Here is a 144,179-nt window from a genome sequence, read left to right on the forward strand (position 1 = left end):
TGAATTCCTTACACACAGTGAGTAGCCATAAGTTTTTATTCTGTATTCGGTAAATGGAAATCAGATCATAAAGGACCAGGTCTACTTTCCTTGCTGTAGTAAAATACCCTACAGGTTCTGTAAAATATTTCTAGACTGTGAAGGTTTGAAACTCAACTTGGACATTTTCTGTATCACGTTCAAAAAGTCAGGGTATACCTCTGTTTTCTGTCCTTCTTAACAAGTATCAAAATGAGCTTGTTCCACTATAGTTAATACATTACATTTTATTTTAAATGAGTCAGGTACATGTTAAAATGCTTTTCTCTGTGCTCAGGAAAATTTGCACATATCCTGGGCACAAAGTAGGCTTTTATCTAGCTCTTTTCCTGATACACAAAGAGGGTTAGCTCACAACTAAACAGAAGCGACTCAACAGTGGTCCCAATTTTACTAGGAAGAAATTAACAGCAAAACCAAGACTGAGGAACCAGCCACCCCCACAGCATCTTCATCTTGTGAGGTAGGGAAGAAAATCTGGTAGACAGTGGGAGAGAGGTTTGGTCAATGTATGTAGGTGAAATAAAGTCATTTAAATATTTGCAGAAAGGAACCGATTTCCCTCTGAAATCTAGAACCTAGACCATTTTGCAAGACTTAGAATAATAGGTATCCACGACAGAAATGCTCTTTAACCACATTTCAAGATCCAGATCTAAGCCCTTACTAGGCAGAACGCAGCCTTACTACCAAGAGCCCTGGGAGGGGTTTATCGACAGGCTGAAATCCGAATACAGAGCGTCAGCAATTAGCACTGAAATTCTCCCGGGACTCAGAACAAAAGCACTGAACCAGCCCAGTGCGGCGTCACTTATTCACGCAGGGCAGTCACCTAAGTCCACAGCAGAACCTCACAAATCTAGACATTAACTCAGGTCTAGATTCTAGGTGAATATCCTCAACGTGGAGATGGGGCAACTGAGGTTCAGGAAACAGAGAATGACTTATGTTCCCAGCTTGTTAACTGGAACTAGAGTCTGGGTCTCCCAACCACTGTTTCTATTATACTACACCACGCCATGCTGCCTCCATTCTTTAGATGGGAAGTTGACAATCTATTGTGGAAGCACGAATCAGAAATCAAGACAAAAGAATGTATACGATATCTTCTCTCATTTAACCTACTTGGTTTCACCGCCTCATTTTAGCCTCATTTTAAGGAATGTTATAACAATGTAGGGTGAGGAACAAAGTTCTCAAAAGGTAGGAGAACAGTGATTGTAAATTATAATAGAAATGAGGAAGAAGTATATGTCAGGAGAAATAGATGCTTAAGTTTGTTATAACCACGGAGCCCTCCCCCACGCACCGGATGCATTTGTTTTGGAAAAGCTACTTCCTGTTGAGAGACTGGCATTGAAGGTTTTACTCCTTTCCAGCAAACGAGGAGACCCCTTGCCCTCTGAACGAAGCTTCAGCCCTTAGGACTCAGACTCACATCTCTTACGAGCGGCAGCCTCAGTCACTCTTAGAAACGAGCTGCCAGATGGACAGGGCTGCGGAGACTAGACTGAAGCCAGCACGCTGGACTGAGGAACGTGTAAATAGCCTCCTGCCTTCTTGGTGAACAAGGATGATCACCTTTTTTTTTTTTTCTTTTGTAAAGGTAATCGCGTGTATATTGTGACTGTAGTTTGTGAAGAAAATGCAATGATCTGCTTCGACAGCTCCCCAAATGTACCTGTTAAGTGTGAATGTGCCTGCCTCATTGCCTCCTGTGCCAAACACAGTACTGAATGCGTTGTTTTTAAATAAACTGTTTTATTGTGCATTGGAAAGCACTGCTGGTTGTCTTTGTCCCATTCAGGGACACACACACACGCACACACACACACACAATGCACACATACACACACGCATGCACACACATGCCCACGCACACACACACACTGCATCCAATGAACAGATTAAATGCATCCTCCTTATCTCATCCCCTGCGTTTTAAGGAACTCTCGGGGACTTGCAGGACTCCAGAAAGGTCGAGCTTGGTTATCTACAGCCATGAACGAGTAGCTAATACTAACTAGCCCCCAATGCCCAGTTTTTCCCCAGGTCTTTTAATTGCAAATCATGCAACAGGCCTTAACATTAATAATGATGATGATGATGTTACTCCTGAGTGGTACAGTCACATACATCAGCTTATTTCATCAGTAATCAGGTAAGGGAAGGATGCTTAAGAGCTTGACTCCTGCCGCAGAGTGAGAGGCAGCGCTGAAATGAGAAGCTGACTCTCAGTCCAGGGCTCTCTTCCGTGCATCTTCCAGCCATTCTGGTCACTCTCTAGCCCACCTGCCCTGAATACCCCCATCAGCCTCCGTCCCCTTTCCCTTTGTTATGTTTTTAAAATGAAAATTGCTCTACAGTGTCGTGTTGGTTTCTGCCGTACAGCAGTGCGAGTCAGCCACCGTGATGCGTGTGTCAGCTCTCCCCTGAGCCTCCCCCTCCCCTCATCACACCCCTCACAGTCATCGCAGGCCGCCAGGCTGGGCTCCCGGTCACAGAGCGCCGTCTCGCCGGCTGCCTGTTCTACACATGGGAAAGTGCGTATATGTCGATGCAACTCCCTGAGTTATTTTTTCGAAGGATTTTCTTCCTTCACTTGAAAAGACAGTATCTATTTATTTATTCAGTTTTTCTATGTTGCCCACCATATTGTAAACTCTGCCTTCTCCAAAACAGACATGCCTGTTTTAATCACACTGCGCCCCCAGTGCCCAAACCAGTGCTAGGAACTTGTTAGGCCATCAGCTGGTATTTGATGGGTGGACGGATAGACGGATGCGTGGTCAGACCATCGAGTCTGCGTCCTGCTTCTGCTCCTGTCCTCTCCCTTCCCATCGTTGTGCCGACATCACAGATGCCAGAAGTCGTCCCTTGCTCCAACTCCGCTGCCTCAGCGAGCTCCATGAATAAGCGTTTGTTGACTGAAGGAATAAACAGCCTCAGAATTGTTTCTCTCAATACACATGCTCCAACATTAAGATGATCCCGGGGACTCGATCCAGTGGTTAAGACGTCGCCTTCCCAGGGCAGGGGGTGCAGGATCAATCCCTGGTCAGGCAGTTAAGCTCCCACCTGCATTGAGGCAAAAAAAAAAAAAAAAAAAAAAAAAAAACCAAAAAACAGAAGCAATATTGTAACAAATTCAAAAGACTTAGAGTGGAAAAAAAGAATGTCCCAGCATATGAATACACCGTAGCGCAGCGCCCTGATGTAACCTCAAACAAACGGAGAGCTGATGGAGGGTGAAAGAGCCCAACTTTGGTATCAGAGAGGGCTGGCTGCAGTACTCTTTAAAATTCAAATCAAAAGTCACTCATGGTCACCTATGTGTGACACCGGGCAGGATCGGAACAGGATACAAAATGGGCAAAACCTCAGGGCCTAGCCAGAAGGAACTTAAAAGTCCTACTGGGGAAACAGGTCAACACATTACAAGGGAACATCTTCTACCCTATGCAGCTCCAGGGGAGGATGGAATACAGGTAAAGGACAGAGAGAAAGAGAGGCAAACAGCAAAGGATGGCCCCATTATATTCAAGTGAAGACAATAAAAATTTTAGAGGCCAGCTGTATTACTCAGGGCTTATTTTTCTGAAAACGACTTGACAAGCTGATGATTGCCCCCGTCACCTCTTACAGAGAAGCGGTTTAGTTGTTCTAAAACAAACAAAACCCTTCAGAAACTTCAGCAAAACATGGAATTGACACCAAGTTTATTGCACGCTCTCCTTGCCTGGGGCCAGTAGGTACAAATTAAATTTTAAAAATAGAATTTTTTTCCCTAAGAAAATGCATTGCCGCAACTTGACCAAAACGAAGATTAAAGAAACCTCACCCATAGAAGGGCCAACTTGACCCAACTCTCCCAGGCCAGTAAAGCAGTTTGCTTTCTTAGTCTAAGCAAGAGTCTGGGCTCTTTCTCCAGTGCGCCTTCCACAGGGTCTGTACTAGCCTCAGTAAGTGGGGGTAGACCCCATCTGGGGGCTTCCCAGGTGGCGCTAGTAGTAAAGAACCCACACGCCAATGCAGGAGACATAAGAGATGTGGGTTCGATCCCTGGGTGGGGAAGATCCCCTGCAGTAGGGCATGGCAACCCACTCCAGTATTCTTGCCTGGAGAATCCCATGGACAGAGGAGCCTGGTGGGCCATAGTCCATGAGGTCACAGACAGACAGACACGAAGGAAGTGACTTAGCAGGCATGCACACACACACGCACCCCATTTGGAGTGCACTGTTCTCAGAGAGTGGGCTTCCCCAGTGGCTCAGTGGTAGAGAATCTGCTTGCCTGTGAAGGAGGCGCAGAAGACACAGGTTCGATCCCTGGGTCAGGAAGATCCCCTGGAGGAGGAAATGGCAACCCACTCCAGTGTTCTTGCCTGGGCAACTCCATGGACAGAGGATCCTGGAGGGCTACAGTCCATGAGGTGGCAAAGAGTCAGACACGACTGAGCGTGCGGGCATTTTTGGTGAGTAAGTTAGCTTGATGGACAGGCTGCTCTGAACAGTATCTCATACCACACAGAATGTCACAGGTGACCAGGAACTTAGATATGTAATGAATTCAATGCTCTGGTTTCCAGATGAAGAAACTGAGGCTTAGGCGTGAAAGTGACTTATCTAAATCACATTGTCCTCATAAGCCACATTTTAAGTAATTTATCAAAGTTATTTTTATACCAACAATTCTCAAATCTAAATGAAAATATTTAAAAGCAAAATCTGCTCACTTTATCTCTTTTTTATTATTATAAAAATATTCTTTGAAAAAATATGAGAAAATAGGGAAAAAGAAAGGAATAGTAAAAACCACCTACAACCTTCACCTGTTTTTCTGAGTGTGTGTTTGTTCCTAACCATGTGTACTGTTGCGTTCTTTTGCTTTTTCTCCGCTTAAAAATATATCAAGAAAGCCTTCCATGTTATTAAATATTCTTTAATAAGTTCACAGAATGGAAGCTCTATCTTATTTAACTAATTCTCCATTATTGTTTCAAATTTAAGTTTGGATTCTCTGCTATAAATAGTGCTTTGCTGAACATCTTTGAATGTTTGAACATCAGTGATTGTTTCTCTGTATAAATCCCTTTAAGTGGATTTTCAAGTGATACGACTCATTTTTTTAAGAGAAGTCTTTCTCAAAACTGGTCAGAAATGTTCAAGTAGAAGTTCAATGACCAAATTTATAAATCTTTATTTCACCAGAAAAGTTGTAAAGGCTTTAAAAAGGCACAAAGTTTAGGTGGGAAGCATGCTTCCTCAACAGGATGACTCCTCAACAGAGAAGCAATGCTTATCTGTATACGATGCTAAGGTAAGTAAGTAAGCTACTGTTGTGTGCTACTTAACTCAGTTGCTCCATCTCTTGTTTGGGAGCTGGGAGAACTGTTCACATCAAAAAGAGGAAGCCCATCCAATCACGTCCTTAAGCACCAGGACCATTTAGGAGAGACGGGCCTTCAATATAATGATATTGATAGATAGCTCTTTCCCTTATTCTCAGAGTATGTTATTGCTCACTAATTATGCTCTCAATTCACATTAAGTCCAAGAAGTCAAAATGAGGAAGATGAGGTAAATGATCTACCTTAAGGCTTCGTAAATCCTATAGACCAGCTGTTTGGTTGAAGCTTTTAAAGTCAATGTCTCCACTTCTATAAAAGAGATGTGACTTTAAGCAAATTCAAAATTTGAACCTACAGACTTTCAAAGCAGATTTATTAAGGGAGGTCAATGAGATAACTACAGAATTCCCCATTCCCTATCATCATCCCATCTCTTACGTAAACCTGTATTTGCATGCCCCCAAATGAGTAAATATATTCATTATTGTGGGTCTCCTAGTCTCCATCACAACTATCTAACCCTCCATTGTAGGGCAAAACCAGCTAGAGATGATACATAAATGAACAAGTACAGATGTGTTTCAATAAAACTTTATTTACAAAAACAGTCAGCAGCCATTTGGCCTTCAGGTTTTGGTTTTCCAATCCTTGCTTTAAATAACACACTCCTTCCTATATGTAAAATATTTCATTTGACAACCCCCACTGTATGTGTTTCCTAAGGTTGTCATGATAAATTACCACAAACGCTCCCTTAAAGCAACAGAAATTTATGCTGTAATAGTTCTGAAGGCCAGAAATCTGAATTCAAGTTATCAGAGAGGTTGATCCTTCTGGAAGTACTGATGGAGAATTGCTTGATGTTTCTGTCCTTGCTTCTGGGGCTGCCAGCAACCCCTGGCTACATAGTCCTATCTGGCTCCATCTTCACATGGCCTTCTCTGTGTGTCTGTATCTTTCCCCTTTTCTTGTCTTATACGGACCTGTCTTATAAGAAATTTGGAGCCCACCCCAATTCAGGATGATCTCATCTCAAGATCCTCACCTTATCACATCTGCAAAGATCCTTACTACAAATAAAGTCACATTCCAAGTGGGCATATTCTCAGGGGCCACAATTCAACCCACCACATCCATTTACAACATTACCCCATCCACCAAGGAATTCAAGGACCCATAGAGAAGAAGCCGTGGAACGCCGTTGAGTGAGGCACAGGCTCAGCTGTGCTCCAGGTGCCATTAATCCCCTTCAGAGCTAACAAAGCCAAACTGCAAAATCCCAGCAGCCTGACTGCGTGGAGCAAATCATGTCCTTAAGTTATATTTTACAGAGCTTTGTGGAATCTACAGACAATAAATGGATGTGTTTCCAACAGTGGATTCAGGGACAAATCAAACACCACCACCAAAATCAAAAACTCTGAAAATGCTCCTAGCATACAAGGAGCTCATGTCCCGCACCACAGTGCTGCTCAGCGCTGGGGAGACTGCTCCCGGATAGGTGGGTTTCCAGCTGGTGTACATGCACCACACTGAAAGGGAAAAAACATATGGAGAAACTATGAAAGTTGATCCATCCATGACATGAAGTGATAAGTTCAGAAGAGATGTCTAAAACATTCCAGTGGACATGGTTGCTCGACACTTAAAGATCAATTTAAAACTCATTCTCATCTTGTAGCAGACTTCACAGATATATAGATATAGATCTCAGCAACTGTAGTTACAAACACTAATACTTCCGATTTAGCTTCCAGAAACCTTTGTGACCTAATCAGTAAGCAAAGCCTATTGGGAACTAAAGTAGAAATTTAGTTGGAGATACCTTTCTCAGAAATGGAACACACTGAACCTATCTTTAATGAAGTGTAGAAGATAGTTAAGGAGGGTGATTGAGTGACTTAAAGGAGAGAAAGATCAGGAAGTGAAAGGGCCACAGAGATTTGTTTGGTCCAGTCTGAAGCATGATATCCTTTAAAATGGAATGTATACGAGAAAGTTTCCTGCAATAAAGTATTGGGTTGGCCAAAAAGTTCATTTGGGTTTTCCCATAACAAATTGAAAGTGTTAGTTGTTCAGCTATGTCTGACTCTTTACGACCTCACGGACTGTAGCCTGCCAAGCTCCTCTGTCCATGGAATTCTCCAGGCAAGAATACTGGGGTGGGTTGCCATTTCCATCTCCAGGGGATCTCCCTGACCCCGGGATCGAACCTGGGTCTCCCACATTGCAGGCAGACTCTTTACCGTCTGAGCCACTAGGGAAGCCCTTTCCATAACATCTTATACCCAGATGAACTTATTGGGGTCAACCCAATAAGTCAAGGCCAGAATGACTACTTGGAGCTCTCATTTTTAGGAGACAAAATTACATGACATGTGGGGGCCTAAATGGTCTCTCCTGTTAGCATCCCAGATGGAAGACATCCCTCCATCCCCACCGAGATGTCCCTGACCAGGAAAGGATCCACTGGTGACAGGGAACACTACACGACCTGCCCATTCTCACTCTTGAGATCCAGTTCTGACTAAGAAAGGGAATTTTCTGTGTGTTGAACCCACCACACACGAGGGCAGACACAATGAATGGTCTGCGTGGTCTGCGTGCTCAGTTGCTCAGTCCTGTCTGATTCTTTGAGGTCCTTTGGACGGTAGCCCACCAGGCTCTTCTGTCCATGAGATTTTTTTTTTAGGCAGGAACACTGGAGTGGGTTGCCATTTCCTTCTCCAGGGGATCTTCCCGATCCAAGGATCAAATCTGCCTCTCCTGTGTCTCCTGCATCTCCTGAATTGTGGATTCTTTCACCCGCTGAGCCATCAGGGAAACCCTAGGTTGATCTGGATACTGTTGAAAGAAAAGAATCATGACTACCAACCAGGGTCAAGGAACCAGAGAACTTTGTCATTCTCTTTAACCTTTGTGACTCCCAATATTTCTTTTGCTGAATACCTAGACCGTTCCCCTGTTGTGGGTAGTTAACTGTCTGGCAGCCCTTTGAATGGTCCCAGCATTCTGCTTCAGGGATGTTCCTCTTTTCCTTTTCACCTAATTACACTGACTTTCCTCCCATCTTAATTCCCCGGAGCCCCTTTCCCACTCAGCTCCCAGCTTGGTGTCCTCATCTGTCCCTGGCTGGATGCAGTAATGCCAACTCCGGATTCCACTTTGTTTTCTAACTGGGGACTGCCCTTGAGATGCACACACGGCAATAAGCTCAGGCTTGTGATGGTGTCCCCCAAGCCAGGCCCTTGGAACACGACTCGGCCAGCCCACAGCACCCCAAGACCCAGCCCACGTAAGTAGAGAATTATCAGGGTAACCCCAGGAGTTGGAACTAGGAGTCTGGATCTCTGCTGCCCGCTAGGGACACACACAGAAGCTCAAGAGATAAAATAGGCAACAGCATTGTGTTGAAAAACCAAAAACAGACTTAGTCCCTCTAGGGAGGAAGAAAGTGGCTATGGACAGAGAGGCAAGGAGCTGGGGTGGGCAGATTCCCAGCTGCTTCACAGAAAAATAGTGTCTTCGGAAACCTATTCATGATTTTTGCATTCCCAGAGATATCTGAGTGAGCCAAGCCAAGCTGTTACGCCACTGAGATTTGGGGGTTAATGTGTTACCAAAATATAACCTGAAGAAGTGAAGTGAACTGAAAGTCATGTCAGACTCTGAGACCCCATGGACTATAGCCCACCAGGTTCCTCTGTCTCTGGGATTCTCCAGGCAAGAATACTGGAGTGGGTTGCCATTCCCTTATCCAGGGGATCTTTCCCACTCAGAGATTTAACTCAAGTCTCCTGCATTGCAAGCAGATTCTTTACCATCTGAGCCACCAGGGAAGCCCAAAGGTAATATCAGTTCAGTTCAGTCGCTCAGTCATGTCCAACTCTTTGCGACCCCATGAATCGCAGCATGCCAGGCCTCCCTGTCCATCACCAACTCCCGGAGTTTACTCAAACTCCTGTCCATCGAGTCGGTGATGCCATCCAGCCATCTCATCCTCTGTTGTCCCCTTCCCCTCTGGCCCCTAATCCCTCCCAGCATCAGGGTCTTTTCCAATGACTCAACTCTTCATAGGAGGTAGCCAAAGGACTGGAGTTTCAGCCTCAACATCAGTCCTTTCAATGAACACCCAGGACTGATCTCCTTTAGGATGGACTGGTTGGATCTCCTTGCAGTCCAAGAGACTCTCAAGAGTCTTCTCCAACACCACAGTTCAAAAGCATCAATTCTTTGGCACTCAGCCTTCTTCACAGTCCAACTCTCACAGCCATACATGACCACTGGAAAAACCATAGCCTTGACTGGACGGAATTTTGTTGGCAAAGTAATATCTCTGCTTTTTAATATGCTATCTAGGTTGGTCATAACTTTTCTTCCAAGGAATAAACATCTTTTAACTTCATGGCTGCAGTCACCATCTGCAGTGATTTTGGAGCCCAAAAAAATAAAGTCTGACACTGTTACCACTGTTTCCCCATCTATTTCCCATGAAGTGATGGGACCAGATGCCATGATCTTAGTTTTCTGAATGTTGAGCTTTAGGCCAACTTTTTCACTCTCCTCTTTCAATTTCATCAAGAGGCTTTTTAGTTCCTCTTCACTTTCTGCCATATGGGTGGTGTTATCTGCATATCTGAGGTGATTGCTATTTCTCCTGGCAATCTTGATTCCAGCTTGTGTTTCTTCCAGTCCAGCGTTTCTCATGATGTACTCTGCATAGAAGTTAAATAAGCAGGGTGACAATATACAGCCTTGATGTACTCCTTTTCCTATTTGGAACCAGTCTGTTGTTCCATTTCCAGTTTTAACTGTTGCTTCCTGATCTGCATATAGGTTTCTCAAGAGGCAGGTCAGGTGGTCTGTATTCCCATCTCTTTCAGAATTTTCCACAGTTTATTGTGATCCACAGTCAAAGGCTTTGGCATAGTCAATAAAGCAGAAATAGATGTTTTTTTGGAACTCTCTTGCTTTTTCCATGATCCAGGGAAAGTTGGCAATTTGATCTCTCCTTCCTTTGCCTTTTCTAAAACCAACTTGAACATCAGGAAGTTCATGGTTCACGTATTGCTAAAGCCTGGCTTGGAGAATTTTGAGCATGACTTTGCTAGTGTGTGAGATGAGTGCAATTGTGCGGTAGTTTGAGCATTCTTTGGCATTGCCTTTCTTTGGAATTGGAATGAAAACTGACCGTTTCCAGTCCTGTGGCCACTGCTGAGTTTTCCCAATTTGCTGGCATATTGAGTGCAGCACTTTCACAGCATCATCTTCCAGGATTTGAAAGAGCTCAACTGGAATTCCATCACCTCCACTAGCTTTGTTTGTAGTGATGCTTTCTAAGGCCCACTTGACTTCACATTCCAAGATGTTAGGCTCTAGGTGAGTGATCACAGCATCGTGATTATCTTGGTCATGAAGATATTTTTTGTACAGTTCTTCTGTGTATTCTTGCCACCTCTTCCTAATATCTTCTGCTTCTGTGAGGTCCATACAACTTCTGTCCTTTATCAAGCCCATCTTTGCATGAAATGTTCCCTTGGTATCTCTAATTTTCTTGAAGAGATCTCTAGTCTTTCCCATTCTGTTGTTTTCCTCTATTTCTTTGCATTGATCGCTGAGGAAGGCTTTCTTATCTCTCCTTGCTATTCTTTGGAACTCTGCATTCAGATGCTTTTATCTTTCCTTTTCTCCTTTGCTTTTGCTTCTCTTCTTTTCACAGCTATTTGTAAGGCCTCCTCAGACAGCCATTTTGCTTTTTTGCATTTCTTTTTCTTGAGGATGGTCTTGATCCCTGTCTCCTGTACAATGTCACGAACCTCATTCCATAGTTCATCAGGCACTCTAACTATCAGATCTAGTCCCTTAAATCTATTTCTCACTTCTACTGTATAATCATAAGGGATTTGATTTAGGTCATACGTGAATGATCTAGTGGTTTTCCCTACTTTCTTCAATTTAAGTCTGAATTTGACAATAAGCAGTTCATGATCCGAACCACAGTCAGCTCCTGGTCTTGTTTTTGCTGACTGTATAGAGCTTCTCCATCTTTGGCTGTAAAGAATATAATCAATCTGATTTCGGTGTTGACCATCTGGTGATGTCCATGTGTAGAGTCTTCTCTTGTGTTGTTGGAAGAGGATGTTTACTATGACCAGTGCGTTTTCTTGGCAAAACTCTATTAGCCTTTGCCCTGTTTCATTCAGTACTCCAAGGCCTAATTTCCCTGTTACTCCAGGTGTTTCTTGACTTCCTACTTTTGCATTCCAGTCCCCTATAATGAAAAGGACATCTTTTTTGGGTGTTAGTTCTAAAAGGTCTTGTAGGTCTTCATAGAACAGTTCAACTTCAGCTTCTTCAGCGTTACTGGTTGAGGCATAGGCTTGGATTACCGTGATACTGAATGGTTTGCCTTGGAGACGAACAGAGATCATTCTGTCATTTTTGAGACTGCACCCAACTACTGCATTTCAGACTCTTTTGTTGACCGTCATGGCTACTCCATTTCTTCTAAGGGATTGCTGCCCTCAGTAGTAGATATAATGGTCATCTGAGTAAAATTCACCCATTCCAGTCCATTTTAGTTCGCTGATTCCTTGAATGTCAACATTCACTTTTGCCATTTCCTGTTTGACCACTTCCAATTTGCCTTGATTCAGGGACCTGACATTCCAGGTTCCTATGCAATATTGCTCTTTACAGCATTGGACCTTGCTTCTATCACCAGTCACATCCACAGCTGGATATTGTTTTTGCTTTGGCTCCATCCCTTCATTCTTTCTGGAGTTATTTCTCCACTGATCTCCAGTAGCACTTACCAACCTGGGGAGTTCCTCTTTCAGTATCCTATCATTTTGCCTTTTCATGCTGTTCATGGGGTTCTCAAGGCAAGAATACTGAAGTGGTTTGCCATTCTCTTCTCTAGTGGACCACATTCTGTCAGACCTCTCCACCATAACCCGCCCGTCTTGAGTGGCCCCATTCAGCATGGCTTAGTTTCGTTGAGTTAGACAAGGCTGTGGTCTGAGGTTAGGGGCAGCGGCTGAGATGAGCTACCCCACGTCCGAGGTCAGGGGCAGCAGCCAAGAGGAGCAACCCCATGTCCAAGGAGTGGTGGCTGCGTGGGTGCAGGAGGGCTGAGAGGAGCTACTCCACGTTCAAGGTCAGGAGGGGTGAACTCATCCAAGGTAAGGAGCAGTGGCTGCACTTTGCTGGAGCAGCCGTGAAGAGATACCCCACGTCCAAGGTAAGAGAAACCCAAGTAAGACGGTAGGTGTTGTGAGAGGGCATCAGAGGGCAGACACACTGAAAATGTAACATAGATTAATATAATACTTTAAACTTTTAAAAAGAGCTATCACCAACATATGTTTGCATAGAGAGATGGTTCTGGGTTACACTCTTGGTGCCTGGGCACGGGTCCTGCTCCCACAGTTGTACCCTCTCATTCCCATTTCCTCGTCCTGACATGAGACTGTTCTCCCTCCCACTCTGCCCTCAAATCCCCACCATGGACTGCCTTCTTTGCATTTGCTACTTCTTTGACCTTTAGCTCATCCAGCTTTGTATTTTATGCTTTGTAACCCGACTAACATTAGCTCCTTGAGGCAAGGACCACATCCTATCCTGCTTTGTGTCCTTTACTCTCTTTTACAAGAGGTACTTGGTGTGTGTTAGTTGCACGATTGTTCAGACTTGCCTGGGGCTCTCCTTAGAGTCATAACTGTAAAAGTTCCTGCAGCTGCTAGCCCTGTCTCCTTGGCAGTATCATTTCTATCAACAGAAAATGCTTTATTCAGTTTCAGACATAGGAAGACAGTGTAGCTCAGTGTACGGTGGCATTGAATGGCTTTATGGCACTGGAGAAGACTCTTCAGAGTCTGTTGGACAGCAGGGATATCAAACCAGTAAATCCTAAAGGATATAAACCTTGAATATTCATTGGAAGGACTGATGCTGAAGCTCCAATACTCTGACCACCTGAAACAAAGAGCTGACTCACTGGAAAAGACCCTGATGCCGGGAAAGATTGAAGGCAGGAGGAGAAGGGGACGACAGAGGATGAGATGATTGGATGGCATTGACTCAATGGACATGAATCTGAGCAAACTCTGGGTGATAAGAGAAGGGCAGGGAAGCCTGGTGTGCTGTAGTCCATTGGGTCACAAAGAGCTGGACCTGACTTAGCAACCGAACAACAATGGCCTCATGTGTCTACTCCTCTGTGGTTGGCCTGTCCCACCCTAGCCAGAATGTTCCATCATGGTTGTTAATCCTTTTCTTCTAAAGTAAAGAGCTCTGAGGGGTCAGTATGTGTGTGCTCAGTCATGGCGGACTCTTTCTGATCCCATGGACTGCAACATGCCAGCCTCCCCAGTCCATCACTATCTCCTGTAATTTGCTCCGATTCATGTCCATTGAGTCAGCGATACTATCTAAAAAGTAATAGTGGGGTAATATCTTGCTTTTAACAATGAAATTTACATCTTACTGTGGAGCTCCCAGAGGCTAACTTTGGGTCCAAGTGACCAACTGTCCCAGTTTGCAGGACTATCCCTGATTTTAACACTAAAAAATCCTGAGTTCTGGGAAACAGGACTAAATAGAATTCAAGAGGTTCTCCCTAAATAGAATTCAAGAGGTCTCTAAATCTGGATACAAAACAAATTATATCCTTATTTTGATTAACCTGTAATTGAAATTAACAATTCAATTGTAAAAGTAGGCAACAAATCAGTGATATTAGCAATATCTATGACTTGGTTACCAGCACAAATCTCAGATATTTTATTACATTAAATTGAAGCAATATCTTAAAATACCATACGTTCTTCACTATTTGGAAATAAATGGGTATTAAAGCCACCAATTTAATTCATTAGATCTCATTTAATGCATTAATTTAAGAAAATATATTATTAGGTCAAATTTTTTGTTTTCACTATTTTCAGTTATATGCAATACAACTATTGCATTTTTTAAATTATGAGACATGGTCTCCAGGCTTCATTAGACTGCCAGAGATCTAATAGCTCAAAAAAGGTTAAGGATTGTAGAGGCACCACGCAATACCTGAAAACCTAACTTCTTGGTACTGGAATTTACAGAAAAATGTACAGGGGAAAACATTATCTCATTTTCTCCACCACACTCTCAGGTGGTTACTAACCTCCAAAGGTCATGCTGACGAAATCTATGCACTTAACCACCAGACAATCTGAACTTCCTGCTTCCCAGGTGATGCCCCAGTGAAGAATCTGCCTGCCAATGCAGGAGACACAAGAGATTCGGGTGTGATCCCTGGGTCGGGACGATCCCCTGGAGAAGGAAATGGCAACAAGCTCCAGTATTCCTGCCTGGAAGATTTCATGGACAGAGGAGCCTGGTGGGCTGCCGTCCACAGGGTCAGAAAGAGCTGGACACGACTGAAGTGGCTTAGCGCAGCACAACACCTATATTCTATCAAACAATGAATAATAAATCATTAAAAACCCCAGAAGTATTAAAACCCCAGATATGTAAAGGTATTTATGCTTTTCCACATCTGAAATGTCAAAACTGCAGCATAAAGAGACGCGCAGTTCCGCCTTGGCCGATGATAGAACTCACACGCATTGGCTTTTAGTCTGGGTGTTTCTGGGCAGTACTCTCTATCATTGTCTCCGTAGTGGGAGAGATACAAACGGAGAGAGGACATCATAAATTAGTCAGTTCTCTCACAAATCAGTAAGTAAGTTTAACACAGCAGTTCTCATAAAGTTCCAATCAGATTTTGGGAATAGAAGGCAAAGAGCAAGCAAAAAACAGCTTAACTTGACAAAGTGACAATTAAATTCAGCCCAGAGACTTTATGCAAAAAAAAAAAAAAAAAAAAATTCTCGGAAAACAGTCAGTAATGAATGACTAGCTTTGGTAGATATTAAAATGTATAGAAAGCTACCATAGTTAAAAGTGTAATAGCAGAGAATGAGTAGACAGAAAAAAAATCAATATATTCTGCTCTAGAATAGAAATTCTGAAAGCAGACCCAAGAATTCAGTATGTAATTACAATGATATTTTAAATCAGTGATCAAATAAATATTATTGAAAAAAAGGCTCAGTGTCTGGGAATAAATAGTTCATAAAGTTACAGTCATTGATGTTCCCAAATATGAAGAGGTATGGTGGTTGGGTGTTTTTTTTTTTGGTGGTGGTAGTGGTGTTTTAACAAAATTTTTCATGTTCTCCTCCCATTATATTTATCTTTTGTTTCATTTACCATGTTATTCAAATATTTAATCACCTTGCAAATAGTCACTTCCCCAAAGTGAGCAATGTTTTTTACGGGTAACTTTTTTTTTAAATTCAGTTCCATGAGGTCTTAGTTGTGGACTTCCCTCATGGCTCAGCCAGTAAGGAGTCTGCCTGCAGCGCAGGAGACCCAGGTTCAATCCCCCGGTTGGGAAGATCCTCTGGAGAATGAAATGGCAACCCACTCCAGTATTCTTGCCTGGAGACTGCCATGGACAGGAGCCTGCTGGGCTAAAATCCATGCAGTCGCAAAGAGTCAGACACGACTGCGTGACTTCACCTCTTTCCTCTCTTAGTCACGCATACAGGATCTCCAAAGCGTCATGCCAAATCTTTCATTACGCCTCACAGACTCTAGTTGCGGCCTGCAGGCTTGTGGGATCTTAGTTCCCCCAACCAAGATTGAACCCATGTCCCCTGCAAGGCAGATTCTTAGCCACTGGACTACCAGGGAAGTCCTCCTACTGGCAAATTTTTAAGAACTGGATTTCTATCATGTTACTGCAATGGAGAAGCCTGGGGACTAGTGTTTAGATAGTTCTGTTAGAAAATTATTTGCAAATATTCAATGAATGGGAATTAAGTCCCTTCTATTGGCCAAGCATCATGCCAGGTACTGAGGGTACAAAAGTGAGTAAAGCTTAGCCCTCCCTTCAAAATGCTGTTAACCTATTAGCAAGTCTGTCTGCAATATACACCATCTTGTCACTTACTGTTTGATCGTGATTTGGACATAGTAATAGTAGCATATTGGGTAAAAATAAGATATATCCAATAAAACAGGAAGCACCAGAAAAATCATTCAATACAGTTTTTGCTTATTAGATCTCTGCAGAGAGATTAAGTGGGACTGTCAGATTTTGATGCCCGCATCCGACGATGCTCGTCCAGCAGTTTTGCTGAACCAGACAGATCCTCCAAGTTCTCCCCTTCGGGCCACGAAGCAGGCACAGCTGGACGCTTCATCACGGCTCTGCCCTCTCCCTGAACAAGTCTGACAAGCCGATGGCACTAGGCTGTGACTTACAAAATATGGCATAATTGTAGACTGTAATCATCATGATGATAGCTGACTTGATAAGAGAGGTCAAATCCCATTTTTATATCCCGAGTTTCTAAAATATTGTTTCGTCAAGAAAATCAATTTCTCATTTTTCTAGCGTTAACTTGAAAAGGGTATAATTGATCACGCCTAAATCCCTTACATCACCCGGGCCTGTGTGAAAGGCTCGCACCCAAGAAGCCACTTGAGTGAGGGCCAGGCAAAGCGGCAGTTGTCGTCAGCATCTCACACCCATGGGCCCGAACAGCTTCAAAGCAAGAGCTTGTTTTACATCCTTCGTTTAAGGCTGTGGGGAAAACACAGGCTGGTGGAATACAGATGCTCAGCTGGCTCATTTGGGTTTTGTGGTCCAATTTGTGGATGGGATATTTATAAAATCTGGTGATTACAATGCCACCTCATTAACATTTGTTAAGTGAAGACCACAAAGTGCAGGATGGGCATCTCTGGTCTGGGGGGAGGAGGAAGAAGAAGATGAAGGCAAGATGGGGTTTCCTACTTCGGCACAGGCCAAAAGAGAGACGCAGAGGGAAAGGACCCCTCCCCGCTTCCTTTAAGTCAGACTTCAAAGGGAAAAGGGAGGAGAGAGAAAAGGCGGCCGCTTTGCCATTCATCAGATGCATTTGATCCCTAAGCAAACCAGGTCCGAGACCAGCCTACGCTGATTTCCCCGTGAATGCTCGATTCCTTGTATGAATCAGCCGAGGAGACACCTCTTCCAGGATGTCTATCTAGACTGAACTTACTCCATGTGATGTCTGCACCTTCAGTGAGGCTGAGCTCAGAGTTTTCAGCACAAAGTTGCTGTTGCTGCCTTGCGACTGCTCTCTGCTCCTGTCCCTGTGGGGGACACAGAGTCTAACTGTTCCACCTAAAGTCTAGCTGGTCTACCTAACTGCAACTGTCCCTGAAACAAATGCTATCAGAGATAACGCCTTCATGTAAAAGCAGTTCTTCCAGGAGGTAAGTGCAGAGTGAGCACCATAAAAGCTGAAGCACATGTTATTTTGCTAACTTCCTGGCAAAGGCCCTAAAAAGAGGAAGAATGTGACCAGAAGGTCTCGATGGGTGGGGAGCTGGGTGTGCAAGATGAGAGATAGATCAGAGAGTTAACAGTGTCACCACTGTTAACAGTCAACCACACTCAACAGTGGGGAGCACCACCGTCAGAGAGGAGAGTTAAGCAGGCACACCGTTCTGGAGTAGAGAGGAGAAGAGGGCAGCAAAACGGAAATCGCAAGGTAATAAAACCAAGCTTGGTCAACACTCACTCATTCACTCGGTGAAGAATCCCCAGTGCACCAGGTGCTGTTCTGGGCACTGCACAGTAGAGGGAAGAAAGTCACGCCCCCTGATGCCAGTGGTCTGTGTTGAGTCACTGTGTGTATGTGTGAAGGGTTGCTCAGGCATGTCTGACTCATTGCGATCCCATGGACTGTAGCCCACCAGGTCCTCTGTCCATGAAATTCTCCAGACAAGAGTACTGGAGTGGGTAGCCATTTCCTTCTCCAGGGGATCTTCCCCACCCAGAAATCAAACCGGCATCTGCCACATCTCCTGCATCAGCAGGCAGATTCTATACCACTGAGCCAACCGGGGAAGCACTGCTCTGCAGAGCTGCTTTATTTCCAGAATCTCAGCAGAGGATGAGCTGCAGCCACCCTCAATGGAGAATACTATTTTCTTTGAAAATAAGGAAAATATGTATGAGCTGACAGTCTACTAGGAGACCATATAAATCAGACAGTGTAATGAACCAACCAGCGGGAGAGGAAAAGGTATCAACAGGGCTCTCTAAATTGTGGTTCCAGACTTGTTTTGAAAGGGAGAGGAGACTGGTCCAAAGAATTCCTAAACTGAAACAAATCCTCAGATTCTCTCGCAGTGCTGGAGCCACCGATGCATATGGTTCCTGGAGCTAGGGTGGTGGGAAGGCACTGAACAACATAAAGTTGAAAAGAACAACACGGCAAACATCAGGCTTAAGCAGCTGAAGCTGCTGTGGCACTTCTAGCCCTAGGACTTGTTGGCAATTAGGAAGCCCATTTACGCAGCCGACCTATGTGTAGCTCTAGGTGCAATCTGGGACGAACTCTTCTAGCTGTGAGAAGCCTGGTTATGGACAGTCCAAATATAAACCCAGTTTGTGGACCTCATTCATTCATTGAACTAATACTTCCACGGCACCTGCTCCACACTGTTACAGATGAATAAAACTGACTTCCTGCAGCTCACACTGCAGTGAGAAGAGACAGACAATACACCAAGAGATAAACACTGGAGAGAAAGAAGGATGGAAGGGGAAAAGAGAGACAAAGGCGATTTCTTCCTTGCAAGTATCACGATCTAAAGTTAACAGCTGGGACTACCCCGGCGGTCCAGCGGTTAAGAATCCACCTTGCAGCGCAGTGGACATGGATTTGATCCCTGGCAGGGGAACTAAGATCCCATAGGCTGCCAAGCAATTGAGCCCACACGCCTCAACTAGAGAGTCACTGCGCTGCAATGATGATCCCGTGGTGCTGCGAACAAGACCAGATGCAATCAAATAAATAAATATTAAAAAATAAATAAATTCAATTGAAAGCTAAGGTCACATGTTGAGTGACAAGGCGACCTGAATGACAAGAAGCCCGCCAAGCAAAGATGTGATTGTGAGCTACGCTTCCTATTTCATAGACTCATGCACCTTCCTCACTGAGAAGGACCTCAGAGATCACATCCAGTGCTCTCAGCTTATCAGACTCAGGGAAGGAACACGTGTCTCCAAAGACACGCTGAAAAGGAATCAGGACTCTCTACTCACGGACCTCCCTTTTAATTTATCGGAAGGTCTAAACAGACAAGTGATAATGGTTCAACAAATATACATTGAGTTAGAACTATCTTGAGGGAGGGGGGTGGGCACCGTGATGGCCACTCTCCAGAAACTCTCTAGAACTGACAGACACGTACATGAGGTAAGCAGAGACCCATCCTGTGCTCACTGGGGGGGCCTATTTGGCTCGCACGAGGGGGCCTCAGCCCAGAAGAACCAACGGAGGAGATAGAATCAAAAGGATCATGGTGAGCGGCATCCGAACGGGGGAAGCATGTTGGGAAAGGTGCAGGGGAGAGGGGGAGTGAGGAGGAGGAGGGGTGCTTGAGCAGCGGAAGGGCGGGACACGAGGCCCACCTCGCCTAGGTGGTGGGACATCAAACATAGGACAGACTTCGGGAAGAAAGGACCTTCAAGGAAAGTAAATGTCACCAGTCTCACCCCTTAACATGGTCTTGCCCACCAGTCTCATGCCCTCTGCATAAGCCTCCAGGTCTCCCTGTAATTTCTCAGTGATTTTAGGGGGACGATTCTAGATGGTTCTGAGCTCCTGAACATTCGCAGTACCTGCTGCCTCCCAGCTTGCAGAGAGTCTGACATTTGAGCCAACTTCAGCTTCCCTGGTGTCGCAGACGGTAAGGAATCTGCCTGCAGTGCAGGAAAGCAGGGTTCAATCTCTAGGTCGGGAAGATCCCCTGGAGAAGGAAATGGCAACTGGCCCCAGTATGCTTGCCTGGAGAATCCCATGGACAGAGGAGCCTGGCGGGCTACAGTCCATGGGTCAAAAGAGTCAGACAGGACAGAGCAACTAACACTTTCACTTTCACTCAGCTCTTCTTGACCCTTTTCCTCGTCCCCTTGACCTTTCCTCCCCAAGTTCTGGACTGGGTGCTCCACACATATCAGCTCAAAATAGCTGTCATTTCTGCAATCGTTTACTCGGCATTTATTTACATGCTATATCCTATATGCTAAGCACGATTTTTCTTTTCCTTTTTTTTTTTTACTTTTTGACCATACTTCAAGGTGTGTGGGATATTTAGTTCTCCAACCAGGGAAGGAACCTGGGCCCCCTGCAGTGGAAGTATGGAGCCTTAACTGCTGGACCCCTGGGGAAGTCCCAAGAATATCTCATTTAATCCTCTCTCCCTATGAGAGATGGTTGGATGGCATCAAGGACTCAATGGACACAAGTTTGAGTAAGCTCTTGGAGTTGGTGATGGACAGGGAGGAATGGTGTGCTGCAGTCCATGGGGTTGAAAAGAGATGGACACGACTGAGTGACTGGAATGACTGACCGACCGTGTTTAGCTAGCAAGTTGAGTCTCAGAAAGGTTAAATAATTTGCCTGAGGTCACACAGCTGAAAAGCTTTGGAGCTAGTATCCAAGTCTTTTGAACAGAGAAACCCAAGAACTTTCTGATTTTTACTAGGAAAACATTCAAGTAAAAAACCGTATAAAAAGGAAAAAGAAAAAAAAATTTGCCTCCTTCATAATTCAGCCTTGGCGAGCCCTATCAGTTTAGACACTGGAGGTATTTTGACTCTCTGAAATTCTCTTTCTAGCGTATGGCCAAATTCCCTAGATGCTGCTGAACTATGGGCAACTGATACCAGCATTTCTTTCTTACAAGCTATTACTTAAGCCTTAGTCCAGGAAATACAGAATTTATTACATCTCTGAACTTTCCCAGAGGGCAAGGTACCATCACATCTTTTGGAGGCCAAAAGAAAAGAATTGTTAAAAGATGGAAGTGGTCCAACAGGAATGAGGCACCAGCAGGTTCAGAGGCTGCGTAAGCAAACGGCACAAAACCACCCGCCCTCCAGGGCTGCTGCGCTACCTCCTCTCCTGAGGCCGCCTGGGGAGCCTCCAGGCCCCAGTGATGTTGCTGTATACAGCCCACTCTGGAGGCCCAGAAGACAGCAGCCTTCTCCAAGGGCAGAGCTTCAAGTGACACACTAGTCTTCCACTTCGTACAGAAAGACAAGGGGTCGGGGGCTACAATCTCCATGAACTCGCAGTCAGTGGCTTAGCTGGTTAGTCAGGGGGCTGCTGCTGCTAAGTCACTTCAGTCGTGTCCAACTCTGTGCGACCCCATAGACGGCAGCCCACCAGGCTCCCCCGTCCCTGGGATTCTCCAGGCAAGAACACTGGAGTGGGTTGCCATTTCCTTCTCCAGTGCATGAAATTGAAAAGGGAAAGTGAAGTCGCTCAGTCATGTCCGACTCTTAGCAACCCCATGGCCTGCAGCCCACCAGGCTCCTCTGTCTATGGGATTTTCCAGTGGGCGCCATCGCCTTCTCTGAGTCAGGGAGCTATCAGGAGCCAATCTGGAGGCCTGGGGAGAAATAGGTTTGGGAAGAGGCGTTTGGATGACCTAGGGGAGAGGGCACGAACGCTGAAGACTTTTGTATCACATATTAATTCTCACCAGAAAGCATCTCTGGGGGCAGACATTATACAACCAGCGGGACGGAGTGAACTGATCCATCTCTGTCATCAGTCACCCCAGGCCTGGGACAGTGCATGAAACACAGAAGCCACGTTTGCAGAGCTGAGACCTAAGCATGACACCAACAGCACAGGCTCCCACTTACCAAGTGCCAGCACCGAATATCACCAGATAGTCAACACGTGGCACCATCCCTCAAAGAGATCAGCCAGCCACCCAGGGGCAAGTCAACTATTGGATGTGCCACAAAGTTGGTGCGGGTTTTCCGTAAGACATTACGGTTTCATCCCCCAAAGACCCACGAGAGTGATCCACAAACATAGGGTTCCACAAGACACTACCTCAGACCAAGGGGCCCACCACACAGCAGAGGTGCTGCGGCCACGGAAAGCACTACTCCGATTACACACCACTTCACTGAAAAGTCTGCTGGGAACCAGCAGTGCAATGTCTCTTTGGTGACTCAAGAGGCAGTCCCAGAGATGGTATTCTGTGAGTGTGGCAGGAGCCTCTAGGACTCAATACATACTCTTAATGACTGGCACGTGGTCCTGTGTCCCCCTGAGGTAGAATGCATGGGTCCTGAAACCAAGAAGTGGAACTATCTACCGCCCCTGCCTCCAGGAACCCACTTGCGATCCACACAAGCTTAGGCTCTGAGGGTCTCTAGGTCCTAACTCTCAAAGAAGGGAAATGATTTCCTGGGCACACAGTAGGAGTCTCTTTGAATTTTAGGCTCCAGCTGCCACCCAACTACTTGGGGGTCCTCATGCCAAGAGACCAGCAGATCGGCAAAAAAATCAGCCACATGGGCAAGTAATTAACCCTGCCCACAGGGGGAGCTTTACTTCTGCTAGACACATAAGTAAAGAGTATGTCTGGCAATCAGGTGATGGCCTCAGGCTTACCATTTAATGGTAGATGGATAAGACCAGCAGCCATACCCCAAGAAGGGCACAGGAATAACCAGGAGTTCAGGACCCTCTGAGAGGTAAGCCACCTAGCCCAGCAGAAGGGTTAGCCAGAATTGAGAGAAACCTAGAATGAATGGTAAAGAAGGATCATACAAGTATTAGTTACAGCCTTGAGATCAACTATGGCTGCAAGAGCTATAGTGTTTCGTACTAAGCCTCAATTGTAAGTTCCCAGGAAATAAGACCAATCAAAATCTGATTAAAAAAAAATGTTCCTGGATAGGGGAAATTTATTATAAAAATCTAGTGGATTTGACAAACCTAGACAGTGTATTGGGCTTCCCTGGTGGCTCAGACAGTAATGAATCCGCCTGCAATGCAGGAGACCTGGGTTCAATCCCTGGGTTCGGAAGACCCCCTGGAGGAGGGCATGGCAACGCACTCCAGTATTCTTGTCTGGAGAATCCCATGGACAGAGGAGCCTGGTGGGATACAGTCCATGGGGTCACAAAGAATCAGACACAACAGAGCAACCAAGCACAGCACAAACAATGTATTGAAAAGCAGAGCCATCACTTTGCCAACAAAGGTCCATATAGTCAAAGCTATGGTTTTTCCAATAGTCATGTACAGATGTGACAGCTGGACCATAACGAAGGCTGAGCACTAAAGAACTAATGCTTTCAATTTGTGGTGCTGGAGATTATTAAGAGTCCAACCAATCACTTCTAAAGGAAATTAGCGCTGAATATTCACCGGAAAGACTGAAGCTGAAGCTCCAATACTTTGGCTACCTGATGCAAAAAGCCAACTCATTGGAAAGGACTGAGATGCTGGGAAAAGACGAAAGGCAAAAGGAGAACGGGGCGGCAGAGGATGAGATGGTTAGATAGCGTCACTGACTCAATGGACATGAATGTGGGCAAACTCCGGGAGACAGAGGACAGGAAGCCTGGTGTGCTGTAGTCCATGGGTCACAAAGAGTCAGACATGACTGAGCAACCGAACAACAACAAAAAGTGGATTTGAGTGGCACTAGCATGGACTGTAGTGCACACTAGGGCACTCCACCCATGTCCCCTCTTCAGGGTGGACACACTCACAGCCCAGCTGCTAACAAGACTGGATGCTGGTGACTCACAGCTGAGTTCCCCCTGGGGATCCGGCTCTACCGCTGGGATCTGCTGGACCCAGGATCACAGCTCCTCCGAGGGGATGACCTATGGCCAGCAACTGGCTTGTGGAGGAGAACAAAGGTCTGATCCCCACGCCTCAATATGGGACAACACTAGAGGGTCATCTGAGCTCCAGAGCTCCCTGTAACATCAGCTGGGGTCCCAAAGCCACAGAAATACAGGTCAGTGTCTCCCTCAGCCTAGTCCTGTCTTCCCCACGACCTTATAGATATCTCTCCTGAATACATTTGGAGCAATCTTTCTGCAGAAAATCTGTCTCAAAGTTTATTTCCAAGTACCCAATCTAAGATAGCCATGCTCACACACATCATCACGTGGCCCAAACAATACTGCCCTGGAACCGCCAACAGAAGTTTCTTACCATGGGTCCATGTCCTTAACAAAGCTCTCCACTTAATCAAATATACCTGCCCTCTTAAAATCTGGGGGTGGAGGGTGGGGGGCGGGGGTGGGGTGGGGGGGGGGGTGGGGGGGCGGGTAGTTCTCCCTCCATGTTTCAGTCTAATCTATGATGCTGCATAAGTTATTTAATAAACCCATGGCACAGTATCCTGCTTCTTTCAACATAAAATGTTGGCCTTAGATATAAAGATATAAACCAAGGGTTGGTATAAAGATAGTATGTTAAAGACATTTAATGTCAGAAAGTTCACATGCTGGTATCATTGTAGTCTAAGAGAAAGGGTTAAGAAGACTAGGTCATTAGGTCATATAGCCTTATGGAAGTCATTTAACCTTCAATGAGCCTGTCTCCTAAACTATGTTAAAAGCTTGTTTGGACTACCGTCAGAACTGCCATGAGGATCTTATCTGTAAAGATAACAGTACCTGCCTAATTCTTAGAATGAGGCTTCTTGGAAAGACTAAATGAGGTGATATTTTATGATACCTGGAACACAGTAAACACTCCACATATGACTAGTATCAAATGAAAAGAAGCCTACAAAATTACTTTGAAACTGTAACATGGTACAAAAATGCCACCAATTTTGAAAGCAGCACAATATATTCAATAGGGAATGTTTTACATTTTTTCAGAGGTTTGGCCGTATCTCCTTAACATCATTTAACTTCAAAGCATCTAGCGCAGTGTTTTGCTACTGGGCAGATGCTTAAAATTTTCTCCCTGACTTTCAAGAATCAGTAATACCAGGCCTTGGCACCCTATGAATATTGGCAAGCATAAATGCTTCTGTAATACTCTGTAGAAGAGAGATTTTTTTTTTCTGGATTGGAGTACAAAGCAAGAGGGGAAACTACATTTCTCGGATTCACATGAAAAGTAACCCAAAGATTTCAAATGTATTTTTATTGGTCTGAATATATTCCAATCAAGTTATTTCTAATCATCTGCTATCTCAGGGTCCTGGTATATGTGCACCCATTTCCCCTTATATTTTATTAAATGAAGGATCAAGGATTACATCTATCCTGTGCTCCAAATTTTTAATGGAAACAAAATCCTCTGAGGATTATCTTAAATCCGGGTAATATTCTTAAGTGGGACCTGAACACAGCCTAATAGTTGCAAGGTTAGAAACCCATCTCTCTGTCTCCTTAAAGTGACTCCGTGAACTCATATCCCTGGGTCACCGAACCACTTCAATACTGGCATATGTATTATGAGGAAATACACAGATCAGAATTCAAAAAACATTCAAACATAATGCCAGAACAGGATGATCAATCCAACTCCATCAATCCAATCCATTTCATTTAATCTCACCTTTAAACAGCCCTAAACTCTGCATTCTCTCCCTGTAAGTAAGGCTAACTTTTGCCTTCACCCCGCCTCTCCTTCTCTTTATCTGTTTGTACCCCCACTCTGAATTAGCCTTCTAGCGCTAGGACCATCACAGATCTTGCCTCCTATATACGCCTTCTTCCCTCTCCTGACTTAGCACATCTGTGTATGTGCTCAGTTGCTCAGTCGTGTCTGCCTCTTTTCGACCCCATGGACTGTAGCCCTCCAGGCTCCTCTGTCCACGGAATTCTCCAGGCAAGAATATGGAGTGGGCTGCCATTTCCTCCCCCAGGGGATCGGCCCAACCAGGGATGGAACCCACGACTCTCATGTCTCCTGCTTTGGCAGGTGGGTTCCTTACCAGTAGCGCCACCTGAGAAGCCCTCTGAGTGCCTCCCTAATGAATATTATTTTCTAGAACCCGTCCCCCTTTGTGACACTTGGATGTCCCCTCCCCTTGCACCCACGGTAAATGACCACTCCAGAGGCCAGGCCAGGCACTCTGCTCAGCACCGGCTCCCTTCCATGGGACTGAGCCCAAGGCATGCAGAGCCCCTGGCCATCACTGAAACAACTCTAACAGTTCTGTGAGAACTCCCCAACACACTGAGCTGCATTTGGTGTTTGAGTGACAGGTTTCCATTTCACAGAACAAGAATACCGCAGAATTTAAAAATCATTCCCTTTATAAAATGTTGTGTCTTCACATTAATGATCTACACTGGTGTCACACTGAAAGACTTGTAAAGTCCACTCCATTTGGGACACGGACTTCCATGAATTCCAGCATTGATGCCTTAACTTGGCTTTTGTTCGGAACGTGAATGCACCCTTGGTAGGCGCCACTGCCTCCACGCCGGAAATGCAATTGCAGTATGGGTGCTAAAGGCTCAGGTGCTGTTGTTCACTCCGTCGTGTCCGACTTTTGCAGCCCCATGAACTGCAGCACGCCAGGCTGCCCTGTCCTTCACCGTCTCCCGGAGTTTGCTCAAACTCATGTCTGTTGTGACCACAATCTTTGTGACCACTTCATGTCCTTTGTGACCACTCTCCCGCCCTCAATCTTTCCCAGCATCGGGGTCTTTTCCAATGAGCGGCTCTTTGTATCAGAGCCTTTATCGGAGCTTCAGCATCGGTCTCGGTGGTGGGTTACATACGCCTTTTCAGTGTGGCATCACTTTTTCACAAGGTCTTTGGTGGCTGAACCTAAAGAAATGAAGAGAGATGAAAGTTTCAGATGCCATGGTGAGCCAAGAAGAGAGTAATTGTGAGCAAAAGGTTCAGCAACCATCAGTCCTTCAGATCATACCATGTAGATTGTCACTTTTCTGTCAAGTATATTCTGCATTAATTTTAAAATGTTTAGGGACTTCCCTGGTAGTACACTGGCTAAGACCCTCAGCTCCCAAAGCAGGGGCCCAGGTTCGATCCCTGTTCAGGGAACTAGACCCCACATGATGCAACTAAGACCCAGCACAGCCAAATAAATAAATATTAAAAAGTAAAACTAAAATGTTTAGATATTGACTCTTCCTAGTCTTGTCCCTCGGAGAAGGCAATGGCACCCCACTCCAGAACTCTTGCCTGGAAAATCCCATGGACGGGGGAGCCTGGTGGGCTGCCGTCTATGGGGTCGCACAGAGTCGGACACGACTGAAGCGACTTAGCAGCAGCAGCAGCAGCAGCAGCAGCAGCAGCAGCAGCAGCAGCAGCAGCAGCAGCAGCAGTCTTGTCCCTGATCAATAAGCTGTGTGCCCTTAGACAACTGACTTAGATTTTCTGTAACCTGTTGTTGTTGTTCAGTTGCTAAGTCACGTCTCTTTGTGACCCCATGGACTGCAGCATGCCAGGCTCCTCTGTCCTCTCATGTACATTGAATCGGTGCTATCTAACCAGCTCATCCTCTGCTGCCCCCCCTACTTTTGCCTTCAGTCTTTCCCAGCATCAGGGTTTTCCCAATGAGTCAGCTCTTGGCCAAAGTATTGAAACTTCAGCTTCAGCATCAAGTCTTCCAATGAATATTAAGGGTTAATTTCCTTTAGGACTTTCTGAAACCTACATACTTCATATGTAAGTCGGGGATAATAAAATTTTCGTTCCTAATGCAGAAAGCTAGGAGGAAGTATAACTCTCTTATTTTGTACATGAAAACAGACACTGAGGATAAGTGACTTAATGGCATAAAGTTGGTAAAAGGGGCAAGGCTAGAACCTATGATTCTAGGCTCAAATCTCTATCTAGTCTTATGATTTATTCCAATACAGCAAGATATAAAATCATATGAAATAACTTGATTATAATCCTATTTGACAAAAAGATACAAAGGAGTTATGAAGAGGTTTAATGTGGTTTAAAGGCAGAAATTTGATTATAACCCAGGCATGCAAATGTCTAAGCCAGAGTCTTTCTATACTACTGATCAAACTGCTGTAATTTAACTTCATTCTTCTGATTGAAGAAATAAATGTAAACTTGCCCCCACACAGGTATATATTGGTGTAGCAAATATTCTAGAATGTGAAGTTTGAAATCTATTTCAGTGATTTCTTCTGTATTGTTTTAGTCCTTCCCCTTTATTTGACAATTTCCTGTCTTTCTGTACTATCTTGAGATGGACACCTATTTTTTAATTAAAGTATGGTTGATTTAAAATATTATACTAGCTTCAGGTGTACACCATAGTGATTCAATATTTTTATAGATTATATTTCATTTAAAGTTATTATCAATTATTCCCTGTGCTGTACAACATATGCCGCTGTGCTGTGCTGAGTTGCTTATCCACGTCTGATTCTTTTCGACCCTATGGACTGTAGCCACCAGCTTTCTCTGAAGAATACTGCAGTGAGTTTCCATTTCCTCCTCCAGCGGATCTTCCTGACCCAGGAATGGAAACTACATTTCCTGCATTGGCAGACGGATTTTTTATCACTGAGCCACCTGGGAAACCTGCACAATATATACTTACAGCTCATTTATTTTACACATTAAGCAGCTTGCATCTGAGTCCCCTCCCCCATCCCTCTTCCCACTGGTAACTGCTAGTTTGTATTCTGTATTTGTGAGTCTGCTTCTGTTTTATTTATCATTTTATTTAGATTCCACATATATGTGATTATCACACACTATTTACCTTTCTCTCACTGATTTCACTAAGCATAATACCCTCCAGGTCCATCCATGTTGTTGCAAATGGCAACATTCATTCTGTTTTAATGGCTGAGTAATATTTTAATCGGAGAAGGCAATGGCAACCCATTCCAGTACTCTTGCCTGGAAAATCCCATGGACAGAGAAGCCTGGTAGGCTGCAGTCCATGGGGTTTCGAAGAGTCAGACACGACTGAGTGACTTCACTTTCCCTTTTCAATTTCATGCTTTGGAGAAGGAAATGGCAACCCACTCCAGGGTTCTTGCCTGGAGAATCCCAGGGACAGGGGAGCCTGGTGAGCTGCTGTCTATGGGGTCACACAGAGTCGGACACGACTGAAGCAACTTAGCAGTAGCAGCAGCAATATTTCAATGTATATGTTTACCACTTCTTCTTTATTCACTCATCTTTTGATGGACACTTAGGTTGCTTCCATATCTTGGGTATTTTAAATAACGCTTCTATGAACATGAGGATGCATATATCTTATTTTGAATAAGGGTTATTCTTCATATATATATATGTATGTATGTACACACACAGGAGTGGAATTACTGGGTCTAATGGTAGTTCTATTTTTAATTTTTAATTTTTTTTAAGATTTTTTTGAGGTGGACCATGTTTTAAAAAATCTCCACTGAATACACTGCTTTCCAGCTCCCTGACCAGGGATCGAGCCTGCATTCCCTGCACTGGAAGGCAAACTCCCAACCACTGGACTACACAGGAAGTCCCTATTTTCAGTTTCCTGAAGAACTTCCATACTACTTTATAGAATGGCCACACCAATTTACATTTCCATAAGCATTGTCTTAGGGCTCCCTTTTCTCCACATCCTTGCCAACTTTTGTTATTTGTAGATTATTTGACGATAGCCATCCTAACGGACATGAGGGGATATCTACTTGTAATCATTATGATTCTGACTTGCATTTCCCTGATAATCAGCAACAATGCTGAGCATCTTTTCATGTGCCTATTGGCCAGCTGTATGTCTTCTTTGGGGAAAATAAAAATGTCTACTTGGGTCTTCTGTCCATTCAAATTGTGTTGCTTAAGGGTTTTCTGATATTTCAGTGTATGAGCTGTTTATATATTTTGGATTTTAACCTTTATTGGATATGTCATTTGCAAACATTCCCTCCCACTCAGGAGGCTGTCTTTTTGTTTTGTCAGTGGTTTCTTTGCTATGCAAAGCTTTTAAATTTAAGTAGGTCCCATTTGTTTATTTTTGCTTTTGTTTCCTTTACCTGAGGAGACCGATCCAAAAGCAATATTCCTAAACTATGTCCAAGAGTGTTCTGCCTATGTTTTCTCCTAGGAGTGTTACAGTTTCTGGGCTTACATTTAGGTCTGTGATCCATTTTGTTTATTTTTGTATGGTATAAGAAAATGTTTTATTTCGTTCTTTCATATCTAGCTGTCCAGTTTCCCCAGCACCACTTACTGAAGAAGCTGTCTTTTCCCCACTGTATGTTTTTGCCCTCTTTGTCTTTCAGTGTATGCGTGCGTGCTCAGTCAGGTCTGACCATTTTCATGGACTGTAGCCTGCCAGGCTCCTCTGTGCATTGGATTTCCCAGGCAAGAATACTGGAGTGGGTTGCCATTTCCTCCTCCAGAGGATCTTCCCGACCCAGGGATCAAACCTGCATCTCCTCTGTCTCCTGCACTGCAGGTGGATTGTGGATTCGTCACCACTAAGCTACTAGGGAAATCATATAGTAATGGAACATATGTGCATGGGTTTGTTTCCAGGCTCTCTATTCTGTTCCATTGATCTATGTGTCTGTTTTTGTTTACAATACTGTTTTGATGACTATAGCTCTGTAGTATAGTCTGAAGTCAGAAAGTGTGGTCTCTCCAAACTTCGTCCTTTTTTCTCAGATTGTTTTTGCTATTGGGGTCATCTGTGGTTCCATAGAAATCTCAGGATTATTTGTTCTCCGGCTCACGCTCTGTCACTCAGTCAAGTCCTAGTTATGTGAAAAATGTCATGGGTATCTTGATAAGGACTGAATTCAATATGTACTTTGCTTTGGTTGATAGGAATTTTTAACAATATTAATTCTTCCAAACCATGAACATGTGATATCTATCCATTTCTTTGTATCACCTTCAATTTTCCTTTCTCAGTATTTTATAGTTTTTGTAGTACATCTCTTTCACTTCCTTGATTAAGTTTATTCTTGGGTGTTTCACTCTTTTTGAAACAATTTTGAACAGGGTCATTTTCTTGCTTTCTCTTTCTGATGGTTCATAAGTTTATAGGAAAGAAACAGATTTCTGTGTATTAGTCTTCAGTAATTAATTAATTACTGAATTCCTTTGCTAGTGCTAATAGTTTTTTGGTGGAGACTTCAGGGTTTTCTACATTCAGGATCATGTCATCTGAGAATAGTGATAATTCTATTTCTTCCCTTCTAATTCAGATGCCTTTTCTTTCTCCTGTCAGTTTGCTTTGGCTAGGACTTCCAAAAACTGTGTGAAACAGAAGTGGCAAGACTGGGCATCCTTGTCTTATTCCTGATTTTAGAGCAAATCTCTTCAGCTTTTCATATAAAATATGTTTGCTGTGGGTATGTCATAAATGGCCTTTATTACGTTGAGATATATTTGCTGTGGCACAACTTGGTAAGAGTTTTTACCATGAATGGACGTTGAATTTTGTCAAATGCTTTTCCTGAATCTTTTGAGATGATCATGTGATTTTTATCCTTCATTTTATTACCTGGTGTACCACACTGATTTGCAGATAATGAAACAATCTTGAATTCTTAGAATAAACCACTCTTTATCACGGTGTATGATCCTTTTTATATATGGTTGAATTTCACTTGCTAACATTTTGTTGATCATTTTTGCATCTATATTCATTAGAGATTTTGGCTTCTAAAAAAACATTTCTTTTCATAGTGTCTTTGGTTTTGGCATCAAAGTAATGGTGACCTCATAGAAAGAATTGGGGAGTGCTCCCTCTTCTTCAAATTTTTGAATAGCTTGAGGAAGATAGGTATTAGCTCTGCTTTATAATTGTGGTAGAATTCCCTTATGAAATGTCCAAAACATACAATCCTGGAGTTATGTTTGCTGGGAATTTTTTTATTGCTGATTAAATTTAACTACTAGTGATCAATCTATTCAGATTACCCATTTCTTCTTGAGTCAGTCTTGGAAGATTGTATGTTTCTGGAAGTGTATCCATTTCTTCTAAGTTGTCCAATTTGTTAGCATATAACTATTCACAGAATTCTCATGATTTTTTGTATCTCTGTGATATCAGTTGTAACTTCTCCTCTTCCATTTCTTAGGTTTTATATTTAGGTCTTCCCTCCCTTTTTCTTCATAAGCCTGGCTAAGGTTTGTCCATTTTGCTCATTCTTTAAAAAAGAAAACAGCTCTTGAATTCAGTGATATTTTCTTTTGGGGAATCTATTTATTTCCTTTCTGATCTTTATTATTTTCTTCTTTTTGCTGACTCTGGGCTTTGTTGTTCTTTTTCTAATTCCTTTGGATCAAGATTTAACACAGGTCTAACACAATTCCTATCAAAATCCCATCAAGATTTCTTATAGAGACAGATAAAATTATCCTAAAATGTATATGGAAAAACAAAAGAATGAAAATATCTAAAATATTTTTTAAAAGAAAGGCAAAGGAGAAGGAATTAACCTATCTGATTTCCAGACTTATATAGTTACAGTAACTGAGACTATATAATATCAGTGGAGAGACAGACATATAACTCAATGAAATAGAATAGAGAATTCAGAAGCAGACCCACATATTTATGCCCAACTGATTTTTTACATGTAATTCAATGGAGGAAAAATACTCTTTTCAATGAATGAAGCTGAACTAATTGGGTATACACAGGCAAATAAACGAAAAAGAACTTTGTTCTAACCCTCACTCATTTGCAAAAATTAACATAAAATGGGTCTTAGATTTAAATACTAAATGTAAAACTATAAAACTTTAGAAAAATTAAATATGAGACAATTGATCTAGGGCTAGCTAGGCAAAGCACTTAGCCTTGAAATCAAAAGCATGGTACACAAAAATAAAAATTTATAAGTTGGACTTTACCAAAATTTGTATTTGCTCTGTGAAAGGTCCTACTTACCAGAGCAAAAAGGCAAGGTCCAGACTGAGAGAAAATATTTACTAACCACCTATCTGACAAAAAATGACTATCTAGGATATAAAAAGAATTCTCAAAACTCAACAGTAAAAGATAATCCAATTGGAAAATGGGCAAAATATATGAACAGACATTTCATTGATGTGTGTACCGATGGCACGTAAGCACATGAAAGGATCTTCTACATCACTAGCCACTAAGGAAATCCAAATTAAACCATAATGAAACATCACTACACAAATATTTACAATACTTACGCTGGTGAAGATGTAAAGAAACTCAATCACTCAATACATTCCTAGTGGGAAAACAAAATTGTACAGTCACTCTGGGAAAAAGTCTGCAGTTTCTTTTTTAAAAAGGTCAGCAAGATGGCACAACAGGACATTTCCAGCCTTCATTCTTTCGCAGAAACATTGTCCAGAACATATCACATGTTAGGGCACAAAACAAACCTTAACAAATTTGAGAGTACTGAGATAATTCCAAGTATCTTTTCCAGTTATAATGGAATGAAACTGGAAAAATTAACAAGTACATGGAAATTAAACAACATATCTTTTAAAAAGCTATTGGGTTTAAGAAGAAATCAAATTAGAAAATATCTCAAGGCAAATGAAAATAAAAATACAACATACCCAAACCAATGAGATGCAGAAAAAACAGTACAGAAGGTAAAGTTTATAGCAATAAATACTTGCACTGAAAAATAAGAAAGATCTCAAATAAACAATCTCAATTTACACCTCAAGGAAGAAACTAAGCCCAAAATTAGCAGAAAGAAGGAACATTTCCAAGAATGGATAACTAGGGAACTAGTAAATATTAGGGCATAAATACATGCTAGGGGACAGATAAACATTTTTTTTAATTGATAACACTTAAGAGTTGATTTTTGAAAAATAAAATAAAATCAACAAACTCTTCACTAAGCTAGGGGGTTAAAAAAAAGAGAGAAGACACAAATAAATAAAATCAGAAATAAAAGAGGAGACATTACAACTAATCTCACAGAAATAAAAAGGCTCATAAGAGACTATTATGAACAATCATGTGCCAGTAAATTAGACAACCTAAACACATGCAATCCTATGCCAAAAAACTGGACAGTCTAGACACAACCGACCAAGACTGGGTCAAGGGGAGACTGAGACTCTGCACATACCAATAACAAATGAAAAAACCAAAGGAATGGTTTTAAAACTTCCAACATAGGAAGAGACCAGGATCAAATGACTTCGTGGGTGAATTTTACCAAACATTTATAAAGAACACCAACCTTCCTTAAATGCTTCCTGAAATTAGAATAAACACTTTCAAACTAATTCTATGAAGTTAGTCTGGAACCAAAGCCAGACAAAAGATATCACGAGAGAAAAAAACTGCAGATCAGTATCCTCCTGCACACAGACACAAAGATCCTGAAAAAAAAAAAACAAAAAATACCAGCAAACTCAATATAACAGCATATATCATTCACCATGACTAAGTAAAATGTATCTTTGTGGAACAAGAATGATTCAATACATACAAATCAATCAACATGATACACCATATTAACAGGATAAAGGATTAAAATCACGTGAATCATCACAATGGATGCATAAAAAACATTTCCCAATATTTACATCTTTTCACAATTAAAAACTCTCAACCAGAGGTTTGACAGAAAACAAAATTCTGTAAAGCAATTATCCTTCAATTTAAAAAAAACTCTCAACAAATTAAGTATAGAAGAAACTTACTTTAATACAATAAAAGCCTATAGCAAACATCATGCTCAACAATGAAAAGCCAAAAGATTTCCTTCTAAGATCCAGAACAAGGCAAGGATGCCCACTCTTACCTTTCCTTTTCAACACAGTACTGGAAGTCCTAGGAAGAGGAACTAGTCCAACAAAAAGAAATAAAAGCCACTAAATCAGAAAGAAGTGGAATTACCCCTGTTTAAAGATGACACGACTTCATATGTAGAAACTGTAAAGACTACAAAAACTATGCAACTAATAAGCAAATTCAGTAAAGCTATAAGATGTAAAATCAACATATAAAAAACTGTGTTTCTATATACTAACAACAGCCTACCTGAAAAAGAAATGAAAATAATTCCATTTATAGTAGCATCCAAAATAAGAATAAGGAACAAGCTTAACAAAAGAACAGAAAGACCTGTAGACTGAAAACTACAAAACAATGACAAAAGAAAATTAAAAAGACACAAATAAATGGAAGGACATCTCATGTTCATGCATTGGAGAATTAATACTGTTAAAACGTCAACACTTTCCAAAGTGATCTGTGGATTCAACACAGTTCCTATCAAAATATCAATGGCATTTTTATCAAAATAGAAAAAACAATCCTAAAATTCATTTAGAACCATGAAAGACCCCTAATGGCCAAAGTAATTTCGAGCAAGTACAATAAAGCTGGAGGTATGGCAGGCACTCTTTGACCTCAAAACCTTCACACACCAGGTACACACAGACAACTCCTACTTCCCCTTTTATCTTTAGCCTCAACTTCTCACCTGAACACCTGACTTATAACCCAACTGCCTACCCACTTTCCCTTCTTGAATCCTAACAGACATCTACTTAACGTGTCCAAACACATGATAAGCCCCCTCAACTTGTTCCTCTCCCCATCTTCCCTGCCTTTCTTAGAATTCTTTGATAAACATTTCAAAACACAGCTGCAGATTCTCTGTTGCTCCAGTGTCCCCTCCTCTTCGAATGAGTCCATGAATAATTCTAGGCATAGACAATGGAGGAAGTGACACGATGTGAGTTCTGAGACTAGGTCAGAAAAGACCCTGCAGTTTCTTCCAGGTTCACCTGGAACGTTCACCCTCAGGGACTGCCCCCTCTCAAAACCCAGCCATTATGCTGCGAGAGGCCCAGTTCAACAGAGATATTTTTTTAAAAAAGAAAAAAAAAGGTTGTTGTTTTAATTCACTACTTGGGGGGAGATTTGCAGTAATAGAGAAATGGACTTGATGGTAGCTTTATTCTTTCAAGTATTCAGAACAAAAATTTTGAAGGCAACCTTGACTCCTTTCTTTCACATTCCACATCCAATGCCTCAACACATTCTGTCAGGTCTCTCTTCAAAATAAGTCCAAAATCTGACCAATTCCCACTACCTCGTCTGTAAGATGGTTCTCTAACGTCCTAGCTTGAAAACCACAGAAACTGACTCAGGCTAACTTTTGTGAACAAATGAAGTGAAAGGAAATCAGATGGCTCACAGAACAGACCCAGAGGGATGAGAACCAGGTCCAGAAAATGGTCTGAAATCAGAGACGTTTAGGAAAAGGAATCATAGCCAAAGAGCCAGTCGGCGCTGCTGGACGCAATGCGCCAGCTTCACCAGCGTGAATTCCAGGCTGTCCCCACGCCTCTGTTCTGCCTGACTTTGAGGGACGAGTATCTTATTGACTGAGCTTGGTTGATGTTCCTGAAACTGCCAGGGGACTGCCAGGGGGAAGAATAGGGAGAGCCTGGGCATTTGGGCTTTCATTGGAAGAAATTAGAGGGACTTGCCTGATAGTCGAGTGGCTAAGACTCCACACTCCCAAGGCAGGCAGGGGGCCCAGGTTTGATCCCGTCAAGGGAAATAGATCCCACGTGCAGCAACCAAGAGTTCGAATGCCACAACTAAAAATTTCACATACCGCAACTAAGACCCAGTGCAGCCAAATAAAACATTTTTTAATTTTAATAAATATTAAAAAGAAATTGGAGACCAATCTCCCATAAAACTCATTTCACAATGCCTTCTCCATGCATAAAAAGTGGCTACAAATTCTGAGCAGCCAAGTAAAAGCAAAGTCGAAGAAAAAATCTGGATGAGAAGATACACTGTGTATGGTAAAAAACAGGTCCTTAATATATGGTAATACAATGGAAAAATACGTAGATTCTGAATTACAGCCTTGGATTCAAGTCCTGTTCAACCACTTACTGGATGTGTGACCCTAAGAGAGTTACTTAATTCCCTGGAGACTCCATTTTTCCATCTTTAATCGGAACAATAACATCTGCCTTGCCTATCTGACAGGTTGTTTTGAGGATGGAATTAGTACGTGAGCATGTTAAGGACACTACTTCCATCTCATTCGTCTTGCCCCTGCCGAGGGCCAGCCTGGAGTAGGTGTTCCATAAATGTCTACAGAATGAGTAATAGTGACAGAAATGATTTGTAAAATGAAAGTCATTAATAAACGGATCCCACTAAATCCTCCTCCCAGGCCAGCAAAGTGTGATACCGTCACCCACTGCCAGTCCTAAGTAATATCAAATATGCTTGGGAGGAGACCTTTGACATGGATCATTTTTGCCACTAATCTCTTCATAAAATAAATATGGAAATAGCAGAGCAACTTACCGTTTCATTATCTAGGATACATTTGGCTCGTGAAGCAATTTCCTTCTGTGACAAGGTTTGCTGCCATTGCTGCTAAGTTGCTTCAGTCGTGTCCGACTCTGTGCAACCCCATAGATGGCAGCCCACCAGGCTCCCCCACCCCTGGGATTTTCCAGGCAAGAATACTGGAATGGGTTGCCATTTCCTTCTCCAATACATGAGGGTGAAAAGTGAAAGTGAAGTCGCTCAGTCGTGTCCGACTCTTCACGATCCCATGGACTGCAGCCCACCAGGTTCCTCTGTCCATGGGATTTTCCAGGCAAGAGTACTGGAGTGGGGTGCCATTGCCTTCTCCAGTGACAAGGTTTAGGGACTCAATAATTGTTCCAAGAATCATTCTAGCCTACATTAGTAAAGTGGCTTATTGTTTGGATTTTTGACCAATGGATTCAAGCTACTCTGAAAAAACAAAAACTACCTAATTATAACTATCTAATTATAAGGTAAGTAATAATAACAATATAACTGTGGAATATAATATAATAATAACAATAAACTGCGGAAAATTCTTCAAGAGATGGGAATACCAGACCACCTGACCTGCCTCTTGAGAAACCTGTATGCAGGTCAGGAAGCAACTGGACATGGAACAACAAAACTTCCAAATAGGAAACAGGTTCCAAATAGGAAAAGGAGTATGTCAAGGCTGTATATTGTCACCCTGCTTATTTAACTTACACACAGATTAATCATGAGAAACGCTGGGCTGGAAGAAGCACAAGCTGGAATCAAGATTACCGGGAGAAATATCAATCACCTCAGATATGCAGATGACACTACCCTTATGGCAGAAAGTGAAGAGGAACTAAAAGCCTCTTGATGAAAGTGAAAGAGGAGAGTGAAAAAGTTGGCTTAAAACTCAACATTCAGAAAACGAAGCTCATGGCATCCGGTTCCATCACTTCATGGGAAATAGATGAGGAAACAGTGGAAACAGTGTCAGACTTTTATTTTGGGGGGCTCCGAAGTCACTGCTGATGATGACTGCAGCCATGAAATTAAAAGATGCTTACTCCTTGGAAGGAAAGTTATGACCAACCTACATAGCATATTGAAAAGCAGAGACATTACTTTGCCGACTAAGGTCCATCTAGTCAAGGCTATGGTTTTTCCTGTGGTCATGTATGGATGTGAGAGTTGGACTGTGAAGAAGGCTGAGCGCCGAAGAATTGATGCTTTTGAACTGTGGTGTTGGAGAAGACTCTTGAGAGTCCCTTGGACTACAAGGAGATCCAACCAGTCCATTCTGAAGGAGATCAGCCCTGGGATTTCTTTGGAAGGAATGATGCTAAAGCTGAAACGCCAGTACTTTGGCCACCTCATGCGAAGTTGACTCATTGGAAAAGACTCTGATGCTGGGAGGGATTGGGGGCAGGAGGAGAAGGGGACGACAGAGGATGAGATGACTGGATGGCATCACAGACTCAATGGACGTGAGTCTGAGTGAACTCTGGAGTTGGTGATGGACAGGGAGGCCTGGCGTGCTGCGATTCATGGCGTCACAAAGAGTCGGACACGACTGCATGACTAAACTGAACTGAGCTGAATAATAACCATCCTTTAAGCAAATCATTTGGAAATAGATGGCTTAGAATTGAACATTTTTTCATATACTTGAAAGGTGTTAGCAGCAAAAAAGCATGCACTGCATACTCCCAACAGGGTCTGGAAAAGCATCTTATAACTAAACACACTATTATTTCTGCAGAGATATGTATGAACTTTCATTCCAAGTGGGATAAAGACCAAGATATCTCACCTTAGTTCAGTTAAGGCAGTTTCAACGTGAGATTCAAAAAACTTGATTTTCAGAGCTTTTTTGGATTTAAAAAATGCAGACAAGAAATAATGAATCCATTTTCATCAACAAAGACCTACTGTATAGTGCAGGGAACTCTGCTCGTTGTCATGTGGCAGCCTGGATGGGAGGGGAGTTTGTGGAGAATGGACACATGTACATATATATGGCTGAGTCCCTCTGCTGCTCACCTGAAACTGTCACAACATGGTTAACCAGCTATACCCCAATACAAAATAAAAAGCTTAAAGAAAAAAGAAATAACGAGGTTGTGTTTTCTATAAATAAGAGATTGTTTTCACAGAGCCTTTAGACAGAAAATGCTCTACCATGTCCATTTAAAGTTCCTACAAGCTTGAATATTAAATCTATCCCTTAAATTCATCTATATATAAAATCACTTTCACAATATTTTAAAATAATTGAGAAAATTCTCAAATTCAACCAGAAAAATCACTTATTTCAACCTGATGCCTAATTCAGCTGATCCCTACTATAGCATCCTAGCCAGATAGTCACTCAGCCTTTGCCGAATACTCATGTAGGTAAACGATTCACTTTTCATGCAGTAACTTGCTGTACTCTCGAGCAACCTTAATTATTAGAATCAAAGTCAACTCCCCTGACACTTTTACCCTTTGGTCCCAACTCTGCCCTGGGGATCAGCAAAAACTACTCTCCCCCAACTCTGCCACATGACAGCTAGGCAAATATTTGAAGTGGCAATCATACCATTCACCTCTTCTCCAGCCTAAACATCTGCTCGAACTCTTCCCCATAGAGCATGGTTTCCTCTTCCCTCACACCCTGAGAGCCCATGGTAATCTTTAACTTGTCAATATCTGTATTAAAATAAGGTAGGTAGAGCGAGACAAGCCTCTAGCCCAGGATACAGGGAAACTGCTGCCTTCTTTGTAAGCTGGATACTACATTTCTATTAGTTCAGCCCAAAATTACATTAGCTGCTTATGGAGCATAATATGTTTATATCATTTTGCACTTAGAGTAAACCAACACCTCTGTTTTTGCACATGCATTGTTGTGGCAATCCAGGAATCTCTTGATTTCTATTTTCAGCCTCAATAAAGGGCTTTTATATTGGTCTGTGTTTGATTAAATCATACTGGTTTTCATTCCAACATTCATATTTCACTTTGAATCTTGATTTTGTCTTTCAGTATATTAGATATGACTGCTAGCTCTGTGTCGCCTACAGAGTTGATGAGCAGATCTTCTAACCTTCAGTAAACACTTCGAAAAAATAACGAACAAGGTAGGATCAAGAACCCTATGGCACACCACGCGACACTTCCCTCCCGGAAGGCTTCCTCGTGTGCTGACTATCTAAAACAGCCAGTGAGCCTCACACACAAATAATACCAAACGAGAAAACAAGTACTAAATGAGCAGCGAGAAAAACACAGGCTGTACAGAGAAGAAGATAAGAGAACAATCAGACAGGGTTCTACAACTTTAGTTTCAGAATTTCCAATACAAGTTTGTCTACAAAAGGGCACTTTAAAAACACGCCATTCCTTCCTGAAATGTACATACGTATGTGCTAGGGTTGCAACATAAAAATCCATTTCTCACTGTGGATATCACCCAGGAAGTTTACAAACACCGTGTTAAAGGTTGGTATGATCTAAAGTGTCCTAGGGGAGAGTACACCAAGGAGAAAATTTTTACCCTGTCATGGATCGATAGACCCCTACAGATGTAACTTTTTCCACTGCCCACTTCACTCCACCTGCCCTTCCCCAGCACCACCCACTACTGCATGTAACCCCACCATACAGAAATCAATATTTAGAGCATACATATAATATATATATACATAATTATGATTAATCGGTTTTCCAAGGGATTACTCACTTTTAAAATGAGTCCACACTAACGTTCATTTACAAGGTAAGTGACCCTGGTTTAATATGCTTATTTGATTGACACCCAATTGTTTTCAGAATACCAAGAGTACAAAATATCCAGGGTTGCTGCTGTTTGCTCATATTGTGTAACAAACCTAAGGTTAAACATGACCCTTGAAACTGTCCCCACATCTCTCCCTTCAGGACACTTTGATGATATAGTAAATATTGCTATGGTTCCACTTTGGGAATTTTTTCACATAAAATTTAAAAGTCCCTTCAGAAAAAAAAAATTCCCTCAATCTGAAATGTGTAATAAATTCTAAAAAAATGACATAACTCTGAAGCAATTTTGGTGTCATAAATCACTGAATTCTGACAGTTTCTCTTCTCTCATTCTCTGTTTTCTGTTCCTTCTTCCTTTCTTGGTCTGTAAATTAGTCACAGGTAGGAACCAAAAAACCCAGAACCCATTCACTGAATTACATCACTTGGAATTAGAACTACAAGAAAATTCATTTTTGAAAAAGAGAACCTTGAAAGCGTTTGGAATATGAAGTTCATCATTACAAAGTTATCCCCCATTTATGTCCCAATATTTAAGTTACAATATCTTTAAAAGGCAAGTTCTTCTTGATGCAAGTCAAGCAAAAAAAAAAATTTTTGTTTAACTAAACTAGGGTTAGTCATTATTTCCCCAAGTATGCCATGATACAGTATTAATTACCATGATGAGTATATCACTTCAGTTCAGTTCAGTTCAGTCACTCAGTCGTGTCCAACTCTTTGCGACCCCATGAATCACAGCACACCAGGCCTCTCTGTCCATTACCAAATCCCGGAGTTCGCTCAGACTCGCGTCCATCAAGTTGGTGATGCCATCCAGTCATCTCATCCTCTGTCGTCCCCTTCTTCTCCTGCCCCCAATCCCTCCCAGCATCAGAGTCTTTTCCAATGAGTCAACTTTTCGCATGAGGTGGCCAAAGTACTGGAGTTTCAGTTTTAGCATCATTCCTTCCAAAGAAATCCCAGGGTGACATAATGGGCAATTTAATTAAGTAATAATTCTTTAAAAAAGAGAAGTTTAGATTAAGAGCTGGGGGAGGAAAACTAAAGTATGAGGGAAAAAGGGAAGTAAAAATAATTCCAAAACTCAGATATGCAAGTAGCTTTAAAAAGAAGTATAAAAATGGCAACTGAAATTTCAGATATGAGCTAACATTCTCCAAATTCAAGGGGGTGAACACAGTTCACTGGGAACAGTATCTGCAAAGCAAAACTGTCCTCCCAGAACACAAAATCCTTGCCTTAATCATATGTGTGAATCTAAGCAACCTTAGTGAGTTGGTAAACTCCTAAAAATGTTTCCACTCACCCCCATCTCTGTTTTACTGGAGGTTTAAATACACTCTAATTCACTGCCTCCCCAACAAGTCTCCTACTTAAAAAAAAAAAAAAAAAAAGAGTGAGCGAGACATGCTAAAAACTGCAATGGGATCAAACATCATAGTTTTGTAGCAGACGTATATAGAATATTACTGCTTAAAAGGGTTTTCAGAACTTCCACCAAGCCCAAGATCAACTAAATGGAAAAATTCAGGATTTTTCCACAATGAAAATTACAAACCACGTTTGGAACCTGGTGTTTTAAAACATGATCTTTCAAAATTATCCTAAAAAATTCCATTATGTTGTCACCAGTTTATATTGATAAGGTAAAGAATTTGACATAATGCATTGCCTTTGGTTGATATGAACACAATGCCCCCAAACCAGATTTCCCCAGTCTGATAGTTGCAAAACCATTATAAAATCCATTAAACCATCTCAGTAAGCAAGAGAGGAAAGGCCACTTTGTGTTCAGTGACCTATACTCAGCCCATGGATTATGAAGCAGGCAATGTAGTGAGAAGGCCCTTTTTGACTCTATATCTGATCTCCAGGGAGCCAGTGCTCAACTCTTTCCAGGATAAAGTCTGAAGCACACATTCCTCCCAACAAAAGAAGGCAGTTTTGGAAAGAAAGAGAAAAATGAAACAACGTAAATGAGGAGCTTGATACCTTTGATACTTCTGCTCTATACAGCTTACACACTTCCTGTATAATCCCTGATTCCCATAGACGTCATATACAAAAGTAATCTCAAAGGGAAGGGAAGCCACGTGGCTTTAAGACGTCCAAAGTAGCGAAACGTGAAACGTAGACGTCAGAGGACTGCTCTAGCTGCTAGTGCAATTCCCATATATAACGCGGCGAGGGTGCTTTTCTACAGTCTCCAGACATCCCATCTTTCCACCTTCCTGCATCAATCAGAACCAAAACGGCTTCTTTAGCATGCAGTATCCACACAACTGGGTCAGCTTTTTTTCTGAGGACACACTTCTCGTTTGTTTGAGACAAAGCAGAGGAAACTGACCTCCACCGCCTACCCTCGGGGGGCCTCTGCCTTGAGGACTTGTTGCTCCGGCGGTGGCGGCAGGAAGTCACCCCTGTTCGGCGGCCGAGGCCTGCCGTGTCCCTCAGGAGGCAGCCCGTGCGGGGAGCCGGGGGCGGGGGGCGGCGCCTGGAGCCGGGCGTGCGGCGGCCGGAGGCGCCCCCGGGCCGCCCCTCAGCCTCCTGACCGCGGGAGCCTGCCCCGTGGCGCGGTGCAGCGGGTACCGCTCCCCGCCCCGGCCCAGGCGTCCCCCGCAGACCTTCAGAGAGCATCCGTCCTCGGTCCTGCCTTTTGTCTTCAGTCCCCCTCCTCCTCCTCCAAAGGGCAGGCCCGCAGCGGGCTGGAGCAGGCCGGGCGGCCTAGCGCACGCCCACCTGGGCCCCGCCGGGCCTCGCCTCGAGGAGAGGAGCCCAAGTCTTGATGGCCTGACCCGGCCGCGTGCTCGGCGGGGGCCCCGGGGGGGCTGACCGAGACGCCCGATCTAGGGCACCCGAGGGCCGGAGCCGACCCCCCACCCCGCCCCGCCCTCCGCCCGCCTGCGCCCCCAGGCTTTCCCCATCCCCTGCTCGTCCCGGGGATCAATAGTGGCCGCTGATTTTCCGCGACAATTGCAGCTGCCTAATTCGTCGGAGAAGAATTAAATCAGAAGCGGCCAGGCCGGCCTTAGCCGGGCCGGGCTTGGTGTCGGAGACTAGGGACTCCCCTCCCGGGTCTCGTCAACTTGGGGGCCGGGTTGGGACCTACGAGGGCGCACGGGGTCAGGCCTCGCCGGCTCCCACAGCCACGAGAGCGGCCCGAGCCGGGGCCGAGCCCTCCGAGGGGGGCGAGGGAAGTAGGAATGGATGGGGTGGCGGGCGACCTGAGGGGAAAGGAGGATGAGGACGCACGGGGGGCTCCCAGGCCCCCGTTGGCGCTTATTCCTGGTCCCCCCACCTCTCCGGGGCCCCTCGCAGGGCCGCGATCGCGGTTTCCTGCGGACACTCGCCTCTCCCTGACTTTGCGCAGGAGAGGAAATCCATTCTGGGGAGGCGCTCTGCCTTTGAGAAAGACGGAGAGGAGCAGAGAGAAGCGCCTAGAAACGGCATTGATTTAGACATCAATCCTGGCTGGCTTCCTCCGCCTCCCGAGCCGCGGCTGGGCGCAGGCCCCGGGGCCGGGAGGGCAAAACCCGGGCAGCTCGAGGGCGCGGTCAGCCGCGGGCGGCCAACCCGCGCCCGCGGCCCCGACGCCGCTCCGCGCAAACGCAGCTTCCCCGTGGCCAACAGGTCTCTCTGCCCCGAGTCAGGTGCGCTGCGGGCATCGCTCTGCCAGGCCCGCCGGCAGGACGCCCTCGGCGCCCGGCGTCTTTCAGAAGCAGCCGAACCACCTGTGCCCGGCCAGGCCCGGCCCGGCGCTCGAGGCAGTGGCCCGCGGAGCCCGTGGTCCGTTCCTCGAACGCCCACGGCAGCCCCGGAACCCTGCAGTCAACCAGAGTTTGCTTTTTTCTGACACGTTTTGGAAGCGAAACAATTCAGGATGTCTCAAAAGTGCCATCGAAGCGATTTTTCCAAAATTAAGTGCTCCTGAAATAATCTCGAGTGTGTTTTCTATTCTACTTTTGATAGTATTACCTTGAAAGATCAGCTCAGACTCACTTGGCAATTTAATATCCTTGGAGGTTGATGTCCCAGGAATCTAAAAATATACATGTATCATGTGATTTTTAAAAAAGAAACGGTCCGATTCGCGAGAATATTTTAAACCCCTCAGTTGGTTTTTAGTTTTCTAACAGAAATATTACCCTTGAAATCGGAAATAATACTTTTCAAGTTTAAAATCCGACCAACTCTTTTTTAAAAAATGCTGTATGTTTTTTAAAAAATCAGTGGTAGCTAGACGATTGAAATTATATAAAAAGATTTTTAAACGCTCCCATTTTAAAAGAGAGAAGTGCTGGATATTTGTGTTAATGTCTAAACAATATTGAAAGCAGCAATCAAAAAGGGTTCTGTCCAGAGCAAATAAATTATCGTTTTAAGAAGGTAATAAATAAAAGCGACGCCCGTGCTTGGTGTCTCAGAACAACTTGAAAACAGCTCTACTTTCAGAGTCCTTTTAAAAATCAACTGCAACTTTTGCCTTCCTTTTGAAAGAACAACAAAAAGATTTCACGCACAAGTTGACCTGAACAAAAGGACCTCACGCCAATTTTTCTTTTTGCGGGCTGACGACTGGAGGAGGAGAACTTTAGGTATACTTGGCTCGTACTTTGGGAAACCCACTGTAAAAAGAAAATGCGAGCACAACTCCACACGGCTTAAAACCGACTTCAGGGCTTTGCAGGGAGAGAAAGCAGGGGACAGGAACTTAAGGCCGGTGAGAAGAAAATTCGTCGACGTGGTTTTCAGGCTAACAAGTTCCTTTCTTAAAGCTCAACGTTCTTCTAAGAGGGGAAAATGCTACCAGGTAGTAAGAGTCAGTCTCCCCCCACCCCCGCCCCTACTCCTCCAGCTAACTGATTAAATAAATAAAATAAGCCTTCTCTGATCTTTGCAGGTTCGAGACCTCAAATTCTCCTTCACCTTTTTTATTTCCCCCAAGCATCAAATTATTTCTCCCACCAGCTTCCGAAGTGGTAGCAGCCTCTAAACCAAAATCGGAAAGAGGCGATGGGGCTCCACACGAGGTTCTGCTGTGAACCCCGAAGGAAGGACTGTGCCCGGGCAGGGACTGCGGTCCCAGTACCCAGCCACCTAGGATCTACAGTCACCTAGGATCCAGATCGGAGGCCGGAGGACTCACCCCCGACGAAGTTCCCCCCCAGCGAGAGGGCAGGGAGGATGAAGGACAAAAACCTGTGTGCGTCTCTGTGTATCCGTGTGTGTGTGTGTGTGTGTGTGTGTTGTGTGTCCTTGAGGACACAAACTCCATCAGGCTCCCCACCTGACGGGGTGGAGGGGTGCGATAAAGGTCGGCGGACCTAGTCCCGGGCTTTCTTTGAAATTAGGCAGGCGGAAGGGCAAGAAGCTTTGCTGCTAAGCTCAGCGTTCCGGGTGACTCTGCCCCTCCAGACTGGCCGCCCCAGAGCACGTCGCCGAAGTTCCTTGGGACGGGGTCCCCGCCACCTCCTCCCCTCCCCCAAGCCCGCCCACTTCCCACGCCCGGACTACTGAGGCTAGGTGGGTTTCGCCCAGGCTCCGACATGCCGCTGGGTTGCGCCGGCGGCCCTTCTCCGCACCTTCGAATCCAGTCGACTGGCTTGGGGCTCCGAGAGAGCAGTTCTCCCGGCAGGGAGGGCTCCAGGAGCCTCGTTTTTCTCTCCCTAAGAGGCTAGTTTAGGGTGGGAATAACTAACAAACCCCCAACTCTCCGCCGACCTGGTGCAGAGTGTCCTTTGTCCACCCGAAAGTTCAGGGTAGTCCCCCACCAGCTCTTGTAACTAACTTGGTAGGTTTTTTTTTTTTTTTTTCAATTAACAACCTCCACACAGAAACAGACCAAAAAAAAAAAAAAAAGGACCGGTTCGGCCTTACCACCTATTAATAGAAAACTTTAAAAAACAACTTTCCTAGATTCACCTGGAATCTGAGAAGGATCAGTGAATTTCTGAGCTGAGCGGCCGGAGGGAGTTAGTGAGCTAGGCTTCGGGTTTGGTTTCCCTCTCCTTGTGCCCAACCAGCCCGAGCTTTCAGGCCGAAGGAAACCGGGGGTAATGGAGATATCAAACAGTCACCACTCCGAAGACGCCCTTCCGCCGCTAGCACCCACCTTCGGTCTGCAAGGGTGATCACAGACTTACGGCGTCTTCATCACCAGGGGCTCCGAGGAAATCCAACGTCATTAAAAGGAACCCTCTATTATCACTTAGTATTGTTTGTGTATAGCAACATAAGAATTTCCCCCTCCTTTGAAAATTCCCCCACAATATTGAAACAGCATTTGTCTTCCGATTCCTACGAACGCTTGAGGCCTTTCTGGAAAACCATTACCATTCAATGGCTAGAAAATTGCTCTCTTTCCTTTAAAAAAAGAAGGGGGAAAAAGGGAGCAGCAGCAGCTACAACAGACAACAAAAACTTTCTCCTGCATAATCCCTGCTCACGGAATGACAAAGAAATGGTATTGACTTACCCCTGAACGGATGATGTGTTTGATAAGGGGGGGACTTTTTTGAAGATTTCTGTTCGGGAGCTGCACAGACAGCTGCAATTCATGGGCGACGCTGATTGCCAGAAACGCTATGGATTGGCATGGGGTCTGCAGCGCACAGATCCTGATCAATACCCCTACACTCACACGCCAGATGGTTTGGGGAAGGACAAAAATAAAATAGTCCAAATCAACCCACCATTATGCCTTTTTGTATTGCTCTGATAAACCTAGCTGTAGCACTAATGCGTTCTCCCCAACACAAAACCTTCAGGATTTTGAACGTTTCGGTGAAAATAAGCCGTCCCCCTCTACCCCGGGGTTTGGGCTGTGGTTACTCTTGTTTAGTGAAAAACAGAGCTGTTGGGCCCATTATCCAGGTTGAGTTTACTCGTGGTCTGTTTATTGTGTGTGTGTGTGTGAATAATTTATAAGTTCTCTGTTTTAATTGAATGTTCACACTCCTCAGATGCTTAAAAAAATTTTTTTAATGTGAAAACACATATGAAAACTCCAACAGTAAAATTGTCCAGTCTTTTCCAGCACTTGCTAACTCAAATTCAGTTTGTTTGTTTTTTTCTTTTGCAGTACAACAGCTTACATTTGTTGTCAATGTGTTTTATTTACAGGGTTCTTTTGACCCATATAAGTGTGTGGTCTTGAAGAAAGTCAGTGCTGTAAATGGGGGTATCCTGAGTAATGGATACTCTGCTCCTGATATAATGACTGGAAATTTTAATAGTCATGAAGTAGCATTTCTGCTGTCGCATTGCTATACGGTCGAGGGGAACAAGAGTGTAACTTTAAAATAAAAGAAAAAATTTTGAGTCTCAGAACTTCTGAAGCTTAGAGCATATGTGCTATTCAAGAGGTGGTCAGAAAGCAACTCCTTTTTATTTTCTTGAACTGTAGAGGGAAAAAAATCAAAGCTATTTCAAAACATTTTTGAAAACTGTATTCAATATTAGTACTGATGTTCTTAAAATTAACTTCGAGTAGATACTAAATATTTTTCCTGTTTAAAAAGAAAGGGGGAAAACATGCAAACGTAATTCAGAAAAAAAAATTAGGATGCTGACTAAACACACACATTAATTTTTCTTTTCAATGGGTTGGGGGTTGAAATACAAAAACGTCAAACCACTATCAGAAAAACGACGTGAAAAATCTGCTTTAATCTAGCCCAATGAAATTATACACAAAGAAGCCAACACGATTTCATGATTTCCCAGAGATCGCCAATATTGATCGAGGGAAGAGGGGGAGGGAGGGGAGAGTGAGGAAGAGGCCAGAATATGCAACTCACCTTTCAGCTCCCCAGCACGTGACTGCTTCCAGGCACATGCAGACGCAATACCCAGGAGCAGATTTATCCTGGTAGCCTGGTAAATGAGTTTATCATTTTGAAATTTTATTTAAATGGCAGTTTATATGCGGAGACTTCTGAAACGGCGACAGTGCCTACTGAAGTCCCAGCCTGAGGTCACGGGCCACTCCTTGAGCCTGAAGCCAGGACAGGGGGGAGGCCGCCTTTGCTACTAGGGCACTCAGATTCCTCTCCTGCCCACTTTCAGTCTCTGAACACTCTTGGGCCAACTGGAGATTGCACTCTTATGTACTTTTGTTCAACTCGATGTGTATTTCAAACATTTACCTTTCAAGTTATCCCCAAATGTCCAGTCGCCATCTATAAGGTGGAGGGTGGGAAGAGAGATGGTAGCAGATGGTGAGAGAGAAAAGTCAGAGAAACAGAAAAATGAGGGATGCTACCTGTCTAGGACTGTGACATTAAAGATTTGAGCAGCTGAGCAAACTATACCTAGCAAATCAGGGGATCATCCACTTTCTTGCCCAGGCGTTGATAGCACAGAGAAGAGGCTATCTGAAAGAATAATTGGCAAGATTTGAGCCAGAACTCAATACAGTTGATCTGTAAATAGTGTCACCGAACATTCATGTGACGGGATGATGGGGGGGGGGGGGGGGGTGGCTCTGTATTTAGAATAGAGAGGAGGGCAGCCATAAAAGGTGACTGAGACTAAAAACTGTTTTCCAAATGAATAAAACCTTTCTCTAGCGCCAGGAAGGCATACAGTGTTCCAGACTGTGTTCTTGTTTTCTTATCAAGTTTTCTCTAACAGCTGGAAGTGGTTGGAGGGGGCTGTCTTAAGGAGACCCCCTGCTCTTCTTTTGACAGCTGATCAAAAGAAAATAGGTCACGCTTCTCAAACTTATGTCCACCCTGTCCTTAATTACTGTCTCTTTAAACAAAGGCAACATCTGCGCAACCTCAGCTAGCTTGAATCTTCGGAGGCAAACAGCGCAACCTGCTTTGGAAGAAGCAGTTACTTTTAAGGCTTTCCGTGCCGAGCGGCTCTCGGCCTTCTATCAGCCCTCCAACCCAACCCCGGGCCGCAGAAATCTGCCCCTTCTCTCTACGCGCGCTCCACTCCCAGTCGCCGACGGGGGTTAGTCAACAACGGAAATCCTGGGTACGTGAAGGTGCACTTTTCAAAGCTGCGACTTGCGAGCGTTCTGGATCTGACCAGGGCTCTGTTCTTTTCAAAAACAAGGCTTGGATATGCAGATCTGGGCTCCAGGTCTTCTACCCACAGCCGTAACCCCGGGCGTCCCTCTCCTAGGATTTGAGGGACGTGTGTGTGTGTGTGTAAAGATCGGTAATCTCCCGGACGGTTTACACACTCCCTGCACCCCGAAGTTTGCTCGCTAAAGGCACCGGCAACAAGCCTACTGTACACGGCCCCCAGCCCCAGCCTCTCCACCCCACCTCCCTACCCACTCCTTTCCAACTCGCTCCCGCAGCCAGCATATGGTCACCTTGAAACCGCAGCTCCTGGTGTTCCAGTTTTGTTTTGCAATCTAGCAGGGCCCTTCTGAAGGCTCATAACTAAGAGATTTATGGGCTCGCCGGGTAATTAAATGATGTGATCGTGTTAACTTTGCATGCATCACAGCGGCCCGCTCCGGGGCGGAAAGGGCGCCGGTTGTTCCCTTCGCCCCGTAGACTATGCACTCCCCAGTCTCGGGGATTTACCGTGCATTACAATACATTGGCAACTGCGTTTTTTAAAAAGCTGCATTACTGGCTCCCAGCTAGTGACCCTCGGGTAGTGGCTTGTTAGATGTGAGTTTGCGTTTAACAGCCGTACGCAGATGGCTTACTGGCCGCGAGAAAAGCTTTGGCGTGAAGCAAAGCCCTTTAGACCGGGTCATGGCAGCTCGGAAGAGACACAGAGCGGCATCTCCACCGTGATTTCTCCCCCTCGCCCGCACTCTCGCCTCTCTCTCCGCACCACCCTCCCCTCCCTTCCGTCCCTCCCCTTGACGTTTGGTTCCAGCGGCCAAGGAGGAAAAAAAAAGAGGCACAGAGCCGTCAGCCAAACCTGAACCGCGCGGCCCCGCCCCCTCCGCAGCCATTGGTCGAGACGCGCAGGAGGCCCGTCCCCCCGGGGGAAGCCGCGGCCGCCGAGTGGCTGCCCGGGACGCCCATCGGACACTGCCCCGCCCCGGGCCCGGGCGGGTTAGGTTGGCCGCCCCGGCGAGCGGCAGAGCCCTTCTGGACAGCTCCCGCTCGCGCAGACGGAGGACGGCGGCGCCGGAGCGGGCTCGGACATGGCGAGGCAGCGCGGCGGGGCCCGGTGACCCTCCCGCGCCCGCTCGCCTCCCGCACGCGCGCCCCGCCCGCCCCCGCCCCGGGCGCGCCCGCCCGCAGCCCGGGGCGCACACCCGCACGCGCGCTCCCCTGCGCACTCACACACACACACACACACACACACACACGCTCTCCCGAGCCCTCCGTCGCCGCCCGCAGCTGAGCTCCGCCACGCGCGCCTCGCCAGCCCGCCGGCCGCTCCCGCCGCCGCCGCCGCCGCTCCCGGGCCCCGATGGACTGAATGAAGGCTGCCTACACCGCCTATCGATGCCTCACCAAAGACCTAGAAGGCTGCGCCATGAACCCAGAGCTGACAATGGAAAGTCTGGGCACTTTGCACGGGCCGGCCGGCGGCGGCAGTGGCGGGGGCGGCGGCGGCGGGGGCGGCGGGGGCGGCGGCGGAGGCCCGGGCCATGAGCCGGAGCTGCTGGCCAGCCCCAGCCCCCACCACGCGGGCCGCGGCGCCGCCGGCTCGCTGCGGGGCCCTCCGCCGCCGCCCCCGCCGCCGCCGCCGCCAGCGGCGCACCAGGAGCTGGGCACGGCGGCCGCGGCCGCGGCCGCGGCGGCGTCGCGCTCGGCCATGGTCACTAGCATGGCCTCGATCCTGGACGGCGGCGACTACCGGCCCGAGCTGTCCATCCCGCTCCACCACGCCATGAGCATGTCCTGCGACTCGTCCCCGCCCGGCATGGGCATGAGCAACACCTACACCACGCTGACGCCGCTGCAGCCGCTGCCGCCCATCTCCACCGTGTCGGACAAGTTCCACCACCCGCACCACCACCACCCGCACCACCACCACCACCACCACCACCAGCAGCGCCTCTCGGGCAACGTCAGCGGCAGCTTCACGCTCCTGCGCGACGAGCGCGGGCTCCCGACCATGAACAACCTCTACAGCCCCTACAAGGAGATGCCGGGCATGGGCCAGAGCCTGTCCCCGCTGGCCGCCACCCCGCTGGGCAACGGGCTGGGCGGCCTCCACAACGCGCAGCAGAGCCTGCCCAACTATGGGCCCCCAGGCCCCGACAAGATGCTCAGCCCCAACTTCGACGCGCACCACACTGCCATGCTGACCCGCGGCGACCAGCACCTGTCCCGCGGCCTGGGCACCCCGCCCGCGGCCATGATGTCGCACCTCAACGGCCTGCACCACCCGGGCCACGCTCAGTCCCACGGGCCGGTGCTGGCGCCCAGTCGCGAGAGGCCACCCTCGTCGTCTTCGGGGTCGCAGGTGGCCACCTCCGGCCAGCTGGAGGAAATCAACACCAAAGAGGTGGCCCAGCGCATCACCGCCGAGCTGAAGCGCTACAGCATCCCACAGGCGATCTTCGCGCAGAGGGTGTTGTGCCGGTCTCAGGGGACTCTCTCCGACCTGCTCCGGAACCCCAAACCGTGGAGTAAACTCAAATCTGGCAGGGAGACCTTCCGCAGGATGTGGAAGTGGCTGCAGGAGCCCGAGTTCCAGCGCATGTCCGCCTTACGCCTGGCAGGTAAGCGCAGAGGGCCGTCTGGAGTCGGGCTGCCGGCGGCTCTGGTCCCGGGTGCGGGCACTGAGCCTCCCCTCCGGTCCCCTGCCCCTCTCCCTCCACGCTTGCCATTTGTTCTCTACTTCATTCCGTCTCCGTTTCCTTGCCCTCCTCTTTTCTCTGTTCTCCCTTACTCTCTCTCTTCTCACTTCCCTGTCTCCCGAGCTTCTTGAGCGACCCCCGTCCCTGTTTTGTTCACACTCTGCTCACCGTGCCAACAACTCTGCCCTCTCTTTCGGACCTTCCCCAGTTGTGGGAGGCGCGAAGAGTGTGTGCGGTGTCCACTAGGAGCCCTCTCTTTCCCAGACTCCCGGGGACGGCGGGGTTGCCTTTATTCAGAACCCTGTGCACTTGAACTCTTGTTCAGACAATACATTGTACTTCTGCCAGCTGCCTGGTCTCCCTATATAGAGGCAATTGGTGGCGAGAGGTAGTGGGCTTTAGAGGAGGAAGAGCTCTCTCTGCTGTCTTTCTCCCCACCGTGTTGGGCAAACTTATTCGGTCACTGACAGGAAGCACAGCCTTGCCCAAGCGGAGAACCGGGGGGTTGGGGGGGGGGTGGCCGGGATACAACCGCGCTTCCGGAGCCGGTCTCCGGCCTTGACCTCGGCGCGGGGACTTTGTGATGGAAAGAGCGGGCTGGGGCCAGCGCCCGTGTCCCTGCCCACAGTGAGGTTGGGACTGCCACATTCACCGCTCTGGGAGGACAGGAGAGGGGAAACTCGGAGCGGGAAGCGTCCTGCCTTACTGGCCGGCCGCCCTTTGCCCGGCTCCCAGCGTTGGCCGCGATGTGCCGAGGTGTGGCTGGACCGTGGGGACGAGGCTGGGAGCTCGCGGAAAGAGGGTGCTGAGAAATTAAGATGCAGGTTAGTTAACGCCTCTTGGGCGCTGGGCTCCCGGCTCCACCTTTGCATTAAGCGGACGCGGATGGAGCGCTGGGCTCGGCGACGGGGAGGGCCGGCGGCCGGCGGGAGGGGACGGGTGGACGCGCCGGTTACATTGTTCTGGGGCCGGCTTGGGCTCTCTGTGCCTCCTCTAGCGGCCGAGCCGCGAGGTACAGCCCTCTATTGTTCTAGGAGAGCAGAAACCTCCCGTGTGGGCGGCGGGAGCCGAGAGAAAGGCGCAGCCCGGGCTGCGGCTGGCACCCGGGTGCGCGCTTTTGTGCCCCGGCGCGGTGTGCGTGGCGGGTGCGCGGCGCCCCCGGGGACCCTGCCACGGGCCAGGAGGGGCGAAGTGTCCAGGCGCCCCGCCGGGGAGGACGCACGGCCCCCAACTGCAGGCCGGGATTGGGCGGCTTCTTTTGGACTGAGCCACCTCTCCCGATAGTCAGATTGTCTGGGGAACAATTCGCGGTGGCGGTGATTTACATAGGGGAGCGGGAAGCCCGAAGTTCCGAGCCGCATAAAACGGGCTTCCGGAGCTAGAGCGCAAGCTTCCTCTCCGGCTCCCTGGGGCTTTCCTCGCACCAATGAGTCTGGTTTATGGGGTGCACTGTACCGACGCTGGACAGGGTTGGGGGATGTGACAGGCGGTGGGGAGGGGGCGTTTCCACTCTGACAGCCGCCGTCCGCCTTCGCTTGTTGGATTCCAGTCTCTAGTCCGTAACCACCCGCAGTGTCGATCCGAAAAGGTCATGAAAACTAGGTCCGCCACCCCCAGAGCTTCCCCAAGTCGGTGAACTCCAAATAGTTCTGCATGGATCTTGAAACCTTCTTTATCTTTCCCCTAGCTTACTCTTCATCCTCTCCTACCATTTTCTCTGATTGCTCTTGGTCCCTTGAAAAAATTAAGCAGGAAATAGTATCAGTGAAAAATGGACTGGAAACCTACTGAATTCCAAACTGTGTGGTCCCTCTTTGTCTTAGGCCCCCGAGCACGCCCTCAGTCCCTCTCCGAGAGTTCTAGCGAGGACGGGCTTCCTGAGCACAGGCAGCGGAAGAAACTTGGGGGTCGGTCTCGGGGAAGGGAGGCCAGGGTAGGGTGAAGACGGGGTGACAGCGATCTACTCCGGCTCATCTCAGAGCACTGCCGCCCCCTCATGCCTGTCCCGCAAAGGACAGAGCTTTTTTTTTTTTTTTTTTTTTAAAGCAAGCCTTCTGCCCACATTTGTCTGAAAGTGAGGTGGAAAGAAACACTTTGCTGGTCAGCCGGTCTCAAGCCTTTTTGCAATAGCGTCGAGGGGGTTAGGGAGAGTGTGGCATCCGTGGGAGACTGCAGTCCCATCACCGACCCCGGGAGAGTCCTGGGGCCAGTCCTGGGGGCTTTTCTGAGCAGGAGCCATAAAGCCCCCTCAGTGGGAGACCGAGAGCCTCCTTGGCAAGTGGAAATCTCCTGCCAGGGACCCCACTTTGCTCTAGCATTCAAATGCGTGTCTGTTTTATTACCCCAAGTTGAAAAGAGACAGGAGCTTTAGCCTTTTTATCTGGCCATTTTATCAGCAACTACAAGTGTGTCGAGTGGTTATTATTACACAGGAGTCTTTTCAGCTTGGGGTCAGTAGATCAGTCTCTCCAGACACTGATGCAGAAGCTGGGCCTGGTAAGTAGGTATTATGTGCTTAGGAGCGCTAGCGAAGGGGAGCAAATGGAGAAGAAACTCCGAGGCCTTCTCCTCCAGGAGTATCGATCCCACTCTTGCAGCGGACTCACAGGGCGGCAGAGGGTTCCGGGGGGCTTTCAGCAAACCCGGTGACTCCACAGGGCAACTCTGCCAGACCCCCGTGCTGGAACCTGGCAGAGAGCGCCTGGCCCCCATCTCACCAAGACCAGGTCTCTCTCAGTCTCACCTTAATTTCTCTATGTCCTCTTAACTTCTCTGTCTGTTCTTAATTTCCCTTTCTCGTTCTCACTTTGGGTCTTGCCAGAGGCCTAAGCAGACAGGGGTTTGAGGGAACCCTGAATTAAGAATTAAGATGTCTGGTTTTGGCCAGCGCTGGCCCCCTCTCCCGGAGGTGGGCTGCACCCCATCACAGCAGAAGGGGGCCTGGCTCTCCTCCTTTCCCACCGCTGGGGTACTGGATCCACAGCCCCAGGTAGTATTTTAAAGGGGAAGGGAGAAGACGTCGGGGAATCGCAGGTTAGATTTCAGAGAAAGGGGTTCCAAGTGCAGGCAGGACTCCTTTCATAAAGGGTGGCCACAGCGGAAACTGTCTGGGACCACACCAGGTTGGGCCTCCTTGGCGGTGTCCAGGGTTGACTCCCTCTGGACAGTTTTTATTAATCCGAGAAGAGACTTTAAGAAGGGGGGGACCAACTCCCCAATGGCTTCCAGCACAAACTCTCTCTGGCTTTGAGCCCGAGAGGGCTCTGAACCAAGCACAGACAGGAACCAGGAGAGATGGAGAGAACACAGGCAAGACAGTGGAGGGGCATCTCGTGGAGGAAAATCGAGGTCCCCATGGCGGGAGTTGGTTTCCTCCAACAGCTGGAAGACAGAGCAGAGCCCCCAGACGACCCTCGCGGCCGGTTGGCCTCCTGTGAGCTGGACTCCCCAGACGGCCGGCAGGGAACCTGTCTCCCGTCCCCACGGCGGACAGGCGCCTGGCCGGCTCTAGGCGGCCGTTCTGGAGCCAACTCTGTTCTGGCGGGGGAGAGCCCTCACCCAGCCCACCAGGATGTCTCCCGCGGTGGAGCGGCCGGGCCAGTGGGCCGGCCCAGGGATCATCCTGAAGCCACGCTGAGCCTAGGGGTGAGCCTCGGGGTGGGGACAGGGACCCATTCGCAGAGACCTTCCCTCTCCCTCGCCTGTTTTTCCTGACGGTTTTGCCGCCCTTGTCGGTACGGCACGTACCCGTTCTCTTATGCCGGCTGGTCGGGTGAATAATTGGAAAGCTCGCCTCCATCCTATCTTGGTCAAGTCCCCAGTGGCCTCGAGAACACCTTCCTAATTTGCTTTGGGGTGGGCGGGAGCGGCGGAGGGCAGTGAACCCGCGCGCGCAGCCGCGCGCCCTGGATGCCAGAGGCGGCGCCTTTATTTTCCTTCCAGGCTTTGCGCCGCGCGGGTATGTCACTTTTCTCAAACAAATGTGTATATGGAGGGAGATCGATGCTGATAATGTTTAGAAGATTAAAAGAGCATTAATGCTGGCAACGGGAACGTAAACGTGTGGACCCAGATTTCATTGATCCGGAATCCGATCCGGCGCGTTTCCAGTAAACCCGACGGGCGCCCTCTTCCCAGCAGAGCGCACGCCAGCGGCCCAGCTCCCCGGCGCTCCCGCCACGCCGCCTCCCCAGCTCCAGGAGGGCTCTCGGGTCTGGCGGCCGCCCCAGCCCGCGCTTCCTACTCCCGGTCTCGTCTGTCGCCCGGCTGCCGGCCTATGGCCCCGTCCCCGCGCTCCCCGGGCGGCAGGTGTCCCCGAAGGGGTCGCACGGGACGCGAGGCCTCTCCGTCCTTCGGCTCTTCGAAGGCCTTCGCCTCCGCCGCCCGCGTCAGATCCATCAGGGCCCAGGGCAACTTCTCTCCTCCGTCGAAACTACCCGGGAAATCTGGTCACTCCTCGTTACACAGGTACACCGAGCTGAACGTTAGAAACGAGGTCTCTAAAGCTGCCTGCGAACCTCGCAGCTTCCTGATCCGCGGATCCATCCCCATCCAGATTTGTGTCCTTAAGGAAGAACGTTCGAGTGAAACGTTCCCACTCGCAGACTTTCCCACCGATGCATTAGTTGGACAATTAAGCGAGGCCGCAGTGACAGCGGCCTAGGCGTCGCTCCTCAGTATGGTCTGCTCTGGGCTAGCTGAGTCAACGAGGGAAGAATCTCGTTTCTTATCCCACCGGGGGTAGGATGGTCAGTCTCCCGGAAACTGGAGCGATCTTCCCTTCTGGGACCCCGGACTCAGGCCTGGCCTCCTGGTAGGAAAGTTTTCTCTGAGACATCTGCCTTGATGGGGAAAAACGAAGAACTTCAAAGCTGTTCCTCGGGGACAGCCCGTCCACTCTGCCAGTCTTTCCCTTCTTGGCCCAGTGGTTGACTCTTCCAGAAGGAACACCAAGGTGGATGAAGGAAAGGGAAAGCTGAGGCAGTGGTGCAGGTGAGATCAGAACTAAAGCGCACAGATTTTTTTTTTTAATTGTAAGTTCTCCAATTTGAGAAAAATGAAAGCTTTTCCTTCAAGAGAAGGTTTCAACCTGGAAGAAAGGACTGTTTCCCTTATTCCTCCAAGAAGGAGATGAGAAGAAGGAGCAAGGAAAGGAGAGAGGACAGAAACAAATCTGGCGTTTTTCTGCCTTGAGGGGTGGCCAAGGGGAGGCAGTTATTTCTGTTCTCCCCAGAGTCGGGGCCATCTTCCCACCAGTGGGTTTCCTTAAAGAAGGGGGCTTTCAAAGGGTTCCTTGACGCCTAGCCCCTCTTCTGAAAATGGACGTGAACCACCTCAGGTGACTGGGGACAGAAAGCAAAAAGGGCTCGTGGTTTCCGCCTGGTGAGGCGGGCAGCTGGCCCCTCCCCACAAGCCCCAGGGGAAGGGCGCTCCGTTAGGGCGAGGTGAGCAGGCTTTTGGAGGGTGAACTCTTCATCTCTCTGTCACCCCCATCCTAGAATCTTCAATCCCCTCCTAGAATCCTCAAACAGGGCTGGATTCCTGGGGAAAGGTGAGGGTGGAGCGAAGGGACACTGAGCCCCCCAGGTGCTCCGTGTCTCCAGGAGGCAAGTGGGCCCACTTCTCTCTGGGTCTGCCCAGAGGTCACAGAGGACCCTGCAGGGTTTACCTCCTGGAGCTCCAGGCCGGAAACCCGGAGGCGAAAACGAGGCTGCCTCTGCCGCTGCCTCCATTCCACAACCTCACTTTAGGGCGAGCCTTAGTTTTCTGGGCTTTAGAACCTGCTTTTCTAAGGAAAGATCAGGGAAAGGGGGGTGCAGGGTTCTCACTGTTGCAGCGGCTGGTGTTGGCAAAAACTGTCTGGAGGAGAAGTGGCGTCGTGTCGGGTGTCCCTGGAGGAATGGAAACCTCAGAGGAGAAGCAGAGAGATTCCGTTTCTGGGTTCCTGCCAGAGGAAGGGAACTGAGGAGGGAATAAATAGTGATTACCGTCTGGATAAAGGGCCCTGGGGAGAAGGGTGAATGGTGAGGAGCCCGGAGCCTGAACCTTCATCTACAGACCCTGGACTGTCCTCACCCCCGGCCCGCTTGGAGGCCCCAGCTTTTCCTGACCTGGGAAAATTGCTTTTCCTGGTGGAGGGAAGCCGTTATGAGGGAGTCCAAGAAGGATCTTCATGCTGTCAGGAACAAAGCCTGTACACGTGGGCTGGGGGCCCCCCAGCACCCCGTCCATCCCCCTAATGCACATCAGTGCCTTTGGGGAAAGCTGTATGATCCCCAGGTCTCCAGGCTAAGACTCTGAGAAATGGATGCAGGTTTTTGTGGGGCAGGGGAGGAGGGGCAGGGGCTGAGCCCATCCGATGCACAGCAGGGTGCGGATGGGCCAGGCACGGGCCGTGCAGACAGGGCTAGTCTCTGTGGGGGGAGGATTCCTCCGAGCTGTGGACATTTGTTAGGAAAGCCGTCCCATGCAAACTGTCCCAGAGGGAGGGGAGGCGCTGTGTTCCGCCTTGGTGCCCCTCTCGCCATCTGAAGATCCATTACTCTTCTGTAGAAAGCAGACTTTGTTTGGGTTGGAAGCACACCTCCAATGTAATTTAATCAGCATTGGACTTTGGCTCGCATAATCAAATATACATATACTTTCTCCTGCAGGAAGAAAAATAATTTCTCTGTAACCGGCATTGACTTGAAGTCATGTCGTCTCCGGAAAGCATCCCATTTTTAAAGGGAAAGGTAAAATTGAGGGGGAAGAGAACCCACAGTTTTTCGGTGGTTTGCCTCGTAATAGCTAAGAGAGCCAGTTACCACCTGAGAAAGGATGGAAGGAACATCTAAAAACTGAAACATATGGGCTGCTCCAGTTGTAAGTATCCCACTCCAGCTTCTTCTGTGTAGTCAACCTGCCAGATCTGTGTTGGTTTGACCAGTAAGTAGGTTGACCGACTCCTAGGAATTTGGGCTTTGTGTTTGCATTGAGGCACCTTTGGAAGAATCGCTCCATTGCTCCGTTTCTGTCTGTTTTCTTTGGAGAGACCATGGGCAGTAGCCGAAGGATCCCAGTGGGCAGCAAGCCCACCCCGCCCCCAGGGCTTGGAGCATCCCCCAGAACAAGCCTGGATGCCCCACCCCCCAGAGCGAAGCTCTGGGCTGTACCCAAGTTGGGTCTGTTAGGGAATCTGTTGTAAACACAGATCCATTGATTTGCATTTGTCAGAGAGTAAAGTTAAACCAGTGAAAAGAGAAGCCCTTACCCTTTTATGCAGGGCCAGGGAAACCTTTCATATTGATCCTATTGATCCAACCTTTCCCTTTAAGGAAACCACATAGTTAAAGACCCTCGTTCAATAGATTTACCCTTCTCGCTTGTGATATTCCTTTAAGTGTCCTCATCTAGGCTAGCTGGGCATTAAGCCCACACTCCAAGCCAAACAGAAATGGAAAGGGGGTGGGAGGAGAGGAGTCAGGAGGCAGAATTGTGGGAAGTGAAACTGAATCATACTGAAAGGCATAATGTCTCGGTTGGGGATGCTTTACTCATCCTTCTGAGATGACACGCAGGGATAAGAACAAAATAGATGGGTTTAACACGTCTCCTCTCCCTTCCCTTCCCTTCCCTCCCCTCCTCTCTCCCTCTTAAAACAAAATCTGTTTAGGTGCTAGACTAACATCACAGGAACATCACTTTCTACTGTGAAATTATTTCAATCAAGCAGCTAGCTTGCTTCATTAAAACTGGTTCCCTTAAAGGCAGTAAATCTTTCACAGAAATTCTTTTGGTTCATTTGTAGCAGATTGGGAATAAAATTTGTCCCCAGATATGCAATGTTTTGGACTCCGTATCTGAGCATGAGCACTGAAGTCACTTTCGAAGAGAGGGGTTGAAGTTGTGTCTTTTGATGGAAGAGGGTAGAAACCAGACCAGGAGTAAGGAACCACTTTTTCTTCTAGAGCAGTGTAGATGGAACAGGAATTGCTAAGTATTGCTTGGTACCCCTCATGTTTACAGAGATGAAAATGAAAGTCCCCTTTGTTTCCAGAACTGTGGGCATGATCTGTTTTATTTCTTCCTTGACCCTTTTTGTTCTGTAAACAACATCCATTTGTAATTTTTTTTTCTCAACATGTTCCATGCGGTGTACATAATTGGCTCTCTCTTGGGTTGAGTTCAGACATTCATGTTTGTTTTATGTGATTGAAAAATATTAATGATTCCTTAGGTGAGCTAATGTATTTATCTGCTGAGTGAGTTCAAAGGGCAGAGTTCAGCTATGGTTCAGGTTAATTGAACAGGAAGCTGTGAGCTCTCCAGCCTGTGTTGAACAAGGGACCAGTTCCTTAAAATATCACACTCAGCAAACACACAGTTTCACTGTCTTCATCCTGGAGTCTGATGTAAGAGGCTCAGATCAACTTGGATTGCTTGTTTAAAAACCCAAAGCAAAAGCACAGCAACGGCAACAAACCCCGCCCCCTACCCCAAGTCCCCCTTAGGGAAGAAGAGTTTTCTCATTGGCTAATTGCTTTATTGGTAGCACTGACCTGCAGAGCAGCTGCAGCGGCCTGGATGAAGGCTCAGGCCTCAGAATAATGCGCTCCATTAGAACAGGGCAAGGCATTTTTTGTTTACTCAATTGGAGCTCCCTGCAAAGTGCCATTAACCCCGGCCCAGCCGCGTGTGTGTCGCAAAAGCCAAAGGTCACGCCAGTCAGGCTGTAGGCACAGCCAGCTCTGCCCTGCTGGGAGGGAGGACGTGTCCTTGCTGGCATGGCCCTCTGCAAGCTCGGTCCAGCCCTGTGGGCCCCTCCAGGGCCCTGACCAGAACAAGCACTTGCACAACTTGTTTGCATTTCCCAATTGCTGAATCATGTTACTGATGATTACACAGTTTTGATCTGAGACCCATGAAACACACACGGAAGGGAAAAAAAATCCTCCCGCTGACCTTGTCTCTCGTATTTATGTTCCCTTCCTCATTGTGTGTTACAGTAAATAGAATTGTGCAAACGGTGCTTTTTAGCAGGAATGTAGTCTGGATAAGTGCTTGGATCAAGAAGACAGAGCTCCAAACCTGGGCGGAGGAGGGGGTGGTTTAGCAGAAAGGTTTGAGGTGGAGCCGGGAGCACAGTCAAGGCTTCTACCAAGAGCACCTTGAGCTAGAGCGCCACCTGCCGGGAGTCTCCTAACTGCAGTAAGCCTTGCGCCCCTAAGGACCACGCTCTGTCCTTCACTTTGTTCCTAGTGTCTGTGTCTCCATTCTCCACCCTCCCGACCACTACCCATATTTTCCTAGGAATTTCTTAGGGGGCTTTCTCCTGGTCCCTTGGAACTCTAACCTCTGCCTGTTCTAATAGGTTGCTAAGGAGAAATCGGCAGTTTTGCTGTGATGGGTAAAGTGATTCGCCCACCCTGCACATTTAAGTAATAGTCTCCTGCTTAGTTGGATAGTGCTTGGGAGGAGAAGAGGGGCAGAGAAAGCAAAAATAAAATATATATATATATATATATATATATATATATATATATATCTGGGAGAGAAGAGGAATGTTATGTGTGTCAGAGAAATGGCTCAGTTAGTTGATGGTGCCAGTGAGCACTGTGCCAACTATAAGGTGCTCTGCAAAGGCAAAATATTGTACCAGGGAGAGGTGGGTGAGAGAGAATCAGTGTGTGCAGAGGGGGCATCAGGAAAGACATGCCAGGTCAGTGAGCCAGAGGTGGGCTCTGGGAAGTCTCCTGGGAAGAGAAGAAGTGAACCAGCCATTTTGCAGTTGCAAAGAAGTAAGCCACCGAGCTACACCTGGAACCAGACTGGGGTGCTGGCTGAGGCTCTGTGGGCAGCAGCTGTTTCCAGGCTCACCTCCCCTTGATCCGGGCCCGCCACCCCTGACAGCAGAGCGCCGGTGGGTGGGTTGCCGCCTGTACGCCCCAGGCTCAGACTTCAGCACCACGAACAGCGCCGCAGAGCGCCCCAAGAGCCAGCGTGCGCCCACGCTGAGCAGAGCAAACTTACATCTCAGCCCAGAGAAGGGGCACGGGTCCTCTGCAGGGTTAGGTCCGGGTGGGGCCCTCTCTGATCAGCAGCTCCAGCTCTCTGATCTGGGAGCCCGAGTCTGAACAAGGCCTCCGATTGTCCTCTCTCGCCCGAGGCTTCGGTTCTCTGTGTGAGGTCAGCAGTAATGAAGGGAGAGAGGTGATGGCCTGATGATCAAAGATGCTGAAGGTCCCCTTCCTTTCGGAGAGGAAGAGCGTTACCTCTGTGTGTTGGGGGGGGCGCGGGGGTGGGGTCGGGAAGGGGAAAATTGAACTGGCTTCTGCAGGCACTGACTGCTATTTTCAACATGGTATTTCAGATTTAGAGTTGCCTTTCAAGGCTTGTGGTCTGGTTGCCCCATATACAAATGGACAAAAATGGACTTCCCCTACCACGTGATTTTTGCAAACACAGTCATCATTGTATTAACCAAGATTCTCACATCATGTCAGCAGTCATGTTGCCAGGCTGCCTCTAGTGAGGCAGGTTGGAGTTCTTGAGATTATTCCTCGATGGGGCAGTATTTAAGAGGGACCTCTCCACCACTTCGTGGGCTGGGGGTGGTGTCTCTTCCTCATGGCCCTGGCCACAGTGAGAGCTGGCATTAGGCACTGGCCCCTGCCTCCAGCCGTTTTCAGTCAGTTGCTCTGCTTTATTTGCATCTTTTAGTCCAGAGAAAGGAGGCAGGTGGGTCCTTTTGGTCTGTGATTAGGCACGACCCTGTCTCTTTAGATTTCTAGTAAAATGGCCCTTGACTTCCCAAAGCTAATGAAAATGTAAAACTTTTGCCCCATATCAGGAAACTTTAGTTCAAGCCTAATTTATTGCTAAAGTGGTTCTCGGGGAGGTGGAGCATAGGAACAGACAAGTGTATCCCCTTTAAAAGAAAGTCAGGGGTATGATAAATGAGATTTTCTTCCCTGTGACAATTCATCTTTAAATTCCAAGTGACTTGGATGAAAGGAAGAAAATCCACCCCAAGCAAAACAAACCTGGTAGAGCATTCACTCTCAGTGTTGGGAAAAAAATCATTTTCTGTGTCTGAGATTTTGCTCTGTAAATGGGCAGGAACACATTTGAATTAGATCTAAGAGCTGGTTTTAAATCTCCTTGATAAACACTGATTAAAGCAGTTTCTTCAGGTCATATGGTCTTCAAATTTGCAGACATGCGTTTCCTAGTAGTTGTTGGGTTACACTATCAAAACCTTTTCCAGTAAAACTTGGATTTGACAGTCAGGAAGGTCATTTTTCTTAGTCTGTTTTATATGCATCACTGCATCTTATTAAAATCAGTCTGTCCACTCCACCAGGGCTTATACTAAATGCATTTCCTTTCTAGTGAACTCAATGTGGTTTTTAAAAGATATTCTATTTTGATAAGACTATGGTGTAAACAGGACCTCTCCTGTAGTCTTCTTTGACTCCAAATACTTTTTAAAAAAGTAAAAGAACTTTTTGCCTTTCTGAAAGAGTGATAGATATACAAATCTAAAGGAATTTTTTTTAAAAATCTTGGATTCAGATGCCTCCTAACATATATCAGAATTTATATCAGCTCATGTTCAAGGCATGAAAGTGAATTCTTTAGTCCACTCTTGATGTTTAACCCTTCTGATCCCTTATTTCCATTCTTCTGAAAAGGAAGAGACATTCTTCCTTTTGAAAGCCAATTCCTCACTACTGAGCCATAAAAAGGAACGCATCTGAGTCCGTTGTAATGAGGTGGATGAACCTAGAGCCTATTAGACAGGCTGAAGTGAGTCAGAGAAAAATAAATAGCGTATATTAGCACCTGTGTATGGAGTCTGGAAGGATGGCACTGATGGGTGTATTTACACAGCAGCCGTGGAGACACAGACATAGAGAAGAGGCTTATGGACACAGAGGAGGAGGGCGAGGGGGAGACGCATGGCGAGAGCAGCGTGGATGCGTGTGCACCGGCGTGTGTAAACAGACAGCCAGGGGGAATTTGCTGTGTGACTCAGGGAGCTCACATGGGGCCTCTGGAGTAACCTAGAGGGGTGGGAATGGGCAGGCAGTGAGAGGTTCAGGAGGGAGGGGTGGTATGTATACCTGGGGTTAATTCATGTTGATGCATGACAGAAATCAAACCAATATTGTAAACCAATCATCAATCAATTAAAAAAAATTTTTTAAAGACCAAAAAAGGAAAAAAACCCCACTTCCTCTGATTCATCGTGCTTCTCGGGTCTACAGTATTCTTCTGCTTCTCTGTATATTGATTCTATTAGTTTTTGAGAGTTTGATATTGAAACTCCCAACTAAAAATCTTAATATTATCTACTTAAAAAATAATTGGAACATATATTAGAACTATATATAACTTCTTCCTGTCTCTTCTAAGTCTCCTGTGAATGTGTTGCCCTAGTTTCATAATTTAAAAAGTGAAGAGGAAAACAAGGAAATCCATTCCTTCCCCTCATTCTGGGCCCCCGCCTCTCTTGCCTTCTCAGGACCCGAGCCCTTCCTGTGCTTAGAACCTCTTCCTCATTAGCTTTGTTTATTTACCTTTAATTGAAGGATAGTCGGTCCAGTGTTGGTTTGGTCTCTGCCAGACATCAGCATGAATCAGCCACAGGCTTACCTGTGGCCCTCCCTCCTGCACCTGCCCCGCCTCCCTCCCCACCCGGCCCGGCCCCTCCGGGCTGTTACAAAGCCAGGTGAGCTCGCTGAGCGGGAGTCCCCTGCTGCCTGCTCTGCATATGGCCAGGTGTGCCTGTCTTCCCACATCCCACCCTCTCCTTCCTCCCTGCCCCCCACCTCATTAGCTTTTCCCCCATCCAAATTCTTGTGCTCCAAACTCTCCTATCTTTTTCTTTAACGCTCCTCTGAGCCCTGTTCTGACTCGGGCTCTTCCCTCCCTTCGCTTCTGGGAAGAGCTGCTATAACTCAGCGTGTGCTTCTGACTTGCCCTTCAGTCCTAGCCCTTTGCTGTCTTGTTCTGGCCACTCCTGTTTACTAAACCCGCTCTTAGCAGTGTCGCTGTTGAGGTCTTTGCAGCTAAGCCCAGCGTCTGCGTCTCAGTTCTCACCTGGCCTCTCCGTGGCCTGTGCAGCTCTCCTGGCCGCTCTGCCCCTGACTTCTGGAACACTACTCTCTTCCTTTCCTTTTCGGAATTCCGGCTCCTCCTTCCCAGTCTCCATTGTGGACTCTGCCCGTCATTCAGGCCTAGGCTGTTTTATTTTCACTCAACATACTCACCCCTGAAGACTGCATCCATTAGGCTGTCTTCTCTCCTCGCTGAGGACTTCTAGGTCTCTTTCCAGCCCTGATATCTTCCCTGAGTTGCAGGTCTCTATTTCCTTTTGCATCTGGACATCTTTGCCTGAGTGTCCTCAAACTCAGTCTATCTCAAAGGAAACTCATTTTTCTTAACCCCTGCCCCTCATCACCAAATATGAGTCTCTGTTTCAGTAGCATCATCTTGTACACAGAATCTCAAGCCAGAAACCAGGAAGTTAACGCAAAATTCTTTCCTTTCCCCCCAGGTAGCCATACTGGCCATGTTGATCTTACCTCCTAAATATCTGCCTCCATCCCTCACTGCTGCCCTCTCTGGTGGTGGTGGTTCCATCACTGAGTTAGGTCTTTGAGACCCCATGGGCTGCAGCACATCAGCCTTCCCTGTTCACTATCTCCTGGAGTTTGCTCAGATTCATGTCCATTGAGTCTGTGATGCCATCTAAACATCTCATCCTCTGCCACCTGCTTCTCCTCTTGCCCTTAATCTTTCCCAGCATCAGGGTCTTTTCCGACAAGTCAGCTCTTCACATCAGGTGGGTGAAATATTGGAGCTTCAGCGTCAGTCATTGTTGGAGGCATCACCGATTTCAACAACCTCTAAGATAGTCTCTTCACCTCCAGTCTTACCTTCTCCTGTCCATTTTCCAGCCTTAAGCCAGAGTGGTTTTTCTGGAACCCACATCTGACCACAGTATGCCGCTGTTTAAGACTCTTTGTTAGCTCCCTTTGCCCATTGGTGAAGGTCCAGATTCCTGAACAGGATAGACTGACCCCTGCCCACCCCCAGTCTCATCTCCCTTCAACTCAGCCATTCACTCTGTGCCCCAGACACACCAGGCCTTTCCTTTAGCCTAGAACACTTCTTCCCTCACTCAACTAACCTCAGCTCAACTTCACGTCTTGGTGGCTTAAAGGTCCTTGGCTCTAGGAAGTTTCCTCTGGTCTCCTAAGTTGAGATCTCCTGGGACCACCCTTCCCGTTTCGCATAGAACACAGATAGTTGTGACCTGCTTACTTGTCACTGGCCTCCCCCTCCCTAGATTGTAAGTTCTACGAGACCAAAGATTGGATATAGCATATGGCAGGCAGCTAGTAAACACCTGTGAATAAATTAATGAAGGCCTTTATATGATGCTGTTTCTGCCCATTTTACCCTCCCAAGTTAGTACATGGCATTTGAAAAAGAGTCATCAGTATTGGTACATTGTTTGGACATCAGTATTGGTACATTGGTATCAAGTTCTCATTAATGACATTTTCCTCCTAAGCTCAGTTACTATAGGTATGTATGAGTTTTAAAGGGAATCTGAAAGTGGGGTTAAATCCTATCGAAAGTTTCAGACTAGCGCCACCGAGGGGAGGGATGTGAAATACTGATCACTAAGCACTATACTGGGGACCCATGTTACCGGTTGGCTAGTCTGCCAAGGTAACCTGCTGAAACCAGGTGGTTCTTGCCGCCCTGCCCACATACTGCCCTCTTCAACACATCCGTGTCTCCGCACCCTCTCTTCCTCCTTCCTGGCATGTTATATCTCATCTGTTCCTCTCCAAACCTTCCCTGTCCTTCCTGGCCACCTCGGGTCCTCCAACTCCAAATGTTCATTACAAACTCCAGCCCATTGTTTTTTTTTTTCCCGTTTCCTCAACTCTGGTTGCAGTCATCTCTTCCAAACTACAAAGCAGCTTCTCAGCTGGAGTCTTATAGCACTCTCTATATCTCTCTGTATCCCTTCCCTATGGCTCTGGAGGGGAGAAGCCACTTCGCCTGTGTGTCCCACAGGTGCTGGCCCATGGTAGCACACACGGTAGTCATTTCTTTTCAAATGAGTCATTTTGATGCATTCCTGCCTGTTTTTATGGATTCTCCTAATTTCAGGCACTCAGTTGGGGAGTGGGGAAAATTGGTTTTATATGTCTGCCTATATCCGGCATTCTTTTCTAGCCTCTGCTCTTTGAAAAGGAGTATTCTTTTTTGTTACTATTTTGATCCTTGAAATACTTGCTTACATAATTAAAAATAGATTCCTATGTAGAGGAAACAGTGCTCACGATGTCTTGTAAATAACAAAGGTGGTTCTGCTTCCACACAAAGCTGAAAATGTTACCCATTTGAGAATATTTGAGCCTGCAAACACATCAGCAAATCAGAAGGACCATTTTCCTCTTCTAAGTCATTTCAGTTATCTGTAGGCCAAGTTTGTGTTTAAATGGCAGTTACGTAATACACTGTAAATTCTTAGACTGTTATTGATTTAGATTTATCTGTAAAGAAAAGAGCCAGGGACTTGCCCAGTGGTCCAGAGGCTAAGACGCCACGCTCCCCACACAGGGAGCGGGATTCAGTCCCTGGTCGGGGAACTGGGTCCTACAAGCTGTACCTGAGAGTTCCCACGTGGCAGCTAAGGGTCCTGCATGCCGCAACTGAGGCCTGGCACAGGCTAAGTAAGGTGGTTATTTTAAAAAGGAAAAAAAGCCAGGGATCAGCACTTTTATACGTTTATCCTTTTTCTTTCTCATTTCCTGATCCTTGGCAGAGATGTACATAAAGTTACCTGAGATCTTTGAAACCTAGTCGTTCAGAGGTATTCAGGGACATACGTGGTTCTACCATCACAACATGAACTAAGTAATTATGCCTGGGGGGAAAAACTAGCTTTTTTTCACCTTGATTTTACTGGAATTTTAAGATTTGAGTGGATAAATCCTCACTTCTCTCTGTAATATCCCTACAGAATCGAATGATTACCATTGTGTCAACTTTGGTGATAAACTAAAACTAAGATAATTTGCCGCGTATCTTCTGTGGAAACTATTTGTTGCCTGGAGATATTTTTTTTCCTTTTGCAGTTACATTTTGACATTCATATTACATGAGTAACAAACTATGAAACCTATGCACATGTGAGCAGAATGCGTAACACATTCCCGACCTCTGTTTCAAGCCTTTGATTGAACGCGTTGCGGTGCTGCATGGTGATCCAGGCAGTCCAGCCGCTCAGGCGTGTCCGACTCTGCGACCCAGTGAACCGCAGCACGCCAGGCCTCCCTGTCCATCACCAACCCCCGGAGTTCACTCACACTCATGTCCATCAAGTCCGTGATGCCATCCAACGATCTCATCCTCTGTCGTCCCCTTCTCCTCCTGCCCCCAATCCCTCCCAGCATCAGGGTCTTTTCCAATGACTCAACTCTTCACATGAGGTGGCCAAAGTATTGGAGTTTCAGCTTTAGTATCATTCCTTCCAAAGAACACCCAAGGCTGATCTCCTTTAGAATGGACTGGTTGGATCTCCTTGCAGTCCAAGGGACTCTCAAGAGTCTTCTCCAACACCACAGTTCAAAGCATCAATTCTTCAGCACTCAGCCTTCTTCACAGTCCAACTCTCACATCCATACATGACCACTGGAAAAACCGTAGCCTTGACTAAATGGACTTTTGCTGGCAAAGTAATGTCTCTGCTTTTGAATATGCTATGTAGGTTGGTCATAACTTTCCTTCCAAGGAGTAAGCATCTTTTAATTTCATGGCTGCAATCACCATCTGTAGCGATTTTGGAGTCCAAAAAATAGTCTGACACTGTTTACACTGTTTGCCCATCCATTTCCCATGAAGTGATGGGACCAGATGCCATGATCTTCATTTTTTGAATGTTGAGCTTTAAGCCAACTTTTTCACTCTCTTCTTTCACTTTTGTCAAGAGGCTTTTTAGTTCCTCTTCACTTTCTGCCATAAGGGTGGTGTCATCTGCATATCTGAGGTGATTGCTATTTCTCCCAGCAATCTTGATTCCAGCTTGTGCTTCTTCCAGCCAAGCGTTTCTCATGATGGACTCTGCATAGAAGTTAAATAAGCAGGGTGACAGTATACAGCCTTGACGTACTCCTTTTCCTATTTGGAACCAGTCTGTTGTTCCATGTCCAGTTCTAACTGTTGCTTCCTGACCTGCATATAGGTTTCTCAAGAGGCAGGTCAGGTGGTCTGTATTCCCATCTCTTTCAGAATTTTCCACAGTTTCTTGTGATCCGCACAGTCAAAGGCTTTGGCATAGTCAATAAAGCAGAAATAGATGTTTTTGTGGAACTCTCTTGCTTTTTCCATGATCCAGCGGATGTTGGCCATTTGATCTCTGGTTCCTCTGCCTTTTCTAAAACCAGCTTGAACATCTGGAAATTCACGGTTCACATATTGCTGAAGCCTGGTTTGGAGAATTTTGAGCATGACTTTGCTAGTGTGTGAGATGAGTACAATTGTGTGGTAGTTTGAGCATTCTTTGGCACTGCCTTTCTTTGGGATTGGAATGAACACTGACCTTTTCCAGTCCTGTGGCCACTGCTGAGTTTTCCCAATTTGCTGGCATATCGAGTGCAGCACTTTCACAGCATCATCTTTCAGGATTTGAAATAGCTCAACTGGAATGCCATCACCTCCACTAGCTTTGTTCATAGTGATGCTTTCTAAGGCCCACTTGATTTCGCATTCCAGGATGTCTGGCTCTAGGTGAGTGATCACACAATTGTGATTATCTTGGTCATGAAGATCTTTTTTGTACAGTTCTTCTGTGTATTCTTGCCACCTCTTCTTAATATCTGCTGCTTCTGTGAGGTCCATACCATTTCTGTCCTTTATCGAGCCCATCTTTGCATGAAATGTTCCCTTGATGTCTCTAATTTTCTTGAAGAGATCTCTAGTCTTTCCCATTCTGTTGTTTTCCTCTATTTCTCTGCATTGATCACTGAGGAAGGCTTTCTTATCTCTTCTTGCTATTCTCTGGAACTCTGCATTCAGATCTCTGCATTTATACCTTTCCTTTTCTCCTTTGCTTTTCACTTCTCTCCTTTTCACAGCTATTTGTAAGGCCTCCCCAGACAGCCATTTTGCTTTTTTGCATTTCTTTTCCATGAGCATGGTCTTGCTCCCTGTCTCCTGTACAATGTCATGAACCTCCTTCCATAGTTCATCAGGCAGTCTTATCTATCAGATCTAGTCCCTTAAATCTATTTCTCACTTCCACTGTATAATCATAAGGGATTTGATTTAGGTCATACCTGAATGGTCTAGTGGTTTTCCCTACTTTCTTCAATCTAAGTGTGAATTTGGCAATAAAGAGTTCATGATCTGAGCCACAGTCAGTGGTGCGTGGTGATTAGATATGCTTGATAAGCAGTTAGCCTAAGTGACCGTCATTTGCATGCTTTGTGTAGACAAACCAGCTTTCCACTGACACGGAGGCAGAGACAGGTGGAGTTGGGCAGAGCAGGAGGCAACTCTGAGGCCTCTCTGAAGTGCCTTGAGCCCTGAGTCAGAGGCTATCCTCTCCTCTGGTTGGGGTACCGTGGCCTGGACAGTCACTTGTCAGGTAGCAGGCTGATCAGCTGTCTTCAGGACTTTCCACAGAATCCCTTGCCTAGAATAATGACCTAAGGGGCAAGATGGCCTTGGATGTTGGGGCAAAGGAGAGCAAGGAAATAAAGTCCATATCTTATTGGACATCTATAGCGTGCTAGGCATCGGTTACCCAGTGCCATAACAGTAAGTAACAAACCACCCTGAAACTCACGGCGTTGAACAAGAAACATCTTCCATCCCTGCCTTTCCCCTGGGTAACCATAAGTTTGTTTTCTGCACCTGTGACTCTATTTCGGTTTTGTATGTAGGTTGATTGGTACCATTTTTTTTTTCAGATTCCATGTATAAGCAATATCATATGATATTTGGGAGAGGAGGAGTAAATTGGAAGATTGAGATTAACATACACATTACTGCGTATAAAATAGATAATTAATAAGAATCTACAGTGTAGCACAGGGAATTCAATACTCTGTAATGACCTACATGGGAAGAGAATCTAAAAAAGAATGGACCTATGTCTATGTATATCTGATCCACTTTTCTGCACAGCAGAAATGAACACATTATAGATCAACAGTACTCCAGTAAAAAATGAATTTTAAGAAAAGCACTAAACAATTTTTTCCTCACGTATCTGTAGGGCTCGGCTGATCTAGGCGGATCCCAGCTGGGTTTGCAACTGTGGTTTGGCTGGCTTGATCATGTCTGTGTGATTGGCTCTGCTCCTTGTCTCCTCTCCGGGGACCTCCGGGGTACCCTGGGTAGATCCTCCCAGCAATGGCAAAGAGGAAGGCACGGCAATGACACACCCTGTGACCTTCACCGGGGAAAGCAGGTCACGTGACTGAGCCTGGAGACAGAGCTGGGGACACTAGATGTCACAGCAGGGCGCCTGGGTGCAGCAAAGGGTGGGTTGGAGTTTCAGCGGTTTGGGGTTTGTGTGTGTGTGTTACCATCTACCTCTTACCATATATTTTAGTTCACTACCATTCTTGGAGTATGCCATTTCCATGGTTGGGATAAGGACAACAAATGGAAAATAAATGTGGAAGTATTTCAAAACTGGTTATCGGATTTCACTGGTGCTCCAGTGGTTAAGGATCTGCCTTCCGGTACAGGGGACACAGGTTCGATCCCTGGTCCAGGCAGTCCCGCATGCTGTGGGGCAGCTAGGTCTTGAGCCACATCTGCGGAGCCCACGAGCATGCCTAGACCCCGTGCTCCGCAGGAGAAGCCACGGCGAGGAGAAGCCTGTGCCCCCAGGTGGAGTAGCCCCCTGTTCTCTGCACCTAGAGAAAGTCCGCTGGCAGTGGCAAAGACCCAGTGCAGCCGCTAAAGACATTAAAAAGTAGCAGACTTTCATACAAATAGCAAGCTATGCGTACGAGTCTGTCTGTAGCTCTGCCTGACCTGCCCTCCAGATGGAAGCAAGCAGGACCCAAGCATCCCTCTCCTTCCTCTTCCCTTGAGTGTGTTACAGTGCCTAACACATAGTTGGCACTCAGCAAATCCTGGTGATCCCTAGGGTCACCTCTGGCGTCCTAGCTGGGCGTCCCTTCCAGTCTCACTAGATGACCATATGTGGCTCTCCATGTATTTTATAATAAGACTTCATTTTAAATTTTTCTGTCTTTTTTCCCACTGAAATAATCACCAAACATCTGAGGAACCAAGTCCAAAGCTGCTGCCTATAGAAGTTAAGCCATCCAGTCGAGAGGTCCATTATTCTGAGTGGACAAAATCCAAAGAATGAAAGCCCTTGATTCATTTTGCCAATGAATATAGGGGCTGTTTGGAGGTGATATCAGAAAGATCGAGAGATTTACTCATTTGTGACCCTCACAATGTCTGAGGCTTGTTGACAGTTTTTTTTGTGGTTTGTTTTGGTTTGGGGTTTTATTTTTTTTTTAACTTGAGATTCTACCTCTGATGTGCTTTTATTTTTTTTTTTAATCAGAAGCAGTGTTAAAAATACTTGACGGGTTTTGTCTTGGTTCTTAATGCGGGTGTTAAGAGATGCCTTCCATTCGTGAGTATGCCTCAGATAATGTGTTTATTTGCAGCTTCCTTCTTCCCTGCCTGTCCCCTAATGGTCTGGTACACAGTGGGCTCCTTGAGCTGATTTATATGGATCTCAGTTGCTCTCATTTGTGCATACTTAATTCAGAGAGGTGATCACATTGATTTCCCAGGCCCACTTTTCAAGACACGGTACTAACACAGATATCTCAGCAGCTCTAACTACATTGTCTGAAAAGGAAAACATTTTAAACCTTTGGAAGCAATTTTGATGGACATTTCATTGTGTTCTATATTACTCACCTAATTAAATTTCCTTCACATCAAGGTCTGTTTAAAATTCAATTGAGAAATATTTTCGAGTTCCATTGGGCAGATAACTTTGTTTAGCTGGATTTGTTCTGCGTGCATATGAAATGGCATCCTATGAATCAATACCCAGGGCTTCTACTTTCCGTGGAGGTGAAGAAATGACAGGCAAATGTAGTCTCCTGTTATTCATAACAAGCCGTCTCTGGTTCCTGAACTTGTTCACCCTGTCATTCCAAAGAGTCCTTGTGCTTTCGTGTCTGTGCTTTTTGCTAGGCTGATTTATTCACCTTGTGTTTTCGTGTCTGTGGCTGTTGCTAGGCTGATTTATTCAGATTCTGAGCACTGTGAACAAGATCTGTAACTTCTTTCATGGATGAGCTGGAATTCTGACGCTCCTGTTCACAAGCTCACAGTCCAGCCCTAGGCTGCTTCCCCCCTTGAGGGCGCCCATGAGCGCTTCAGTTGTGTCCAGCTCTTTAGACTGTAGCCCGCCTGGCTCCTCTGTCCATGGGGATTCTCCACGCGGGAATACTGGAGTGGCTTGTCATACCCTTCTCCAGGTATGAGGGGTTCCTCCTCGAACCCAGGTCTCCCACATTGCAGGCAGATTCTTTACTATCTGAGCCATCAGGGAAGCCCAAGAATACTGGAGTGGGTAGCCTATCCCTTCTCCAGGGGATCTTCCCCACCCAGGGATTGAATTGGGGTCTTCTGCATTGCAGGCGGATTTTTTACCAGCTGAGCTACCAGGGAAGCCAGGGCGTACAAAAGTCTTATTTGCACAACAGAGGTGGAGAGAATTCAGATGGCGTTTGAAAACAAATAGGGTGAACTGTCTGAGGGTGCGTCTCCAGTGGACGAGGTATGATTCCCCATGTTTCATTTCTGGACGCAAAACCCAGGAGAAGGTCCTTACCTCTCAACTCCACCCACTCTACCACCGAACACAAGAAAAACAGACCCTTGTCATCTTTTATCCTGGCTCTCCCTGACACGGCCATGCCATTTGCATTCCATAGGCACTGCTTTAGTATTAAAAATAATAATAAAACAGCTCCAAAGACGTACTTTGTGTTGCATTGTTAATTAACCTTTAGACATTTCAGAATTCATTAGAATCTTCAAAGCTTTCAGAGTTTATCTTGTTTATCTCTTAGTCCACTGTACCAAAATACCACAGACTGCATAGCTTATCAAAAATAGAAATGTATTGCTCCTGGTTCTGGAGGCTGGAAGAAGAAGACCAGTATGCCAGCACGGTCTGGTGAGGGCTGTCTTCAAGCTTGCAGACTTAATGGTATCCTCACCTGGGGGGAGGGGTTAGGGAGCTCTGTGGAGCTTCTTTTTTAAGGGCACTAATTCTGTTCATAAAGGCTCCACTCTCATGACGTAAGCACCTCCCAAAGACCCCAACTACTACTACCATCATCTTTGGAGGTTAGAATTTCAACAAATGAATTTGGGCATTGGGCGTGGGGAACACAAGCATTCAGCTTATAGCAATCTCTGTGCCTCAAATAATAGTGACTATATCATAAGATTATCGTGAGCCTGAAATTAGCTCAGGCATAGAGATACTTAAAACTGCTGATCCATTGTGAATGCTTGCTGATATAGTTGCTATCATCATTAGTAGTAGTAGTTGATTAATATCACCTTTGTAACTTCTCTGTACATTAGTGGGAGATTTGGCCTGAGTCACCAACTCTTCCATCGTTTTTACGTATCAGGAGTATTGCTTGGTGTCGTCACTGAGAGCGTGAGCTTTGGGGCTAGACAGATCCAGTGCCAGCTCTACCATTTAACTAGCTGTGTGAGCTCACTCAAGTCATTGGCCTCGAGGAACCTCAGTTGCTTTCTCTGAGGAGTGGGGACAAAGTTGGTGCCGACTCGATAGCTGGTGTGCTGGTTATTAAGGTGCTGTAGTGTTTAGCGCTGCCTGCATACCCAGGGTCATCCTGTTTCACAGGGGTAGGATTTATGTCAGTTTCACTGCTGGAACTGATGAGAGGGACGGCCAGACACCACACTGGTCTCCGGGTGCTCCCCTTGCAAGCTGGTCAGACACGCAGCAGTGTTACTCACCCTGCCACACTGCCTCTCTCCCCCACCCCCAGGTCCTTTCAAGACTCTTTAACAATTATAAGCATTTTGCTAAGTGTGGGCTTAGAACCCGGGAATCTGCTATGCGCGCAGTAGGTTCTGATTGGCATCCTTACTGACTGATTTGGGGATAAGGTCCATTCTGTAAGTGTGGTACGTGTTGAGCACAAACTGTACGTTTGCTAGAATTGTACAATTGTACGTATAAAAATTGCAGCTCCACCACCAAGGCTGGGCTGGTCTTCATGATCACAGGTTTGGGAGCCATTTCAGAAAGCTATTTTCTCCAACATCCAGGTAGTGCTGAGGCTGAAAGTGCCGAGTACTGTTTCTTCTTTCCTGGTTTCAGTGTGGCCGGACCTTGCCTTTTTCTCTTGTTCCCCGGATCCATTCGCTGTGTGTGTATCTGGTTCTCATCTGACTCCCTGAAGGGGGTCTTCTTCATGGCATCATCTTTATTCCCAAAGCCAGGAGCCTCAACATGCAGAAAAGAAAGAAAGACACTGTGCTTTTCCTGAGGTAACAACTTACCTGCTAATAGAAGATTTTGAAGCCAGGGGCTTCCACTGAGTTCTCAACACACAAGTCTGTTTAAACAGTCTGTAGAATCCTTCCCTGACCCCAAATTACTCCGAAGCATTAATTGTCCTAGTGGTTTCATGGCCACATTATTTCATATTCATTAGTGTTTTCATGAAAAATTATAACACTAATTAGAGCGGCTTCCAGTTAATTCGCTGGGTGATTCATTACTCTCTTCCCTCTTGCTGTTCTGCATGTGGTCATCTTGGAGAAAGCATCCAAGGGGTAATTGCAGCTCTATTCCCTGAGTGATCGCCTAATGCCATTAGTTCTGATCCACAGGCGCGGCTCCGGCGGGCTCTGATGGGGTCTGGCTGCAGCTGCACCCTCGCCCCGCCCTGTGGAGGCACCGAGGTCGGGTCCTCGGGAGGGGGTCCCGGTGGGACGTGAGCATCTCTGTGAGCCTCTCCTGGAATCTGAGATAGGAGAGTGCTCAGAGAAATCTACCCAAAGAACTCGTGGTTGGGAAGTAATAACAAAAACAAGATTTTCCTCCGTTTTAGCAGCTATGTGGCCGAGCATGGGCTAGACTCTGGAAGCCTGGTTCACTCCCAGACCTCTGCTGCTCAGTTCTTTTTATTAAAAGTTTGCGCGCCCTCAAGTTCCTTGGACGGCAGCCTCAAAAACCCTGGGGCGGGGGGTGGGGTGGGGTGGTGACAGGCCAGCCCGTGACAGCATCCGCAACAAGGTGGTCTCTCTAGGAGCAGAATTTCTGCCTCAGAGCGCGTGCGCATATCCAGCCATATCAGATCCTGCCGGACAGTTTTCTCACCTGTCACATAAATTTATACTGCCACCAGCGGTCGGGGAGTGTTCCCATGTTCCCTGCTAGTAGTTGAGATTGAGAGATTTTCATTTAAGCCGTTTTGTAGATATATAAGGTTGTTTTATGTATATAATTCCTAGATTGCTAGTCATCTTGAGTACCTTTTTATATAATTGTTGGAAATCTGGATTTCTTCTTCTGTGAAGTGCCGGTTCAAGTCTTTGCCTGCTTTCCTGTTGGGATGTCTGACTTTTTCTCGTTGATTTCCGAAAGACTTTATATATTTATGTATTCTGGATTCAGGCCTTTTGTCAGTCACGTGCGCTGAAAATATCCAGGGCTGTCCTTGCATGCTGTCTCCCTCCCTCTCTCTCTGTGTCTGTCTGTCTCTATTTACTCTCTTATTTGTGTTGTTTATTATACAGAAGCTCTCAGTTTTAATGTGCTGTAATATGTCAGTCTTTTTCCTTTGCTATAGTATTTTTTAAGTCTTAAGAAATCTTTCTTGAGATTACTATTACCCTATATTATTTTATAAAACTTTATTGTTTTGCCATTTACACTGAGTTCTGTGATTCCTACAGAACTTCTTTTTGTGCGCATGACATAAAGTAGCGGGTCAAGAATCAAGCCCTGCCCCCATGCCTGTCTGGTTACCCTCGGTCCATTATTAGAAAGACTACCTTTTGTCATGTTCTGCAGTGCCCATCTTTTTAAATCCCATGTCATGTGTACATGGGGCTTCCCTGGTAGCTCAGCGGGTAAAGAATCTGCCTGCAATGCAGGAGACCCTGGTTCAATTCCTGGGTCAGGAAGATCCCCTGGAGAAAGGATAGGCTACCCACTCCAGTATTCGTGGGCTTCCCTGGTGGCTTAGATAGTAATGAACCTGCCTGCAGTGCGGGAGACCTGGGTTCAATCCCTGGGTTGGAAAGATCCCCTGGAGGAGGGCATGGCAACCCACTCCAGTATTCCTGCCTGGAGAATCCCCATGAACAGAAGAGCCTGGCAGGCTGCAGTCCATGGGGTCGCAAAGAGGCAGATGTGACTGAGCGACTAAGCCCAGCACAGCCACACGTATGCGGATCTGTTTGTAGGCTTTCTGTGCGTAGGCTTTCTGTGCTGGTACGCTGGTCTTGTTGTATATCCTTTCCCGATGTTACACCATTAGAGTCTTATTAGAGGTTTTGATAGTTAATATAGCAAGTCTTCCCATCTATTCTTCTTCATCATCAAGAATAGCTTGACTGTTCTTTGATTTTTTTTTTTTTTTGGTATCCTCCCCTAGATTTGGCTCAGAGGGTAAAAAGCGTCTGCCTGCAATGTGGGAGACCTGTGTTCGACCCCTGGGTCGGGAAGATACCCTGGAGAAGGAAATAGCAACCCACTCCAGTATTCTTGCCTGGAGAATCCCACGGAGCCTGATGGGCTAGACACAACTGAGCAACTTAACTAACTAACTAGATTTTAGAAGCAGCTTGTTAAATCCAAAAAGCTGAAAGGAAAGAAAGAAGACAGGAAGGGAACAAGAGAAATATGCTAGGATTTTTACTAAAGATTTGGTTGGACCTATAGATCGATAAGGAGAGAATTACATTTTTTACAGTATTGAGTCTTACAATTCATTTATAGTACGCTTTAAGTTCTCTGAGTATATCGTTTTCTTTGCTAAACTCTTGCATACCTATTGTTAGATTTATTTCTGTGTACTCGATGTTTTAACCCTACTGTAAATGGTGTCTTTTTCATTTTCTGTTTGTTGTGTTTTGTAGAAATAGTTGTTTTTGTCTGTGGATGTTGACTCTAGGAGCCTTGCTAAATTCTCATATTAATTCTAGTAGTTCACCTGTGTATTACCTTGGATTTTCTATGGATGCGTAATCCATATTGATGTTTGTATGTCCATCTTAAAATTGACCGCCTTACTCAACTTTCTCATTGGTTCTAATAATTTGGGTATGAGGCTCTTACGTTTTGTAGGTTAAAAAAATCATATTAACTTATCATTATGAGTGTTCTCTTTCTGCCGAGAGAAGCAATATAGGGTAGCTGTTTGGGACAAGGAGTCTGGAATCTGACTATCCGAGATTGAATCCCAGCTCTATTATTTTTCTGTGTAACCTGAAGTAATTTGCCTAATCCTCTGTGACTCAGGATAATTAATTGTAAACCACCTCATAGGTTGATTTTAAAAACTGAGTTAGTGCAACTTCAGAAACACTTATCAAGTCATGAGCACTCAGTTTATGCTGACTTTCGTTATTTTATCAATTATAGTAGCATCATTCCTTTCTAAATTCCCATTTCTTAATTGTTTTTTTCTCGTTTAATTGCACTGGCTATTTTTCCAGTGTTAATACTGAATCTCAGTGGTGCTTTCAGACCTTACCTGAAACTTAACACTTTAAAATATTCCTTCTAGGTTTTTTTTAAAGGCATGGTTATTTGGTTTTGTTTTTCATCATTTGACATATATGCAACCCCCTTTCACTGCACTTATGAATCTGTGTTAAATTCTGCAAGAGGGCGATAACTTTTTAGAGGAAGCTAATTTTTTAGAGGAATTTCCTTTTGTCAAATTCTGCTATTTACATAATGATGAAAACCATTAATAATGGAATTATTTTTTTTTAATATCATTGAAATCTTTCTGTAAAAGGAGGTATCGACCTTTGTACGTTCCCGAAGATTCATTGATGTAGTCTTTCCAAAAAGGTGCTCTTTGTTAATGTAATAATACTCCTTTCGATGTTTGGGTTGCGTGAAGGACTATTTATATTCATACAGAGATGTTGGCCAGTCCTTTTTAGCAAAATATCATATTCTTGAGCTTTTAATTTTGATTATATTCCAAGTATGTGTTCAGTTTTCCTTTCATACAGAGTATACAGATAGAAACTGTCACAACATTGTTGATCAGCTATACCCCAATACAAAATTAAAAGTTTTTTTAAAACTGTAAAAAAGTATATACGGATATGTTTTGAGTCATCATATAACTGAAAATGCTTCCCTGCAGGAAAGACTACCTGAACTGCATAAATTCTAACTTAACAAGTGTGGCATCCGTTTGGCTCTTAATTTCCTCCAATGCTGTGTATTTCTCATTTTCTTGCAAGAGTTTCTTTCTCACCTCTTTCCTTAACTTTTTTTTTTACAAACTACTATTTATAGAGTTCTGTCTCATTTTCTTCTTAATTATTTTCTGATCCTGTTTCAAAGAATCCAGCTCATTTTGCATCATCTTGAGATACCAAATAATTCTCTAAAACGTTCTTTAAGCTTCTGTAAGATCTTTTCAGATGAGTTTTCTCTGATTCCAGGTAGCATCTGTTTTTCTGTTTTCCAATATTTTCCATCTCTTTCCTTTTGTCCTATTTATTTATTCTCAAAGGAGGAAGACCCAGTCAGGCCTGATGGAGTTAATAGGAAGGGTGTGTATTTTCCTCTCAGCCTCCTTCTTGGATGTTGGTGCGCTCAACCTTGTAGACCTATAGTAAATTGCCAGCTAATACACCTAGCCCAGCTCCTACCATTTAACTAGCTTTCTTGTAATTTGGCTCTGCTGGACTGACATAGACTCATCACCTGTGTCCATTCCTGGGCTGCTGGCAAGCTGCTCAAATGATCTGTGTGCATCAGTTCCCCATATGTTGTTGTTTAATCGCTAAGTCGTGTCCAACTTTGTGCGACCCTATGGACTGTAGCCCACCAGACTCCTCTGTCCATGGAATTCTCCATGCCAGCATATTGAAGTGGGTTACCATTTCCTTCTCCAGGTTATCTTCCCGACCCAGGGATCGAACCCACGTCTTCTGCATTGGCAGGCGGGTTCTTTACCATCTGAGGAATCCCCAGTCCCTGATACGCCATGAGCCCGATCGTCCTCTTGTCCTTATTCTCACCTGGAGTACCCTTGGGAAACTGTACCTCCCGGGGTTTGCTCTACCACCACTGATGTCCCTCTTCTACCCACCCACCCTCATTTTTTTTTCCTGGGTGTTTTCTGAGAGTTGCAGTTCTCAACTCTAGTAAGTATTAGTAAAAGGGAGTGGATAGCACTCTGGCTCTTTCAGAAGGCATCACCCATCATGTTGAGTGATCGCTGCTTAATTTGAATTTCTGAACAGCTGGAGGACTCAGGTGTTATTTTTCCTACCCAGTTCCATCAGCCTTGTGTTTAGGTGAAAATTCCTCATAAATGTCCCCCCATGCAAGTTGATGGCAGTCTTGGTGTTCAGTTTGGCGAGTTCTGTGTTTTATTCTATTAATCGGCCTTTAAGATGATTTTAGTGGAAAGTTAGGCGAGGCTGTACTGGATTCTTCTACCCACTTAGGGAAGCATTCCATCCGGAATTGTTTCAGCAGCTCACGACGTCCTGGATAGCTTTCAGGAGTGCAGCCTGCAGCAGTTCTAAAGATCTCTCTTTGCCAGGCTTCTTCGTAGGCAGAATAGATGACCAGAAGTCATGGTTCCAAAAGCTGAGTGCCCCCTAAAGACTTATTCTAATAGCCAAGGAAAGAATAAAAAGCGCACTGAGGGGCTCCCCTGGTGGCTCAGGGGTGAAGAATCCGCCTGCCAGTGCAAGAGATGCAGGTTCACTCCCTGGTCCGGGAAGATCCCACATGCCGCAGAGCAACTAAGCTGTGTGCCACAACTACTGAGCCCCAGAGCCCATGGTCTGCTGCAAGGAAGCCACGGCAGAGAGAAGCCCGTGGATCGCAACCGGAGGGCAGCCGCTGCCCGCCACAACTAGAGAAAAGTCCGCACAGCAATGAGAGCCCAGCACAGCCAAAATCAGTTAAAAACTAAAACAAAAAAAGCCCACTGAATTGATAGAGAGGTAATCTGGGTTCTCAGGCCTCGGTCATTGACTCCTGTGGCCAATGTTAGGCAAGTCATGACGCCTCTAAGAGCTCCGGGAGCCCCAGACTCCTTTGTAATTCAGTCTCTCAGTCATGCCCGACTCTCTGCGACCCCATGGACTGCAGCACGCCAGGCTTCTCTCTCCTTCGCCGTCTCCCAGAGTTTGCTCAAACTCACGTCCATTGCGTCAGTGATATCATCTAACCTCATCTTCTGCCGCCATCTTCTCCTTTTGCCTTCGGTCTTTCCCAGCATCAGCGTCTTTTCCGAGGAATCAGCTCTTCGCACCAGGTGTCCAAAGAATTGGAGCTTCAGCACCAGTCCATCCAGTGAATATTCAGGGTTGGTTTCCTTCAGGAGGGACTGGTTGGATCTCTCTAAAGTACAGGAGACGGCCAAGTGGTCTCTAACGCCCAGTCTAGAACTCAGTGGTTTCACCAGCTGACCCGGAACCTCGGCTGTTTGAAGCCTGTTCCTTGGGGCTCCCCGTTTTACTCTCAGAGTTTCTGCTGAAAGGGGAGCAGCGGAGGAGAAGGCATGTCCACGCTGGGCCGCTGAGCCCCACCCTTGGGCAGAACGTACCCGGAGGGACCGTGGGAAGAGCGGGCAGCATGATGCAGAGACCTGGTGCCCCCTCTGGAGACTTGCCCTCTGGAGACCCGCCCTCTGGAGACCCCCCTCTAGAGCCTCGCGGGCCTCTCTCTGAGCAAGTGGTCAGGCAGCCCAGGACCCCATTGGCTGAGTCCCCTCCAGTGACTTTGTGTTGCAGGGCAAACAGGCAGAGGAAGCCTTGGAGGCGCAGGAGCCTGGGACAGTGGCTGGCTCTCGCCTCTCATGCGGCGATGAACAGACCTGGGGGAGGCGCTGTGTTGCTTGTCACCACCAACCTACTTATACCAGTTTCCTTGGTCAATCAGTTGGTAAAGAGTCTGCCTGCAGTGCAGGAGACCGAGGCTCAATGCCTGGGTCGGGAAGATCCCCTGGGGTAGGAAATGGCATCCCACTCCAATATTCTTGACTGGAGAATGCCCATGGACAGAGGAGCCTGGTGAGCTGGAGTCCACAGGGTCGAAGAGTCGGACATGACCGAGCAAGTAAACCTACTCATGTATCCCGCTTATCCCCCAGCCCGGGTGAAGGCAGGGCCGGGGTTAGGGGAAGCACAGCAAGTTCTCACTTATCACCCATGTTTTCCAGACGGGAGGAAGAGGGCACCGTGGGACTTCCAGGTGGGCAGAGATGTGCCCAGGTCAGAGATGAAGCCCAAGGTGGGGTTCAAGCATTCCGGGCAATGCCAGGCTTCCCAGAGCTCCTGGCTTCCCTCCACTTGGGGCCAGACCCTTTCCAGGGTCTTCAGAATGAAGGGTGCATGCTCACACTCACATGGTCCCCTCCCCTCTCTTTTCCTCCCTCGTCTCTCTTCTCTCTCCTCTCTGCCTCCTGCTCCAGCATCTCTCACCAGTAATATTTGCTCGAATAATAAGCCAGGCAGCAGCTTGCTCACTGGCACGTGGGTTGTTTGGTTTAGAGTGCCTTGGCTGTTGAGGATAATGTGTCAAATGGTTTAGAAGTTTTTCTCACCAAGAAAGGCCAGTTAGAAGGGAGCAAAGGAGGGATAAAACCCCAGCGACCAAGAATGACCCCAAGTTGGTTTGGGAAGCGCAACCCCCCCTTTCTCTGCCCTTGGCCACCGAAGTGGCACCAGTGGGTGCCCCTGGGTCTGCTGCCGGTGTGGTTGGGCAGCCAGTTTGTGAGGAAAGTCAGCTCCCAGCCCGGAGACAAAGCCATTAAGTCTCCCCCTGACTCAGGCCAGGGACTTTTGGAGAAACGAGAGAGGAGTTGGAATTTAGCTCTCGGGGGTCAAGTGTACCCTACTCGCTCTATGGTCATCTAGACTAAGGTGGCCTTTGATGATAAGGTTTGGAGTCACAGAGAAGCAGGGAAAACTGCAAAGCATTGAACTGCAAAGCATTTATAATTTCCAAATCTTAGCACAAGATAAATGATGACGAGATCTTGTCTTTGGCAGCCCCTCCCCCTGCGTCAAGCCCTCCCGCCTCCCTGGGGACTGATCAGCACCCCGGTCACCCTGAGCCCAGGCTTGGGTGTCACACCCCACCTCTGCTGGTCCCTGTAGCAATGTGCCAGGACCTATCCCATTGGCCAGAGGAGCCTGCATTGCTACAATTTATCAGCATTACGGCTTCCCGTACATTAAATATGTACTATCAGAGTGCATAACTCTTCTCTTCTTGCTTCCTTATTTGAATGCAAGGGATGCTGTTATTATTTCAAAAGCTCTGGAGCATGCAGATTAACTCCTGAGGAACGGGGGCCTTCCTGGACAACCATCCCTCCTCCCATCCTGACAGCAACGCAGGAAAGTAAGGGAGTTGATTTTCCTTGCTCTGACCTCAAAACCGCGTAGGTTTCTCCGAATGAGGCTGGAGGTACAGACATGACCTTTCTCTGTAATGGACTTCTGCGTCACCCAGTCGATCGCCTCAGTTGATGGTCCCAACCCCACTGCGGCCCCTGGGCGTGTGCCCTCCTTACTGGGGATGGTTAGGCCCCCTCCTCTGCACAAGCCCTTGGAGGAGGGTGGCTTCAGGCTCTCCAGATGAAAGCTGGAGAGGATCCTCCTTGGGCACTGCTTTCAAACCCATATCCTGGGGGGGTTAAGTGACTGCTCTGTCAAATGCACACCCGATGGCTTCCAGCCCCACCCCCGCTCAGTGCCCCAGCAAGATCACATTGAACTGTTCGGGGGGGAGGGGGGAAGTATTTACGGAATGCAAGGAGAATAGAGCATGCCTGCATTATTTATCAGGGGCTCACAATACCCATCACATGAAGACTGTATTTGGACATAAATTAGTGATGCTAGGAAACACCAGGGGTCCCAAACCTATCAGGATCCCGGACACATATGTAAAAATGTGTCATAGTCTTACCTTTCCTAGGAGTCTGGGAGCTGGCTCCAAGGCACCTTCCACCAGGAAGACAAAACTCTAACCTTTTATTTGCCATAAGCCCTCCGGACAGTTAATCTACAATTGATTAAGTCTTGGCAAATCATTTCAGCCTCTGAATTCTTAACTTCACTTTCTTACCCCGCCCCACCCTTTTTTCTTCTTTCTCGGTGAAGCAAGGAAGGCTATGTACGGCCTGCCGACTGTGCACCAAGCATTGAACTACCCCTTGATGTCTGAAGGGTTTGCATTAGTTCAGTTCAGTTCAGTTGCTCAGTCATGTCCGACTCTTTGCGACCCCATGAATCGCAGCACGCCAGGCCTCCCTGTCCATCACCATCTCCCAGAGTTCACTCAGATAAGTCCATCGAGTCCATGATGCCATCCAGCCATCTCATCCTCAGTCGTCCCCTTCTCCTCCTGCCCCCAATCCCTCCCAGCATCAGAGTCTTTTCCAATGAGTCAACTCTTCTCACGAGGTGGCCAAAGTACTGGAGTTTCAGCTTTAGCATCATTCCTTCCAAATAAATCCCAGGGTTGATCTCCTTTAGAATGGACTGGTTGGATCTCCTTGCAGTCCAAGGGACTCTCAAGAGTCTTCTCTAACACCACAGTTCAAAAGCATCAATTCTTCGGCACTCAGCCTTCTTCACAGTCCAACTCTCACGTCCATACATGACCACTGGAAAAACCATAGCCTCGACTAGACGGACCTTAGTCGGCAAAGTAATGTCTCTGCTTTTGAATATACTATCTAGGTTGGTCATAACTTTTCTTCCAAGGAGTAAGCGTCTTTTAATTTCATGGCTGCAGTCACCATCTGCAGTGATTTTGGAGCCCCAAAAAATAAAAATCTGACACTGTTTGTACTGTTTCCCCATCTATTTCCCATGAAGTGATGGGACCAGATGCCGTGATCTTCGTTTTCTGAATGTTGAGCTTTAAGCCAACTTTTCGCTCTCCTCTTTCACTTTCATCAAGAGGCTTTTTAGCTCCTCTTCACTTTCTGCCATAAGGGTGGTGTCATCTGCATATCTGCTGCTGCTGCTGCTGCTAAGTTGCTCCAGTCGTGTCCAACTCTGTGCGATCCCACACACGGGAGCCCACCAGGCTCCGCCGTCCCTGGGATTCTCCAGGCAAGAACACTGGAGTGGGTTGCCATTTCCTTCTCCATCTGCATATCTGAGGTGATTGATATTTCTCCCGGCAATCTTGATTCCAGCTTGTGCTTCTTCCAGCCAAGCGTTTCTCATGATGGACTCTGCATAGAAGTTAAATAAGCAGGGTGACAATATACAGCCTTGATGTACTCCTTTTCCTATTTGGAACCAGTCTGTTGTTCCATGTCCAGTTCTAACTGTTGCTTCCTGACCTGCATACAGATTTCTCAAGAGGCAGGTTAGGTGGTCTGGTATTCCCAACTCTTTCAGAATTTTCCACAGTTGATTGTGATCCACACAGTCAAAGGCTTTGGCATAGTCAATAAAGCAGAAATAGATGTTTTTGTGGAACTCTCTTGCTTTTTCCATGATCCAGCGGATGTTGGCAATTTGATCTCTGGTTCCTCTGCCTTTTCTAAAACCAGCTTGAACATCTGGAAGTTCACAGTTCATGTATTGCTGAAGCCTGGCTTGGAGAATTTTGAGCATTACTTTACTAGCATGTGAGATGAGTGCAATTGTGCGGTAGTTTGAGCATTCTTTTGCATTGCCTTTCTTTGGGATTGGAATGAACACTGACCTTTTCCAGTCCTGTGGCCACTGCTGAGTTTTCCAAATTTGCTGGCATATCGAGTGCAGCACTTTCACAGCATCATCTTTCAGGATTTGAAATAGCTCAACTGGAATGCCATCACCTCCACTAGCTTTGTTCATAGTGATGCTTTCTAAGGCCTACTTGACTTCACATTCCAGGATGTCTGGTTCTAGATTAGTGATCACATCATCATGATTATCTGGGTCATGAAGATCTTTTTTGTACAGTTCTTCTGTGTATTCTTGCCACCTCTTCTTAATATCTTCTGCTTCTGTGAGGTCCATACCATTTCTGTCCTTTATCGAGCCCATCTTTGCATGAAATGTTCCCTTGGTATCTCTAATTTTCTTGAAGAGATCTCTAGTCTTTCCCATTCTGTTCTTTTCCTCTACTTCTTTGCATTGATCGCTAAAGAAGGTTTTCTTATCTCTTCTTGCTATTCTTTGGAAGTCTGCATTCAGATGCTTATATCCTTCTTTCCTTTTCTCCTTTGCTTTTCACTTCTCTTCTTTTCACAGCTATTTGTAAGGCCTCCCCAGACAGCCATTTTGCTTTTTTGCATTTCTTTTCCATGGGGATGGTCTTGATCCCTGTCTCCTGTACCGTGTCACGAACCTCATTCCATAGTTTATCAGGCACTCTATCTATCAGATCTAGTCCCTTAAATCTATTTCTCACTTCCACTGTATAATCATAAGGGATTTGATTTAGGTCATACCTGAATGGTCTAGCGGTTTTCCCGACTTTCTTCAATTTAAGTCTGAATTTGGCAGTAAGGAGTTCATGATCTGAGCCACAGTCAGCTCCTGGTCTTGTTTTTGTTGACTATATAGAGCTTCTCCATCTTTGGCTGCAAAGAATATAATCAATCTGATTTCGGTGTTGACCATCTGGTGATGTCCATGTGTAGAGTCTTCTCTTGTGTTGTTGGAGAGGGTATTTGCTATGACCAGTGCATTTTCTTGGCAAAACTCTATTAGTATTCATCCCCATTTTACAGATGAGGAAACGGAGGCTCCAGGTCATGCAGCTGATAAGTGGCCAATATAAAATTGGCTACCAGGTCTTGGACTTCAGGCCGAGGTTTCTTTTCACCCTGTATTTGACTCACCACCTGGGCAGGAAGGCGACAGTTGTTCTTCGCTTCCTTATCAGCTCTGTGTAGCCACAGGGATGCCACCTGCCACAGAACCACAGAACTGGTTGCATACAGCCGTGGACGTTTATTTCTGCTTAGGAGTCCATGGGTCAGCTGAGCAGTTCTGCTGTTCAAGGCCACGTTCCTGGGCAGACCCAGGCTGGCCTTGGCTTGTCACGCAGCATCTAGCACTCTGGGAGTGTGACTAAGTCACCTGGCTTCTGGAAGCCTGGGCTGTCCCTTCTGCTGGCCAGAGTGAATCACCAGACCAGCCCGGATCCAGGAAGAGCAGACTGCCTCCATCTCATGCCGGGAGGCCCTGCAGAGTGGCGGCAGGAGGTGGGATGGTGGCAGGGGAAGAACGGGGGACAGTTTTTCTGTCTGCCTGCCTTGGTCCCGCTGCGGGGCTGCCTTGCTTCCCCCGGGGCCTGCCCCTGCTTCCTAGAAGCCTCAGTTGCCCTGCTCCCTCCTTGCCATGCCTGCCCTCAGAGCTGTTTCTTGTTTGTACCCAGACTGTTGTGCAGGATGACTTCAAAGCAGGATTTCAATGGCCCTCTTCCCAGGGGGAAGCAATGCAGTCAGTCTGGCAGGGGTTAAGCCTTCCACTGACCTGATTAAGCTGAGGCAGGCTGCCTTCAGCATCAGCCAGCCGGGGGGCCGAAACCACACCAAGGAGTCTCCTCTGCTTGCACCTGAGGCCAGTGTGTCTTCTGGGTACCGCGCAGGGGCAAGGGGTGGCTCTCCACTGCTCATCCTTGCTTGAGTGTCTCCAGGCATCATGTCACGCTGGTGGGGCCACAGTTCCTCTGCTCTGTGGGTGCACAACCCTCTCACCACTGCCGCTGCCACCCCAGGGTTCTCAAGGACCTCTCTCTGGTTTGTGTGTTTGTGGTTTCCAGGGAAGAGGGTTGGAAGGAAAGGTCTACCTCCACAGGACTCCCAGGCCAGCTGGTTGACATGGGAGATGATGCTGGGCAGTGAGGGGGGAGGAGAGTGCAGCCTGGAGGAGGGGGCGCAGGGCCAGGAGGGGAGGCCGAGCTGGAAAGGGCTGCTGGGTTCCTGGAGGTCTGGAATGGGCCAGAAAGCTCATGAGAAGAAGCCAGCACACGGAGAGGAAGCAGGAAAGATGGGAGTTTCAGATGGAGGATGGAGCATTGGGAGACTGGGGTTGACATATCCACACTGTAGATGCTACACAGCAAACAGGTAACTACTGAGAACAAGCCTGAGCACAGGGAGCTCTGCTTGGTCTCTGTGGTGACTGAAAGGGAAAGAAGCCAAAACGGAGGGGATTTTCTGGACACACACACATACACACACACACATATATATATATACACACACACACTGCAACCCTTGGACTGTAGCCCACCAGGCTCCTCAGCCCATGGGTGTTTTCAGACAAGAATACTGGAGTGGGTTGCCATTTCCTTCTCCAGGGGATCTTCCCGACTCAGGGATCAAATCTGCATCTCCTATGTCTCCTGCATCGCAGCTGGATTCTTAACCCACTGAGCCATCAGGGAAGCCCTTAGATACTACATATAAAACGGAGAACTAATGAGAACAAGCCTGATAGCACAAGGAGCTGGACTCAGTCTCTGTGATGACCGAATGGGAAGAAGTCCAAAAGCGAGGGGATTTTTTATGGATGCACACACACACACACACACACACACACACACACACTCGTATATATACATATATATATATGGTTGATTCACTTTGCTGTACAGTAGAAACAACATTTAAAACAACTCTAATAAAAATTAATTTAAAAAAAGAAAAAATCTAAAAGATGGGCGCTAAGAGCACAAGCATTGGGAGGCTGGTGTTTCCAGGCCCCAGAGGCCGCGTCGCACCCACAGTGACCCTACTAACAAGCCTGGTGCCTGCTCAGACCGCCTTCACAAGCAAAGAGTTCCTGACCCCTGCGAGGTGGGCCAAAGGGTTAACGAGACTGAAGCTTCTAGACTGGAAGGAGACACCCCAATTCCATTTCCCACTAAGGCAGGTAGGGTAAGTATCCCCCCAAAAGAGGCACCTGCCCACCATGGGACTCGACAGGTGGAAGGGACTGTGTGTGGTAACAGCTTGCAGGGAATGGCTGATGACGCCCTTAATTCTTCGGACCCCTTGAGAAGTCACGGAGAAAGACCGCGTTTGCATTTGGTTTGGGGAGATACGTAAGACGGCACCAGGAGGGAGAGGAAGGCAGAATGCACATCTGTCAGGAGGACGGGACAGACGGCAGTTGTTTTGGTCCGGTCCCGGGAAGGGGAGGGAGGCGCAGCGGCCACGCGCCTGCCACCCGGCTGCTGAGCGGACTCAGGCAGGGCTGGTTAGGCCGGAGTTCGCGGGACCCTTCGGGCGCTCATGATTCTGCAGCAGATCGTGGGACGGGTTCCCCAGAAACAGACAACAGACGGGAGCCTGTCCCGCCCTTTTTCTCAGCAGGGACCTGCATTCTTGGGGCAGAATCCCCGTGGCGTGGGGCGGGGTGGGGGGAGGGGACCTCAGCTCCAAAGCGAGCAGAGCTGACCGAGCAGGGCTGCTGCTGGGCCCCTCGGGACTGAGCAGCGGGGAAGGGGCTTCCGGGCCTACCTGTCAGCCCCGACGCTCATTTTGTCGTTCAGGTACTAGGTCGTGTCCGACTCTTTGCGACCCCGTGGACTGCATCCCACCAGGCTTCCCTGTCCATCACCATCTTCCGGAGCTTGCTCAAACCCATGTCCATTGAGTCGGTGGTGCCATCCAACCGCCTCACCCTCTGTGGTCCCCTTCTCCTCCCGCCTCTAGGCTTTCCCGGCATCCGGGTCTTTTCAAATGAGTCGGCTCCTCGGGTCAGGCGCCCTAAACAAGTCACTGAACTCTCTCACTCACGGCATGCAAAAACCAGAGGCCTCTGTCCCAGGAAGGAAAATAAGTGATGAGTGAGAATAAGCCTTTTCCGTCAGAGGAACGACACAGTCTCTGCCCTTTGTGGCTGGCGGGGGAGGGGGGCGGGCGAAGGGCCCGATGCGTGCCATTTGTCGCAGCCTCCTGCATGTTTTTCTCGAGTCTCTGATGCTGTCCCTCACCCTGCACCGCCTCCCTTTGAATCTGCTCCTGATGGAATGACTTCTGGCTGTACAGCCTTACCATGTGCCTGGCTGCCCACGTGCAAGTGTTTGACGGCGCTGTGGCCAGGTGCCCTGGGTGCCGGAAGACAGCTGAGCCCCTGAGGATACCCAGGAGTGGCCTGGCCTCGCTGGTGGGATGCAGGGAGAAGGGGCCAGTCGTAGAAGTTCTCTCGCTCCTGGTGTAGGAAGATCTGCTCCAGGGAAATGGCACAGGCTTGGAGATGAACTTTGTCAGGTTCTGCCCCTCCAAAGAGTGGCCACCAGCGAACAGGTGAATGGGCATCTCAGGGATCTCGGAGGGCTTGAGCCTCAAACCAACACTTCCCTTCTTATTTCACCCTGCGAGCCCGGTGGTCTGAAACACTTGTCCACTTGTCTTAGGCAGTAGCTGTCACCTCTGTTGTTGAACACAGATACCTCCCTCTCTGTAATCTGCTGGTCCCAGGTCGTGGACCTCAAAAGATAGGTAGTGTTACCCATCTGAGCTGATACTGTTCCTGCCCCAGAAGGGGAGAAAAAGCTCTGTAGCCCCAATAGGCAGCCTCACTGCACGCAAATGACTTCTTGTCTTTGTCATAGACATAAGCTCTCAAACTTCCATGGCCCACTTGGGGACCACTTCCCAAGAGAGGAAGGAAGATGGGGAATGGCTGGGGGATGACTCCCTCCTCCCATCCAGCAACACACAGACACACACACACGGCCCCGTGGCACGCCCTCTCTTCTCTCCTGGAAGAGGGAGGAGAAGCAGCAGACCCCAGCGCGGGCAGGAGCCCAAGCTTACCTCCCACCCTCCAGGAGCAGAGCTTACCTCGAGTGGGAGGAGCTCAGCTCATCCACACTGCTGATGAGCACCGTCTGCTGGGTTTCTAGCACATGTTCCTGGGCTGTCAGGAGTTACTTGGCATTTCCCAAGCTGTTGTGAGATGGGTATTTGACTGTAGCACGCAATGTTCTCACACCAAAACCACTGACACTCCTGACTGTGCCCCTGGGCATAGCTGACTTTACATCTTGTCTGAGAAATTCTGAGGTTCCTGCCTTCATGCCAACTCCCAGACGTCGTTTGATCTGTCTGCTTTTTCTTAGACTTGCAAAGCAGATGTCTGCCCTCTTTTTGTATCTTCCTTCAGCTCCTGACCAACTGCTTTTGTAGGAATCACGGAGTGGCAGCTGCCAAGTGTCAGGACTTTGGGCATGTTACATATTTGCTACCTCATTCTTTGGAGCTTTTGGACTTGCCATGCATTGTCTGACCACAGGCTGAAGCTTTGTGTTTGTTGGTATCAGATCTGTTGGCTTTGGGAAGCTCTTGGGAAGGAATACACAGGATGTGTTGATCTGTTCTTTCTCTGCAGGTTGCTGAATGTTAAACTTTTAACATTTTGTCTCTTAACTCATATATGGATGTATCCTCAAATACAATCTGACAGGCCAACTTGGACCAGCATCAGCACTGCCTAAGTACCCTCTTAAAAGTGCAGATACACCCCACACCAGTTAGAATGACCACCATTAAAAAGTCTATTAATACAAGTAGTAAATGCTAGAGCGGGTGTGAGAAAAAGGGAACCCTACCACACTGTTGGTGGGGATGTAAATTAGTGCATCTGTGATGGAGAACAGTATAGAGGTTCCTTAAAAAACTAAAAATAGAGTTACCCTATGACTGTGCAATCCCACTCCTGGGCATATACCCAGAGGAAACCATAATTTGAAAAGATAGATGCACCTCCAGCGCTCACAGCAACGCTGCTTACCACAGCCGAGACGCGGAAACGACGCAAGTGTCCATCAGCAGATTAATGGATGAAGATGTGAGACGCATGTCTGTGTGTGTGTGTATGTGTGCCACACATGATGTGCATTTACACACACAATGGAATGCTCCTCAGCCATAAGAAAGAACAAAATAATGTCATTTGCAGCAACATGGTGGACCTAGAGATTATCATAGTAAGTGAAGAAAGTCAGAGAAATATAAATATTTGATATTACTTATATGTGGATTCTAAAAATCGATGCAGGTGAACTTATTTACAAACAAAAATACATTCACAGATACAGAAAACAAACTTATGATTACCAAAGGGGTTAACAGGGAATGGGGAAGGAGAGTTAAGTTAGGAGTCTGGGATTGACATATACACACTGCTTTATATAAAATAAAGAACAGGGACCTACTAGACAGCATAGGGAACTATATCCAATATCTTGCAGGCTATAATGGAAAAATCTGAAAAAGAATGTGTGTGTGTGTGTGTGTGTGTGTGTGTGTGTAAAACTGAATCACTTTTCTGTATACCTAAAACTGGCACAACATTGTAGATTAACTACACTTCAGTTTCTTAATGGGTTTTTTTTAAGGCACCAATAAAGCATTATCTGAAGAATAATCAATAGTGATATGAAGGCTGAGGACTGTGTGATTAACCCAAAGAGAATGAATTGACTGAGGGTCTCAGCCGATGTTGGTAGAATATATGTGGCCAGATCTTCTTATCAGGCGGTTTCCGCACACCGCTGTTGACTCAGAATCTTCCAGATGTGGGCTTGGCACCCATGTCCTGGGAGGCTGGGGTGGGAACAGCTATCTAGGAACCTGAATTGGCTGTGGGGTCAAGCACACAGGCTCTCCTGTCTCAGAAGCACCCTCAGAGGTTTGTGAAAGCACAGATTCCAGAACCCTACCCCACACAGTGAGAGTCAGGATTTCTGGGGACAGACCTCCGGGGCTACACTGCAGATAGATTCTATTTAAGGGGCCAGGGGCGTGAGTGCCATCCCTGTAGAAGACAAAGGTGGGGAGACTCAAGGACTGGATGCCTGCCCTCGGCCTGCAGCCAGCCTGGAATGTGACCTTAGCTCAGTCACTTACACCCTCAAGTCTCCACTTATTTCATTTTAAAGAAAGAATAATTCTTCCACTTACCTACCTTGGGATTCCTGGGGTAATCCAGCCAGAGGGAAGGGGGCATGCACACACTTTGCCTCACGGAAGCCTCTACAGAGGTGAGCACCTTCTTTCCGTTATGCTGATGAGGAAGACGGGCACTGGGAGGTTACGTCATTTACCGAGATGCCAAGTCTTGGAGGTGAAGGAGCCCAGGTTAGAATCCAGGTGTTGGGTTCTGGAACATTCCATCCCATCCGGGTGCTCCTCTGAGACTCTAGCAGCCAGACAGATCCTTGTTCCCCTTCATGGGTCACAGCCTTGTCGTGGTGAAGTGGTTTGCATGACTCAGTGATGCTATGAGCCATACCGTGTAGGGCCACCCAACACGGACGGGTCACAGTGGGGAGTTCTGACAGAACGTGGTCCGCTGGAGGAGAGAGTGCCAACCACGCCAGTATTCTTGTCGCGAGAACCCCGTGAGCAGTGTGAAAAAGCAAAAAGACACGACACTGGAAGGGGAGCCCCTCAGGTTGGCAGGTGTCCAGCATGCTGCTGGGCAACTCCTCACAGCTCCAGAGAGAAGGAATCGGCGGGGCCAAAGCGGAAGTGATGTCGTGGAGGTGTGTCTGATGGTGAAAGTCAAGGCTGATGCTGTAAAGAGCGATATTGCCCAGGAACCTGGAACGTTAGGTTCGTGAATCAAGGAATACTGGACGTAGTCGAGCAGGAGCAGGATATGGACCAGCCGCATCACCTGGGAGCTCATTAGAAATGCAGGCTGTTGGGCCCCACCCAGGTTGACCGCCTCAGACCCTGCGTTGGAACGAGCTTTCCAGATAATCCCTGAGCAATTAAGCTTTGTTTTTTTAGTATCTTTTATTTAGGCTGCGCTGGGCCTTCATTACTGCAGGCAGGCTTTCTTTAGTTGTGGCGAGCAGGGGCTGCTCTCTAGTTGTGACGTGCAGGCTTCTCACTGAGGTGGCGTCTCTTGATGTGGAGCACAGGCTCTGGGGCGTGTGGGCTTCTAGCTGGGGCACACAGGCTTAGTTGTCTTGTAGCATATGGAAACTTCTGGACCAGGGATCGAACCCATGTCCCCTGCATTGGCAGGTGGGTTCTTAACCACTGGACCACCGGGGAAGTCCCTACTCTGAACTTTAGAAACACGGTTGTGGAGGATTGCACTAGAGAGGGCAAGTTTACCAACGCGGTTAAAGTAAATTATCCAAAATCCAGCAAAAGTGTGACCTCCCAGGGATATCAAAGAAGAAATCTTAACTGGGAAGTTCCTATGGGAGAAGAGTAACTGTTTCAGCCCTTTCTGAGTTCCCATTGCAGGGCAAGTGCCCTTTATCTGAGAGAATCCAAGCTTTCCAAGAGACTGAGGGTTTTGGAGTGAAACAAATTGTTTCTTATAGGTGTGTATATGTGGGCTTCCCCGGTGGCTCAGCTAGTGAAGAATCCGCCTGCAACGCAGGAGACCTGAGCTCCATCTCTGGGTGGGGAACATCCTCTGGAGAAGGGAAAGGCTACCCACTCCAGGATTTTGGCCTGGAGAATTTCATGGACTGTGTATCCATGGAGTCACAAAGAGTCACAGCTGAGTGCCTTTCACTTTCATATGTGTGTTGTGTTTAATTTTCAAAGGTAACACGATTGCTTGTGGAAGTAAGATAAGGAAAAGTCAGGAGGAGAGGGTTTAGCAGAGCTGCCGTCACCCAACAGGTTTACGGAGGGCTCTCCTGCCCCTGCCCTTTTTCGTAGCTTCTCACTTGTTTCAGGAGTGATTCCTTTATGGCTGATGGCATCCAACAGGGAGGCTGGCCAGTTGGGTCGCGGGGAGTTCAGCTTCCAGAATATTTTTCCTGTGAGTGTTTGTCCTCAGGTTAAATCCTAAGACCCAGCCATTTGAAGGATGTTCCCCTGATACTCACCCCACAGCAGCCCCACTACAGCTCATTCTTGCAGAATACAGAGAGAAAAATGGCCTGACCCTTAGCTCAGAAGCAAGACTCACAAATCAGGGCTTTGAGAAGTCTGGAAAGGCTTCCAGACAGTACTCCAGACAGGTCGCCTTTGGGGAACATCAGAAGAGTACAAGGAGAGCTCAGCTGGGGCCAGAATGTCCAGTAGCAGTTGATTCAGGGAAGGATGCTCCCAGCTAGACTTCTGCTCCCTCCTCGCCTTTCCTGGATTAGCTGTGTCTGTTGTTGTTCAGTTGCTAAGTTGTGTCCGACTCTTGGCGACCCCATGGACTGCACACCAGACTTCCCTGTTCTTCACTATCTCCCAGAGTTTGCCCAAACTCACGTCCGTTGAGTCGGTGATGCCATATAATCTAACCATCTCATCCTCTGCCACCCTCTTCAGCTTTTGCCGTCAGTGTTTCCCAGCATCAGTCTTTTCCAATGAGTCGGCTCTTGAGGCTACACAAAACCCTTGGATGAGCTGAGGTTTCCGTCCAGTGATTGTAGCGCGTGTTCTCGTGTTTAAATCTGTGACTCGTATGCACTGTACTAGCCCTTAGAGGTTACTTTTCTGGGACCCACTCTGTGAAATGTGCACATTCCTAAAAGAGTCAAGACACCACTTGTCCTCAGTATCCCAAGCATTCAGTTATGTCCGCGGTTCCAAAAGGAGCCCGTCGGGAGCGTCACGCAGACCTGATGCCCGCCTTCCAGGAACGTGTAGGGTAAGGCGGAGGCAGCGACGCATATTAAAGCGTGCTGGCAGCCCAGGTGTGGAGACCTAGCTGCTGAATCAGACACTGGCCTCTAATCCCGTGTAAATATGGGTTCTTCTGCCAACCTCAGCCCTGGTCTTCACGTACTAGCTTCACTTCAGACCAGCCGAATTACAGCTGGTTAGACCAGCTTTTTCATGGACTTCCCCTCCCTGTTTGATATTGTTTGGGTTTTTTTTTTTTTTAATTTTTTCGAAAGTCTAGAGGAAGGGGGTTTGGGGTTGGGATGATGCCATCGCTCCTTTCATTCTGTTCACAACTTTTTGAGTCATGTGGGTGGAAGGTTTTGAGAAATGACGCCACGTTTAAGTTTTGACTCCAGAAAGTCGTGTGGCTCAGCTCTCAGCAGTTCTAGAGGGAGACTCTGAAAGAGGAACCGGGTAACCAGGCTTCCCCAGGGGAAGGGGTCCTTTTCTTCAGAACACTTGATTTCACAGATGAAGAGTTTTAAGGGGGTGGGGGTGGGCGGTCTGGGGTGAAAGAGAAAGCAACAGGCGTTTGGTTCAAAAACCCGGGTGTGTAGAACAGCTCTGTTCTTTCCTCCTCCCTCCGTTCCCCACTAACAGATGTCTTCCATCACACAGAGATGAGCTGGGAAGGCTGGTTGCTGACAGCTAGGCAATTCACAGAATAAAGTTTACTGGTCCATATCCCCTCTGCGAGTCCCCTGTTCTCTCGGTGCATCAGCTCGGCGGGAGGGCCGGGTCTCAGCCTCACCCTGACTCTCTGCTCCTTCTCTCCCCCTTCTAGCGTGCAAACGCAAAGAGCAAGAGCCCAACAAGGACAGGAACAATTCCCAGAAGAAATCCCGCCTGGTGTTCACCGACCTCCAACGCCGAACGCTCTTCGCCATCTTCAAGGAGAACAAGCGCCCGTCCAAAGAGATGCAGATCACCATCTCCCAGCAGCTGGGCCTGGAGCTCACGACCGTCAGCAACTTCTTCATGAACGCCCGGCGCCGCAGCCTGGAGAAGTGGCAGGACGACCTGAGCGCGGGCGGTGCCTCGTCCACCTCCGGCACTTGCACCAAAGCGTGACGGAAGGACTCTCAGCTGGGCACAAGTCGCCTCCCGACGAGGACAACTGATACCCAAAGAAAACGCAGAGGAAAGAGACACCGGATTCTTAGCTGGGGCCCTTCACTGGTGATTTGAAAGCACAATTCTCTTGAAACTTTTCTATTCTAGCTGTAATCATAGGCCAGGTGTTTTTTGTTCATTTGTTTTTAATGGCTATGGAGTCCACGTGCAAGCTGAAAATTAATCTCTTTGAACTGGACATTGTCTTCTGAGCGAGCGTGCTAAGCACCCCAGGAACCCAAATGGGGCCTTCCTAGAGCAAGTCAATTCCAGCCTAGTGTCAGCCAATCAGGATTGCTTAGAATGTCAGCATCCCAGTTTGGGTCCTGTCAGCCTCTTGCAGTCAGCGTTCCCGTGAGTTAATAGTAGGACTCCGGCTTGTATAAGGACTCTTGAGTTTGGGTTCCCAAGATGCTACAGTAAGAGAAGAATCTAGCAACAAGAATGACCTCATTTGCTTTCCAAGTGCTTAGCTTCATCAAACCGTAGTTCACCAATGTTCACAGCCATAACATAAAAAACCATCCGAATGACAATTACTGAGCACAAGTTTTAAATATGGAAGTTTAAAAAAAAAAAAATTCGAGGACCTGTTTTTTCCCAACTCAGGCATCTTTTTCATTGAATGGTTTAGAAAGCTTTAAGTTGATCCAGTTTACAGTTTTCTTTTCCTTACCTCCTGGAAATCTCACGTGGTCTTGGATCCATCAAAAAATAAAACAAACCAAGTCAGTTCACTTGAGCGCCAAGTATCAAGCACAACGAAGATAAATAGACAAGTGAGGGAGGTTCTGGATTCACTGCGTCTGGATTTTCAAGACACCAATTGGGAAGTCAAGAGGGAATCCCTGGGAATATGGCTTCAAGCACATTTTGCAGTTTGCTACACGTTATGTTTGTACATAATGAAAACACACACTCAGGAGGCCAATTTAACTCTTACGGTATACAGAGCAAATGCAGCATTTTAAAAGATCTAGATTTTTTTAGATCGTAAATGTATCCTTCTTGGTTACCCATCATCACCTGGTTCCTCCTATTGTGCATTATGACCACCACATAATACATTCTCACGCTTTCAGATTTGGGTTATTCCCTTGTCCATCCCATCAATAGGGACGTTTTCAGTGTTTCCGAGCAAGGAAAAAAAAAGACTTCAAACCACCAAACATGTTACTCATAACCATCATCTAGTCCTGAATCTCTTTCATTATTGAATCATCCTAGCAGAACAGCTGAATAAATCTGGAGAAAAACACAGCACACCAAAGAAGCAGAATACTGCAAACCAAAGACATTTATTACTTGCCATTTTCTAGCCTGAAAAAAAATACTGTGATTACTTTTAGAAGTCAGAAAACCTGTGCAACTCCGAATGGCTTTCAGCGCTCGCATTTGGCTCATCCCTGGGCCGAGTGGACCGGCTACGCCAAGGATGTTAGCCAAGCCACCGAGCGAGTGGCTTTCTGGTTCCTGGCTGTTACCTTCCCACAGCAAGTGGAGGAGGGCCCACAGGACCCCCAGGAGATTGCGACGGTCACCATGTGCATATTTACCAGTGAATGGCCCCAGGTGGGCACCACAGGGGTGTTCAGAGCAAGCCAAACGCTGCAATGATGCTTTACAGACACTTGAGACTGACTTTTTTTATGAGTTACTTAATCGAAACCAAAGAAACTTTTTCTGCACCTACTTCTGCAACAAACAAAACTGTCCCATTGAAATGAATAAAGAAAAACGGACGTCCATGAAAATCCACCACCAACAAGATGGAAGCACGCCAGAAAGAAAAAAAAAAAAAAAAAACATCGAGACACACTGTGTTCGAACAGACCTCTTGGGACATTTTTTGGAAGCAGATTTTTAAAAAGGGTTTGAGACAGGAAGAGAAATAAGGAAGAGCCGCCGTTGCTGCTGCTCCACCCGACGACTCACGCGGTAATCTTAAAGGTGAAGATTGTCTTTAATTTGTGCCTATGCAGTTTTTCAAAAGAACACGGAACAGAGCAACAGAAACCTCAACAGCTACAATACCAAAGATGAGGATTTCTCACACCTTTGTTTCAGTTCATTATCCCCTCTTGCCTGGCTTAAATACTAATAGCGCCATTGATCTGTGTGTAAAGGTAATCAATTTCGTTTCTGAGCAATGAGAGGAAAGGGTCATTTATTTTATTTTATTGCTTCCCTATCATTTTGTTTTATGGCTTTCTACCCAACATGGAATCTCTCAGAAGATTCCATGGAACTCCACTTTAAGATGTTGGGGGTACTGAGCAGTTCTCTTTGCTCAGCAGAGCGTGGGGAATCATACTGTCCCTTGAATGTTCTTTGCTTAACCCTCCCGTACTCTTGATTCCTTCTGTGTTCAGAGTCTCATCATCAAGGGAGGGAAGGAGAGTGAGGGTCAGGAGTAGGGGTCTTGGGGACGCATCCTCTCCCGAGCCACAGAACCAAAGAATTTATAGAGGAATTGACAAGCCTCATCGTCATGTGATTGCTACATCCTAACAGGGCTTCATTTGGGGGTGGGGGGAGACATGTAAAAATGATTGTCAGTTTCTACTTTTCTATTAGCTTTTTAAAAACTCAGCTGTAAAGTTGCATTTCTAAAGAAAGAGATATATATAATATATGAATACATATATAGATTCAACTTGACATTGGTGATAACGCAAAGTTATTGCTGTTCAAATTCATGTCTTGTTTTTGTCAAGTGCTTCATCACTTAAGTACTCAGTTCAGAGCTTTGCTCATTTCTCATGCCATCCCAGAGTGTGGATGCTTTAGAGTATTCTGATTTCTGTGAAAATTCCTGGGAAGGGTTGAAAGTCAAGTTCGAGCATTTCAGCGTTTTAACGTGTTGATAAATGGGTCCATGGGACGAATGAGTGTTATTTGTATTTTGAGTCATCTCTGTTCTCTGTCTCAGCCATGATCAGGGTGGTGAGTGATGTCCATCCACCACGGCCGGGGAGGCAGGTATTCATCTTCCCTAACTGCTGGGGAAGCTCAGTGGTCTGTTCCCACCAGTTACAGAGATGAGGCCAGCCCAGACCCGTCTTCTCCAGGAGCCCTGTCCCGTCAGGGTGTTCGAGATGCCCCTCAATGAGTAGATCCACCAAGAGACTTCTTGCAGAAGTCCAGCTCCTGCTGCAGCAGGTTCATCGGGCTTCCTCAGGGTGGTAACGACCAATTTGTTTAGACAAGCCCATGTGCAGCCACGGCTGGCACTGGGGTGAGGCAGCGGTGCTGGGGGGTAGGGGTGTCTCAGACCTGGAGAGCAAACACGAGGCAAGGAGTAGGGAGGATCCCCGATTCTTGCTTGGAAGACCTGTTTTCTGTGGTGCCAGCTCCTTGCCCCTTCCACGTCGGTCTCCCTTTGCAGAGGCGGCAGCCTGGAGCCACGAAAAGAAAGTGACTTTCCGTGGCTTTTATGATTCATCCTACCCGGGGATGTTCCTTGACTTTGCCCTTTGTCGCTTTGTCTCTTGCTCATTCTCCATGTCTCCTTTGTCAGATGACCAAGAAAAGAGCATGTTTCAGCAGGGGAGTGCTCCTATTGGGTTGATAAAAGCGAATTTCAGCTTGGGCATTCCTTAATGAAACTTTGTGACTCATGGCCAACGGAAATGCTTGTTCTTCCCAAGACTGGGCTGAGGAGTGAAGCCTGCTTGGTTTGGTTAGTGATTCTTTGGCATGCCAGGCTCAGCATTTGGGTCTCTAGTGTCCTCTGAAGATGTCTACACTGAAAGAGGCTGCCTCGTGGCCTGAGATTTCAACCCTGGTCCAACCAAGTGTAGACACATATACCCTCAGTGTTCCTGGGGACCAGAGGGAGATGTCATAATGTAAAAAAAAGGCAAGAACTTCCCTCCGGGGTTTTGATAAATGTCTCGTAGCAAATAATGCCATACCAGAGAGAAGTGCTTGCTTCTGAAAAATTATTTACGTACATATATAAATACATGTGTGTATCTATATATTTGTGTATTGAAAAGTTAAGTCCTACAGAATTTCAATTTGTTAAAAATGTGAAAGAAAGAAAAAAAAAACCCTGCAAACTGAATTATAATGGAATTTGACCCACTATGTCTTTCCTCAAGCATTTAAAAACTTATTTTAGGTTAACAGTTTTAGAAAAAAAAAAAAAACTCTTTGGACTTAGTTATAGTCTAGCATCCATTTCCTCAATCCAAGAAAAATTCCAGGCATCAGCAATGAAAAGGGCAGGGCAGAGTGAAGGGACAATTCCAAACCAAATTCACATTCTTGAGACAATGGAAATCCTAAAGCCATTGGCTGGAAAATTCTTTATTTCTTTAGGGAAATAGGCTTGCCTCCGTTTTTGCTTTCAATTTTATTTTTGTCCTGAGGATGTAGTTCTTTCATTCCAGGAAACTTTTATTTTAAAAAGAGCCAATATATTTCTTTAAAAAAAAAAAGAGCAACAACAATAAAGACTCATCCACAATATTTAAAGGCCTTTCCAAAATGTAAAATAGCATATAGGTTGTAACACTTAACAGTACAGGTGGGAATAAGGCAGGTAGCCTGACTCTTGGGAGAAATCACCTCTGCAGGATCTCTTTTCCTGAGGGCTCCTGTGGGCTCTGGAAATTCAAGCTCATTTTTATTTCTAGCTAAAATAAAAGCAAAATTAGGAGTAAATCTGATACACACACGCACATTTTTGTTAAGTCAGACGATGTATTTCAGAGCCAAACATAAATGCCTTTTAGATTATCAACCATTTTTCTTTATGCTGGGTGTCCACCTGTTCATGCTGATATACTGAAGTTAAACAGCTTTGTGAAAAATATGACTACCACCTGGGTGCAGGGGGACGCTTTCCCACTTTTGAAAATGCTGGTAGAATTATAGAAGTGTCCGTTGAGTACTGTTCCTGAAGCATCATGACAGTATACCTTTGTGGTGAACTCTGATTTTCAGGAGGTTGTATAGTAGGAATAGGAATTTCTTAAAAATAGAAAAAGAGCAGGCTGGGTTCCAGTCTTATTGAAGAATAATGGAGTATATTAGAAAGTAGAGAAAAAGATGATCCATGTGGTCAAGCAAGGTTGACCCCAAAGCCCAAACCCAAGTACTGTGACGGTAACTGTCACGATTCCTAACAAATCAGAGCTGATTTTTTGTTGCTGCTGCTGCCAATGCCTTGTGGTTCAGACTAAGCCTAACCAGGAAGAGCGAGTGAAAGATGGTAGACAGAAAAGGGATATAGTTGGTTTGCCTGTCGTTCTGATGTTTACTTGTAAGACTGGAGAGCCTTTATACATTTAGCGAAGACCAAGTTGCCTCTAAAGCAACAGCAGATTCTAGTTTTCAAATAAGGCCACAAAATCCTTACTAAAAGAAGCAAGTGTACTGGAGTTCACTGTATGAATCTTATCTAGTTAATGACGTTGGCTTTAAATATGGCTGTCTCAGTGCCTATTTTCTACCTATGATTTTTTTCTTTCCAAGGGCCAAAGGGAGGGAGGGTTGGTTTATTTGTTTTAGAAAGTCTCAGAATTGGTTATAAAATTTTTTTGAATGTACTAAAATGACATAGAGCCTCCCTTAAGTAGGCCCTGAAGTTACAGTTGAGGCTGATGGGCTGTTCCGTGAACCCCACGGGGACCAGAAGTCTTCCTTGTTCTCAGATACCAAAAAGGCTCTGACAGCTGGAAGCAAGTAAAAGCTGGAGCCTAAGCTTTCCTTACCGGTGTTGAGTTTGGTTGCCTGGAATTAACCAGTTCATTCCCTTTTAATGGAGGAAAAATACACATGGCTACAGATCTGTTCATTCCACAGAAGTCTTCCACTCTGCTCCAGCCTTAGCAGAGATATTTCCCACTGCATAAACCTTGGTAGATACATTTGCCTAATCCTTGTACCGTCTTCAGCTTGAGTGTATACAGATTTAGATGCCTCTTTCACCATGTATTCTCATAGGCATCTTATAGCAACACCCATCACCTGTGAGTGTCCAGACTGCACAGACATTTCCATACGTCCATACATACTGTCCCCGTTATAATAAATACATGTTCAATGGTCGTTTCACATGTATGTGGTACTTCTACAGTGTACACTATTTTTATTATTTATTGTAACATTGAAAACCAAAGTGCAGGGGGAAAAAACATCCCAGCATCTTCATTCCCTACACTTGGAATTCTGCTCATTCGGTCACATCCAAGGTAAACTCAGCTTTCAAGAAACCTTGCATTTTATTTACACGTCTGTGTAAGAATGACACATGTGCTTGATGACTCAGTTGAATAGCTTTATTCTGGATCTTTCATTAACTAAAGCTAAATCCAAAGACCTGAAAAGAGAACACACACCCCAAAAAAAAGGAAAAAGAAGGAAAAAGTAGCAAAGTATAAACTAATAAAGAAAAAAGTGGGCTCTGGTTTCCAGGGTTGAGAAAATGGTGATGTGGTCTTGGGGGGGCTGTGTCAGCTAGAGGGAGGGACATGGTGATTTTTGTTTTTCATGCTTGTCACATTTAAATGGTCTTTTTGATCGTGAGAAAGTGCAGAGGTTATAATTTTCTGCTTTATTTTCATTTAGACTGTGGAAAGAGGCTATATGTTTTGTCCATTGAAAAATGAAGACGAAAGAAACCTTTTTTTTTTCCCTGTTATCTCTTTGGGTTATAACCCAACAAGCTAAGTACCATTAATGTAATTAATTTATTTAAATTAGTTTTTAGCACACTGAATGTATAGAATTTTGATAATTTCTTAATCTTTCCTTATTCTGATTTTACTCTTTGTGCTTATTTATCAGAACCTAGACCAATGGTGCATCAGAGATGCGCGATCCCTTTTAGAATCCCCTTGAAGGTTTGCTTGATAAAGCAGAGAAATTCTGTTACAGACAGGGAAGAAATACAGGTTACAAAAAAAAAAATTGAGGTATTTTTCTTTCTTGAATTAACTTTGAAAATAATTTAAGTAACAGTGATTAAATTATTTAAGTTCGAAGCCCCACCTGGTACCAAGCGAACTTCACCTTTTAATTATTGGGGCCCTCAGAGCCTTCATATTGTAACTTATTTATTTAACTTATTCAGCATCTGCAAAAGGTGCACGATATAGTTTATATTTTTTATTTAAAACAACAGAAAGCACTGCAGTTTGTTTGCTGTCAGACGGACAACAGAGCAAAGTTTGTGGACAAGCAATGACTATTCAACCCGAAACTGTGCATTCAGAAAACGCATGCTGAGACCCTGCTTCACCAGCCTGGATTTCAGGGCTTCTGTACAGAAACTGGAAAAATTAAAAAAAAAAAAAATCAGAACAGCAAAAAGAAACCCTTACACTAGCTGCTTCCAAGAATGAACTCTGTGTGTGTAAAACAACAAACAAAAAAGGATGAAAAAAGAAGAAAAAAAAAAGGAAAAACTTTCTATTTCTAGTGAGAACCAAAGAAGGCTACCTCACTGACTTTTTCCATTTGTAATTTTAATCGTGTTGATGACACCAAAGATACCAAAGATTTCTTTCTCTGTGCGGTCTGCATTTTGCTTGTGCTCTTTTATAATTTTAACTCTTCTCTCTGACGTATGGCATGTATGGCCACAGCTCAGATACCCCAAAGAAATAGTTAATCTATGCGACAGTGGCTGCTGATCGGGAAAGGGATGTTTTCTGTGTTTTTCTTCGTGTGTTCGCTGTCCCCTCCACGTGTTCAGGATGCACGTTCAGATGTTGCCGTCACTGGATTCCTGAAATTCCGAATTGATGAAGAAGCCTGGTTGAAAGTGGCCTTCGGTCCCAGCCACGACCTCTGTTCCCTGCTTTGGAGCTGTCACGGTTGAGATTTCCTGTGATAGGAATCCTGATCCTTGAACGGTAGAGCTGGAAGGGACCTTGAGAAGTTTTTAGTCCAGCCCCTGGAGGCCCAGAGGACTGAAATAGTTAGCCAAGGCAAGTAACTGACCCAGAGGCAAAGCCCAGTCAAGCCTTCTGGGCCACTACTGTATTCATGCCTCGTGCGCCTCTGCCTGAGATGAGCCACACATTGGCAAGAGAAGGAGGGCTTGGAGCTTGTCATGAACATTTTTACCTGGTAGAAATAGGCACAGGTATTTTGGTATCTGTCTAGCTAGAATCTCAACATAAGTCACATGAGATCAGTTGCTTGTAAAGCTGGTTAGCCTTGATTTATTAGAGCTCACAGAGGGGTTTTTGCCCTGGAAGTATACACTGTTCCATTGAGATCACTGTTGAACCTCCCGGTTCCAGAGTGTTGTAGAGATAAGCTTCTGATTCAGTGAGAAGAGAAAGTTCATTCTTGGTCTGTTGAGTTGAATTGTTATGCATATTTTTAGGTCAGTATTTGTCAGAGAAGGGGAATTCGATCACCATTTACACGTGGGACATTTAAGCTACTCAGCTTTTCCCTTTTCCTCTTGACACAATACATCGTTTCGAGGGTACCTCTGTACTTATGAGAGACGTTTAAGCCTTGTATCATCAGATGCTGAAACGTTACTCATTAGGAACAAAAGATGACCACAAAATTTCAGAGGAGTCGATACGCCAGTCTAGGAAACAAATGCTTAAATTTACTTCTCTTTTCCCTTCTTACTCAGGAATGAATTGGTCTTAAGTTTCTTTTGAGTCAATTAACTGATTAATTCACCACTCAGATTCAGTCACCAGAGTGATTTGTACATGAGCACGGTGAAATCTTTCTCAACTGTTGACCAAATGAGTTTCAGACATTTGTGAAGATCAGCCTCCAGTCTGGATGGTTGTTTATTGGATACTAGTATTTTGCATTTCAACTAACATAGTTCTCTTTCAGCTTTTTAAATGACCATTTACCCAAAGAAGCTAAGGAGGGAAAAGACAAGTCAACTCCTCCAATCCATGCATCAGTGTGAGTATAGCTAGTAGAGGAAATTAGAAGCTACACTGACGGACTTGAAGGAACACTCAGTTATCCCTTCCTGTAGTTTCCAAGTAGCATATTGACCCATGTGAATCTTCTTTCCGGTCCAAACAGGCTCCAAGTGCCATCTGCCCCGCCGCCCCCCATACCAGGCAAAGGTGTAAGGCCTGACTTTCAGATAGCAAATTGCTTTGGTTTTCTTCCCAAATTCCTGTTGGAAGTAACATTTTCCGAATACCTGGGAGACAGGTGTTCTCCCAGACCAAGACGATCTGGTGGTTGAGCAGCGAAGTGCTCCGTAAGCCAGCACCGCCTTCCCCAGCCTTCCCACCACCAAGCCCCTGGAATAGGGAGAGCAGGGAGACGGATGGCAGCCTGAACACAGAAAACAGCCTGGTTGGCAGACCCCTCCTCAGCAGTTCCCCCCCTCAGCCTCATGCTTCACTTGCAAAGTGTGATGTAACCACGGGACGAGTGCCTTGCTTGAACCAAAGCAACGATTTAGCCAGTCTGGACTTCTCTGTGCTTTTTTTTAATCCTTCCTGTGAATACCTCAGCTTCCACTGGGCCTCCATACAGTAAATTGGTGGGCTTATTGTACTGTGGTGCTTTGCAATGCAACCCTGCAAACAACGAGATTTGTACTAATACCAAAGGTTCTTTCTCTGTCTCTCCTCTGCCTCCCCTGTTCTTCTCCCCTTTCTAGTTCTTCACGGTTCCAAAGCTTTAATATGAACCTGGGCATGTTGGCAATGCAGACCGCGCAATTCCTTACCGAATTTTCTCAGATATACCTCATAGATAATAGTGTTTAGAGTAATGTTATTATAGCGTATGTAATAAATTATTCACTGTTTCTTTTGGTAACTGTGATTTAAAAAAAGAAAAAAGAAAAAAAAAGCTTTATACGTTTTAGGTTGTGCTTTTGTAATAGACGAAAAGGTGAGCTTTAAAAAAAAAATGTATGTCCCCCCCCCCCCGCTTTGAATTTTATTTATTCTGGATTGGGGAAAGTTGCAGAATGAGCCCAAAGTTTACAGTTTCATATTTTGCTGAAGAAACAATCTGTGTTCATTTGCTCTGTTGAAAAAAAATTTATTATTTTCTACATTTGTGCTACTTGGTCTGAACAATTAATTGTTCTGTGTTAACAGTGTAGTATTATAATTAGCAACTGCCAATCAGTGCTATAATTTTATGCATGAGGCTAAAAATTTAGCAGTGTGATGCATTGTGGTCTTAAATAGCAACGTTTTTCATTTTGAACTAGATCTTCCCCTTTGGTTCAATGGACTTTATTTATGCATGGGCGCCAAATTGTTTGTTAGCGGTTGTGGAACGGTTGTGTATACATTAAACTGTGAAAATGTACACAGTTCAGCCTCAGACAGTGGTAATATTGGTTTTATTGGGAGCTGTCTCACCTCGAAAATACCTTGACCTCTGTTGGGATTTCAAACCGAGTCAGACTAAATCGAGTTCACATGCGATGAGAAGGGTCATTCCAAGTTTGAGTTCGCCAGCTCGTATTCCCCAGTCAGATTCTCATAACCCAGCTATCTCACGCCATGCGAAAGGGGCTTGGAAACAAGCACTGAAAAACAGCTCTGCCTCTTAAGTTCCCACAAGAGAGTCCTTCTGACTTTCTGTTCCTGACCTCAGACACAACTGGCCACCTGTATGGAGGTGCAGATCGACCCAGGACTCGCCTCTCCTGGGTCTTTGCTTGGGGGCTGGCCACTTTGTGCTTGACTTCCTGGAAGAATACTGGAGTATGCTGTCAGGTCAGTTCAGATGGCGTCAGTATCATTCATTGTTCTCTGGGTTCTCTGTCCCTTTTCCTGGACAACTCCACCAGCTGTTCCAGTTTTTTGGGGGCAAAGATGGATGGCATTCCTCAAAGCTTCACCTGTGCACCCATATCGTGGATTTTCCTCCCTAGAGTGAGAGATGAGTCTAGCTTACTCTTTTCTGCCCAACAATGTTGCATCTATCCTAAAGCGGGTATAAGAAGTTTTGAAACCTAGTTTAGTAAAACGTTCTTTGTTTAAACTCCCTAATTATCTGAGGCCCCTATATATCTCAAAAAGTATTTTTCACATACGGTGGATGGGGCAAACTCATTCTTTCTTATTTTGGGTCCTGAGGCCCATTCTCAAGTTTCATACCTATTCCCCCAATCAACGTGCTTGACATAAAACCAAATCAGTTGCCAAGCACACTTTATTTTGCATAGGAGTGCAGCTTAGGAAACAGCAGTGGGAAGGCCGCAGCCCGCTCTGCAAAATGTTGAAAATCACCCACGGTAGCACATTCATATGACTGCATGAGAATATACTGAAAATGCGCTTTCATTAATAATGCCAAGAAACATTTTATTTGGCCTTATAAAGTAGATCATGATAATGAAAGCTTTGTAATAGAGAGTCTTGATTTCTTCCCTTATTAATCTGCCAAAGACAGGAATGGATACAAGAATTTTAAGTCGATTTTTGTTAAGACCGTTTATGATTGCAATCGTGTTTAATCTTCCAGAAAGCTTTCTATGTTCTTCCGCCATAAAATCAAATGGATGTTTCAGTCAAGTTCTCCTCACCCTCACAAACCCACACACGAATCCTCTCGAAGCAGGTGTTGTAGAATCTACGACGTTCAAATGTATTTTCAATCCAAAGTAAACAGGAGTGTCTGAGACATGAGTGTGCCCAACAGTTTTTATTACGAGAGACGCATGGGTCTGGCTTATTAACTAGGATTTGCCAAGAATACTTGTCTTATGAAACTCGAGGTATATTTTGTTATGCCATTTTATGTCCTTTTTTTAAAAAAAAAAAAAACAAACTTTGTGGAAAGTGATATGTTGAATCAAGTGTAAGCTGAGTTTTCCAGACAACTGAAGTAGCTACATCGTGAATGTTATTTTGTTATTAAAGGGTTTTTACTCAATGCTTTGTGCTGGTGGGTGTCCTTTTCCTTGGAGACACAGAACTATGGAAGTGCCTCACCTGGGCCTGGGTTTCCCTCCTGCTCTCTTGGGGACACGTGGGCCTGGCCTGGGAAAGGAAGGTCATGGGCTGGAAGGTAGAGTTTGGCTCTAGGGCACGTGAACGTGAGGGTGTTCGTTGCTCAGTCGTGTCCGCCTCTTTGCAACCCTGTGGACTGCAGCCCGCCAGGCTCCTCTGTCCATCGAATTCTCCAGGCCAGCATACTGGAGTGGGTTGCCATTTCCTCAAGATCTGCATAACTATCAGCTTTGAAGAGAGATGGATCCAAACTTTCTCACCTCCCTCTCTGGACCCCAACACTTCTCTGAGATCCCTTGGCCTTAGGCACATGCCGGCATGAAGGCAGACCCCGGTTCTTACAGGAAAGGCCAGGAAGACAAAGTAGCCATCCTGAATCCTCGGTCGCCCACCGGGCGCTCACCTGTCCTCAGGCGGGCCTCTGCCAGCCAGCCCATCTGGTCACCTTGTCCTGCGCCATCACTGTGCTGCAGGGGGTCCAGGTCCCACACTGCAGCGGGGCTCATTTAAGTCAGAGCCCCCCATGTCACCCTTCCTCTGCACCCTGGTTTAGTGAGTCCTTCTGTAGCTTTTACAAACAATTATTTGGAGAACAAAGAAAGGTATGAATGGGTTTTCCTGTTGTTCTGTTTCCAGTTTATATTTTGGCTATCCCCAGTTCTTTGATCTGGAAGATAGACAAGGGGAAAGGAGATGCCGACGCCTCTCTGCCTGGCCCCTCTCTTGGGGGACCATGCGTGTTGCCCGTGTTACTGGTTTTTCTTAGAGGACCGGCTGAACCACAGCTATGGAGCCAACCAAGAACATGGTCCATCAATGCCTACTTTAATCTCTGTTTGAAAGTCCTCTTCAAAAGTCTATACGATGTGGGGGCTTCCCCCATCTCCCTTGCATGCGTGCGTGCATGCGTGCTAAGTCACTTCAATTGTGTCCATCTCTGTGCGACCCTGCGGACTACAGCCCGCCAGGCTTCCTTGTCCATGGGATTCTCCAGGCAAGGATACTGGAGTGGGTTGCCATGACCTCCTCCAGGGGCTCTTCCCAACCCAGGGATCAAACCCACATCTCTTAAGTCTCCTGCCTTGGCAGGCAGATTCTTTACCGCTGGTTGCCACCTGGGAAGCCTCCATCTCCCTTGCTTTGATCCAATTTGGCATTTAGCTAAAGAATCCAATATTTATGTAGCAAAAATTTTTTCAGATTATGACAGGAAACCTGCTACCTGGACATCAGAGTTAACTCTTCAAAGACCATCCAGCTGTTGAACAGGTAGTCATACCATTATCAGATACTTCCTTGAAGCTAAAATATTATTTCTCTTTACTATGTCTTTCTGTGTTACAGAAGTCTAAATGGGGCCAGCAAACTTCATACCGTGAACGGTTATAATGTGCATGTTAATTCACTTCAGTCGTGTCCGACTCTTTGTGACCCTATAGACTGCAGCCCACCAGGCTTCTCAGTCCATGAGGTTCTCCAGGCAAGAATATTGGAGTGAGTTGCCATTTCCTCCTCCAGGGCATCTTCCCCACCCAGGGATCGAACCCACGTCTCTTACATCTTCTGCATTGGCAGGTGGGTTCTTTACCACTAGCGCCACCTGAGAAACCCACAAGCGGTCCTAAGATACCTGGCAAATTGGAATTCCGGAAACAAGAAGATAACCTTCCCACTGACAAAATGATAAAGAGAGTCTGCGTTTGGCAGGCAGGAACTGAAAGGATACAGACTTAATCTTGGTGTTGGTTCCTCTTGCAACCCACACCTCCAGTCACCAACTCTTATTTTCACTCGCTCAGTCCTAGAGCCATTGAGCCCCCTCTGGTCTCAGATGCCAAAGAACTTCATAAAGATGATTCGGAACTGACCAGCATTCCCATTAGTTCCCTTCTTCATCCTTTGCTTTTCTTCAAGAAGGTGTTTCCCCGGACTGCAGAGAAAAAGCCTGGCCCTTTTTTCCCCCCCTTCCTATTCTAATATTTCTACCCAAATTAATATTTTACTGGCACAGGTGCTGAAGATTCTTATTTGGTCGATGACCTCTTACTAGAGAAACTGTCCTTCCACCAAAGTGAGTGAAAACAAGTTCTAGTAACTCCCAACAGTTTTTCTTCTTGGGATCAAATCAGTTAGGGCTCTTTTCTCCCTTTGGGCCCTGATGACTCAGAGGTGTTAAATTTGGATATTAAAAATGCCTTTTAATTTAACAGGCTGGCCTGTGGGTCTTGAATCCTTCTTTCCAAGCTGTTGGTTGCTGTATGATTTTGAAAGTGACTAAAATGAGAGAAGGAAGGGGAAGGACAGAGAGAAGAATTTGCCCCAGCTCTATTTAGTTTTAAAGGGGGAAGAAAAGACTCAGTAAGTCACAGGCAAATGGCTTTACCATCAGAGCCCATGCTCAGTCATGGGGCTTCTCAGTCAGCTTTTCCAGAAACCCAGCCCTTTAGAAATCCAGGCACCTTTGCTAGGTCTCCACCCAGGTTCTAAGAGAAGAGATCAGAGAGTCACATACACACCTCTTGCTCTGTGTTTCCTTGCTTTTACAGCTATTATCTCCAAGAAAATCATAGAGGGAAACTTTTAACTTTTACTTCCGGTCAAAGTAAAAGTGACCTCTTTTATTTTAGGTAGGAGACCTCACCTCTCCTACCTAAAATCAGGAAAACACACACTCCTAAAATTTGCATTCCCTTCTGTTTTGAAAAAAAAAAAAAAATCATACACTAGTTAATTCACATCATTTCCTTTTAACCCTCAGCTATACTGACAAAGCATATTATCATCCAGGTTTTGCCCCATCTTGGACCTGTTGAGGCAGACTGTGCTGAAGGATTTTCCAGGGAGGGCCAACAGGGTGAATGTTTGCTGGCTGCCCTGAAATTCTGGTGAGGAGGAGAAGCACGCCATGCTCGGGGCTGCTCACCCCTCGATAAGCTCCCAGCCCTTTGGAAGATTTCTTTGAATGTTAATTGCATTTTCAGTTCTGCTCATTTCCCACCCTGGTGTTTTGTCTGCAACATTACTTACACTGGATTCTATTTTTATTCCTATCATTAAGTAGTAGTGCTGTAAATTCCGCAATTAATGTCAAATAAACTGCTTTCATTCACTGACCATGTCTCAGCTGGCCTCTTTTCTCTTTTCGTGGAAAGGTCTGAATCTCCTTCTCCCTGCTGCCTCCCATTGTGGTTTCATAAAGAACAGTCAAGTTGCTCTGCTTCGAAACACAGCAACTTATTACCTCTTAAAGGATGCAAGGCAGGTTTTATCATCACCAAATCTGTCATCCCTGCCATCGGTTACAAAGGGTTAGGGATGCCTCTGTAAAGATGACCTTATTTTTAATCCACAGAGATTAAAAAAAAAAAAAAAACTTTAGCGGTAACTCATCCTAACTTTATCCTTAGACAGATTCCATATGAGCATCAGATTCCATATGAGCCTCCTAAACCAGAAAAGGAACATAGGTTCCTTTAGGAATCAGACCTCCTTTGCATTCCCCCAGGTTCCAGGTGAGAAATTTCATTGATTCTTACATTCTGTGAAGGCAAGGAAGGGCAGGAGGGGTTCTCCAACCCATCTGTCTTAATACCTTTAATCTTACTAGTCACCAGGCCAGTGGTCACATTTCTCACAATAGTAGATAGGCTACAATTTTCGCCATTAAGATGTCACTCCTGGCATTCAGTATGCTAATTAGCAGAGCCTGGCACGGACTGAGATACGGATGGCTGAAGCACAGACGTGAGCAGTGGCTGCCCAGGATTAAGACCATTTAGGAACCATGTTCCTGCACACCCTTGATAAGGGCAACTTACTGCGCCCAGACTGAAGCTCGAACACACGCACCACAGCACACTCTCCACGCTCAGCCTGCTACAGTGAGCCAGGGCCATTATGACAGCAGTTCAGCCTTTGTTCACATCCTGTTAGAAAGGATTAGAGCGTATATGTTCATTTCCATAAAAACAGCGATACATACTTAACACTGGCATTTAAAAACTACTTTTGGGGACTTGGTCCAATGGTTAAATATCCATGCTTCTTAACTGCAGGGGGCACAGGTTCAATCCCTGGTCAGAGAACTGAGATCCTGCATGCCGTACAGTGCAGCCAAAAAGGTTAACAACATAAAATTACTTTTCTATTCCTTTATTTATTCATCTGATTTTCCTGCAACCGGTAGTGCGGGTATTATTCTTCTCATGGAATAATTAAGTGCAAACAGTGTCATACTCACCTAATAAGAACAACTCACACAGATGGATAGTTACCATGTATGAGATGCTGTGCAAAACATTTGACACCATTTATCTCATCTTGTTCTCCTGACTGCCTTATAAGGCAGGTACTATAATTATCTCCATGTTACGGATGAAGGAACAGGTGTTGAGAGATCAGGTAACTTGCTACAGGTCACTCACAAGGCAGCCTGACTCCAGGGCTGAGCTCTTATATCTGCAGAGTTTCCTTGGGTTGACTGCAGAGTTGAGTAATCACAGCTTGGGGCTCCTACGCCTGGGTTCCTTCAATAGGAAGTCCTGTTCGTTAAGCAGCAGAGATGGGTGGAAGTGAAGACCAGCAGCTCAAAGGTCCGTCTAGGGTCTCGACCAGATGCGTTTGCGGCTAAACACTGGTTCTGTTATGACTGAGAAGTTGCTCACAGCTCCAAGTCTCCATTCTGCTCCTGGGAACTCCATCCAGGACATTCGTGTGGAACTCCATGGAGATGACAAGAAATGATTTGGGACTTCCCAGACCACAGAGAAGCCTACGGAAGTGCAGGTAAGATCTCACTGTTGGCTGTGGGTACTCAAAGTGCCCGCAAAAATGAATTTTTAAAGGACACTAAGAGCTGTAGAACTAAAACCACAAAGAAAGGAGCAGGTTGTTGGTACAAACCAGTGGCTACAAATACATCTCCTAACAGGATTATTTTTGAGTAACCTCATTTGAGATTTACGTGGTCCTTGATATCATCATCACTGTTATTGTCATCATTACCTTCATCTTCAGCATCTTCAGGAGACTAATAAATAACTCTCTTGTCTTCTCCTTCAAGCTTAGAACTAATTAAGAAATAAGACACAAAAATTAAACATGAACATTTTTAATCTGTGGTTTTGGTAGAGCTGAGTTGGAGAACATGAACTGGCTTGGACTGGATTGTGACCAAAGGGGCTTCCTAATATAATCCTGCTGGCTTGAACCCCCCAGACTGCCAGCCAACGTCGCCCTCTGTTCAGTCCTGCTTTCCTCTGCACTCACAGGGGTTGCTCCCAAAAGCACGTCCCAATAAACCTGCACGTAGATCTCGGTGCCTGAGTCTGCCTCCCAGGAGCCCAAAGCTACAATGACGACTTACTTGTATTTATTTTGCTGTTGTTGGAGCATAGCTGCTGACAGTGTTGGGTTACTCTCCGCCGAGCCAGTGTGAATCAGCTATGTGTGTACATGTGTCCCCTCCACCTGCAGCCCCCCTGGAGCCCCCATCCCACCCCTCAAGGTCACCTGCCCACGGAGCTGAGCTCCCTGTGCTTTCCCGCAGCTCCCCACTAGCTGCTCGACACCTGGCAGTGTCTGTGTGTCCATACTACCCCTCCTCTCTTCTGCCCACCCTCTCCCCCCTCACCCCTCCAGGACACCTGCTTATGGGCCCCGTTACTCTCCCTTCCCATGAAAATGCCAGACACTCACCTGGGGGAGAAGGAAGGAAAGGGGGGCATCTCCAAGACCCAGCTGTTTTCTAAACCAGACTTTTTTTTTTTAACAACAAGAGACTGAGCTGTTGTGACCTGGTAAGACTTGCTCTGCTTCTACGGGTCCAGCAGAGAGAAAAGGAGGTGAGGAATGAGGTCCCACTCGGACTTTGGCCAGCGTGGGTAGATGGCCCGCCTCCACCCACAGGGCGGGGCAGGGCCGAAGGCAAGAGGCCCCGGGTCCTTGTCCTCCTGGGCTGAGGAAGGCTGGCTCAAGGCGCCCCACCCCCCACCGGACCAAAGGTGCAGCGGGTCTCCCCCGCCCCCAGAGGAGCAGCTGCACCTTCCCGAGCAACCTAGCCACGCTGCGCTCAGGATGAAGCCACACTGGCCCCTTCCTTGCCTTTCTAGTGTGTGATACGGAAAATGTGAGCTGCTCCACACACATGTGCCTGAAGCCCCACCATGCACGACGTGTTCTTTGGGTTTAATACAGCCCTGGGTAGGTACTAGGCTCCGGGACAGATGCACCCCAAACAGGAGTCCCCGACCTGCTGGGCCGGTGATTGCAGCCCTGGGATGAGGGCGCAGCTCTTCCTGCGCCACTTGCGTCGGGGAGGTGGGTCTGGAGACAGTGAGAGACAGTGTGGACTCCTGCTCAGCCCGTGGGGCCCAGTGCCCCTTCGCTTTTCCCAGCTGACATCATCCTCTTCTTGCCAGGCTGTGTTTTGCAGTCATGTCTAAGGAACCAATCCCTCATTCAAGGTCATGAAGATTGGACACTTAGGTTTTCTTCGAAGTGTTTGATGATTTTCACTCTTCTGTGTGGGTCTTTGATCTACTCTAAGTTTTGGATATGGTGGAAGGTAGACTAGCTTCCTTCTGCACGTATTCTATGTTTTCTCAGCACCGTCTGTTGAAAAGACTGTTCTTGCCCTGTGAATTTTCTTGACAGCTGCCTCATTTGATACTTTCTACCAATACTGTGAAAGGGTTCCAATTTCTCTCTATCCTCATCAACATTCACTTTTTTAAAAATTATTTTTTATTTTAGCCATCCTAGTGAGTATGACTGGTAGGCTGCAGTCCATGGGGTTGCAAAGAGTCAGACATGACTGAGCGACTTCACTTTCATGCATTGGAGAAGGAAATGGCAACCCACTCCAGTGCTGTTGTCTGGAGAATCCCAGGGATGGGGGAGCCTGGTGGGCTGCCGTCTATGGGGTCGCACGGAGTTGGACACGACTGAAGCGACTTAGCAGCAGTAGCAGTGAGTAAGGCAGATCTCATCCTGGTTTTGATCTGCATTTGCCTAACGACTAACAAACAAATGATTAATGATGTGAGCATCTTTTCATGTAGACATTAATTTTTTAATAACTTTTAATTTTTAGAAGTTTTAGATTTACAGAAAAATTGTGAAGATAGTACTGCTGCTGCTGCTAAGTCACTTCAGTCGTGTCCAACTCTGTGTGACCCCATAGACGGCAGCCCACCAGGCTCCCCCGTCCCTGGGATTCTCCAGGCAAGAACACTGGAGTGGGTTGCCATTTCCTTCTCCAATGCGTGAAAGTGAAAAGTGAAAGTGAAGTTGCTCAGTCGTGTCCAACTCTAGCAATCCCATAGACTGCAGCCTACCAGGCTCCTCCATCCATGGGATTTTCCAGGCAAGAGTAGTGGACTGGGGTGCCATTGCCTTCTCTGGAAGATAGTACTGAGAAGTTTCCATACACCCAGTAACCAGTTTCCACCACTATCAACATTTTATATTAGTATGAATCATTGTTTACAATTAATGAACCAATAATGGCACATTATTAAAGTCCATATTTCATTCAGATTTCCTTAGTTTTTACCTAATATCCTTTCCCTGTTTCAGAATTCCATGTTACATTTAGGCCTCATGTCTTCTGAGGCCCCTTAATTTCTCAGAGTTTCCTTATTTTTTATGAACTTGACCATTTTTCCATTTTTTAAAAATTGAGGCATCATTGACACATGACATTATATTAGTTTCAGGAACAAATATAATGACTCGATACTTGTGTATGTTGCGCAATGACCGCCACACAAAGCCTAGTTAATTTCTGTTACCGTACAAAGTTACAAAAGTATTTTTCTTGTGATGATAATTTTTAAGATTAACTCTCAGCAACTTTCAGATACGCAATGCTGTGTTACTATCGTCACCTTGCTGTATATTATATCCCCATGGCTTATTCACTTTATAAGTGAAAGTTTTTTGACTCCTTCCACCCATTTGGCACCCTCCCCCACAATGCTACCAGCCCCCTGCCTCTGGTAATCACCAGTCTCTTCTCTGTACCTATGAGCTCAGTTTGTTTATTTACTTTTTTTAAGATTCTTCATACAAGTGACTTATCTCACTTAGAATAATGCCATCAAGCTCCATCCAAGTGGTGAATGGCTAGTTTCCCTTCTTCTTCATAGCTGAATAATATTCCATTTTATATATTATTTATACACACACACACACATTTTCTTGATTCATTCATCCATTAGTGGACACTTACTTAGGTTTTTCCATAGCTTGGCTGTTACAAATAGTGCTGCCATGAACACGGGAGTATAGATGTCTTTTCAAATTAAAGTCTTTCTTTTTTTCAGATAAATATCCAGAGGTAGAATGGCTGGATCTGATCTGGACCGTTTTGAGGACGACTGGTCAGGTATTTTGTAGACCACCCCTCTACTGGGTCTCATCTGACAGTTTTCTAACGATCAGACTGCCGTCGTGGGTTTGGGGGAGGAAGACCACAAAGGTAAACTGCCGTTCTCGTCACATGCGATCAAGGGTTTTTAGTGTCAGCGTGACTTACTATGGTTGAGGTTGACCTTGACCACCCGGCTGAGGTAGTGTTGGTCAGTTTCCTCCACTAAGAAATTTCTCTTTTTCCTCCTTTCCATGCCACCCACTTCGGAAGGCAATCAATCACTGGATGCAGCCCGCACGTGAGGAGTGGGGTCCCTTTCCGATTCCCTACTCCCTGCCTCCAGTTCCCTATCTTTTCAGAATCTCCAGCTCAGCGCAGCTCTAGACTGAGCCTAGAGGCTACCCGCAGTGGCACAGAGCTGCAAACCTGCCTCCCTTCTTCCCTCAGGCCTTCCCACGTTTGGACTCGGAAGGAGCAGCCCTCTCTGTGAAAAGTTACCTATTAACAGAGATGACAATCCCAGAATTGCCAGGAAAGTTCCAGTCTCAGCAGTTCCATACAGCATTCCCTAAGTATGCTTTAATCCTCAACACGACAGGAAAAAAAAAGCAGTCATCAGATCGATAGCGCACACGTGCACACAGCGCGTGTGCAGAGCAGGCCTTCAGCAGAGCTTGGGAGCAGATGAGAGCTTCCTTTGATGCCCTTCCTCTCGTGGTTTCAGGCTCCCTCCAGACCCCCCACCGCCCCCATCCCCCCATGCTGAACGCCCCCCACCCTGGCCTGCTCTCCACCAGCCCTAGATTTCTGCCTCCTACTTCCTAGGCCAGATACCATCATAAACTCATTAGCACTTGGGCTTGCAAAACTATCCAGAACAGGAAAGGGTGGGTTGGCAAAAGCAATGATTTTCAATCCAGTTCCTTGTCATTTCTTGAGAATGTTGAAAGCAAACTACCTCTCTGCTTTTAACCTATAGAAAAGGCGGTCATCCTCCAACAGTAAAATTGATTCAGCCTCTAGGTGTTTCTACCCAGCCTGGGCTTTAAATTTGCATTTCTATCGCTCCCTCCAAGCCCGAGGAAGGTAAACCCATGCTTCCCACTTGCCTCATTAATTTTCTACCACTTTGGTTTCTCACATTCCTAATCAAACCCCATTTTGGAAATACTAGTCATTTCTCAGAAACTTGAGAAACTTTTTGCTTTCTCCTTGTGTGAAGTTTTAGGGGGGAAAAAAGTTTATTTTCCCCTCTAGCCTTATTTTGACTTAGCTGAAGTCACTGGAGACAGCACAAACTTTGCATTTTGATCAGGCCTCTTTCGAATTCGCTGGCACTGCGGCTGAATTTCAATGATTCTCAACAGCTGAGTATCAGAGAAGCCCACTCCCAGGGCTTTTATGTCGGTGAGAGTCCAGACCCTCCAGCATTTGCTGTGTATTCTGAAGACAAGTACGTTTCCTTCGAATTCCCTTCGCAAATAATTAGGAGCATTTTATTTGGGGTCCAGCATCTACGTTACGCAACCAAAAGCACACAAAAAATATAGAATAATCCACATTCCTTCAGGAGCTCATAATCCTGTTGAGGGTCGAGATGCATACCTAACATGCTTAAATAACAGTGTAAAGTAGCATGAGTGTGTTTAAACAACTACTCTAGATGTGTGAATGGGGTTCTACACCTAAACTCTGATGTGGGGAGAGTGTTCCCCACATATCCAAGAAGCAAGCAGTTGTCAGGCACCAGCTGTTCATCCTTCAGTGAACACAAGGCGGACACTAACACCAGTCCTAGCATCAGATTCCACAGGTGAAGGGCTCAGCCCTGTACAACTGCCTCTCACCCCCACCTCAGACGCCTCTGCGTATCAACCAGATATTGATTTCAGGTTTCCAAGACCCCCTCCTTAGGTTTGATTAATTTGCCAGAGGGGCTCACAGAACTCAGAGAAACGCTTTCCTTACTGGCTTCAGAAACAGGCAGATGGACGAGATGCATAGGGCAAGGGATGGGAAAGGGGTGCGGAGCTCCCATGCCATCTCTAAGCCACTCCTCTCCCAGAATCTCTGCGTGTTCACCAGCCAGGAAGCTCTCAGAACACTTTCCTTTGGGGTGTTAAAGGAGGCCTCATCACATGGGCGTGACTGATTATGTCACTGACCGCTGGTGACTGAGCTCAGTCTCCAGGAGGTCTGGCAGTGGGGCTGGAAGCTCCAGTGCTCTGATCACGGGGTTGGTTCTCAGGACTTTGCTCTGCTCAAGGCACTCAGTTGTGTGGTTCTCCTGACTACTAACCCCTGACCTCAGGAGCCTTCCAAAAGTCACCTAATTAACCTAAGACACACCTTCAAGCTCTCATCACTTAGGATATTTCAAAGGATTTAGGAGCTCTGCTAAAAACAGGATGAAGACAAATATGTTTCTTACTCTAAATCACAATAGCGCATGTACATATCCAACTTGAGGGACAAACCTCCCATACCAAAAGCACCCCCGTGGTTCACATATGTTTGGAGCTTCTGTAGGGCTCATTCCAATGCCAGTTTAATGATCACAAAAGAAAACCCAGCTTCTCTAGTTCCACATGCGAACTTGGGTTTTATGGTTGTTTTTAATCTTACAGCTTCCTATTTGATCAGACACCTTCTTCAGCAGATTTGACTAGGAGTGACTTGAAACCATTATCACAAATAATATGTTATATTTATTCTCAAAGAAGATTTTCCTAACCTGCTCTGTTCTGTCAATTAATCAGGCTCTTGCCATCTTGATTTCCTTTCTTATCCAGTCTAGAGCGCTGAACAAGCTCTAACGATGATGTTGCCAAGCCCTTCAATTCCTTCACCTCTGCTGGCTTGCATTCCACATACCGTGAAACAGCCCAGCCTGAAAGTTACCCTCCTCTGTTGCCTCGACTCCACACAGGCCCAAGGAGAAAATCCCCGTGACTCTGGTACCACCACACATGCAGGGTTTCCAAAATCAGTAGCCCTCTCCTCCTCTATCTTTGGGTCGGTCCCACGGCCTGCACTGTGGCCCAGGTTTTACAAATGGTTTTCACTCCTCTCAAGCTTGCTGTACTTCCCCACCTACCCTCACTCTCCATTTCACCCATACGCGCTAAGAACTCTCTCAACCAGTTGCCAGCCTCCCTTCTCACAGTCTACTAATTCATCTCAGGAAAGAACTACCCATCCTGTCTAAGCCTAAACCATCCCCTTGAGGTTTGGACATCACTCCTTCCTTGTCTGGGTCCTGCCTCTATCAACTGGCCCCTGTCTTTTTGCTTTGTCCTCTACATGTCCACCTCCAATCTCCTTTCCTACCAAATAAATGAAAAATTTTAAACCCAACTGTCTAATGATCACCCTCTTCCTCTCCTTCTCTACACAGCAAGACATTTGAAGCAATACTTGACTCTCACCATCACCATTGCCTCAAGACGCATTCAGTCCTTAATGTTTTGTGATCTGATGTCCATCTGGACCACTCTCCTGAAGAAACGCTTCGTCAAGAAATCTAGAGCCTTCCTGCTTTGTGAACGCAGTGTTTGCATCTGACAGTTCCTTTATGCAACACCTAGCACCACCATCCACTCCTTCCTTTTGGAAACACTCTTTGGCTCCCCAAACACCGTCCTCCTGCACCTCTGACCACTCCGGCTCAGTCTCTTTCCCAGAGCGCCTCTTCCTCAGAGCAACCATGAAAAGCCCCTGGAGTTCTACCTTCTCTAAAGCGTCTTCCTGACTGATCTCATCCATATGCTGATGAAAACTTTATTTACAGCCCCAACATTTTCCTGGGCTTTGTAGAAATACATCTAGTTACATATCACGGCCACAGTTATTGACTTCACTGCCCTGATTGAATGCCTCCCATCCCTCATTTCATTATTGGATCTTTAAAAAGGGTCTTGACTAATCTGCCTCCAAGACTGTCTTCCTGCCAACTCATCGTCTACACCACAGCCAGCTCACTGTTTCTAAATCCTGAATCTGATTTTGTCCCTCCTTAAACAATCTCAGTGGTCTTCTCCAGCGTTCTAGGATAAAATCCAAACTCTTGAGCATGATTCTCACGGCTTTTCTCCATGTGAAACTGGCCCACATTTCCAGCCTCACCTGCTAATTGTTACTGAAAATGTGAGTATCGATGTCACCTGCCTTCACTAATCAAGGTCATTTTAAGACTTACATATCCTCCAAGACACATATAGCCTTAGCAATAAGAGATATTTTCTGGCGCTTGGAGTCAGCTGTGTCTAGTTGGAGCTAGGCTGGTGGGGATCGGTTAGGACCACCGATCCTTCAACTGGACATGCATGAGTGTCCCCTTGGTGCAGAGGTCTATAGCTTAGTTACATCTGTGCAGAACAATCATTATCATCCCTTTTCCCAATCACCTTTCTCCACCTTCCCCACGTCCCCCATGCCTCAGACTCATCTGTTGCTTTATTCATTTTCCTATAAATACCCCCAGCCCGTTGCCCTGGGGAGGCAGACTTAAGGCTGGTTTTTCCGCCTCTTTGCTCGGCTACCTCGCATGTTAAGCCTTCTCTTTGCTGCAAACCTCAGCATTTGGGCTTGTTGTGCATCAGGCCAAAAGACCCTGGTCCGGTAGCATTACCATCCAGCCTCCCACTTTAAAGCCTGATCCTAAAGTGCTAGTCACAAGTACTAATACCTAAAAGCTCTGTCTAATTTTTTCCCCCATTGCTCTCTCTTCCCTCTTTCTGGAACACCTTTTCTTGGCTGATGGACTCCTATTTACTTTTAAAGGCTTGTGTCTGGATTACAGGTTCCTGTAGCCCTGTGCTTCTACCAGCCTGAGACCCATCCACCTTCAATTCTGTTTTCCCCACTACCCAGTGAGTTGCTTAGAAGCAGGGCTGAGTCTTACTCATTTTTGCACTACAGGCCTCTTGTCTTTACAAAGTAGGATACAATGAAAATGGGAAGGGTCAGGCCCAAGGGGAGAGGAGCCAGGAGCCAACCGACAAGGCAAGAGAAGTGAGGTCAGGAACTAGCCACGTGCTAGCCCATGCCTCAGCAAAGAATTGACACCAGAGAGTCGGGGTGAGCAGAGCTCTGGCACCAGAGAGCAGGGGTGAGCAGAGCTCTGTTGGAAAGAGGGGCCCTGAACCCCGGGTTAGAACCAAGGAAAGCTGGCTTCTGTTGGAGGAAACGTTCCCAGGCAAGGGCAAGTCCTGGAGTCAGCGGGAGGAGAGGGCAGGGGCTTTACTTCCTGTGGAAAGGCTCTAAGAAGCATTAAGAACGCTGTGTTCTCTGGGTGACCACTCGGCTGAGAATGTACTGGGGCTGCAAACCAAATGAAAGAAACAGATTAAGGCAGATTTACCTGGGGTCAGGAGATGAGCCCTGTAAGCCCTGAGCAGTCCAGAAAGCCCTTGACTTTTCTCCTATACCCAAGGAAATGTATAAGTTCACTAAATCTCTCTATCCAGCTTTCGAAGTCTCAGTGCAAATGTGTTTCCTATTTGTGTGTATCTCTGACAAATACGCAGTGGCCCTGATAAGAAAAATCCCTGTCTGACGAGCTCCCATCTCTCTTCATACCATCTCCTGCCAATGCTGATACAATATTTATTAAGGCTTAAATAGCACCGTTAAGTGCACACGTTGATTTAGAATGATGGAGTATGTCAACACACAGAACAAGAACTCAGCCGCAGAGCAGCGACCCCCCAAAGGACAAGGAGATGCATCGTTAGCTAAAGACCGAAGCTAGCAAATGTCACCAGCAGGGAAGAATGACTCTGTAATTAGGGCTTTTTATATGCCTATTAACACCCATTTTTATAAGTATATTTTCAAAAACATTTTAAAATGTATGCACAGTTTCAGAATTCAAACAGGCTATTTACTGTGCTGTTATTGAATAGAAACTACATATCACCTCCCCTACCCAATACATCAGAGGAAACCCCTTTTAAGCTTTCATTCTCAATTCTCCACATTACCACCATGAATTGTAAATAACATGCTTAGATCTCAGTTTCTTAATTTACTAGCAAAAGAAATAGAGTCGTTTCCATTATCTGAGGGAGAAAGAATTCAGCTCACATCTCTCTGAGTGTTACTGGTTATATTCACCTGTGTGGGTTTTCTATTAGTTCTTTTATACGTTGAAGTCATGTGCATAATCTTGCTTTGTTTTTGGTTTTTTTTTTGGTTCTGTTTTCTTTATATACTCTCTCATCCCAAAGTAAAATGAGGTGAGTTGCACCCCTACACTCAAGCCTTCACGCCTCCTGCTCTTGGCCTCTGCCAGCTGGAGCGTTACCTTTACAATGACTTTTATTACATACACACTCCATCCTACAACTAAAATCATAAAAACTGAAACTAGCAACCATCTAACTATAATTATGTGAAAGTGAAGTCACTCAGTCGTGTCCAACTCTTTGCGACCCTGTGGACTGTAGCCCACCAGGCTCCTCCGTCCATGGGATTCTCCAGGCAAGAGTACTGGAGTGGGTTGCCATTTCCTTCTCCAGGTGATCCTCCCAACCCAGGGATTGAACCCAGGTCTCCCGCATTGGAGGCAGACGCTTTAACCTCTGGGCCATATGATCATTTAACTATTAGTACAGAAGTAGTGTGATCAGATGCACTGAAAATACAATGATTTGACACTGGCTCTCCCAAAGGAGGGAGTCCCCAAAGTTAAAGCCAAATGAACTCTCCTATATTCCGTCCAGTGATCAGGCCACACACAGTTTTGCTTATTTTGTATTTAAATCAAAACTTTATTTAATTTTTCAATTGTTTTCTTGGCATTTCTTATTTCTCAGACTGTTTTCTTGTTGAGAGGGAAAAAAAAACTTGTCTTCTTCCCCACTGGGTTAAGAGCTCTGAGCTTGTTAGTTGTCCTGCCCGTTACTTAATGCTCTTTCTAAGAGGAACTCCTTTTAGCGTCTTTTGATCTGGTGTTTTGAGCTGGGCCTTTGCTGCTGCTGTAGAGGTATCATCCCTCCTGTTTCACACCTAGTTTCCTCCTCTGTTTCCTGGACAGGGAGCTGCTTCTCTCGACAGCATGCAAGCATGTTTAGTCGCTCAGTCGTGTCCGACTCTTTGCAATCCCATGGACTGCAGCCAGCCCGGCTCCTCTATCCATGGGATATCTCAGGCAAGAATATTGGAGTGGCTTGCCATTTCCTTCCTCAACTCTTGATAGAGGACACCCTCAAATAAAAATTTTTAAAAGAAAGGTTAATTGGGACTTTCCTGGTGCTCCAGTGATTAAGATTCTGTCCTGCCAATGCAGGGGGCAGGGATTTGATTCCTGGTTGGGGAAAAAAGACCCCACGTGTGACTCAGCATTGGAAAAAGACAAAGGTTGCTTAGGAGATAAAGATTCTGATTTCATTCTGAATCCTGCATAGCTGGAAAAGTGTTTCTTTTACCGTCATATTTAATTGATCTATATAATATTAAACTTAAGATTTTTCCCCCCTCAAAAATTTAAAGACCATCATTTATGTCCTCCAGTGTTTTGACAAGAAGTCTTGTGCCTACGATACGCTTATTCTTTTATTAGTAATCCCTCCCTCTTTCTCTCTTTCCCTCTCCATTTCTCAAGAGAAATATAACATGAGTCATACGTGTAATGTAAAATTTTTCTAGCAGACACTTAAAAGTAAAAAGAAACAGGTGAAAATCATTTTATGGTATATTTCACTTAATCCAATATATCCAAAATAGAATTTCAACATGTAGTCAGTGTTTTACATGTTATTGTTTAGATCCTTCCCGTTATTTTTCTCATGCTAAATCTTTGAAATCTAGTGTCTATTTTACACTTGAAGCGCATCTCGGTCTGGGCCAGCTACATTTCACGATCTCAACAGCCATGTGACAACTGGCTCTGGACAGTGCAGGGGTGTGACTGTCTCCTTATTTTTGTGGTATATTACTTCACCTCAAGACATGAGTCCTTTTTTTTTCCTCTTTCCTGCTCAGAAATTGGTATGCCCTTCATATTTTAAAACTTGTGTTTTTCTTTACTCGGTAGACAAATACAACTACAATTTGTGTTGTCATTTCTCTCCCTTATATTTTCTCTCATTGCTTGAATGCCTGCTCTTTTGGACTGATGGCTTTGCCTCTTAATTCTCCTCTCATATTTTTCATCATCATTTTGCTCTAAGAGATTTCATCAAATTCATCTTCAGCCATTTATTCTTTATTTTTTTCAATGTATTACATTTTTAATGTTAAATCCTATTTTTTCTTCTTTTCATTTTATTACATTTTTAATGCCAGCAGTCATATTTGTAACTTTCAATGATTCTTTTTGGTTTTCTGGAGTTCTTTTTCATAGCCACCTGTTTCTGCTTTGTGGATATAAGACCTTGGATCTCTCTGAGGATTCTAGTCAGATTTTTAAAAATTCTCTCCATTCTCAGGGCCTTTTTCCTTTGGGCTTTATGTGTAATGCTTGTTTGTTGCCTACTGATCTTGGACCGCCCATTCGTGTTTATGCATGAAATCCTCAGTTGACTAGCATAAGCAGCCACGATGGGCTTTCTCTAGGAAGATGTGCGTTCCTACACATCGTCTGACCTCCTGCCTGAATCAGGGCAGTAGTGGTGGCTGATGGGGATCTCAGTTCTTGAGAGCTGGCACCTCCTTAGACCCCTTCCCTAACTTCCGAAAGTTTAAAAGAGTTTTACCAGCACTCATAGGAGGAACCCAGCCTTCTCCAGACAGCTGACTTCCTCCCTGTAGATAGCTCTGCTTGGGCTTATTAACTGAATCTCTTACAGTGTTTAGAACCTCTGGGCTGTGGAGCCCGCCGCCCCTCCCCACTTCCTTTCCTGCTCTGATAGATTTATTCCTCACTGTCACTTCACTGGGCTTCCCTTGTGGCTCAGCTGGTAGAGAGTCCGCCTGCAGTGCAGAAGACCTGGGTTCGATCCCTGGGTTGGGAAGACCCCCTGGAGAAGTGAAAGGCTACCCCCTCCATTATTCAGACCTGGAGAATTCCATGGACTGTGTAGTCCGTGGGGTTGCAAAGAGTCAGACACGACTGTCACTTTCACACTTCACTAGGATTTTGTGTTCAGCTGCCATCTTGAACCAAAAGACCACTTATCTTCAAAGAAAGTATTTCTCCTCTCCTAAAGCCATTGTTTCCCATAAAATAATAAACAAGTATTTGACTTTGAAACATGATTTTCATGGTAGAACTTTATTGGCCAAGGCATAGTCTTTTTTTTTTTATGTTGTTAACTAGTGATCTGTCTCCATGGAAGTTTAAACAGAGTCCAGTTTTCCTCTCCAAGATTCTAAGTTGAAACATTTTTAAGGATGTACAGAGATGCTCTCAACCCTTTCCCCTCCCTTTCTCCCCTAACAGATGAGTTTGCCTGTGCTTTGTCATCTACAGTACAGGGGAAAACACTGGCCTAATGGTGAGGCGACATGGGCTCTAGCCTTGACGTAGCCCCTCTCAGTTCTGGGGATGATTTCCTGACACTTCTCAGCCTCAGCTGTAAAGAGGACATAAACACTCTTCCTGCATTCCTCATGGGGCCATATAAGGACGAGAAGAGCTAATGTATCAACACATAGTCACTCAAATTTTGTTGGCTGATGCAATGAAGGGTTTAAGGCACATGTCTCATTTTAAGGGCCTGCTGCTCTGCAGCTAAAGGCCAACAGATCCAATCAGCCTCCCTGCCAGTGTTCAGCGGGGCAGGCAGACTGGACCAGGCTCTGCCCTCTCTCCCAGAGGACTTTCCAGAATGACCCCAGGTATCACCCCAAAGGCAATGGAAGCTAGCTCTGGTCATGACCTCCCCTGGGTCACTGGCCACTGACCCTCCCAAGCCAGCAGTTTCTCCTGCAGGGGAGGAACCACAACCTACGCAGCAGATACTCGCTAACCCCCGGGAGGGCTCGAGAGATGACGGGGGCCTACAGGGCTGGGAACCGTGGAAGGGCCTGTGGCCAGTTAGTCTCACACCCTCCGTTTAGAGAGGAGGGCCCAAGTGAGCCTGAGTGGGAAAGGGGCTTCCCCAGTTAGTGACGGAGCAAGACTCTAGAGGTGCTCAGGCACGTGTGTGCCGGTCACGTGCGACTTCCCCCAACACGAAGCCTCGTTGTGAAGCTCTTCCTGGAGACAGGCTTCTTTAACATTGCCAAGCTGAGTCTTGGGACAGTGACCTGAACTTCAAGCCCAGGAAGGCTTTGGCCCCCAAATCTGTACCAGCACCTGCCGGAACTCGCAGCTTGTAAGAGACCTCTCGGTGGGGGGACATCTCCCCTTGCCCAATTTCCAGGCCATCCCCCTTCCTGGTGACCTGAGTCCCCACCTGGCAGCAGCACGCATGCCCACACTTTGCCCCAAAGTGCCTGGCACACTGCAGGCTCCCGCTGTCTCCAAGGGGCCCCAGGGCCTGGCCGGAGGAGGGTAATGGCAGGAAGCCCATAACATATTAAAACAGCGGATTAAAACAAACAGGAGCATTTTGGATCATGTTACACATCACTCTCCTCATGTCTGACAAGAGGATAAAAAAAAAAAGCAAAGGCGGTAAAAGACCATCGTAGACCATAATGGTCTAATAACTTGGTGATAAAAGCGCTTGTGGGAGCAGCGTGGGAGCCGTCTGCTCCTGGTGCAGGAATCGAAGCTCCCCTCCAAATCCACAGTGGTGTACTCAGAGGCATTACTGCTTAAGTGCTCGTTTAAGACTTCCTCGAAAATGCAGCACGCTCGCTGGAGAATCATAATTAGGCTTCAGTTGTGGGCCATATTCACACATAGTGCATCATCCTTAAAGATGACAGAAAAAAATTACCCAAGGCCATGTGGAATGGATGTCAGATCTTACACCATTGTCCTCCATGGAAAAAAAAAAAAAAAACCCACTTAATAGTCCCCTGTTGAGACATGCAGATTTCTGCATATGGAACAACATGACTTCTTGTTTTGAAAATAGGAGGAGAAAAGTCGGGAATGCGGGAAGGCTGTGAACATCAGAACCCTGGGATCTGCATGACGGGAATGAACACGGTCAGATCCACAGAACAGTAAGAGTGCAAATCTTTCATTCATCAGGCGCTGTCAAAACCCGGAGAGACACAGTTCCAGCAAAAATCACAGATCAGGTTTATCAGGAGTATACCAGCCCCCAGCTGATTCAATACTTGGAGGAGGAAATCTTCAGAAAACCACTTTCATCTAATAGTCTGTACAATGAAATAAAATGCCACTAAAACATTCAACTATTTCTCTGTTACACTTTTTTCTTCCCTCAACCTTCTCCTCGCAAACCCATTCCCATCCTTAAGTTTCTTTATTTTTAATATTTATTTATTTGGCTGCTCCCAGTCTTAGCTGTGGCATTTAAGCCGCCAGCCCCGGCCCCCTGCATTGCGAGCCCAGAGTCTTAACCCCTGGACCACAGGGAAGTCTGCCGTTCCTGTTTCTGCTACGGGAAATAGCTTCCTAGGGAAGGACAAGCCTATCCGACCATCACACCCTTCACACCAACACCAGTCTCCCCCTGGCACCTCTTCTCCATCAGAGGAAGAATTTCACTGAGGTCAGCTTCACAAGGGATCAGACCTAAGCTTGCTTTCAAGTCGTCTTTGTTTGTATTCCTGACTGGCCTACCGCTGTCATTTCTTCATCTTTCCGGAACTGTTCACACACACCAAGAGGCACATATTTATATTTATTGGTGGTTGTTCATTTTTTGGGTTTTGTTTTTTTTCTGTTCCCCATCACCAAGAGCGCTCACGAGTCACTGGCTCTTCTGTGATCTCGTTTGGCCCTTGGCCATGTATGACTTTAGTTGATTGGCTTTTTCATGGGTTACAATCCTCTCTGCTTGAGCACACAATAGTCCGTTCCATTTCATTGTATTTCTCACCAAGACCCAGGGCAGTGCTCACGGCAGAACTCAACGAACCCTTGTTCGGTTGACTGAACTGTTGAATCCAGCCAGGGCTCATCTGGAGGCCTGGGGAATAAGGATAACAATAAACAGACATCTCTAAATAATGCCTAAATGTCATTTCTGTTAATTTTTCTTATAACCTCCCACTCCCCAAAATGTCCTTCCCGTCTTCGTAGACTTGGCTGGAAAACAGTCCATCTTTTCTTCTCTCCTAACTTTGCAAAATGGGATTACGAGCAATGAGAGACATAATTATGAAAAAGAAAGGGATAAAAGGCCTGTAACTCTCATGGTGGTTCAAACCCAAAGTAATCAACAGTTGACTGGATGTCATCACATGTGTTTTCTTTAGGAAAATGGTAAACACTTCAGCATCTATGTTCTGTTTCCTTTCTCTTTAAGTTTTATTAGCCACTCAAGCATTTGCAGAATGTTTCAGAATTTGAGAAACCACGTCACATAGATTTATCTCATTCTATTTTCATGACAACTCTGGGTACTGAGTAACGGATTTTTTCCACTGTACAGATTCTGAAATCTGCAATTTTATAAGAGCCTCGTGGCTAATAAAGGAAGTGTTACAAATCAGTGAGAAGGGAATAAATTATTCAAATGTGATTTTTAGAAAAGTTGGCTTTCTTGGTGGTAGGAAACATCTAAATATTCCATTCATGAAATCAATTGAAGATGTGTTAAAAATTATATTAGTTCCACAATTGTAAAAAGCTATATAAAAAAAAAGGGTAAATATTTGATCCCTGATTGGAAGAACTCCAAACATCAAACAGTGTGGGAAACCACAAAGGAACAGATTAACGGATTATACCACACAAAGATCTGGATGTCTAGTTTTAAAAAATTAAAAGCAAACAATAAATTGGAAAAGTATTAGCTATGTACATGACAGGCAAAGACTACTACTCTTACTATATAAGAAATCTACAAATTGATAAGGAAAAGTAATGAAAAAATGGGCAAAAGTTATAAATAGACAATTTACAAAAGAGAAAATACACAAGTCCAACTAATACACAGAAGAAAAGCTATTCAGCCAGAAAAAGTAATAAAAAAAAAAAAAATAGAATCACCGAATACAGCTTCTTGCTTATCAAATTAGTAAAATATGGAAAGATAGTACCAGCTGCTACAGAGGTGAATTAAGAGAAATAAAACTTATATGACCTTTCTGAAAGGCAGCTTGGCCATGTGTATCAAGAACCTTGAAAATAGTCATGTTCTCTGATGTGGTGATTCCTCTTTAAAAAAAGGACTCAGGACTTCCCCTGTGGCTCAGTGGTAGAGAATCAGCCTGCAATGCAAGAGACTCAGGTTCAATATCTGGGTCGGGAAGATTCCCTGAAGAAGGGAATGGGAACCCACTCCAATATTCTTGCCTTGAAAATCCCATGGGCAGAGAAGCCTGGTGGGCTACAGTCCATGGGGTCGCAAAGAGTCGGACACGACTAAAGTAACTTTATTAGCACACACATATAACGGAACTCAACTTCCAGTCACATATTTCCACATCCCCTGTTCTTTCTACCGTATCACACTTTTTCATTTCACAGAAGAGAAAAAGGACTCTTAACAGCTCAAAAGCTCACAATACCCTAAAATCACTTCTGGGAATTTCCTGGTGGCCCAGGGGTTAGGACTCTGTGCACTTTTCACTGCTGACGGCCAGGACTCGATCCCTGGTGAGAGAACTGAGATCCCACAAGCTGTGAGGTGTGGCCAAAATTTTCAAATAAAAAAATAAAATCACTTAAAGGTTGGTGGCTCTGCTAAGTCGTAATTATATAACTAGTCATTAGTCCTCATTGGTGCTTCTGGGTTCTGCTTTTCCTGTTTAACATTATTTAATATTTAAATCCCCACATCAGTATAGTCAATATGTACATCATTTTAAGATGTGGCAGTCACTGCTGTGTTCGCCTAACCTCGTCGCCCAGGCTGGTGATACGTTCCCCAGGCTTCCATGCAGTTAAACATAGCGGATTGACTTCTGGCCACTCGAATGTGGATCAAAGTAAGGTTGCCTCCAGACCTCCGGTTCTGGTTCATGAACTCTCCCCTGCCATCCTCTGTCACCCTTGTTCCCGAATCCACCTGTGTGATTCAGAGAGGAAACGGTGGAGCCACAGATGGCAGGAACCTGGGTCCCTGAATGACCGAGTGGAGTTGAGAACCTCCCCCAGCCAACCGCTTTTGGATTGTGACGTGGGCAAGAAATAAAATTCTGTGTTTTAGAGCAGTTATCCTACCCTGACCCCGAAGACATAGCTAACTATTCCATCATCTTTCTACATTAAAAAAAAAAAAAAATTTTGGCCACAACCCACGGGCATGTGGCATCTTAGTTCCCCAACCAGGAATCGAACCCATCACCCTCCAGTGGAAGTGTGGAGTCCTAACCACTGGACGGCCAGGGAAGTCCTATCCCATCATCTTAGCAGATCGTAGTCTGATTAACCCCGCTCCTGTCTTGGGTGTTTTTATTGTTGCTATAATGCCATGATTATCTTTGAACAAAGTATGCTGTTCTATTTGTTCCTTCGGGCTTATACTCATTAAGTATATTTCCCCAGTTGGGATGACCAGGGGCCCTACCAACTCAACAGGGTTTTAATTATTTCATAGCTCTTGTTTGTTATACTATTATCAAACGGCTCTCTAGAAATCCTGGTGCAAAAGAGTGCAGCATCAGCAACGTTTCGTGTTTCCCATAGCCTCAGCAGCACTGAATTTTAATGTTTTCAGTTATGTTTGTTAATTCCTTCGCACCCATGAGAAAGTGCCTTTACAGAGATGTTACTGAAGTCCTTTACAGTTTTAACACTTTGAGGGAGTTCCTCTACCCTAGAGTACGTGGCAGATGAAATTTGGTTCTTCCAGCCCTAGCACATTCCCTACCCTTTGGCCTGCCCTCTGATGCATGCAGCCACAGGGACATTCACAAGTCCCGCGTTACAAAAGTGATGACATCGCAAAATGCAGTAACAGGAATCAAGCTTTCACTTCTGTTTTACAAAAGAGGCTTTTGGAAACTCACAGCCGAGACTAGAGTTTTAAGGGTGGGAGGAAGAAAGCTTTCTGGGTTTCAAAGCCTGGCTTTTGAGCCTGAGAAGCCTCAGGCCTGAAGGACTCAGGGCATACGGTGGAGGCATAAATAATAGATTTGGAAGAATAGGTGATCAGTCAGAGGCAGACAGCTCTGCCCCGGGCTATAAAGTTTCTCCGGGCTGAGGGAGCTGAGAAGTGTAGAAGGAAGAGAGGGTTTAACTGGTGGGTCCCGAAGGGCGGAGGTCTGTGACAGAAGCCCTGAGGGGCTGCTTGAAGGCCAGTTCCCCGCTTGTGCCCGGCCTGAGCAGCGTGGAGAGGGTATGGATTCACCCATCCATTCAGGAAGGCGCTGCTTTGAGCCCTGTGGATGCAAATAGACAGAGCCGTGCTCTCATGGAGCTGACATCCTAACAAGGGGATAGAGACGCTAAACAAACATATATAAATAAATATATATATAGGTGTGTGTGCTCAGTCACTCAGTCTATGTCCGACTCTGCAACCCCATGGACTGTAGCCCACCAGGCTCCTCTGTCCGTGGGATTTTCCAGGCAAGCATATTGGAATGGGTTGCTCTTTCCTCCTCTAGGGGATCTTCCCAACTTGGGGATACAACCCGAGTCTCCTACATGGGCAGGCAGATTCTTCACCACTGAGCCACCTGGGAAGCCCTGAGTTCAGGAGTATAGACTAAAGCAGTCAGAATATGTGAAGAAGTACCAGGAACATCAAAATATGAATCAACCTTCCCTGGAAATTGGTTGCTAACTGACATAAATAAGCCTCTTGATTAGGTGAATGTGATGAAAGAGGAGTTGGTTTTCATTTTTGTGTTTTTTTTCCCCAGCAGCTTCTTACTGATTTTTCTACTTGGGCAGACGAAACACACACAAACTCTAGAAAAACAAGGATCAGGAATCAGGCCCCAGCTATCGACAGATTGGCACTGCTGCTCTAAATGAACTGCCCACCTGGGCCTTCTTTTCATCTCAAAGGCCACGTGGCATCACCCCATTCATCTGCACAGACCGTCAAATTCTTTCTCCCCGATTTCTGTGACCTTCATCTTCTTCTCTGCTCGTGCCTGAGTGTGGCAGCTGAATTGGATTGATTAAAGTTTTAGCCCTGTCTTGTTTTTTAATTCAAGAGCTAAACGTAGCATTTAAATGAACTTGTGGCAGGACTGACTGTCAGGATCCTGAAACCTGGTTAACTGTTCTCCTCCGCAACCCCGCCTCCAATTATTACTGTTCTGGCTCCAGGTTGGTTTCTGGGTAATGTTCATAGTTGTTCAAAATGACATCATCGGAGCGAATGAGAGTAGATTAACGTTCATTTCCATCCATCCATCCATCACTGGAGGCCTAGGGTTCATTAACCGTCCTCCACTCACAACTGGCCTCCACTTTCATTAACTCACCAAGGGCTTTAATGAAGCAGGCTTGAGTTTGTCAGTTTCCCCCAGCTTTGACTGGAAGGGAAACCAGTTCTCTGGTGCCAAGCGCCTTTTATCCTGCAGAAGGAATGTGAGGAAAGGGGACACAGGCCCGGCATGGCGATGCAGATGCCTGAACATGCCGAGTCATCATTCCTACTTGCAAACACCAAGATCTGCCACCAGATCACGGATGCTAAATTGAACCTTTCCTTCTGCTCCGAGCCTTCAGTCTGATTGCTGTTTTGGGGGCAGTCCCTTGGTCCCTCCACTCTGTTCTTCCTCTTTAATTACCTCCGGCTCTTATGACAGTAGACGGAACACAAGAGAAAGGGCGCAGGCATCCTCACCCAGGCCTGGACAGGGCACCCAACACCGCACCCCCGCTAAATTCTCAAGGGTCTGCTCGCCCATCCATACCATCCATCCAAGTCAAACCATTCAATTCAACAAATATTTATCAGTCACTTTCTGTGTGACAGGCACTCTGCCAGGTGCCAGCGGTGTCTGAAAATGTACCAAGGATTTTGGTTTTAATTCAGGTTCAGTGAAGCCAGCAGATCAGGAGATGGCTGCTGCTGCAAACACAGTTCCTGACCCTCATCAGCCAGATTTCTCGTAAAAAGAGAAAGAGCTGAAAACCCATGCAATGACATGGATGAACCTCGGAGAATAATGATGAGTACAAGAAGCCAGATGCAAAAACAAAGCATATGTTAACGTATGTATATGGAACCTGGAAAGATCATACTGATGAATCTATTTGCAGAGCAGCAATGGGGGATGGAGGCTTAGAGAACAGACTTTTATGGACACGTCAGGGTGGTGGATAGGAAGGAGAGGGTGAGATAAATGGAGAGAGTCGCATGGAAATATATACACTAACGTAAAATAGATAGCAGAAGGGAGTTTGCTGTATGACTCAGGGAACTCAAACGGGGGCTCCACGACAACATAGAGGGGTGGGATGGGGCGGGAGGTGGGAGGGGTAGGCTCAAGAGGGAGGGGACATGTGTATGCCTACGGCTCATTCAAGATGTATCGCAGAAACCAACACAATATTGCAATTATCCTACAATTAAATAAAAGTTTTTACAGTGCCAGATGCAAAAAGAGGTCCGTTCATATGAGGTTTATATGAAGACCATCTAAAACTTACAGAAGTCAGAATAGAGGTGGGCGGGCAGGTGGTGACTTTGAAGGTACACAGGAACTTTCTGGACACTAAACATGCTCCATACGATCCTCTGCATGGGTGTTATACGGCTGAGTGCAAACATGAAAACGAAAAGATAGCTTGATACTCACAGTTCCCAGGGGGAGGATGCACCGTGCCACAGTATACAGGCCTCATGGAGAAGCATTGAGGTCAGTCAGGAGGCAGGAGTAAAGGGAAAGCAAGAACCAACGGGGAGGGATGGGTGAGGTTGAGGAAGCTTGGCATTGGACAGTCTGAAGAACTTCCCCAGGCTTTGGGCTACAAAGGAGGTCCCCTGTTCTCTGGTACCCAGCCTTGGGGTGATTTAGGACAGGAGGATAATGTCCCGGACTTCCAGCAGAGCCTGATGAAAGCAAGTGGGTGGGGTGTATGGATTTGCGATTGGTGGGTTTGCATATCCAAGGCAGGCTTACAGACCATTGTTTGCTAGCTTTAGGAATTAACACTAGGAGGGGCAGTTTTTCCCTACCTGCAAGGTCCCAAGACGTCAAAGCATCTTACTACATAGAAAAGAAAAAAGATGATCAGTACGCTGGACTTCCCAAAATGACAGGCTCTACCCTTGAAGAGCTCTCAGACCTCAAAACAACTGCAGGGGAGCTCAAGTCCACGATGGCACAGGGTGTACCAGTCATCTCTGGGGATGTCTGCCCAGCTCACAACCTCAAACTCTCGGGAAACAGACTGAATTTAAAGGAGCAGCAGTAGCCTGGCGGGTAATTCATGACGTCACCACCCTCACCAAGGCTAATTGGACCAAAGTGGACCCCACTCGCCAAGCTGAGCCAGTCAAATGTCTTTTCCCACTAACTCGAAATTGAGCCTCAGAGACGGCAGACCTGTGTGGGTACAAATTATAACAGGTAAACAAACACAGGGGTGAGGAGACAGTCTTCCTTCCCCATACAAACCGACAATACCCAACCCCAACTACACATTAGAGTCGTTTGGGGAACTTGGAAGAAATATAACAAGGTCAGTCCCAACTCAGATCACTTGCATCAGAATCCCTGAGAGTGGGGCCAGGTGTCAGAGCCCCGCTTTACAGCCTGATTCACCCCGTACCCCCATCAAAACGCTCCTACGGACCCTCCGAGAGCTCCACTCTGTGGGAACGTCATGGGACTGTACTATCGTCATTCAATTGGCTGCTCCTCACATCCACCGGCTTGGAGCACTGCAGTGGGGAAGCTGGAGAGGGCTTCTAGTCGCTGCTCTCTTGCTGAGCTTCTAATAAAACGAGTGTCCATCCAAGGAAGATGTGTGGTGCACCTAAGATGTCAACACGTCAATTAACCAAGAAGTATTTTTAGGGAGAGGGGTGAATGAGAGGAAAGATGCATGTCCTGCTCTGGCGGAGCCTTTAATTAGGTCGCAGAAGGAGTTTAAATGTCAGTGTAGATAAACACACACACGTACACCTGTGCCCGCCTGCGGTCTATTTAACTGATGGTAGGAGGCCAAGCATGATACACAATGAATGAGCGGTGCCCCACGTGACCGGAAATGAATGATCACTGTGGACTGGCTGGTCCAGGAAGACTTCCGGGAGGTGGGGCGGTTTAACCCGGTCTTTTGAGGAAAGGTGGGCTTCAAACAGTGGAGAAGGGAGGCCACGCACGGCAAAGCTCCCAGACCACGGTGACCAGCTGTGCGGGAACTTGACGGAGCACCTTCCCCGCAGTGCTCTTCCCTGAGTCTCCCCACACGCCTCCCGAGGCTCTCCTGGGCGGAAATTGTCCTCCATTCATTCCCCTCCGACAGCCTCGGGGTCGATCCCCCTGCCCCCCAGGGTGACTTCTTTCTGTCTCAGGCAAACCAGGGACACTCGGGCACTTAAACTGCCCCTGGTCTAAATCCAAGAAAGCACAGGGAACCTCCCACAGACCCGATCAGGAGATACGGTCTCACCCCTGGGCAGACACCACCCTTCAGAGACTTCTAGGCATTGCTGGTGGTGGTTGTTTAGTCCCTAAGTTGTGTCCGACTCTTTTGCGACCCTTTGGGCTGTCAGAGGAGTCCCGGGCAAGAATACTGGAGGGGGTAGCCATTTCCTTTTCCGGGGAAATCTTCCCAAACTGGAGATCGAACCTGCTTCTCCCGCATTGGCAGGTGAATTCTTTACCACTGAGTCACCGGAAAAGCCTCGGGGCATCAAATACCCCAAACGCAGTCAACTTTGGATGGCTGCTCTAAGGGACAGAGACAGACAAGAGTTTTTGGTCCAGTGGCTGGGCTCTGCCCAGGAGCTAATCCCTAAACGCCCAGGCCCTGCAGTAAGTGTTATCACCTTGTCGTTCCAGAGAAAACCTCCTTCTTGCGTTCTGTGCCCACAGCAAGTCCCTGCCCAGCTTGAGAAGAACTCTCTGCCCTAGCTTCAGCCATCTCCCCCTGAGCCCTCCAGTGCCCCCTGGCCGCCCCCAGGGCCCCCATCCTCCTCCTCGTCTCCCTTCCTGGACCCCTCTCCTCCCTCAGCTGCAGCTGACTCACAAGTACTTAGCCTAAAATTCTCAAATGTCTGCCTGGCCCTCTGCGGCCTTCAAACCCGCAGCCCCCATGCGGAGTTTCGGGCCAGGAGAGTCCCTTTCTGAGCCCCCAAGGCGGGGGAACCTCAGATTTCCACTCATTTCTGCTCCTCTGTTGCTGCTCCTCAGCTGCTCAGTTGTGTCCGACTCTTTGCGACCCCATGGACTGCAGCACGCCAGGCTTCCCTGTCCTTCACCATCCCCCAGAGTTTGCTCAAACTCATGTCCATTCTCCGCCTTTAAAAATGTCCTTTTCCTGAGATAGTTAGGGAGCTGGGGATGGACAGGCACACACGGCTGTGTTTAACATGAGTGACCAACAGGCACCTACTGTGTAGCGCGTGGAACTCTGCTCAGTGCTACATGGCAGCCTGGATGGGACGGGGGTCTGGGGGAGAATGGATGCACGTACGTGTACAGCTGAGTCCCCTTGCTGTCCACCTGAAACTATCACAACATTGTTAATCGGCTATACCCCAGTACAAAATTAAAAGTTTTAAAAAAAAAACAATCCTTTTCTTCCACTGGGTTTGGGTGACAGCAACCTCTGGGAACATCTGGGAACTGATGTCTCAGGGTCCCCCTGGTCATGGGGCTCAGTGCTCCCCTCTGTACAACCCTGAGTGGACTGTGACCTCTCTCTAAAGACAGCCCCACCTCCTGACCCTGTTTATCGGCTTCCCCGCTGCAGCAGCTTATCTGCAGCTGTCGGCTTGAAGCCAGGCTGCACTCAGGCCCTTCCTTCTGCCCTGCTCCATTTCCTTACACCACTCCAGAGTGGAAGCGCTCCTCACGTGCATTCTTGAAAGACCTTGGAAACCTCGGCAGAAATCAGTAGCAGCAACCCATTTTCGGTTTTAGAATATCTGGATAATTTATTTGATGTCAGGGAGCCTGAGCCCTCCCTCTCCACCTGGGCCCCCGAAGGGCTCCACTGCATTTCCCTTGTATGTTTGTTTTGGTTTGCCCTGAAGTGCTAGCCAGTCACGTGGAGACCTTTATCATTATTCCAAATAGATTTTTCCCCTTCATAATGACAGACTCCTCAGAAGCTTGGACACTGAGCCAATGCCTCTTCCCCTTTAAAAAAAAAAAAAAAAACACAACAACAACAAAAACCAACAGCTAATATAGACTTCTTCCGTCCACTCCGGGCAGGCTGCGGTTCTCAGATTTCAGCCTCACTTCGCTGTCCTTCCTAAGACTGTGAACGCTGAGTGCCAGCACAGAGACCCTCTCCTGATAGCTTCCTGTCCCCTTCCTGCTGCCCAGGGCAGTCACACAGAAAAGTGAACCCTAACTAAGGTGACAGTTAAAAAAATAACATCTCACACCCAGCAGGCTGCAGACGGAGCCCGGTGCATGCTCTTGGGGCTGTCCTTCCAGAAATGGCTGAGAAAGATGCAGCTGACATTTCCAGCAATTTGCGTAATGTCCATCCCCCAGGGCGCTCTCATCCTGGACTGGGATTCAGATGTGTGGTGCTCCCTGCCTTTTGCAGTCTCAGTACCGCCTCCACGCGGAATCGGGGGTCCGGCCCGAAACCCCATGTTCTCAGGGCAGTTGGAATGGCACCTCTGGTGTTTGTGCCTGATTTTATGGCTTCGTGATCTTACGCCCTTTGCAGTTCAAAGGTCACATCAGGCAGCAGGCAGGGAGGTTTTTGATGTAACCTCTGAACCCCAGAAAACAAAAGGACACAGGCCCACAGAGACAATCCATCTAAAAACGGTCATCTGAAGAATGCAACTCAATCAGCCCAGAGCGTGCAAATCACCGGACATTTTCACGGGGGTGTCTTGCGAAATCCAAACTTAGAATCGCAAGAAGGGACACAAATCCCCTGATCCGAACACATAATCCAAGCTTGAGAAGAGCAAAGAAACGAGTTTACGACTGGCCCAGAAGGCATGGGTTTGCAAGATGTCATTAGAAGTGGTTACCTCGCCTCCTCCTGCCCCCATCAGGTGCACGTGCATACGCACGCACGTGCACACACGCACACACACACGCACACACACGCACACACACGCGCACACACGCGCACACACACGCACACACACGCACACACACGCACACACACACGCTGGTCAGTACTCGTCCACTTGAACATCAAGCATTTCCCTTTCTGAAGGTTTGCCCAGTGGCAAAGTCCACTGTGGACAGATGTGTGAGGCCTATCAGAAGCCAAGAGTTTTCTCCTTGGCCACCAGAACCATCCTCAGAAATGGGCTGAGAAGCCGTTGGGGCAGACAGCCTACAAGACGATGAGGACTTGTCAGATAGGTGAGGGGCTGGCCCTGCAAAGCAGGTCGTGCTCTGCTAAACAGATGTCACCTCCCGTACCACACAGACTGTCCCTCATCAGCCCTTAATACCTGGTACACACGCCCCCGGGCAAAGGTCAGACTAATTTCTGAACTGATGAGAAATACCATTCGAATAGTTCAGGAGCTGAACAGGAGGTGCTCCCATCATTCATTACCAAAGACGCTTAATTTCTTTAAAAAAACAAACATCTAAGTATGTGTATCTAGCATAGCCAGGACAGACACTAGTGCTGCAAAACAGATCTTGAGAACGTTGCCCAGTGAAAGTTCTCTTGGGAGACCAGACCATGGGGTGGGGGCAATAGATGCGCCTTATCCTTTTAAATGAAGATTCAGTTTGCAAATAAAACACATGTTCTCCTCTGTAGTGACACAGAAACATTACATAGGATCATCTAGGTCCTCATTGCATACCCTCCGTTTGGAAGAAACTTCCTCTCCACTGTATCTCATCCAGCCTCCCCCTTCTCTTTCAACTTCGCATCCAACAGTCAATGCCCTGGGAGGCGTGACTATGTTTTTAATTATATCTGAACAGGAGCACAACTATATTGAATAAAAATGTGTTCTGAACAATTGGACCCAAAAGCAATTTCTTTTTTTTTTTTTAATTGTTTATTTGGCTGTGCCAGGTCTTAGTTGCAGCGTGTGGGATCTAGTTCCCCCACCAGGGATTGAACCTGGGCCCCTGCATTGGGATAGATGCGTCTTAGGCACCAGACCAGCAGTGTGTGTGTGCTCAGTTGCATCTGACTCTCTGTGACACCAGGGACTGTAGCCCACCAGTTTCCTCTGTCCACAGGATTTTTCAGGCAAGAATCCTGGAGTGGGTTGCCATCCCCTATTCCAGGGGATCTTCCCAACCTAGGGGTTGAACTCGTGTCTCTTGCGTCTCCTGCATTGCCAGGTGGGTTCTTTACCACTGTGCCACCTGGGAAGCCGTCTGGACCACCAGAGCAGTCCCCAAAAGCAATCTCAGATGGAATAAGAACCCTAGAAAGAGAGTCCTGGTCTGACAGTTGGAAGCCCAGTGCTGTGTGACCTTTCCCAGGTTATCTCATCTCTCTGAGCTTGGATTTCTTCCTCTGTAAATTCACAGTTGCATTTGTGCCTCCCAAGGGCCTGCTGAGCACAGGTTCTGCCCAGGGGCAGAACCTCTAAACTGTCGTAATTCCTCTGTTTCTGGACAATCTTACCCCAACATAGGAGGATGGACTAAAGAGTTGGCTCTCTAACCCTGCTCTTTTTTAAAAGTAAATTTCTATATCTTTGGCTGTGTTGGGTCTCTGTTGCTGCACACACGCTCTCTCTGGTTGTGGAGAGCGGGGGCTCATCTTGGCACACAGGCTTCTCACTGTGGTGGCTTCTCTTGCTGCGGAGCACGGGCTCTAGGCGCTCAGTTTTCAGGGCTTAGTCCCCCCACGCATGTGAGATCTTCCAGCTCAGGGACTGAACTGTGTCCCCTGCATTGGCAGGCGAACTCTCAGCCACTGGATGACCTGGGAAGTCCTCTAATCCTATTCTTTAACTCAGGAATCCCATGAGCTGTTTCCTTCTCAGGGAAAGTGAAGTACAGCCCACTGAAACCATTTTCAAAGGATAACTGAGCATCAAACATTATTTTTTTAATGGGCCGCCAAATTTTCCATCCTCTTTTGGAAGCCTAGTTTAAGATTATATAAGAACTCTACTAAAGCTGGTCAAAATTGAGAGTTGCCAAAGCCCCGGAGTGCTCTGGTGGGGTAGTTTCTGCCGGGTTGAAGGTTCAAGGCTGCTGTGACTGGAAAAGGCTGGGCATCACTTGGTCAGAGTACCCCATCTTTATCTGCTTCATAGATACTCAGAGCAGGACCACCAGAGGTTGTGTGGCTAGTTGGGACCAGGCAGGATGGAAGCTCAGACTTCTCCAACCCCAGCCCATAATAACGGTTACCATAGTGAGTGGTCACTCTGGTCCAGAGCATTTGTGTTTTACATGTCATCTCGGTTCATCTCTGCAACAGGCAGCTGGTAGGTGTTTCTCTCATCTGAGAGGTGAGGAGGCAGCACTTGATTACTCAGGTCTCATATCCGACACATGGGGAGCCAGGGCTGGGTTCCAGGTCATGCTTGTAACCACCCACCCCAGTCCTGAGACCCCGTTTCTATGCTCTGACCCTACCATGCTGCCTTATAAGCAGATGGCAGCATCTCAGATCCTCAGGTGCAAGTGGGAGTGGTTTCTGGGAAAGGCAAGAAGAGCAGGTGCAGGGGGTTGAAAGTGAAAGTAAAGTCAAAGTCGCTGAGTCGTGTCTGCCTCTGAGACCCCATGGACTGTAGCCCGCCAGGCTCCTCTGTCCATGGGATTCTCCAGGCCAGAGTACCAGAGTGGGTAGCCTTTCCCTTCTCCAGGGGATCTTCCCAAGCCAGGGATCAAACCTGGGTGTCCCGCATTGCAGGCGGATTCTTTACCATCTGAGCCACCAGGGAAGCAGGGGGCATCCTCCTAAACCATGTCTATGGCTTAACCCTCAGAACCTGGGATGTGATCTACTTTGGAAAAAGGGTCTCTGCAGATATGATTAAGGATCTTAAATCGAGACTACCCCAGATTATCCTGGTGGGCTCTCAATCCAATGGCCCACCTCCTCTCAGAGATGGAAGAGAAGATGCAGATGCGGAGGAGGAGCCGTGGGGAAGTGGAGGCAGAGATGGAGGTGAGGCCTCCCCAAGTGAGGAATGCCTGGTGCTCCCAGAAGCTGGAAAAGGCAAGGAAGGGCTTTCCCTAGAGCCTTCGGAGGGAAAACAGCTCTGCCAACACCTTCATTTTGGACTTGCTTTCCAAACTGGGACAGAATAAATTTCTGGGCTTTTCATGCCACAGAGTTTGAGGTACATTGCTATAGTAGCCCTGGCGAATGAGACAGAATGAAGATTTCCTCTCAGAAGAGTTGTGTGCCTTTTTAGGGAATGTGGATCCAGATCCCATCTATCTGCAGCATCCTAGTCCTCATGAAGCCAGATTAGTTACTTAGGCTTCTAAGACCAACGAACCTGGTCCTGTCAAACTGAAATCTCTGTTCTCGTGGGAGGGCTGGGAGCTGAAAGACCATCTGGTAAATTCACACCGCCTCCCAGTCCAGACTCCAGCCCGCCCTCCTCAAGCCCTTTACCGTTACAAAGCTTCTAATGATGGGTTTTTTGTACCATTATTCCATCCATTTTTGCCTAATGGAGGCCAGTTTCTTTCCCAGTAAAACTTGGCAACAGATCCCAGACACGTTCTAGCCTGAATCCAAAATCTAGATTTACAAATT

At 46.4% G+C, this 144,179-nt stretch overlaps 2 protein-coding genes and 2 long non-coding RNA genes across 5 annotated transcripts in view; 2 read left to right on the forward strand and 2 right to left on the reverse strand.

Moving 5' to 3' along the window:
* ST8SIA3 (ST8 alpha-N-acetyl-neuraminide alpha-2,8-sialyltransferase 3) overlaps window positions 1-1,817 on the forward strand; it is an 18,113-nt gene extending 16,296 nt beyond the window's left edge. Inside the window, exon 4 of the mRNA XM_015103786.4 lies at window positions 1-1,817. This exon is cut by the window's left edge and continues 8,343 nt beyond it. The gene's annotated coding sequence lies outside the window, so the exon portion shown is untranslated.
* Window positions 1,818-25,415: 23,598 nt separating this feature from the next.
* On the reverse strand, window positions 25,416-43,752 carry LOC121817736 (uncharacterized). Of its 2 annotated transcripts, none has more exons than XR_009598172.1 (2): window positions 33,418-40,202; window positions 25,416-27,075 (listed from the first exon to the last, which is right to left on the reverse strand). It is a non-coding gene; the product is annotated as an uncharacterized LOC121817736 (long non-coding RNA). The 2 variants fall into 2 exon arrangements; XR_006057777.2 differs by lacking the exon at window positions 33,418-40,202 and adding an exon at window positions 43,671-43,752 and having other exon boundaries at window positions 26,538-27,075.
* Window positions 43,753-51,536: 7,784 nt separating this feature from the next.
* Window positions 51,537-109,924, forward strand: ONECUT2 (one cut homeobox 2). Its single transcript, XM_004020671.6, has 2 exons — window positions 51,537-52,982; window positions 97,737-109,924. Exons 1-2 carry the CDS (start codon window positions 51,731-51,733, stop codon window positions 98,021-98,023), a joined length of 1,539 nt encoding a protein of 512 aa, XP_004020720.4. The 5' UTR covers window positions 51,537-51,730; the 3' UTR covers window positions 98,024-109,924.
* LOC121817727 (uncharacterized) lies at window positions 105,213-115,856 on the reverse strand. Its single transcript, XR_006057768.2, has 2 exons — window positions 115,699-115,856; window positions 105,213-115,070 (listed from the first exon to the last, which is right to left on the reverse strand). It is a non-coding gene; the product is annotated as an uncharacterized LOC121817727 (long non-coding RNA).
* Window positions 115,857-144,179: the final 28,323 nt, after the last annotated feature.

This window comes from Ovis aries, chromosome 23 (genome assembly GCF_016772045.2).
Source record: "Ovis aries strain OAR_USU_Benz2616 breed Rambouillet chromosome 23, ARS-UI_Ramb_v3.0, whole genome shotgun sequence".
NCBI classification, from domain to species: Eukaryota; Metazoa; Chordata; class Mammalia; order Artiodactyla; family Bovidae; genus Ovis; species Ovis aries.

Bases quoted from the DNA above. Each gene is read 5' to 3' on its own strand.
- ONECUT2 (XM_004020671.6), top strand. From the start codon at position 51,731: ATGAAGGCTGCCTACACCGCCTATCGATGCCTCACCAAAGACCTAGAA. The intron at 52,983-97,736 runs GTAAGCGCAGAG...TCCCCCTTCTAG, and splicing joins GTCCGCCTTACGCCTGGCAG to CGTGCAAACGCAAAGAGCAA.